General features: G+C 47.0%; 8 protein-coding genes, 1 long non-coding RNA gene, 1 other non-coding gene and 3 pseudogenes across 17 annotated transcripts; 10 read left to right on the top strand and 3 right to left on the bottom strand.

Moving 5' to 3' along the window:
• The first annotated feature begins 11,617 nt into the window (after positions 1-11,617).
• On the top strand, positions 11,618-12,236 carry LOC123812579 (annotated as a pseudogene).
• A 1,803-nt stretch (positions 12,237-14,039) lies between these two features.
• On the bottom strand, positions 14,040-14,387 carry LOC123812578 (annotated as a pseudogene).
• A 935-nt stretch (positions 14,388-15,322) lies between these two features.
• Positions 15,323-15,628, top strand: LOC123812936 (60S ribosomal protein L39-like). The gene has a single exon (XM_045829870.1). The coding sequence runs from the start codon at positions 15,357-15,359 to the stop codon at positions 15,510-15,512; it is 156 nt and encodes a 51-aa protein (XP_045685826.1). The 5' UTR covers positions 15,323-15,356; the 3' UTR covers positions 15,513-15,628.
• Positions 15,629-26,544: 10,916 nt separating this feature from the next.
• On the bottom strand, positions 26,545-37,527 carry LOC123812916 (annotated as a pseudogene).
• Positions 37,528-37,631: 104 nt separating this feature from the next.
• Positions 37,632-54,908, top strand: ERBB3 (erb-b2 receptor tyrosine kinase 3). Its single transcript, XM_045829830.1, has 28 exons — positions 37,632-37,869; positions 41,263-41,414; positions 41,955-42,141; positions 42,830-42,955; positions 43,595-43,660; positions 43,826-43,944; positions 44,055-44,196; positions 44,764-44,877; positions 44,985-45,105; positions 46,909-46,982; positions 47,157-47,247; positions 47,489-47,694; positions 47,910-48,042; positions 48,389-48,479; positions 48,694-48,848; positions 49,240-49,293; positions 49,759-49,900; positions 50,502-50,621; positions 50,714-50,812; positions 51,001-51,186; positions 51,340-51,495; positions 51,743-51,818; positions 51,993-52,139; positions 52,229-52,326; positions 52,419-52,607; positions 52,728-52,799; positions 52,953-53,244; positions 53,330-54,908. The coding sequence occupies exons 1-28, from the start codon at positions 37,788-37,790 to the stop codon at positions 53,851-53,853; spliced, it is 4,014 nt and encodes a 1,337-aa protein (XP_045685786.1). The 5' UTR covers positions 37,632-37,787; the 3' UTR covers positions 53,854-54,908.
• Positions 54,909-55,878: 970 nt separating this feature from the next.
• Positions 55,879-64,781, top strand: PA2G4 (proliferation-associated 2G4). Its single transcript, XM_045829831.1, has 13 exons — positions 55,879-56,108; positions 58,247-58,375; positions 58,626-58,731; positions 58,825-58,894; positions 59,145-59,237; positions 61,765-61,828; positions 62,073-62,151; positions 62,301-62,379; positions 62,472-62,605; positions 62,900-62,994; positions 63,117-63,244; positions 63,394-63,447; positions 63,653-64,781. The coding sequence occupies exons 1-13, from the start codon at positions 56,021-56,023 to the stop codon at positions 63,716-63,718; spliced, it is 1,185 nt and encodes a 394-aa protein (XP_045685787.1). The 5' UTR covers positions 55,879-56,020; the 3' UTR covers positions 63,719-64,781.
• Positions 64,782-66,784: 2,003 nt separating this feature from the next.
• Positions 66,785-68,014, top strand: LOC123812833. Its single transcript, XR_006784627.1, has 4 exons — positions 66,785-66,899; positions 67,015-67,039; positions 67,427-67,449; positions 67,689-68,014. It is a non-coding gene; the product is annotated as an uncharacterized LOC123812833 (long non-coding RNA).
• Positions 68,015-68,421: 407 nt separating this feature from the next.
• Positions 68,422-72,696, top strand: ZC3H10 (zinc finger CCCH-type containing 10). Its single transcript, XM_045829012.1, has 3 exons — positions 68,422-68,491; positions 69,279-69,342; positions 70,709-72,696. Exon 3 carries the CDS (start codon positions 70,764-70,766, stop codon positions 72,069-72,071), a length of 1,308 nt encoding a protein of 435 aa, XP_045684968.1. The 5' UTR covers positions 68,422-68,491; positions 69,279-69,342; positions 70,709-70,763; the 3' UTR covers positions 72,072-72,696.
• On the top strand, positions 68,423-93,684 carry ESYT1 (extended synaptotagmin 1). The gene is made up of 34 exons (XM_045829011.1): positions 68,423-68,491; positions 69,279-69,342; positions 73,878-74,014; positions 77,157-78,147; positions 79,762-79,803; positions 80,215-80,349; positions 80,474-80,547; positions 80,674-80,746; positions 80,882-80,971; positions 81,131-81,186; positions 81,583-81,706; positions 81,792-81,968; positions 82,095-82,177; positions 82,480-82,528; positions 82,658-82,744; positions 82,845-82,937; positions 83,166-83,237; positions 83,463-83,549; positions 85,152-85,301; positions 85,635-85,790; positions 85,921-86,097; positions 86,254-86,336; positions 86,460-86,508; positions 86,611-86,700; positions 86,983-87,078; positions 87,480-87,551; positions 87,645-87,731; positions 91,164-91,304; positions 91,422-91,576; positions 91,901-91,999; positions 92,082-92,213; positions 92,290-92,395; positions 92,596-92,645; positions 92,843-93,684. Exons 4-34 carry the CDS (start codon positions 77,752-77,754, stop codon positions 92,880-92,882), a joined length of 3,321 nt encoding a protein of 1,106 aa, XP_045684967.1. The 5' UTR covers positions 68,423-68,491; positions 69,279-69,342; positions 73,878-74,014; positions 77,157-77,751; the 3' UTR covers positions 92,883-93,684.
• Positions 93,685-106,916: 13,232 nt separating this feature from the next.
• MYL6B (myosin light chain 6B) lies at positions 106,917-111,414 on the top strand. Its single transcript, XM_045829692.1, has 8 exons — positions 106,917-107,339; positions 108,619-108,841; positions 109,544-109,571; positions 109,809-109,952; positions 110,178-110,351; positions 110,905-110,982; positions 111,137-111,174; positions 111,313-111,414. The coding sequence occupies exons 2-7, from the start codon at positions 108,665-108,667 to the stop codon at positions 111,163-111,165; spliced, it is 630 nt and encodes a 209-aa protein (XP_045685648.1). The 5' UTR covers positions 106,917-107,339; positions 108,619-108,664; the 3' UTR covers positions 111,166-111,174; positions 111,313-111,414.
• A 285-nt stretch (positions 111,415-111,699) lies between these two features.
• On the top strand, positions 111,700-114,878 carry MYL6 (myosin light chain 6). Of its 2 annotated transcripts, XM_045829694.1 has the most exons (7): positions 111,715-111,783; positions 112,041-112,068; positions 112,912-113,055; positions 113,273-113,446; positions 113,539-113,616; positions 113,923-113,967; positions 114,681-114,878. In XM_045829694.1, exons 1-6 carry the CDS (start codon positions 111,781-111,783, stop codon positions 113,949-113,951), a joined length of 456 nt encoding a protein of 151 aa, XP_045685650.1. In that variant the 5' UTR covers positions 111,715-111,780; the 3' UTR covers positions 113,952-113,967; positions 114,681-114,878. The 2 variants fall into 2 exon arrangements, with proteins under 2 accessions (XP_045685649.1, XP_045685650.1); XM_045829693.1 differs by lacking the exon at positions 113,923-113,967 and having other exon boundaries at positions 111,700-111,783.
• A 637-nt stretch (positions 114,879-115,515) lies between these two features.
• Positions 115,516-135,817, bottom strand: SMARCC2 (SWI/SNF related, matrix associated, actin dependent regulator of chromatin subfamily c member 2). 7 transcript variants are annotated; one of them, XM_045829279.1, is made up of 30 exons: positions 135,568-135,817; positions 133,397-133,516; positions 132,693-132,778; positions 132,163-132,244; positions 131,954-132,046; positions 131,042-131,111; positions 130,745-130,814; positions 129,918-129,993; positions 129,614-129,745; positions 129,393-129,508; positions 128,917-129,041; positions 127,873-127,932; positions 127,683-127,720; positions 127,297-127,427; positions 126,944-127,015; positions 124,407-124,520; positions 123,843-123,996; positions 123,075-123,167; positions 122,656-122,775; positions 122,504-122,566; positions 121,930-122,188; positions 121,545-121,706; positions 121,206-121,270; positions 120,855-120,990; positions 120,609-120,775; positions 120,100-120,234; positions 118,747-119,107; positions 117,772-117,855; positions 117,430-117,495; positions 115,516-116,893 (listed from the first exon to the last, which is right to left on the bottom strand). In XM_045829279.1, the coding sequence occupies exons 1-30, from the start codon at positions 135,676-135,678 to the stop codon at positions 116,817-116,819; spliced, it is 3,438 nt and encodes a 1,145-aa protein (XP_045685235.1). In that variant the 5' UTR covers positions 135,679-135,817; the 3' UTR covers positions 115,516-116,816. The 7 variants fall into 7 exon arrangements, with proteins under 7 accessions (XP_045685235.1, XP_045685236.1, XP_045685231.1 ...); XM_045829280.1 differs by having other exon boundaries at positions 122,656-122,772; XM_045829275.1 differs by having other exon boundaries at positions 117,430-117,855.
• A 721-nt stretch (positions 135,818-136,538) lies between these two features.
• On the top strand, positions 136,539-136,620 carry TRNAS-CGA. The gene has a single exon. It is a non-coding gene; the product is annotated as a tRNA-Ser (tRNA).
• Positions 136,621-138,205: the final 1,585 nt, after the last annotated feature.

Genomic DNA, 138,205 nt, shown 5'->3' with positions numbered 1-138,205 from the left:
ATCTGTTCACCTGTTGATGGGCACTTGAGTGTTTTCTAGTTCTCGGCTATTACAAATAAAGCTTATAAATAAAATTGCTATAGGTCCTGGCCAGGTACATCAGTTGGTTAGAGCTTGGCTGGATACACCAAGGTTGTGGGTTCTATCCTCCACCAGGGCACATACAAAAATTAAGCCCATAAATACATCAATAAATGGAACAACAAATCAATATATCTCTTACCCTTCTTCTCTCTCTCTCTAAAATTAATGAAAATATTAAAAAATAAATAAAGTTGCTATAAACATTTAATACAAAGTCTGTGAACATGTGCTTTTGTTTTTCTTGGGTAAATATCTAGGAATAGAATAGCTGACTGGAAACTTCACACTGTAGGTACATATTTAACTTTTAAAGAAACTGCTAAATGGTTTTCCACAGTGATAGTACCATTTTACATTCCTACCAGGAGCGCGTGAAAGTTTCAATTTGTTTACATCCTCTCCAACATTTTTGGGTAGCCATTCTAACAGGTATGTTGTGCTCTCATTATGGTTGTAATTTGTTTTTCTATACTAATTAGTGATGTTGATTATCTTATCATGTGCTTATTTGCCAAATGTATCTTTTGTGAAATGTCTGTTCAAATCTTTTACCCATGTTTTTAAAATTAGCCCTCTTGTTTTTGAGAGTCCTTTATTCTGAATGCAAGTAATTTATCAAATATGTGGTTTGCATATTTTTTCTAGTTTGTGATTTATCCTTTCATTCTCTTAACTGTGTCTTCTGAAAGTATAAGTTATTAATTTTATTGAAGTCAAATTTATTTTCTGCACTGGCTGGTGTGGCTCAGTGGATTGAGCATCAGCTTGTGAACTGAAAGGTCGCCAGTTCGATTTCCAGTCATGGCACATGCCTGGGTTGCCGGCCAGGTCTCGTTTGGGGGCATGTGAGAGGCAACCTACTGATGTATATTTTGCACATTGATGTACATCTATGTTTCTCTCCCTCTCTTTCTCCCTCCTTTCCCTTCTCTCTAAAAGTAAATAAATAAAATCTTTTAAAAAAATAATTATTATAATTTCAGTCAACATGGCTTTTTTTTAGATTTTATTTATTTTTTTAGAGAAGGAAGGGAGGGAGATAGAGATAGAGAGAGAGAGAGAGAGAGAGAGAGAGAGAGAGAGAGAGAGAGAAATACCAATGTGTGGTTGCTGGGGGTCATGGCCTGCAACCCAGGCATGTACCCTGACTGGGAATCGAATCTGCGACACTTTGGTTCACAGCCCGCGCTCAATCCACTGAGCTATGCCAGCCAGGGCTAAATAAAATCTTTTAAAAATTATTTTCTTTTACAGATTGTGATTTTTGAATCTAAGGTCTTTTTCTTACTCAGTGTCACAAAGTTTTTCTCCTGCAAGTTTTATCACTTTAGATTTTATATTTATTTAGGCCTGTAATGCATTTCAATAAAATTTTGTATCTGATATGAATCAAAAAATTTTTTTCTTTTTTTTTTTTTGCATATAGAGATCCAATTGTACCAGCACCATTTTTTTAAAAAAAGACTGTTCTTTCTTTATTGAATTGCTTTTGCACTTTTGTCAAAAATCAATTGATTAGGGGGCATTTGAGATCTTGCTCCCTGACATATGTCGTCAGTTTGGCTTAAATAAACTCTTACAAAAATTGAAGAATAAAGTTGATTGACTATATATTTAAGGGACTATTTCTGAGCTCCATTCTGTTTCATTGATCTATTTGTCTATTATCATGCCAATGTCACATTATATGTTTTTTAGGTCTTTTTCCTTTAAGAAAGATTTTATTTATTTATTTTTAGAGGGAGGGAGAGGGAGAGAGAAAGAGAAACATCAACGTGTGGTTGCCTCTCATACTTCCCCCACTGGAGACTTGGCCTGCAACCCAGGCATGTGCCCCGACTGGGAATCGAACTGGTGACCTTTGGTTTGCAGGCTGGCATTCAATCCACTGAGCCACACCAGCCAGGGTCTGACCAATGTTTCAAAGTGCCAGGGGGAAGACCTCCTGTTTCAATGGTGTTGAAGGACACCACTGAACACCCCACCCTCCTAACTCCACTGGTTATACAGCTACTCCCATCGTTGAACCGTATTTCTTCTTAGTTGGCTAACAGCTTACTTTTCATGTCATTTCTACTAGAATACACTTGTTCAATTATTTCAACACAGTTATGATCTGATGCCTCTAAGGAGGTTGGCAATAAAGTGGCAGGATTGAAAAAATTTTAAATAAAAGTAGCAGGATTGAGGTTAGAATTATACAATAACATGGCCTGGTACTGAATCACTGAATCATTCTCCCTTCTGTTAGCCAGCTATTTCCCTGGGTTTCAAGGACTGTGACTACCTGTTGTGAGGTCCCTGTAGTTAGAGGTTGTCTGATTGTTAACTTTTCTTTTTTTTTTTAATTTTAAAAAAGATTTTATTTATTCCTAGAAAGGGGAAGGGAGAGAAACATCAATGTGTGGCTGCCTCTCAGGTAGCCCCCACTGGGGATCCAGCCCACAACCCAGTCATGTGCTCTGACTGGGAATTGAACACTGCAACCCTCTGGTTCACAGCCTGTGCTCAATCCACTGAGCTACACCAGCCAGGGTTGTTGTTAACTATTCTGCATCTAACACCAACATGCAAGTTGCAGCCTCTACCCTTAGGCAGAGCATCCACCCTTGTGCCACTAGATGTCAGGCTCTTTAAAAAAATAGGCAATTACCCATTTGAGGTCCCAGCATTTGAATTAAAACACCAAGACTGTTCTGGCCACTGGTGTTGCTCAGTTGGTTGGGTGTCATCCCCCAAACCAAAAGGTCTCAAGTTTGATTCCCAGTCAAAGCATATGCCTGGGTTTTGGGTTCAGTCCCCATTCCGGGCACATGACAGAGGCCACTGATCAATGTTTCTCTCACATTGATGTTTCCCTCCCTCTTTTTCTCCCTTCCTGTCTCTCTCGAATCAATAAAAGAAAAAAGAAAGAAAGAGAGAGAGAGAGAGAGAGAGAAAGAGAAAGAAAAGAAAAAGAAAAGAAAAGAAAAGAAAAGAAAAGAAAAGAAAAGAAAAGAAAAAAGAAAAGAAAAGAAAAAAGAAAAGAAAAGAAAAGAAAAATCTAGGGCAATTCCTTGAATATCCTGCACATGAAATTCAAAAGGCTTTTCCAAATCTGGTGAGACCAGGGTGGGAACTTCCTGTAGTTTTATCCTTAGTTTTTAAAAAAATGTTCTGGAGTATTCTCTTCTTTTTCCAATGTACCATATAGGAGCTTGGCTATAAGCCCAAAGTTAGGGATCCAGATCATATAGAATCCTGTCATTCCAAGAAAACCTCTCAATTGCCTCAGATTCTGTGAAGAAGCTAGACTGACATTACTACCTTTTGATCTGTCTGTAGGGCTCTTTGATGTTGGGAAATAAGAAAGCCAGGTACTTAACTTCTGGTTTGGATATCTGGGCCTTTTTCTGGGATACAAAGTACCCCTTTTCTGCTAGAGAGTTTAAGGTCAGAATAATATTCCTATTTGAAGTTTCTTCATCAGGGCTGGAGATTAGAATGTCATCTGCATATTGTAGAACAGCCCCATTCTAAGCTGGAGGTCTTTTGCAAGGGCCTCCCCAAAGAAGGTTGGGGAATTTTTGAAACCTTGTGGTAACACAGTCCAGCAATACTGGAACTTCTGATGGGATTCGGCATCTTCCCATTCAAAGGCAAAATTTTTCTGGGAGTCATGATCCAAGGGAACACAAAAGAAAGCATCCTTTAAGTCTAGAACTGTGTAATATTTGCTACATCCTGGGAGAAGGGCCAACATGTTATAGAGGTTAGGAACCATGGGGTATCAATCCTATACTATTGACGCACAGACCTTAGGTTTTGTGCAAATCTATTCTCCAATCCGGAAGGATGGGAGTGTGACAGGGTGACTGGAAAGGCCGAACGAGTCCCGTTGGAGAAGTGCTTTTAGGACGGGACAATCCCCATTTCTGCCTCCGGTTTCAAGGGTGTTGTTTAACCCTGGGCCAATGGTCTGCTTATTTGAGTTCTACTTTAACGGGTAGGGCATATTTTGCCCTTCTGACTTTTTCTTGTGCCCAAATAGCTGGATTAACCTGGTCAGGAATCTCTGGTCCTTTGGGCCCAGAAGGAGTAGGGCTGTAAAATCTATTCCTTCATTTAATGAGTGGCAGCACTCAGTACATGCCACACAGTTCAGGGTGAGAATTCTCTAATAAACCTTTCTGATACTACAAGTTTTTTAAAAAATCTATTCTTTTATGATAGCCCCCAACTTACTTAGTAGGTCCCTTCCTAAGAGGGAACTGGACACTCAGGTACACAGAGCAAAGAGTGTGACAGCTGCTTTGATTCTATTACACTTCGGAGGCTCAAAGAATTTGTGTCTGGCTTTCCTGCTGTCCCTTCTTCAATGATATGCTCCCTCTGGAGAGGGGGTCCTTCCAGGTAGAAAGAGCAAAATTACTGACTCCAGTATCTAATAAAAATGCAATTTTCTCCCCTTCTATATTCAGAGTAACCTGGGGCTCCTCATTGGAGATCAAAAGGGGAGCCCTCCCAGCTCCCATCAGTCCTCATTTTCTATTTGGGGTAACTGCAAACAATAGGAGCCTCCCTCTCCTTCCTTCCCTGGAGACAGTTGGGACACTCTCTCTTCCAGTGTCACTCTCGTTTGCATCATGCACATTGGTTAGGCTCCAGCTTTGCTGGGTAGCTTTGGCTGGTTCCACAGTGGGAGCTGGGGTTACTCATCCAAGAGAGTTTTTCTCCTCTCATCTCCAGATGATCCGAAGCCTGGAGGGCAGCAGCCAGAAAAGGCCTTGCTTTTCCATCTTTCCTTCTTCCTTTGTTTCTTCTGCCACATCCCTGTTGTTGAAGTCCCTAAAGGCCACCTAACATGAAGTAGGTACCTGGGATAGTTTTATACTCTGGGTCTTCAGGGTCCACATGGTGTATAGTGTTAAGCATTCTTTTAATCTTTCTGAGCATGTGTAAATGCTCCAAAGCAGCTTGGAAAACATCCTTGATCACCTGAGTTTATCTTTTTTCTTTTCTTTTTAAATTTTTAAAATATATTTTATTGATTGTGCTATTACAGTTGTCCCATTTCCCCCCTTCACTCCCGTCCACCCTACCTACCCCCTCCCACCCACATTCCCCACTTTAGTTCATGTCCATGTGTCATAAGTTCTTAGCTTCTACATTTCCCATACTATTCTTGCTCTCTCCCTGTCTGTTTTCTACCTAACATCTATGCTACTTATTCTCCATACCTTTTCCCTCGCTTTCCTCCTCCCACTCCCCTGTTGCTAACTCTCCATGTGATCTCCATTTCTGTGGTTCTGTTCCTGTTCTAGTTGTTTGCTTAGTTTATTTTTGTTTTTGTTTTAGGTGTGGTTGTTAATAATTGTGAGTTTGCTGTCATTTTACTATACACATTTTTTATCTTCTTTTTCTTAGATAAGTCCCTTTAACATTTCATAAAATAAGGGCTTGGTGATGATGAACTCCTTGAACTTGACCTTATCTGAGAAGCACTTGATCTGCCCTTCCATTCTAAATGAAAGCTTTGCTGGATAGAGCAATCTTGGATATAGGTCCTTGCCTTTTATGACTTGGAATACTTCTTTCCAGCCCCTTCTTGCCTGGAAGGTCTCTTTTGAGGAAGCAGCTGACAGTCTGATGGGAACTCCTTTGTAGATTACTGTCTCCTTATCTCTAGCTGCTTCTAGGATTCTCTCCTTCATTTTTACCTTGGCTAATGTAATTATGATGTGTCTTGGTGTGTTCCTTCTTGGGCCCAAATTCTTTGGGACTCTCTGAGCTTCCTGGGCTTCCTGAAAATCTATTTCCTTTGCCAGAATGGGGAAGTTCTCTTTTATTATTTGTTCAAATAAGTTTTCCACTTGTTGCTCTTCCTCTTCTCCTTCTGGTACCCCTATAATTCGGATGTTGGATCGTTTAAAGATGTCCTGGAGGTTCCTAAGCCTCTCCTCATTTTTTTTTTAATTTTTATTTCTTCATTCTTTTCTGATTGTATGTTGTTTTCTTCCTTCTGGTCCACTCCATTGGTGTGAGACCCAGCTTTCATTCCATCACTATTGGTTCCCTGTGCATTTTTCATTTCACTTATTGTAGCCTTCATTTTTTCATCTAATTTGCAACCAAAATCAACCAACTCTGTGAGCATTCTGATCACCAGTGCCTTGAACTGTGCATCTGATAGGTTGGCTTTCTCTCAGTTGCTTAAAAGTATTGACTGTGGGGCTTTCAATTCTGTTTGAGCCATCTTTTTTTCTCCCCCTTTGGTCTGGTGGCACCTGTTACGTATGAGGGGCAGAGCCTTAGGTGTTCACCAGGGCGGGGCACCCCAGTCGCTGGGTTGTGACGTTGTATGTGGGGGCAGGGTCTGAGAGGGAACAATGGTGCTTGTTTCGCTCTCTGTCAGACCTCAGCCCCTTCCACCGCTTCCCCCAAGCAAACTGGGCCCCTCTGGTGCCAATTCCTGTGTGGGTAGGCTTGTGCACCCCGTGGGACTTTCCAATGACCTCTCCTGTGAGGCTGGGAGTCTCTCCCTGTGACTCAACCCCCACAGGTGTTTTCAATCAGTGCCCCAGGGCTCTGTTTCCCAGCGCTGGGATCCTGGGTTGCACTCAGTGCCTTGCTTCACAGTCACCACCCCGCTGGGTCTGCCGGTTGCCACCCCTTGGCAGGGGTCTGCCAGCTGCTGCTTGCACACCCCAGATGCCTTACGTGCTTGGTCCCAATGCTCTCTGCTTTCCTCGCTGCAACCCGCGCCCAGCTGTCCTACTCTGCCCCTCTTACCGGTCTGGATGAACGTGTCTATTTTAACTTCTTGGGTGTCCGACTTCCATTCAGATCAATTTTCCATCAGTTCTGGTTGTTATTCTATTTCTAAATTGTTGTTGTCTCTATCTTGGTTGTGCAAGGAGGCACAGTGTGTCTACCTATGCCTCCATCTTGGCCGGAAGTCTTCATCTTTTTTTCTTAAAACAAGAGTTCTTCAACCTGTTGCCCATCAAAATTTCCTGGATAGCATTGAAAAAAACAAAACAAAACACAGATTCCTAGATGTCCTAGTGTGGGGTCCAGGAATCTGTGTTTCTAAGAAGCCCCCAACTTATTCCCATGTGTGACTGAGTGGAAACACCGCTTTCAGGCTCACCCGTACTTCTCCAGCAGCGGTACTTGCTGGCTCAAGCTTGAGGCAAAATGTATCTCTGGAGTTATCACTACCTACCCAAAGACCATGGATTGTTGTCCATTTTTCTTTGACTCATTACCATGCCTTTAGTAAAATTTTTGAAATCACACCTGCTAGAAACTGATAATATTTTCCTTTTATCCTTCAGAGGAAGGGAAGCAGTGGGAGTCTTCTATATGAAAACTATTTTTCTAAGAACTCTGGGTGTTTTGGGAAGGTCATGTATTCAAACAGTGTACAAAATGTGCTTCATTTTTGGCTCATAGAGAAAACTGGTAACTCTTTCCATATACCTCAAGCATATATCTTTACACCATTAACCGTAGACTGGCCCCTGAGTCCCACAGCCGAACTTTTCCTGCTCAGTCTCACTTGTCTTCTAGGTAAGAAATCCTCTCCTATCCCAGAGCTCCTTCACCAGAAACCAGGAGCTCACTTGCTTGCTCTCCTCAGTGAAGGTGGTGTGGGCTGTCTGACGGGAACCTTGCTGCTGTTCTGGGAACCGCAAGGCGTGGGTGCCATTCTTATGTCCTGTGGAGTTCCACCCTTGCTCTGGGTGCTCCAGAAGGTACCCTCATTAGATGGAAGCAGGGTGGAGGCTGCGGGGGAGAAGCTCCTGTGTAAAGTAACAAATGTGATTTTAAATGATCTCATGGGAAGGAAATGCTGAAACCTGAGGAAGCATAGAAGCTGCACTTAGAAAACAATGCCTCTCAAATCCACAACAGACTCCCAGCCTGGAGCAAGGCTGCCCTGGACAGGCAGTTTCCTTCCAAGGACCCATTTGTCGTATTTCTTTAAAAAAAATTTTTTTTAGATTTTTATTTATTTTTAGAAAGAGAGGAAGGGAAGGAGAAAGAGAGGGAGAGAAACATCAATGTGTGGTTACCTCTTACGTGCCCTCTACTGGGCACCAGGCCTGCAAGCCAGGCATGAGGACTGACTCGCAACCCTTTGGTTCCCAGGCCCGCACTCAGTTCACTGAGCTAGATCAGCCAGGGTGCATTTGTTGTGTTTCTTAATTTATGTTTTCCTATAGCCAATACGTTTACATAGAAGAGTGGGCAAATGAAGGTTTGCAGTTATGAGTATGCAAAAACAGTTTATTCTACTATTATTATTTACTAATTATTGTATCATTTATTAGTATTACAACTGTAAACCTACAGACTAGGTAGGTAAGACTAGGTATAAGACAAATGGGGCAAACATAAACACAAAGAACAAACTCCAACTTCTGTAGGACAGAAACTAAATGGTGGTGGGTACCATGATTTCATAATAGCCCACGGAAAACCCAGTCAGTGACCCAGCGTTCTCCGACAACCAGGTAACCACACCAGAGATCAGCACTGGAGGATGGCTTGGATTACTCCGTGGGCGTTCCTCAACCCTTCAGAGTTAGATCCAGGTCAGGCCCTGAACCCGGAGTCCCCGAACCAGTTCCTGCCTGACCAACCTGAAACCAAGCTCGCACCAGAAATGAACCTGTCCTTCCAATAACCCCATACCCAGAATGAGAATAGAAACACTAATTAAAGCAACTACAGGGGCAAGCCTACCGCATCCTTCCAAAGCACTGAACAAAATAGATTCAGGTGGCTACCCCACTGTCGACGTAGGCCAGACAGCTGTTCAGGGGGCCAGCACCAAGCTGGAGTCACCCATGGAACAGCTCCTCCGGCCAAGAAAGCTCAGGATGAACTGCTGCTGCCAACTGCTTTGTCAAGTGTCCATACCACAATTAGAAGGAGTCATTTTATTTTTTTTTTAAAGATTTTATTTATTTATTTATTTTTTAGAGAGGGAAGGGAGGGAGAAAGAGAGAGAGAGAGACATCAATGTGCGGTTGCTGGGGGTTATGGCCTGCAACCCAGGCATGTACCCTGGCTGGGAATCGAACCTGCGACACTTTGGTTCGCAGCTTGTGCTCAATCCACTGAGCTACGCCAGCCAGGGCTTATTTTATTTTTTTAATTTGTTGATTTTTAGATAGAGGAAGGGAGGGAGAGAGAGAGAGACCTCAATTTGTTGTTCCATGTATTAATGCCTTCATTGGTTGATTCTTGTATGTGCCCTCTCTGGGGATCAAACCCACAACCTTGGTGTATTGGGGTGCTTCTCTAACCGACTGAGCTACCCTGCCAGGGGGAGAGAGGTAGTCTTTTTAGAAGAGTCCCATCTGAGTTACCAGATTTGTTACCAAACTCAAGGGGTTCGCCACTTAGGGTGTTCCGTTAGATGTGGTTATGGTTAGATGGTTTTATTTACCTACAACAAGTAAAAGAGCCTTGGCTGGGTAGCTCAATTGTTTGGAGCATCCTCCCTGTATCTGGATCAGGGCACACAGAAGAATCAACCAGTGAATGCATAAATCAGTGGAGCAACATATTGATGTCTATCTCTTTCTTCCTCTCTTCTTTTCTTTCTCTAAAATTAATACATAAAAAACAACAACAACAACAAGTAAAGGAGATGGGATTCCCATCCAAAGGGAGGCTTAGCCATTGCTTATACACATTTGGTTCATTATTGGGTTGGCCAAAAAGTTCATTTAGTTTTTCCCAAGTAATGCTTAGTTGTCTTTAACTTCATTTGAAACAATTTTGTTAGACTGTATTGTGACAGCTGTCATATCAATGTGTATTTAGAAACAAATGTCAAAATTGGTGAAGTTTTGTGCAGCCATTTTAATATTGAAGATGGAAGAAAATATGCAACATTTCTGCATATTATGCTTTATATTTCAAGAAAGGTAAAAATGGGACTAAAACACAAAAAAAGATTTGTGTGGTGTAAAGATAAGGTGCTATAACTGATCAAACATGTCAAAAGTGGTTTGCAAAGTTTCTTGGCACTATTGAGATTTTGCCAAATAACCCTTTGCCATGGGGCTGACTTACACATTGGAAGATGTTTAGCAGCAGCCTTGTCCTCTACCCACTAGAAGCCAATAGCAAGAGATAGCCAACATACTCAAAATATCCAAATCAATAAAGTTATTGGTGAAAATGAAAATGTGTCTTTTATTTTACAAAAAAAACTAAGTGGATTTTTTGGCCAACCAATACATGTTGATTTCTTCTTTGCAGTTTACTGCACTTATCAGGTTCGGGTCCTGTCAAACTCATCCTGTTTACAGCTGCATACTAGACTACATATTAACATTTAGCAAGAACAGCATTTAGTGCCCTGGCCTGTGTGGTTCTGTTGGCTGGGTGTCATCTACAAAATGAAAGTTCACAGGTTTGATCCCTGATTGGGACACATGCCTGGGTTGTGGGTTTGGTCATGTATGAGAAGCAACCAATTGATGTTTCCCTTTCACATAGATGTTTCTGTTCCTCTCTCCCTCCCTTCCCCTCGCTCTAAAATAAATATTTTTTAAAATAATAGCATTTAGGAAGAACTATCCAGCTTTTGAGACCCTTGTCCTGTCTAACAATATGTACAAAGCACTTAGTATAGCAGCTGGCACACACTAAGTGCACAATAAGTTACCCGTTAGTACTCTCTGCTAGGCACTTAGAGTCATTATTTCATCTCCTGCTATCTCAATTCTTCATACATCTCTTTTGTAGATCCAATCTTTGATGACACATTCCTGGCATTTCAGACATTCCCTTTGATGCTGAGCCTGCCTTTTACACTGCAAGAACTGACTGGCATAATTTCCACTGAAGCTGAGGACTCACTGCTCTTTCGCTATACCTGTTTGTTTTCTATCGCCAGATCAGAACTTTCATTTTCTGTTATCCACTAATTCTTATAAAATTGCCAAGTGCAGGGGAAACTGTGGTTTTCCATTTTTCTTTTCTTTTGAGAATCATTATCTTTGGTTTCCATTTCTTCGGTGGCAGAATCTTATATTCAAGTGAGCATTTCTCTGAAGCTCAGTATGTAACTGGTTAAAGTTTTGTTTTTGCTGAAGCAGTATGTATACGCATCTGTGGGGTGCTCTGAAACAGAGTTCCCAGGAACACAGTTTGAAAAATACGGGAAACCCCACCCAACTCCACACATACACGACTTAAATTTTATAATTGCAGAGCAGCTCCAAAAGCAAAGATGACGCTGCAGAAACCAAACTGCTGACTGTTAAGAAGCATCATCATCATGTAGCCACATGTAGCCAAAAACCACGTGTTGAAAAGACATGTTTTTCCCCCTATCGAATTACCTTTGCACTTCTGTCAAAAATCAATGGACTTTTCAAAAAGAGGTTGAGGGTGCAAATATATAGTGTGCACAAAGTGCTGGTATCAAAAGCTGAGCATAGAAAAGTTGAGGGCCCCTGGGGCCAGGAGCGCGCTCTGTTGCACTTGCAGCCACCGAGGCGCTGGAAGCTTGGAGCTTGCTACCATGCGGCGCTCTAGCCGTCGCCTTCCCCCGCCGTGCTCTCCTGTCAGCTTTTCGCGTGACCCTGCAGCGCTCCGATTCGGCTGGCCCGGGGGCACGCTCAGTTTCTTTGGGCAGAGTGTCCGCGCTGCAGCCCTGAACGATAGCCACCAAGATGGACAAAGACGCTTGCCGGGAGGCGTACAGTCTGGTGCGCGACAACTTGGCCATCTTCTGGGTGACTTAGATATGACGGCTCCACCATCATCCCCGGCGAGCAGGGAGCGGAAAATCAGGACTTCATTCAACAGTACACAGATGACATCCGTTGTTCGCTTTGTGCGCTTCACCACTGGGGTCACCATGAGCAAGAGGTCCAAGTTCACCCTCATCTCATGGATCCACGAAAAAGTCAGCGGGCTGCAGTGAGCCAAAACCGGCTCAGACAAGACCCTGGTGAAGAAGGTCATGCAGATTTTCGCTAAAGAGTTTGTGGTCAGTGATCAGAAGGAACTGGAGGAAGATTTCATCAAGAGCGAGCTCAAGAAGGCCGGGGCGGGGTGGGGGGGGGGCCAATTATGGTGCCCAGACCGAGTCACTCCGGCCCTCCCTGCATCTTGCCAAAGTCATTTGCCTGCTCTAGCCCACCAGGAAGAGGAGACGCAAGGAGAAGCAACACCCTGCCACAACCCAGCTCACCTTCCCGGCATCCCTCATGAGCCCTGTTATGTCCCATCTCGCAAAGTTCAAGTAACATCTTTCATCTTCTTGTTCTTTTGTCTCCCTCTTTCTTGTTCTGAAGAAAATTCATCATGATGCCGAGGTCAGATCTTGGCTCCCCCAGTGGTGATCCCTTTTCCTGGCATTTCTCCTAGCCTGCCTGGCCTCCTCTGCCACGACCTCATGTTGCTCTGAAGCCCAAGCCAGTACTGCGGTCTTAGTTTTCCTCGGCAGGCCCGCCCACCTAGAGCTGAGGGGACAGCTGTGCCTGGAGCAACGCCCCCAACATTGGCCTCCTTAAGCACACGTGTTCACCGCAGGTGTCAGGCCCAGACCTCCTAGAATGTGCTCCAGGGTCCCTCACCCACCTCATTCAAAGTTGCCTAAGCTACAGAGATGGTGCTCGGTGGTAGGAAGTGTAGGCCTGACTCAAACGTAAGTACAGATAAAATTTGCCTGGCACTCGCTTCCCCACTTTTTTGATTGAAGTCCCACTATGGCATGGAGTGGAGGCAAAGGTCTGAGTGCAGATTTGACAGGAGTCTTTCAGGGTTAACTTTAGAGCACATTATTAGGGAAAGGGGCCCAGGTGTGGAACAGGAATGTAGGTAGAACTGGGAACGAATTCCTTACTTTCGAGAAGGTCGTCTGCCAACAGCAGGGACAGCGAGGGCCAGAGGGCCTCTCTGCCATCTTAGCTGTGTGTGCAGCGCCGCCTGGCCTTGGGGAGACCAAAACACCTGTGGTTTTAATCCTACATCTGCACCACACATTCGAAGGATTTTTTTTTTTCAAAGAAAGATAAGATTGGCTTGGTTCTTCATGAGCATATTTTATATTGTTCTCTTTTTCATTTTCCTTGCTCATTTCATTTGGGGGAAGAAATTGGTACCATATTGGGATTGTGAAGAACATCTGAACTCAAACAGTTTACAGAGAGCCCCGGTTGGTATAAACTCAGTGGATCGAGCATGGGCCTGCAGACCAAAGGGTCGACAGTTCGATTCCCAGTCAGGGCACATCCCTGGGCTGCAGGCCAAGTCCCCAATAGGGGGCACATGAGAGACAATCACACATTGATGTTTCTCTCCCTCTTTCTCCTTCCCTTCTCTCTAAAAATAAAGAAATAAAATCTAAAAAAAAAACCAGTTTACAGAAATAAATGTTTTTCAAAAAAAAAGTGAGAGAAAAAAAGTTGAGGACCCCTATGTCATTTATCCAGAATGTCCACTGAACACTAGAGCTTAGATTTTTGCTGCCAAGGTCCTCCAAGGACTTTCCTTCCCAGCCCTGCTGTTCCATTGGCATGACATGCAGGCTTGGTGCCACCTGCCCCCGTGCCCTTAATTTCTTCTTTTTTTTCTTTTACTGATTCTAGAGAGAGAGAGAGGAAGAAAGAAAGGGAAAGAAACATTAATGTGAGAAAAACATCAACCAGTTGCCTCTTGCATGTTCCCTGACTGGGGACCAAACCTGCAAACCAGGCATGAGCCCTGACTGGAAATCTAACCCAGGACCATTTGCAGGATGATGTCCAACTAACTGAGCCACACCAGCCAGGGCAGCCTCAGTGCCTTTACTTCCCAACTCTAGCACAGTCCCAGTGTTTTCTGCCTTCTGTACAAAGGTCATGGTTTTATGGTCACTCCTGCTTCCCTATTTCTATGTCTTTAAAAAAAATTTTTTTTCAGAGTTCAGCTTTTTATTGTGTGTGCTACAAAGATGTTTAGTGAAAAAGACCAAAGCGCATGTCATCATCAGACTCCTCAGATTCTATATTCTTTGCTTCCACTTTTCTTCTCCTCAGCTGGGGCAGCAGTGGTGGAGGGAGCAGGGCCTTCTGTTCTTGCAGCACTAGCTGCTTGGGGCAGGTTCTCCAGCCCCTCTATTGCAGATGAGGGTCCCAATGCTGACATTAGCCAGAGCCTTTGCAAAGAAGCCTGGCCAGAAAGGTTCAACATTTACACCAGCTGCTTTAAATGAGGACATTGATGCCCTCCATCACCGGCACTTCGTTGTCATGCAGGGTAAGGGCTGAGTAGGTGTAGGCCAGCTCCTGAGACAGGGAGCACATGGTGTGGGTGAGAGCTGGGCCAGAGCTGCCTGGAGAGGGGCTAATCCCTGGATGAAGTGAGGGCCTCATCCCAACGCAGCTACTGAGCACCTTAGTAGCAGCTGGGGAAAGGGCCCCATTTTTGTATCTTTAAAGATTTTATTTATTTTTTTGGAGGGAGGGGAGGGAGGGAGAAAGAGAGGGAGAGAAACATCGATCAGTTGCCTCTCTAATACCCCTAACTGGGGACCTGGCCCACAACCCGGACATGTGCGCTGTAGAAATCAAACTGTTGATCTTTTGGTTCTCAGGCTGGCGCTCAATCCACGGAACCACACCAGACAGGGCCCATTTCTGTCTCTTTAAATACACCCAAGTTGCAAAACCCAGATTGGACCTAATTCTAAAATTTGTCTTCTTTATCCTTTGCCCAGCTGCCTTCTAAGCCAAGGTGCCAATCTCCTTATTTCTAAGGGCACCCATCCCCAGTAAAAGAAGTAACATCAGTCACTTCCTTGAGACAGTCCCAAAGTATAAAAGTAATATACTTTGGGGCTGTTTAATCAGCATAGGATCAGGGCTGAAGTAGTAAATTGCCCCTATCTACCCCAGGGATAATTTTATCTAGGAAAGATGATCAATCATATCTGTATAAACACAACACACCCTCTCTGACTCTATAAGCAGGATACATACCTGCTAACCTTTCTAAATTCTATTTTAAAATAATTATAAATCATTTGCTGCCCTGGGTGGGTAGCTTAGTTCATTAGAGCATCGTCCCAACTCATCAAGGTTGCAGGTCCGATCTCTGGTCAGGGCACAATACAAGAAGCAACCAATGAATGCATAAGTAAATGGAACAACAAATCAATGTTTCTCTCTCTCTCAAAATCAATAAATAAAAAATATTTTTAAAAATGCATTTGTTGGCTTCCTCCCTCTCTCTCTCTCCGCCATTGTGGTCCGTGAGGTTTGTTCTTCTTTGCCATGTCTTCTCACAAGACTTTCAGGATCAAGAGGTTCCTGGCCAAGAAACAAAAGCAGAATCAGCCCATTCCCCAGTGGATTCAGATGAAAACTGGTAATAAAATCAGGTATAACTCCAAGAGGAGACATTGGAGAAGAACCAAACTGGGTCTATAAGGAAGGGCACATCAGAGATGTCTCATATTTACGCTCTATCGTGTTGTCTGCCTCTTGAAGTCACAGAAAAGACCACCGCTGTGGGGACAGTTTGGCATTTTATTGGAAATTGGATTTTTTTTCTTGACATTTTTCCTTCAGTAGTAGGTTGGTTCATTAATAAATGTGAGGCCACTTAAAAAAAATGCATTTGTTGACTGGTGGTCCAGTTGGTTAGATGTCGTCCCACAAAACAAAAGGTCATTGGTTTGATCCCGGTCAGGGCGCATGCCTAGGTCACGGTTTCGGCCCCAGTTGGGCTGCGTCCAGAGGCAACCGATTGATGTTTTTCTCTCGCATGGATGTTTCTCTCCCTCTCTTTCTCCCTTTCTTTCCCTCTAAAAATCAATACATAAAATATTTTAAAAATAAAAATAAAAAGTGAATAAACGTATAAAAATGCATTTGTTATGTTTGTACATGGAACACTCCTAGAAGGAACTCCAAGAAACTGGCAACAGTGGAGGACAGGTGTAAGGAAGTTTTATTCGTCAGTGTTGTGACACTGGCCCAAGCCACTGTTGCCTCTCACGTGGATCACAGTAATGATCTTGTAACTGGTCCTCTAGCCTTCCCTCAACAGTTCCCTCACCATATAGCAACAAACTGGATTATTATTCTTATTATTTCTACATATTTTATTTATTTATTTTTAGAGAGAAGGGAAAGGAGGGAGAAAGAGAGGGAGAGAAACATCAATGCGTGGTTGCCTCCCTCTTGCCCCCTACTGGGGACCCGGCCTGAAACCCAGGCATGTGCCCTGACTGGGAATCCAACTGGTGACCCTTTGCTTCACAGGCCCACGCTTAATCCACTGAGTTACACTAGCCGGGGCCTGGATTATTAAAAAAAATAAATCCAATGCTATTACTCTCCCACTGGAATCCTTCCAATGGCCTCCTGCAACTAAAATTAAACCCCAACTTCTTACTGTGGACACAAGCCTCTGAGCAACCTGGCTTCTCCTTTTCCCCTGACCTCCCACCCATTATCCTCTGCTCCAGCCACATGGACCTTCTGTTTGTTCCTCAGACATTCTGGGCCCATTCCTTCCTCAAGGCCTGGCCCTTGCTGGTTGCTCAGTCACGAATGCTCTTCCCTCAGATCAACACACAACTGGCTTCTTGTTATCATTCAAGGCTTAGGGCAATGTCACCTCAGAGAACCGCCCCCAGCCATTCAGTCTACCATAACTCTTCCCACCACCTCAGCAATCATTTCCCTAGTACCTTGTTTTGTCTTCATCGTGGCACTTCCTGTTAAAGTTATTTCTTGAGTTGTCTGTTGGCTGTCTACCCTCCTTAAAATGTAAGTTCCTTGAGGGTAGGGCCCCCGTCTCTCTTTTTATGAGAGACAATGTTTAGGACAGTGCCTGGCACTGAATGAATGAATGCATGTATGTGTCAGGATGGGTGGGGTAGGACAAAAGGGAACCTAATTACAAACAATTATAGTGTTTTGGACTATTCATACTTCGGGTGAGTTTAAGGAAACCTTACAGTATGAGGGCCTGTAGGAAAGTCTCAAGTCATGGGCTGCTGTATTAGTTTCCTACGGTTGCTGTAAATATCACAAACTCAGTGGCCTAAAACAACACAGTTATTATCTTCTACTTCCAGAGGTCAGAAATCTGAAATGGATTTTAAAGGGCTAAAACCAAGATGTTGGCAGAGCTGGGTTCCTTCTGGAGGCTCTAGGGCAGAATCTGTTTCCTTCCCTGTCTGCATTCCTGGGCCTCTTCCCCCGTCTTCAAAGGCAGCAGCGTAGCATCTTCAAATTTCCCTGCCTGACGTCATGCTTTCCTCTTCTGAAGACTCTTGTGATCTCACTGGGCCAATTCATATAAAGCAGGAAAATTTTCCCATCTCAATATTCTTAACTTAATCACATCTGCGGAGTCCCTTTTGCCAGGCAAAGTAGCATATTCATAGGTTTCATGGATTAGGATTTGGACATCTTCAGGGGCCATTAATCTGCCTGTAATAGCCATAAACCTCTGTCCTGCAATCTATCCTCAACAGCCAAACTCAAACACTACACCCTCCCTGAAACCTTCTCAGACCCCATCCCCTGCAGAAACAGCCAGTTTCTCTTTAGCACCTGTATAGTACTGTAACAGCACTTACTGCAATTCGTAGAAATAGATGAATCTGTTTATCAGCCTCCGTTAGGCTGCGAGTCTTTAAGAGCAGGATCCAATGTTTCTTCACCTTTGTATCTCAATACTTAAAATGCTGATTGATTGATTGAATCACTTATTTGAAAAATTTTATTAAAGGCATATTATACTACAGGTAGTGGGGAATATAGTGCTAAACAAACATAGATATGGTCTGTGCCCTCTAGAAGCTTACAGTCTATCTGGAAAAAGAGAATTAAATCATCAGTAACCATAAAAATAGATTGTAAATTCTCTTAGGTCAGCAGCCCCAGGAATGTTTGTTTAGCATGGTATCCCCAGTACCTTGAACACTGGTTGTCAAAAAAAAAATATTTTTTTCTCAAATATTTTAAAATAAATTCTAAATTCATTATTATTAGTAGTAGTTTTTTTTTGCAAATCCTGCCCTCATTCTGATATAGAGAGATCAGATCAGATCACTGGAGAGGAGTAGGGCGAGGCCCTAGGAGGAAGTTGTCACAGGCAATGGTAAACAGCCCAGGAAAGATTGGCTGAGAAGTTGAACACCTCCAGAGCGTGTGGAATTATGGGCTAGAAGATTTGAAATAAAAGAAGGGTTCTTGGGCTGTCCCTCTGGCTGGCTGGCTCTCTCTCTTCTTCCTCAAGGATGCCTGGATGATGGTGCTGCAGCTGCCTAGTGGATGGTATTTTGGACGGGAAGGAACTCTGGGTGCAGTCTAGGATTGGTGTGGCCTGGCAGAGGGGGCAGGGTTATTATTCTTTGAGTGTCCTAGAGGGGATGAGCTCTGAAGCAGAAGCCTGCCATTCTCCCAAAACTGTGTAGCTTTTGTATCTTATGTTGTTTTAGTTTGTAAACAAACCCTATAGAAATAAGATAATTAAAGACTAACGGGAATGATAGGAGAACTCAGGTATTAAAGAGGTTAGCCTTAATTGATAGGTTTAAGAGATTAAAGCTATAACTAGTTACAGAGTTTAGCCATAATTGATAGGCTTAAGTGACTAATGCCTGTGGAAAGCTGTTATTCCAAAATTGTGCAGCTTTTGAATAAAGAATCCTTTCCTTTATCACCAAACTTCTGCCTCTGAAATTTTGCCTAGAGGGTGGCGGCAGGCAGCAGGACCCCAACTGCTATTCAGTAATAATTCCACTCCCAGTTCTATGACTGTAATATCTACACTGTCAGATCACATGGCCCTTACATAGTACACTCTCTTATAACCCTCTTTGGTCTCAGTTCTACAAGTAACTAATATATAGTGCTCTCTAGCAGGCCCTATATTGATGTCTATCTAAGCAGTTTGGTTGCATTTCTTAGGAAGGGCTCATGGGAACAATATTCCCTGAGTTCCTGCCTATTGATAACAATTTGTCTGTGTCCATGAGAGTCAACAGTCAGTTTGCTTTGGCTCATGTGTTCTTTTCTTGATTACTTAAAATATATCAGTTTCATTTTCTTCTTGCATAAAGCATTGGTGTCAAAAAGTCTGTGACAATTGGTGACAATTGGTGGGAAAATGGAGAGAACTGTATTTGAACATCAATAAAAAAAGGAAAATCTGACAATTATCTAATTTGCCCTGTATGAGTCACATATTCTTTTTGTCTCAAAGGATTTTTTCTTTAAAGTCTAATAATTTTATTATAATATGCCATAGTGTTAACCATTATAGGTCAATATTTTAAAGTATATTTTATTGATTATGCTATTACAGTTGTCTCATTATTTTCTCCCCGTTATTCCCCTCTGTCCTGCAACCCCCTCTCCCACCAGCATTTCCTCCCTGCCCCCCTACTCCCCTTAGCTCATGTCCATTTATTGTTCATATAAGTTCTTTGGCTTCTACATTTCCCATACTATTCTTAACTTCCCCCCATCTATTTTCTACCTGCCATTTATGCTTCTTATTCCCTGTACCTTTTCCCCCGTTATCCCCCTCCCCACTGATAACCCTCCATGTGATCTCCATTTCTGTAATTCTGTTCCTGTTCTAGTTGTTTGCTTGGTTTGTTTTTTCTTTTTGTTTTTCAGGTTCAGTTGTTGATAGTTGTGAGCTTGTTGTCATTTTACTGTTCATAGTTTCGATCTTATTCTTATTCTTAGATAAGTCCCTTTAACATTTCATATAATAAGGGCTTTGGTGATGATGAACTCCTTTAACTTGAACTTATCTGGGAAGCACTTTATCTGCCCTTCCATTTTAAATGATAGCTTTGCTGGATAGAGTAATAGTGGATGTAGGTTCTTGCCTTTCATGACTTGGAATACTTCTTTCCAGCCCCTTCTTGCCTGCAGGGTTTCTTTTGAGAAATCATCTGGTATTCATATGGGAACTCCTTTGTAGGTCTCCTTTTCTCCTTTTCTCTTGCTGCTTTTAAGATTCTCTCCTTTATCTTTCATGTTGGATAATGTAATTATGATGTGTCTTGGTGTGTGCTTCCTTGGGTCCAACTTCTTTGAGATTCTCTGAGCTTCTTGGATTTCCTGAAGTCTATTTCCTTTGCCAGATTGGGGAAGTTCTCATTATTTTTTCAAGTAAGTTTTCAATTTCTTGCTCTTCCTGTTCTCCTTCTGGCACCTCTATGATTCGGATGTTGGAACATTTAAAGTTATCCCGGAGGTTCCTAAGCATCTCATTTTTTGAATTCTTTTTTTCCTTCTGTTCTGGCTGAATGTTTATTTCTTCCTTCTGCTCCAGATCATTGATTTGAGTCCCAGTTTCCTTCCCTTCACTGTTGGTTCCCTGTATGTGTTTCTTTATTTAATTTTGCATAGCCTTCACTTTTTCCTCTATTTTACAACCATACTCAACCATTTCTGTGAGCTTCCTGATTACCAGTGTTTCGAACTGTGCATCAGATAGGTTGGCTATCTCTTCACTGCTTAGTTCTATTCTTGGAGTGTTGATCTGTTCTTTCATTTGGGCCACATTTCTTCATCTTGGTGCACCTGTTATATTGGAAGGGGCAGTGCCTTAGGTATTGCCAGGGAGGGGCAGCCCAAGTCACTGAGTTGTGGCGCTGTATGTGGGGGAGGGGTCAGAGAGGGAACAATGCTGCTCACTGGGCTCTCATCCTGCTTTCAGTCATTTCCCCTGCTACCCACAAGCAAATTGGGGTCTTCTGGTGCTGATTTCCGGGTGGGTGGGTTTGTGTATGTTCTAGGACCCTCCAACTAACTCTCCTGTGAGGCTAGGAGTTCCTCCCACCACTGCAAGCCCCACAGGTTTTTACAGCCAGAGGTTTTGAGGCTTTCTTTCCTCATGCCAGAACCCTGGGTTGTGTGGTCTGTCTCGCACACAAATGTGGGATCACCCAGTCTGCTGCCTTGCCCACCCACCCGGTCCTCTTGCCGCCACCTTGCCGCGCGTCCTCTTGGCCCCTGCTGCCCGTCTCTGCCCCTCCTACCAGTCTGAATGAATATTTCTTCTTTAACCCCTTAGTTGGACTTCCATACAGTTCGATTTTCTGGCAGTTCTGGTTGTTTTTTGTCTTTAAATTTGTTGTCCTTTTCTCAGTTGTGCGAGGAGGCAGTGTATCTACCTATGCCTCCATATTCTATAGGTCAATATTTTTAAGTACCTCCTTTATTCTTCTAATATATAGTTTGAATTTTTTATTTCAGAAATGTTTTCTTTTTCTTGTGAATCCTCACCCAAGGATATATTTATTGATCCTAGAGAGGGAGGAAGGGGAGGAGAGAGAGAGAAACATCAACTTGACAGAAACATCAATCAGTTGCCTCCCATTTGCACCCTGATATTCTCAGATTACGGATGGAACCTGAAACCTAGATATGTGCCCTGACTGGGAATCGAACCCATGACCTTTCAGTTTATGGGACCATGCTCCAACCAGTTGATACATGCTAGCCAAGGCATGAAGGTTTTCTTGAGTAGTTGTTTTTTTTCTGTTTCTGTGCTTTGGTTTTCTTTTTCAGAGATTTCTATTAAGGTATTAGTAGAGTCCCTGAAGACACTAAAAAAAAAAGTTACCTAAGAAAAGAAAATGTGAACCAAGGATTTTATATCTTCCTTGTCTGTCTTTAATATTTGTCACTTTCTCTTGACTCCTCTTACTTTATTTCTATTTTAATTTTTTTTCTTTTTCATCTTTAATTTTTTAAGGCATCATTTGTTGTACTTATCTGCTCTTGTGTTCCTTTCCTTGAGGTCCATCACTTCAAGCATTTTTGAGTTTTTCAAAATTATGATTTGTTTTATTCTTTTATTTTTCAAATAACTTTCTTGATGCCTTTAACTAATTTTGAAATAATTATGTTATGATTTTCATCTGTTTTGTAAGTATACTTTTCTGGCATGTTTTCTTTGTCTGCAGGTATTTTTTGTTGTCTTTGTTTCTTACTCTCTTTTTTTTTCTTTTAGTGATTTTGTATAGAATTTAACTTGATACTTTCTGTTGCTCATTTTTACCTTAACTTAATTTTCTGAAGAATTTGTTAAGATAGCTTTCCTATCTTGACAGAGCTCCCTGTTCTGTTGCTTTTTGGTCTCATTCTATAAAACATACCATCAAAAATATGGTAGCCAGACCTGCTGGGTAGCTCAGTTGGTTAGCGCATTGTCCCAATACCCCCAGACTAGATTCAATCTGTGGTCAGGGTGTGTACAGGAATCAACCAATGAATGCATAAATAAATGGAACAACAAATCAATGTTTCTCTCTGCCTTCCTCTCTCTCTCTAAAAAAATTAAAATGGTGGCTTGCTCTCTGAGATTTCCTGGTTCTGTATCCCTGCCCTGCTTTTACCTGGACCTCCTCTCCCTTCGTCTCTCTTGTTCCTGTCCTGCTCATTATGATTCTCTCAGCAATTTGTCTTCAGTAGGGGCCTGTCCTGAAATGGAGCCCTGGATGGTCAGTTCGAAGAATTCAAAGGGGTGCTCCGGCTGATGTAGCTCAGTGGATTGAGCGCGGGCCTGTGAACCAAAAAAAGGTTGCTGGTTCGATTCCTGGTCAGGGCACATGCCCGGGTTGTGGGCCAGATCCCCAGTAGGGGATGTGTGAGACACAACCACACATTGATGTTTCTTTCCCTCTCTCCTTCCCTTCCCCTCTCTATAAAACTAAAAATAAATACAATTTTTAAAAAAGAATTCAAAGGGGTGAGGTTGCTCCAACCTCTTTAGGCCTTACTGGCATGCATGTGTCTTTAATTTACCTGCCACTGAAGAGGCCAAAACCTCTCTTAGTTTCCGATACCACTGTCAGGCTGGCCTACCATGCTACATGCTACCTGTTGGTTGTTTTAATCTTCTCCTTTACTTACTGAAAAGCAAGTGAGGTCCTGCTGCCTGCTGTCACCCTCTAGGCAAAATTCCAGAGGCAGAGGTTTGGTGAAAAAGAAAAGCAGTCTTTATTCAAAAGCTATATAGTTTTGGAATAACAGCTTTCCACATGCATGAGTCACTCAGCCTATCAGCTAAGGCTGAAATCTTTTCAACTCGAGTTCCCCTATCATTCCCTCTCTTAGTTTTTAATTATCTTATTTCTATAAGGTTAGTTTACAAATTAAAACAACATAGGTTACAAAAGCTACACAATTTAAGAATGGCAGGCTTCTGCCCCAGAACCCATCCCCTCTACAACAGCAGTCCCCAACCTTTTGGCACCAGGGACCAGTTTCATGGAAGACAATTTTCCACGGATAGGGTGGGGGCAGAGGGAGGTAGGAGGTGAGCTCAGGCACTAATAAGAGCGAAGTTTTGCTAGCCTGCTGCTCGCCTCCTGCTGTGCGGCCCAGTTCCTAACAGGCCATGGACAGGTACTGGTCCACAGCTCGGCAGTTAGGGACCTCTGCTGTAGAACACCCAAAGAAAAATAACCCTGACATCTTCTGCTAGGCCAGGCCAATCCCAGGCTGCACCCAGAGTTCCTTCTCCCATTTAAAATACCGTCCTTTGGGAAACGCAGACAGCTACAGCACAATTGTCCAGTCATCCTGGAGGAAGGGACAGCCAGTCTCTGCCCTCCTTCTATTTAAATCTTCCAGCTCATAATTCCATGTGCACCAAAGGCAGTCAGCTTCTCAGCCAATTCTGTCCTAGACTGTTTACCATTGCCTTGGGCAACCTCCTATAACCCCTTCCTACTCCTCCCCAGTGATCTGATCAGATCACTGTTCTCATATCTCTGACTCTCTGCTTGCTTCCTCTATGCTTCTCTGCATAGATGCCCAAAGCAAGCAGGTCCTCTGGCTCGTGGAGGGTTCTTTCTACTGCTTGTAATTTGGGGGTTGTGGTGATACCTGGTCACTTAGTTTTGTTGTGAATGTTCCCATGAATTTTCGGTGTTGCCAACTGGTTGCTCTGTTTTGTTTTGGACCCTGCTGTGCTTTGGTCCTTTTTCATGTTGTGATGATATGGGTACTTGTCCATTATCCCCATCTCTCTAGATGGTGAGTGCTGTGAAAGCTCAGGAATAGTGCCTGGCAATATAGCAGGGGTGTAATAAATATTTGTTGATAGAAATGTTCCAGAAAATCATGTTTGGAGGCTGAAAGAAAAAAGTGTCCACTTGTGGCAGATACACAGAGTAAGACAGAGAAGTGGTTAAGAGGTGAAGCTGGAAGACTGGGCCAGGTCAAGGTAGGGACTTGTAAACCAGTTAAGGAACTTGAACTTTAAGCTGAGGGCAAAGAAAATCCTTTAAAATATTTTTTTATGTGATCTGTTTTCTTTTAAAAGATTAGGCAAGGAAGTGGTTTGGTAAGATATTTGTTTAACAATAAAACACCAAAATACCACAAACTCCAATATAGAAAAAATGGGCTGTAGGTGGCAAAACTGTGCACGGTAAGCAACTGATTGATGTTTCTCTCACATTGATGCCTGTCTCTCTCCATTCCTCTCTGTCTAAAATAAACATATCCTCGACTGAGGATTTAAAAAAATTGAATTACAGTAATCTGATTTTCAGAAAGCTTGCAGAGTAGAAAACATAATTAGAAAGGCAACAGTTGGCCAGAAAAAGGATGGATCTCAAACTTAAAACTTAGCTGAGATAAAGGAAAACTCAATAATTTAGGGCCCCAATTCATAACTGATGAACAAGTACAGGCTGGTTTAATAATAGTTTGTGGAAAGACAAATCAACAGTAACACTATGTGAAGTGACGCTATGATGAAATTGACCAAAGACATTAATTTAGTCTTTAAAAAAACATTGTTTTAAAATTGAGATCTAATTCATGTATTATATAATTAACCCATTTAAAGTGTATAGTTCAATGGCTTTTAGTATATTCAGATACATGCAATCATCACCACAGTCAATTTTAGAACATTTTCATCACCTTAAAAAGAAATCCCATCCTTATCAGCTATCAACGTCCTATATCCCCATCACCCCTCCCCCCAGCCCTAAGCAATCACTAACCTACTATCTCTATAGATTACCCATTTCTGGACTTTCATAATAATGGAATCACATAATACACAGGCTTTTCTGCTTTATTTTTTTTAGTCCTCACCTGAGGACATGTTTATTGATTCTAGAGAGAGGGGAAAGGAGAGAGAGGAGAGAAATATCAATGTGAGAAATATCAATCTGTTGCTTCTCTCATGCTCCCAAAATGGGGATCGAACCTGCATCTCAAGTATGTGCCCTGACCAGGAATCAAACCCTTGACCTTTTGGTTTACAGGACAACCCTCCAACCAACTGAGCCACACCAGCCAGGGCACACACAGACTTTTCTGACTGGCTTCTTTCATTTAACAATGTTTTTAAGGTTCATCCAAATTATAGCATTTATCAATGCCCCACTCATTTTATGGGTAAATAATATTCAATTACATGAATATACCACATTTTTTAATGTTTTTCCACTTAATGGATGTTTGGGTTGTTTCCATTGTAGGGGAAGCAAAACTTTACCCAACTTAGGTTCTCAGCTGGGGCTCTTTAACAAAAAGATAGAGTAACGAGAGAAAAACAAACAAGTTTCTTAACACATGCAGCACACATCACACAGGAGAATGTTGAGTTACTCAACAAAGAATAACTCAAAGTGGCTGCTTAGAACTCTGGCTAATATAGCATCTTCGACAAAGAGCAATAATGACAGGACAAAGGAAAAGAGAAGATAAATATATGGGATGAAATAAAGGGAGTAAATTGTTTGCAGATTTCTCTGGTGCTATGTCTGGACTGATAAGAGTCCAGAGTGTCTCCAGTAGAGGAGAATTTATATCCAATGCTTAGGCAAAAAGTTAAAATAAAAAAGGAGGGTAGAGAGTGCTTCCTTTGGGGTAGAATCTCCATTTTCCAGTAATTTGCCAAAATGACCAACATAATGGGAAACACAAGAGGCACCTGGTGTCTATTCTCTAGGCCTTTTAGAAAACATGGAGTTATTCCTTTGGCCACAAACTCATAAAACTACAAGAAACGTGATATTGTAGACATCAAGGGCATGAGCACTATACAAGAAGAAATGCCCCACAAATGCTACCATGCCAAACTGGATGAGTCTATAATGTTACCCAGCATGCTGTTGGCATTGCTGTAACAAACAAAGGCAAAATTCCCACCAAGAGAATTAATGTAGATGTTGAGTATATTGTCACTCTAAGAGCTGACTAAGATACCTTCCTGAAACATGTGAGGGCAAATGATTAGAGAAAGAAGGAAGTCAAAGGGAAAGGTACTTGTGTTCAACAGAAGTGCCAGAGGAGCCTGAGAACCAGTGGAAAGGAGCCTGAGCTCCTGAAACCCATCCCTATAAATTCATAGCATTATAGATATAAAAAATAATTAAAAGACTTCTGTGTAGACTGTAAAAAAAATAAAAATATAATTTAAAAAGAACACAAAGGTAGTAGTCCTCATCATATCTTTATTTAATTCACCAATCTGGTTCCTGCAAACACCTGACAGATCCTGGAGGATGAGGGCAAAGTCAACAAAGCCCCCTCCTTGCAGCTGCCTTGCCGTGTGTGGTATAGCAGCAGATTAGCAGGTACATAGTATGCAACCTTAGATCTGGCAAATGCATTCTTTTCCAGCCTTATCAGAAAGGAAAACAAACAGAAATCATTCAAACTCTCTTGGAAAAGACAACCATATACACGCACAGCCTTGCCCCAGGGCAATGTTAACTCTCCTGACCTCTGTCATAAAATGATTTGGAGATACCCAAGTAGCTGGACATCTCTCAAAACTCTATATTGACCTTCTGTATTGATAACATCATGCAAATTGTACTGGTTGAGCAGGAAGTGGCAAGTATGTCAGATGCCTTGGTAAAACACTTGCTCTCTAGAGAGTAAGATATTAAAAACTTTTATTCAGAGTTCCCTTCAGAATTAGCCGAAGCATTGTGACTGTTCAGCAGTCCAACTTCTCCTTCTCTCCAACCCTGCGATCCTACAAGTGTGGATCGCAAGAGCTCTCACTAATAAATTGTCTGCACTTTAATCTCCACTTAAGAATTACCTGGAAACTCCATCTGTGATTAGGGGAAAAGCTTTACCAAGCAAAAATAAACCAAAAGTAAACTGGGATATTTTTTCTACTACACAATATGGAACCTTTATTTTTAAGGTGATTTCTGTACATTTGGAGTATGAGAGTAATGCTTTTACAAACGGAACCCATTAGTAGCAGAAACAATGACAAAACCAAACTGGTATTTCATGTGAATCTATAGGTGTTTAAGTTTTAAATCCAGCCAAGAAGTTTGTTGCAATCTCTTTCAGCTTTGCATCTGACTGTTCTGAGATCTTTTTGTCATCTTTGGGAGTGCCCAACAGGGCTTGGTGTTGGCTGACAACATGAGACAAAAAAGCATTCTCCAGCTTTGTGATCTTACAGGACTCCAGTTTATCAAGATAACCCCATACAGCAGTATAAATAACAGCCACTTGTTCTTCAGTAGCCATGGGGGAATACTGTACTTGCTTCAGCAACTCCATCAGATGCACACCACAACTCAAGAGCTGCTGAGTGGCAGCATGGAGATCAGAACCAAACTGAGCAAAAGCAACAACCTCAAGATACTTGAGCCAATTCTAGCTTCATGGTACCTGCCACCTGTTTCACAGCCCTAGTTTGGGCAGCACGTCCAACATGGGACACAGACAAACCAATATTAATGGCAGGGCCAATGTCTTGGTAGAACAATTTTGTTTCCAAGAAGATCTAGCCATCAGTGATGGAAGTGGCATTTGTTGGAATGTAAGCAGACACATTACCAGCTTGTGTTTCTCTGACTGGTAAAGCAGTCAAGGAGCCACCACCAAAAGCATTGTTCATTTGGCTGCTCTCTCTTGCAAACAGGAGTGTAGGTAGAATGCATCACCAGGATGCGCCTCATAGCCAGGAGGCTGGCGCAGCAGCAAAGACATCTGATGATAAGCAACAGTCTGTTTGAATAAGTCATTATAGGTGCTCAAAGCATGTTTGCCATTATCCCTAAAATATTCCCCCATAGAACTGCCAGAATAAGGAGCCACGTGTGAAGTGGGGCAGCATCAGGGGCAGTAGCTGAAACCACAATGGTATACTTCATGGCATCAGCATCTGTAAGACTCTTCACCAAGTGGGCAACAGTGGCTATCTTCTGACCACTAGCAATGTAGATACAGTATAGCTTCTTTTCATCAGTTCCATCATTGAAACATTCTGGTTAATGATTATGTCAATAGCAATTGATGTTTTGCCAGCCTGTTGGTCTGCATTGGTTCCCACAGAGATTTTAGGCATGATCCCAGGGGCTTTCAGGCCGACTTGCTTACTGGCCTTGGAACCAGTTGGACCCTTTCCATCAATGGCATTACCAAGGGCATCTACTACATGATCCAACAGCTCCTCACCAATGGGAAAAACCACAATGGCTCCTGTTTGCTTCACAGTATCTCCTTCCTTAATTAGTTTATCGTTTCTAAACACCACAACACCAACATTGTCAAGTTCCAGGTTCAGAGACGTACCCTTTAAGCCTGAAGAAAATTCTACCATTTCTTCTGCTTAAACATTCCTCAGCCCATGGGAAATACCATCACCAATACAGAAGGCATGCCCAGTCTCTTCAAGGTCAACAGAGGTATCAGTTCCAAGAATAAGCTCTTTGAGGATAGAGGACATTTCGGCAGTGCCAGCCTTTGAAGACGAGTGTTAGAGGCACAGAGATTCCTTGCAGCAATGAAGGATGATCCCAAAGCATTTTTGGAGACCAGCCTGGCCTGCTGAGGGAAGGCACGGGCCAGGGCCCCTGAGACACACACAGTGTTTTTGCAGCTTCTTGGTGGTTCCTCTGCAGCTGCAGTCTACAAACTGACTGAGACCTGGGATTTTAATATGTGATAAAATTCAAGGCAAAAAAATTATGGGACAAAAATACAGTGTTACATACAGTAATAATAAAATAAGTAAATAATAAGATAATAAAATAATAAGAGCAAGAAAACATAACCATCATAAATGTCCTTGGCAATATAGGCAAAAGAGCTAACTCAATACTATTAACTCAACTATTACTATTTATATAGTAATTTATAGTAATACATACATATACTCATATAGTAATATATGAATAGTAATAGTTAACTTTATTGAGTACTTTCCTTGTGCCAGGCATGCTCCCCAGGATTCACATGTTTTAACTCACACTCTTTGTTATGATCCTATGAGAAAGTACAATTATTCTCCCCATTTTATGGTTATAAAAATCAATCAATAAATTTAGGAAAGAAAAAAATCAACTTGGAACTGGAAATATTTACATAGCTCTCTTAGAAACAAATTAACCAAGCATTCAAATAATAGAAGATCCAAAAGATCTGAAATAATATAATAAGCCTGATATATTCTATATGGAAAATTCTCCATCTAACAAATGGATAATATACTTTTCCTAGTACAGCTGAAACATTTATAAAAAATTTCTTTATAAAGTTACAAAGGAAACCTTAATTCCACACTTGAAGAATTAATATTACAGCTTATGTTCTATGACTGTAATGCAATAACATGAAAAATTACTCATTAAAAGCTAAAAGATAGCCCTGGCTGGTGTGGCTCAGTGTATTGAGTGCTGGCCTGTGAATCAAAGGGTCACCGCTTCGATTCCCAGTCAGGGCACATGCCTGGGTTGCAGGTCAGGTCCCCATTGGGGGGCATGCAAGAGGCAACCACACACTGATGTTTCTCTCCCTCTCTTCCTTTGTCTCTAAAAATAAATAAGTAAAATTTAAAATAAAATAGAAGATAAAAGGTAGCCTCTCTCTCTCTCTCTCTTTCCCTCCCTCCCTCTATGAGAAGACAGCCATCTGAAATCCAGGAAAAGAGCCTCACCAGAACCCAACCATGCCAGCACTCTGGTCTTGGATTTCTAGCCTTCAGAACTGAAGTAAATGCCCATTGAAGTAACCCTCCCACTCCCCCAAAAGATAGCTTCTTAAATCTCCAAATGTTGGGAAACTAAACTACTAGTAGCATACTATTAGTAAACCTTGAATTAAAAAACTAAATAAAAGTTTGTCAAATTTTCTAGGATATAACTAAAAGCTTTAATTAGAGATGTAGAATATGAAATACATTAGAAAGAAACAAAAAAGTTCAAGAATGAATCAAAGATTGTAACTGGAGATTTTGACATACCCTCTCAGAAACTGATGTACCATGCAGATAAACACTAAACTATAACAGAGCTCTTGAAGGATATAGTTAACAGGCCAAAACTATTAGAAATGTGAAGAAAAAAGAAGAATAAAGGAAAAGAAAGAATAGCAAAGAAAAGAAACAAAGGAACTCTAGCTAGAGTGCTAAAGACCAAAAAAAAAAAAAAAGCTTCCAACCCCAAACAACAATGTACAAATAGACAAAATACAGAATGAAAACGGGACACAGACACAACACAGGAACACAACAGATTTTAAAAAAATAACAGCATTGTCCTGCCTGGTGTGGATTGAGCGCCAGCCTGTGAACCGCAAGTTTGCCGGTTTGATCCCTGGTCAGGGCCCAAACCTGGATTTCAGGCCGGGCCCCAGGAGGAGACATGTGAGAAGCAACCAGTTAATGTTTCTCTTGCACATGGATGTTTGTTTCTTTCTCCCTCTCTTCCCCTTTCTCTGTAAAAATAAATAAAATCTTTAAAAAATAAATTTAAAACATAACTATTATTAATAACTATATATTAATGAATTTATAAACCTAGATTTCTGAGAAAATATAAACAGCAAAATGGGTCAAGAAAAAATTCAAAACTTGAAAACACTAATAAGCATTAAAGAAATTAAAATGTTAATCAAAGACTTCTACCTTAAAGTCTTTTTTAAAAAAGATTTTATTTATTTTCATAGAGGGGAAGAGAGGGAGAAAGAGAGGGAGAGAAACATCACCATGTATTGCTTCTTGCACGCTCCCTACTGGGGACCTGGCCTGCAACCCAGGCATGTGTCCTGACTGGGAATTGAACCAGTGACCCTTTGGTTCTCAGGCTGGCACTCAATCCATTGAGCCACACCAGCCAGGGCCCTACCTTAAAGTCTTGATCCAGGTGATATCACAGATATGTTCTATTGACTTTAGTCAAGTCAGAGAAATCAGCATCCATTCTAGAATGGTTTCTCACTATTTCATGCAAGTTTTAAAAAAATTTTATTGATTGATTGATTTTAGAGAGAGAGACACATCCATTTGTTGTTCCACTTATTTATGCATTCATTGGTTGACTCTTATATGTGCCCAGACCAGGGATTGAACCCATAACCTTAGCATGTCAGGATGATGCTATAACCCAGTGAGCTACCAGGACAGGGCTCATGCAAGTTTTTCAGAAGCTAGAAAAAAAGTATGCAGATAATTATTTTTAATATACTGTTTGATTAAGTTAACTAGTATTTTACTTAGGATATATATATATATATATATATAAATGAAATGAAACAATAATGTTCATTTTATGCATTTTTATTATCTAGTTTTAGAGTCATAACTACTATCGATTGGATAATATTGTTAGCTATAGTCAGAAATCTTGTAGTGTTCTTATTTGTTCTAATTGTGTATGTGTGTGTGTTTTTGTTTTTTGCATTAAATACTCTTGCAGAGGCTATAAGTTTTATGAAACTTACTTGGCATATAATTTTTATTTTGTCTAAGTATTTATGTCAAGGTCCAGTTCAAAGGACTCTGTATGTCAAACACCTCCCCTGATATTTTCTCCCCTAAAAATAAACACAAATATCCATTTTTACTATGTAGTAGTAGAATTTTTTAGTGTTATCGATCTACTTACTTTCAGCGAGCGGCGCTAGAACTACTGGACGTACACATCCTGGGGTGGGGCAGGGGAGATTATGGGCAGGAGGAGGGAGGGATGACCAAAGGGCAGGAGGAAATTTTCCTGGGTCATAGATATGTTCATTATCTCGACTGGGTTATATACCTTTGTCAAAACTCATCAAATTGTAGACTTTAATGATGTGCAGTTTATTGTATATCTCAGTTATACCTCAGTACATGTGCTACAAGACTGGGGAAGGAAGTCTTTAAAAATATCAAGATCAGCCCTGGCCACTGTGGTTCCACTGGGTGTTGTCTTGCAGATACAAAGGTTGTGGGTTTGATTCCCAGTCGGGGCACGTGCACAAGACAACTGATCTGTGTTTCTCCCTTACATCGATGTTTTTCTACCTCTCTTCTCTCTCCAGAATCAATAAAAGAAAAATTCAGGGTTGGTGAACGGCTGGACATTTGGAGAAAAGTGGTGTGCTCAGAGAAGGCATGAGAACCTGTGTCCTCCCTCCATAACTTGCCCTATGAATCTCTTACAGCTGGCTACCCCTGAGTTATATTTTTATAATTAACTGGCAATGTAGTTAAGTTAAATGTTCCACTGCATTCTGGGAGCTGTGCTAGCACATTAATAGAACCTGAGGAGGAAGTCATTGGAAGCCAACCTCTGGCTGGTAAATCAGAAGCACAGGTGGTAGGTACCTGGACTGGCATGTGAAGGGAGGTAGGGGACACAGTCCTGCAAGGATCTGACACTCTGTCTGGCTAGATCATGTCAGCATTGAGTTGAATTGTAGGACCCTCAGCAGGTGTTGGAGAATCGTTTGGTCTGTGGAAAACCCCACACATGTAACTGGTGGCCAGGAATCTTAGTCCCATGTGAAATTTTAATGCCACAGATATACTCTGTGTTTGTTACTGTATATTATACATATGGTAAATAGGGGGTGTGTGTTTGTATACTGTATGTAAGATTTTTGTCCCCTCAGGGTCACAATGATTTCCATGGAGAATGCCTTGCTCTTTCACAGTTTGTGGACACTTGCTATGTGCAGGCTGTTCCCCCTTGCCTGGTGTGTGGAGCTCTAGGCAGCCTCTTTTGAGTACAGGACCAGGGGTCTTGGCCAGATGCGGCAACATTCCCCACCTGGCAGGCAGTGGTTAAGAACCTAGGGTTACCCTCAGTACAGCAGCGGCTGCAGGAGGAGCCCAGACTTCAGGAGACCGAGAGGCAGTCACTCTCTCTCAGCACCTGTTTCCCATCTTAAAGTAAATTGGCACTTTCAAAGAAAAAACATGCTGAGTCTAAGGTGTGGATGAAAAAAGGGGTTCTATGGACAGTAGCCTCACAGGGTGACCTAATCATAAACTCCCATTTTGGCAGGTCACGGTGAGTAGTCACACCCTAGGCACAAAACTTTTTAGTAAAAGGTTTATCTTTGCCTTAAGCAAGCCCTGTGCATTGTTTCTAGCATCTAGGTTAACTCACCTTTGAAATAAACTGTAACCACCCTAGAGAGCTCATAATCTCATTAACGACCCCACAACCCAATCCTCGTCTTGCTTCATCCCACCTCCCTGTAATCCTCCTTACATTCCCTCCTTGTTTTAAATGCAGAAAAGAAGCTGCAAAACTGTTTTTCTCTGGAGCATCTGAGACCTTACTCCCCTGCACAGGTTGTTAGTTTGGTTCAGATAAACTCTTACAAAAATTAAAAAAAAGATTTACAAACCATAAGTAAAATTGACTAATTAGATTATACCAAAATTAAGGATTTCTGTTCAATAAACAAGACTATATTGACAAAGTTAATGATGCAAGTTGGCAAGAGATATTTACAATGTCTAAAACCAATAAAGAGGGGAACATCTGAGGCCTTGCTCCCCAGAATATGTTGTCACTTTAGCTCAGATAAACTCTGGCAAAAATCCTAAATAAAAATAAAACCAACAAAGGACTAATATCTGACATAACAAACTGCTGCAAATTGATATAAAACTATGGGAATCCCTATAGGAAAGTTGGCAAAGGAAAATGAATAGGGAATGCATGCAAGAGATAAAATAGAAGAAAAATTTTGAGAAGCTCAAACATATGAATAGTTAAAGAAATACGTTCATTATGTTTTGAAATCGCAGTGTGAGGTGGGTGTAAAGTTAAAAGGAACAGTTTTCTTTTAAACCAATGGTAGCCCTTTGGCTTGTGTGGCTCAGTGGACTGAGCACTGGCCTGCAAACTAAAATGTCTCAGGTTTGATTGCCAGTCACGGCATATGCCTGGGTTGCAGGCCAGGCCCCCACCTGGGGACATGAGAGAGGCAACAGATCAATGTTTCTCTCAATCACATTGATGTTCCTCTTCCTCTCTTTCTCCCTCTCTTCCCCTCTCTCTAAAAAATAAATATATGAAATCTTTCAAAACAAATAAAAGAATGGTGTAAGACTATCTTTGGAGCTGCCTTTATTTTTAAATGAATGGTACACTAATAAATGGGAGTTTGAAATTAGACATATTTTATGTTTTATATATAGATTTCAAGACATTTGCTAATTTTGTAGTTTCATGTGATTAGTTTCCAAAGGCTACAGAAAATAATTTTAAAAACCAGAAATGGAAACAATGTATTGCAATATTTTAAATTCATGGCAAAATTGAAAAAAAAAAAAAAGGAAACTTGCACAATGTCAAGTATCGGTGAGGAAGTTGGATACAGAAATCCCACCACTGAGTGGAGCTCACATACACAAATTATCGCAGAACCAAACAAGATGTGTACAAAGGTATTTATTGCTCTTGCAGCACGGTGGCAATAGCCAGAAGCTAGCGGCAATTATCAGGCTAGGAGTCCACATGCTGGAACACCTTGCAGCAATTAGGAGCAAAGGGCTGGAAGGCCATGAGGGTCAGAGAAAATTTGTTTTGTTTTGTCTTTTCCTTTTATTTCAAAATCAGTTCACCTTTATTAAGGGTTTACAAGGATACCCTAACCGGGAATCAAACCTTCAACCTTTTGGGTTACAGGAGGACGATACAACCAACAGAACCACACCAGCCGGGGCTTGGTGTATTTTTTTAATGGCAGGTATTACAGCACATTTGTATGTTAGTGAGAATGATCCAGTACAGAGAAAATTTGATAATATAGGAAAAAGGACAATACAGGAGAAAGGCAAGAAGAAATGGACTGTGGTGCAGAACTGCACAGTGGGGTAGGGGAGGGGCAGGAATGAGGGAATGAGAGTTGGTTTAACTAGCAGCAAGGATAATTCATTGTAACAAGATGGAAGTCAGAGCATATAAGTGAGGATGGAGGAAAATTGGCCAGATTGGTGGTAGCAAGATAGGATGTTTTCTTCTGGTTACTTTTATTTTCACAGTACAATAAGAGCCAAAGTCATCAGTTAAGTGTAAACAAAGATAAAGAAATGCTGGATAGCTGCAGAAAGCTTTTGTAAATAAAGCCTCCCTTCCTTTATGTATTCAATCAGGGTCGCACTAAACAGAGATGGCCCCTGGTCAGCTCTATCCAGTGTTATATCCCTGATGCTCTTAGCTTGATGTTTTTCTACACATTGGAGACCAGCAAACACACCTTGGAATGTAGCTGAGGAGTGGAGAGGGGGGCAGTTGTTAATAGGAATTAATACAGTTAGCATTCATTGAATACTTCCAAAATTCCAGCACAACACATTAACTAAGAGCTCCACCAGTCTTTTCTCAATAACTCCAAACAACCACCTTTATAGATACAACTCTTTTAGAATAAAGAATCTAAGGAGGATTTCCTCTGCCGGAATCCGGGCCTTGAACACAGGTTGAGGTGGGTGAATGATAAAATGAAAGACTCCTTTCATGGTATTAGTTCAGTTATCTGATAAGAGTTTGATTCCGAGCAGATGAAGCTCCAGCCTCAATGTGACATAAGAAATCCTAGGCAAAAACCTGAGCCCCTCCTCCTGATCCACTGTCACCAAGTGGATGACCTTGGAGAAGTCACACACTTCCATTCCAGTTCCATAAAATGTAGACTGGTATCTGCCTAGCACACATCATTTTTATGTTAAGTGAAACATTCTCTAAGTTGTAAGAAACGCTTGCAGATGAAGTGGTTTATGTATGTACATGTTAATGTTTCACTGTCGTTCCTACTACTATTAGGATTGTTAGGCAAGTAGTCAGGAGGCCAGTTACCTAGGGCAAAGGTAAGCCTCCAGCAGAAAGTGGGCCCCTCTAGGCTGTATATCAATACAGAGGAAGTTTTAAAGAATTTTAGCGGAGCCCTGTGGATTTAGCTCAGTAGATTGAGCTTGGGCTGTGAACCAAAGCATCGCAGGTTTGATTCCCAGTCAGGGCACATACCTGGGTTGCGGGCCACGGCCCCCAGCAACCGCACATTGATGTTTCTCTCTCTCTCTCTCTCTTTCTCCCTCCCTTCCCTCTCTAAAAACAAATAAATAAAATCTTAAAAAAAAAAAAAAAGAATTTTAGCCGGTAGTCTTGGCTCGGAGTGAGAGGTGAAATTTTTCTTCATTAAGACTCAATTGTCTTAACGTCTTCAGGCTTGAAAACTCGGCAGAAAAAAATGAGGTTCTCTTGGCCAGATCCGGAATACCAGTTGGGGGGCTTCACAGCCGCAGGTTGGGCACCAGGGGGCGCCAGGAGGATCCGTCTAGAGGCTGGCGGCATTGGGGGCATCCAGTCAGGGTGCAACAGACCGCCTCCGGCCAGGATGCGCCAGGCATCCAGGCCATCGGTGGATTCAGTGTCTGGTGCCCCCTCCTCCGCCTTTCTAGCGCCAGCCCGGGCTTGGAATGCTCCTGGGAAGGTGTGAGCACTTGTGGTTGGGACCGTGTTCCCATCTAAGTCCCTAGAAGAGCAGCAGAACTCCAGCCACCCCGACGGCGCGGTCAGACTCGTGTGCAAGGGGAGGCAGCTGTTCTCCCAGGCGGCCGTGGGGGGCAGCAGAGGGGACGGCGACAGGTGCGGGAGCCCCTCCCGGGGTGGAAATGTAAAGGCGGGCTTCGGGTTTGTTCCCAGGCTGGAAACCACCCCCGCCCCCCAACCAAATCCCCGGGAGAGGCCGGGCCGGCGCCGGGTCTGGAGGAGGAAGCGGCCGGAGACAGTGCAATTTCACGCGGCCTTGGGGCTCGGGTTCCGCGGCAGGGTAGATGAGTTATGGGGTTTCGAGGGGTTTCCGGGGAAACTAAGGTGACCTGAGCGGGAGGGAACCCCCCCCCCAAAAAAAAAGAAAAAAAGCCACAGAGGAACAATCACATTCAGAGAGAAAAATCCCCCAAGTGACCCAACCGGCTAGGGGAGTTGAGTGATTTGGTTAATGGGCGAGGCCAACTTTCAGGGGGCCGGGCTTTGGCGCGCTCTCCCCACCCCCATTACCTTACCTCCCTGCAAGCATTTGGGGGCGTTTGGAATCTCGACCTCCCCTTAGTTCATCTTCCGAGTTAAAATTCGAGTGACCCTTCTCAACTCGCTTGGCCCAGCTGCAGGGCACTGGGCGTGGGGCGCGCTGGCGGCAGGCGTAGGCTCCCGCAGTCCTCTCTCCAGCCTTGAGCCCGCGGGGGCGCGGCCGTGACTCACCCCCTCCCCCTGCGCTCCCCCTGCGCTCCCTCCTTCCCTCCCTCAGACACACACCCCTCCCCTGCCAACCCGCCCCGGACTCTGGCTCCGACTCCGGTTGCACTTTGCAACTCCTCTGCCGCCGCTACCAGTTCTCCTACAACCCAGGTGGCTCGGTTTCGATGTCTTAGTCGAGGGCCCGCCCCCTACTCCCGGGCCCCTTCGGCTGGGCTCCACTCAACCTCCGCTTGGAGTCATGAGGGTGAAGGGTGCTCTGCAGGTGCTGGGCTTCATTCTCAGCCTGGCCCGGGGCTCCGAGGTGGGCACCTCGCAGTCAGGTAAGTGGCGCGGGAGCACCGACTGGCTCGGAACCTGGGGCCCGGACCCCAGTGCGCGGAGTCCTGGGGCAGCTACTGGAGATCCGGCGGCGCGAGGCTGGGGTGCGGACCCTGGGTCCGCTGGGACCACCTGGGTGGGGACCGTCAGGCTCGGATTCTCCACATGGTCTCTGCGGGGACGGCATTCCTGGACCACCCTCTCCACCACCTCCTACCCAGTGAGTGCGTCGCCCTTCCGATAGGGCTGATGCCAAAACAGTTCACACTTGTGGGAGGCCCTGCAGGGAGAGGAGCTGGGACCTCCATTCTGTAAATGTGAGAGGATTTGGAGGTGGAAATCTTGGGAAAAGGTCGGGGGGTGGTGGTCTCAGTTTGCTCCCCCCCCCCGCTGTAGGGTTTCATCAACCTCCAATTTTGTTGTTTTGCCGACAGGGCGGAGCTATGGAAGGGTTGGAGAGGGTTGTTGTTTTCCTAGTGTTGGGAAAACAAGAGCAGCACCTCCTCTTCCTTGGGTGAGCCTGCCTTGGGGAAGGATGAGATTAACTAGAGAGCCAAGTCCAGGTGACATCAGGGGAGAGGCCATGCACAGGCTGAGCATCCTCTTTCTCTCAAAATTATAAACCTGGCTGGTCCCGGTCTTCACTAGCCTTCGTTCGTCAAGACCCAGATCAAATCAATGAAAATTCATTGAGCATCTACTATGTACAAGGCCATGAGCCAGGAGCTGTAGGGTCAAGGACTTCCTGCCTGTATTTATCACTGTTTGTCTTTTCTCTGCCCAACCTGAGGGCTTGCAGGGCATCTCTCCCACCCTCTGAACCTCGTGTCTGGGGAAGTCTTTCCTAGACTCAGCTTCTCACCCCTACACTGTTTATTGTCTCTGTCTCTAGGACTCTAGAGGAGTCAGATTGCTTTTCTGTTCTTCCTCCCACTCCCATGCCATCTGAGCTCACCCCTTTGGGGTATTCCTGGGACCATGGACACCTGAGGGGTGCTGGTGTTGCTGACATTGTTGTTCTCCCCTCCCCCTAGATCTCAGCTTGGGGTTTAGTACATCCAGGGCCCCTTCCCCAGAGTGGGAGTGGGAGAAACACCTGTGCTTCTCCCACAGTTGCTGGGCCTAAATTTAGACCCTGGGATCTTGAGATGTGAACACTCCCAGCTGGTGGAGGGCGGGGGGCCTGGGGACTAGAGTAGGAGTGACAGAGTGACTGTCACTGTCCCCTTCAGACCCTCAGAATCTGCAGCTAGGAACCCAGGAGTCTCAGATCCTGGCCACCTTCCCTGAGGGAGCCAGGAGGCAGGCATGGTTGGGTCTTTTTACCCTTTATCTGGATCCTGCAGCCTCTGGGCATCCGGCCCTGTCTCAGTCCTTCTATAGCCCCTTTGTCCTTGCTGTGATGGTGGGGTGGGTGTTGGAGAGGAGGTCTCTGATTGAGGAGGGGCTGGAGATTCTTGCAGTGGTGACCGCCCCCCTCTCTCTACCGCAGTAGGCCTATGACATTGCCCCTCCCTATGCCCCTGGTCCCTGAGTGCTGAAGGGATTTTTATAGTTCCCCTCCCCCAAGCTCCCCGATTCCTCCTCAGAGGTGTTTATACTCTCTTCCCGCCCAGGCCCTTTGCTCCCTGTTTATGTAGCATGGACTTTATCCTCCGGGTGGCAGAGAACTGGGACCTCTAACACTGTAGGCTTCCAAGCACAGACTCAAAGTCTATATAATGGGCAGGTGGGATGGATGGGGCAACCTGAAATACTTCCTAGGAAAGAAACCCAAGGAAAGAATGAGTATAGATTTCTGGGCCAGCAGGAGAGCTATGTTCCTCTGTGTGTGTTACGTGAGTGTGTACACATACACAGCGCGAGCGCGCGTGCGCGCGCACACACACACACACACACACACACACACACTTCCCTGTGGAGAAATCTTGGCTCCTCCCTTATCTGGAGAGAAGGGTTGGGGCAATGACTTGGAAGAGGGGGTGTCCTGCCAGGAAGGGGGTTGGGGTGGGGCTGTTCCAGAAATGACTAACCTTCCTAGTCTGTTTCTTTTCAGCCCAAGGACCCTGGAGTTCCCAGAGTCCTCTGGGAGCTGCTGGTCTGTTTGTCCCTCTTTGTCTACCCCCTTCCCTTTGTGGGGAGTGACAGGGAATGGGTGCCCTCAAAGGCCAAGTGGGCAGAGTAAGGGTGTCTCTAGGAGGAGGGGCTGGGGCCTCACCAGTCTCCCTCCCTCCATTCCTACTGCCTCCCACTAAAGCTGCCACCGCCTCAGGGAAGGGTGGTTGGAACAGGTGGTATCTCCTCCCCTCACCCTCCCCACAGTCTTTCACTGAGCTGGAGCAAAGGCATAGGCATAGGGCTTCAGGGTCAAGATTTCCTATAGCTCCTGTGTCCTCCGTACTTACAAGGGAAAGTGAACTCCTGAGACCACCAGGCCTCGTGGAGCTCCAGTCTAGGCTGTACCTAATGTCAGGGAGGATCTCTGTGTTAGAAGGCTTTTTAATGAATCTCCTGACCATGAAAGTAGACAGGAGACTTAGAATGGGGGGAATCTGCTGCCATTTCCCTCTGGGCCTCTGCATTTGCTGAAAAATACTCTAGCCTGGAAATTGTGATGCTGAGGAGGCTGGAGTGTGTAGGGATAGGGGAAGGGAGTGAGAAGGGAAGCCAAAGTTTAGGAAGGGGGTGTGCGGTAGGCAACCAGCTTCTTATCTTGCAGTTTTAAAGACAAAGCTCACATTGACCCCCAACACCACCACCAGAGCTCCCTGCTCTAGTGAGATCACTTGTCTGAGCCCAAAGCTTGAGGGTGGAGGGGGTTGCTGCTGAGGACAGGGTGTCTGGGGACAGGGTGGGGCAGCCCCCTCCTCCTATATAGAATCGCCTCATTGTGGGCTGGACTGTGGCCCCAGGCACTGCCCCCATCCCACCCTCAGTAGACACAATAGGGGCTGTGTGCTAGCCCCAAAGAGATATTTATTCCTGGACCTAGAGGGAGGCAGGCCAGGGTAGAGAAGTGCCCTGGTTGGAGGGGGAGGGGGAGAGGAGGGTAACCAAGTTGTGTCCTTTTCTAACTTCTTTCCAGGGAGGGGAAAAAACCCTACATCCTCCCTAATTAACCCCCTAGAATCCGAAAGAGGCACAGAGGAGGTCTGGTGGAAAAAGGAAACCTCTTCACCTTCCTGTTCAAGGGGGTGGTGAGGGGATTCTGAGAAGAGAAAGTTCAGGCTCTCAGATCCACATAGGCCTTCTTGTCTGTCTCTAGGGCTGAGGGCTGGAGGCTGCCGCTTCCTGGGCCTGTTGAGTATCCCTGGAAAAGGGCAACCCAGGAGGTTGGGGACGGGGCTGAAAACTTGTGTCCAGCCCTCTGCCACTCATACCTCCACTTTGAATAGTGTGTCCTGGGACCCTAAATGGTCTGAGTGTGACCGGCGATGCTGAGAACCAATACAAGACGCTGTGCAAGCTCTACCAGGAGTGTGAGGTGGTGATGGGGAACCTTGAGATTGTGCTCACAGGACACAACGCTGACCTCTCCTTCCTGAAGGTTAGCGTGCGCGACCTCCTTCAACCTGTTCCCCCTTAACTTCCCCACAGACGCCTCCTCCTTCCCTTCCTCAGGTTTACCCTCTGCTGAAGTTCAGCCTTCCAAAGACTCAAAAGTCTCTAAGATCCAATTTTGTGTGTTGATGGGGGCAGTGACTGGAATCTGGGACGTATGGTCTGATTTCTGTCACCTGGGATACACAGGGGCTGGCCACGAGAGGGGCCCAGGGGCAGGGTGGTGTTTGCACCTGAAACTAATGTAGACACACGTGAGGGCTGGAGGCACCTGGGGAAATGGGTAAGGGACGAAGCAAGGACCTTCCTGGCATGAGGAACTCTAAGAAGGGGAGGGTAGGAGACTACAATTCCTCGATCATTTCTGCTGCCTGTCTTCACTGGCAGAAGGGACATGATAGTGTGACATGAGCTCCGAAGCATGAATTAGAGGAGTTAGGAATTCCTTCATGCCTTATGGGAGAAGAGGGGATTGACACTTTTTGCCCTGTCTCATCTCTCACTGACACCATCTGCTCCATCACAGTCGATTCGAGAAGTGACCGGCTATGTCCTCGTGGCCATGAATGAGTTCTCGACACTGCCACTGCCCAACCTCCGAGTGGTGCGGGGGACCCAGGTCTACGATGGGAAGTTTGCCATCTTCGTCATGTTGAACTACAACACCAACTCCAGCCACGCTCTGCGCCAGCTCGGCTTTACTCAGCTCACCGGTCAGTTCCTGATGTTTCCTTCCGGTCTTGCCCCTCAGCCAGTCTGCTGGCAGGTGCCTTTTTGAAGATGAGCCAAGACTGCTCACTCTTAAGTGCCCCTTTCGAGGTGACCACCACTTGGACCACTGAAGGTCCACTAGTCCTTAAACAATAGAGGCCCCAGGGGGGTGGGTCCCTATGTCCTAGATTGGAGCTGGATCTGTTAAACACATTTCCCTAACTTCAAAGTACAGGGTACCTTGATATGCCTCCTTCCTCAGGGATTAGAATCCTTCTTCTCCTCCCTCATGGTTTCCTGTGAGCTGGAGGAATATAGGGGTTAAATACCACTTGGCCACTTCCTATGTCTCCCAGTCACAGTTAGTTGAAAAAAACACAGGTAGGGCAGGGAGGTGGGGGGGTGTTGAGTCAGGAATCTTCTCTCCTCTTCCTTCCCCTCCCCCACTGGTCAAACCGGATCTGGACAGGTGTCTGAGGAGGCAGGAGTTACTTTCAGCCTGGCTCCTCCTCTGTCTTACAGGACGAGCCTTCTCTGCATTGTGAATTGATTTATTTTGCATATTGAATTTAATTGGATATATCCCTGAGTCTCTTGTGGACAGATGGATGGGGGGCTTTTGGACTGGTGGGGAGGTTAAGGGGAAGGAGGCCTGCCGTAGTCCTTAACTCTGTCACTTCTCTACCTCAGAAATTCTGTCAGGGGGCGTTTATATTGAGAAGAATGATAAACTTTGTCACATGGATACAATTGACTGGAGGGACATCGTGAGGGACCGAGATGCCGAGATAGTGGTGAAGGACAATGGCAGGACCTGTGAGTGGCCATGATCAAGACTGCTCCCCTGCCCCCACCGAGCCAGAGTGACTGCTTTCCAGTCATCATTGTCCCTAACCTGAACCCTCCTCTCCACTGAACAAACACCTTAAGCCCTAGACCCAAGGAGCCTGCCAGGAGGGAGCAGGTCAGTCCCCTGCAATCCAAACCACAGAAGCAGTGTGTCCAGAAACGGGGCCAATGACTCTGCGTACTAAGTGGGGAAGCCAGATATTTGGGCTCCACATCCATTTTGCTTTCCACTACAAGCACTTCCCTTTTCTTTAGAACTTACCTACCCCTGGCAGCAATCTGCTGCTGCCTGTCCACTCACACGTATAATCTTACTTGGTTCAGCTTGCCAAGGAGGAACCAAGCACTAGGGGTTGGGCCTGGGGCTGAGTTTGGCATTTTCTCCAGACCCTCCCCTTTAGCTGCCCTGTGAGTGATGTGGAGGCGTGGCTCCACCCCTTGTTGACAGGTTCACTGGAGCCCTGCCCTGCTCTGCAAGGGCGAGGAGGGACACTGCCTTGGCTCTTGGCTTCCTGGGACTCTGGTGCCTGTGTGCTGACATCATACCCTGTTGATTCAAGCAAACCTTTCCTGATGGTCTCTTGTGTCGCTTTCCTTCCCCACTAGGTCCACCCTGTCATGAGGCCTGCAAGGGGCGCTGCTGGGGTCCCGGACCAGGAGACTGCCAGACACGTGGGTTTACTTCTCTCTAAAAACTTCAAGTCCATACACGTTCCTATCTCTGCCCACCCCAGGCTGTGTCACCACTGGGGCTAGGGGTGAGCCCAGAAAGCAAGAGGGTGAGCAGTGGCTTGAGTGTAGTCCTAAGAACCCTGACAGCTGTGCTTTCTTCCACAGTGACCAAGACCATCTGTGCCCCTCAGTGTAATGGTCATTGCTTTGGGCCCAATCCCAACCAGTGCTGCCATGATGAGTGTGCAGGGGGCTGCTCAGGCCCTCAGGACACCGACTGCTTTGTACGTGTGGTAGAGCCGTTTGCCTGGGTTCTGAGGTGGGGGCGTGGACTTTGGGGAGGAGGTGGGGGTGCGTAATGCAACACGAGTTGATGTGTCTCTGGTATGCCTAGGCCTGCCGACTCTTCAATGATAGTGGGGCCTGTGTACGCCAGTGCCCACAGCCTCTTGTCTACAACAAGCTAACTTTCCAGCTGGAGCCCAATCCTCACACCAAGTATCAGTACGGAGGAGTTTGTGTAGCCAGCTGTCCCCGTGAGTATCTGAAAGGAAGAAACAGTGATAATGGAACCAGGATTTTTTTTTATGTTTTTAACGTCTCTATATTGTGTCTTTCTTTTTTAAGATTTTATTTATTTATTTTTAGAGAGGGAAGGGAGGGAGAAAGAGAGAGTGAGAGAGAAACATCAATGTGCAGTTGCTGGGGGCCGTGGCCTACAACCCAGGCATGTGCCCTGACTGGGAATTGAATCTGCAATGCTTTGGTTCGCAGCCCAAGCTCAATCCACTGAGCTATGCCAGCCAGGGTTGGAACCAGGAGTTTGACAAAATTTTAGAAGGCAAAAGGGATCAAGTTGGGTGGTAAGAAGTGGCCATAGAGGGCAAATGGTTGTGATCATCTACCACCCCCAATCAATGACCCCTACGTTCTGTCCCGTCACAAATTTCCCCGTGACTTCCAGCAGTCGCTGCTAGTTCTGCTCCTTGGAACAACTAAGAGCCAAGGGGCAGGTCCAGTGCAGAGCAGGAGGGAGGGAGCAAGGTTCAGGTGGGAGTTGGCAGCGTCCTCCCGCATCTCTAAGGATACCCTCCTTTTTCCAGACAACTTCGTGGTGGATCAGACGTCTTGTGTCAGGGCCTGTCCTCCTGACAAGATGGAAGTTGATAAAAATGGACTCAAGATATGTGAACCTTGTGGGGGGCTGTGCCCCAAAGGTAAGTAGGAGATAGAAAGGAGTAGGTGGAGAGACATCCTTTACCCCAAGACTACTCAACCCCCTGACCCCAACCCCAACCCCGACCAAGCCTCTTTGTGTTTGCAGCCTGTGAGGGGACGGGCTCTGGGAGCCGCTTCCAGACTGTGGACTCCAGCAACATCGACGGGTTTGTGAACTGCACCAAGATCCTGGGCAACCTGGACTTTCTCATCACTGGCCTCAATGGGTTAGAGATTCTGCTTTCCCTCCCTGGTCCCCCAGCCTATCTATCCCCTCACAGTTCTTTGCATTGGCTCAACCCTTCATTTGTGAAGCTGATTAGGAATCTAAATCATAAAATGCTAGAAATCACAAAGGACCTGATGGTGCTTAACTCAACATCCCACCTAAAGCTTGAGCCCCTCAGACATATCCTTAAGCAGTCTGATACCCTCTAGCTGAGTAGCCAGGGACAGAAACATTGTGCTATATTTAAAGTTTTCTGAAAAGTTCTTCCTTAAATTTAGATTAAAATCTATTTCCCCTAGTTCTGTTCCTTAGAGCAGAACCACGAAGAACAAAGGGACATTCTAACCCATAGGATAGCACTTAAAGTGTGTGTGTGTGTGTGTGTGTGTATGTGTGTGTGTGACATTAGAGCCACCTATTTTCTTATTTATTTTTATTGATTTTAGAGAGAGAGGAAGGGGGAGAGAGAAACATGGATTTGTTATTCCACTTATTTATGCATTCACCGGTTGATTCTTATATGTGCCCTGACCAGGGATTGAACCTGCAGCTTTGACATATCAGGATGATGCTCCAACCAGCTGAGCTACCTGGCCAAGGCCCTTACATTCTTTTGACAGAATATTAGATCTATGCTGAAGTTGCAAAAATGGCATAAAGATTTCCTACACACTGTTCAGATCCCCCACCCCAAATGTTAACAGTGTACCACATGCTTTATTATTTCTCTTCCTACACACACACATATGCAATACATGCTCATTTCTCTGAACCACTTAAGGGTGAACTTCCAGATATGATGCTCCCTTAACCCCTGTTGTATTTCAGTGTTTTTCTTAAAAACAAGAATGGGTTCTTGTACATCGCTACAGAGTAATTACTGGCATCAGGAAATTATCATTGATACACAATGTTATCTAATCTACAGGCCTCTTTCTTACCAATGTCTTGGGTCATGCATTATATTCAGTTGTTATACCTCTTCAATCTCCTTTGATTTATAACAGTTCATGACACTGACATTGTTGATGAGTACAGGTCAGGTAACTGGTAGAATGTTCCTCAGTTTGGGTTTGTGTGATGTTTCCTCATACTTAAAATCACGTTATGCATTTTTTAACTTTTATTTTAAAATTACAGTTTATTTTCAGTATTTGTGTTGGTTTCGGGTGTATAGCATAGTGATTAAATGATTATAAACTTTACAAAGTATTCCCCCTGCTATTTCCAGTATCCACATGGCATCATACCTAGTTTTTACAATATTATTAACTATATTCCCTATGCTGTACTTTACAATCCTATTCAATTTATGCATTTTTTGAAAGATTTTATTTGTTGATTTTTAAAGAGGGAGAGAAACATCAGTGTATGGTTGCCTCTTGCGCACCCCCTACTGGGGACCTAGCCCACCACCCAGGCATGCCCTGACTGGGAATCGAACTGGCGACCCTTTGGTTCACAGGCCAGCACTCAGTCCACTGAGCCGTACCAGCCAGGACCTACTCAATGGTTTTTAATCTTTTACAATCATTATTTTGATGTTCAGTTATCCCTGATCTGGTCTAGGGGCCCCCTCAAGCTGGCTTCTGTGTTCTTTGGGCTTAGAACCTTCATTCTTTGAGTACTTGCTTGCATTTTCCCACAAGATGCTGTAGGTTCATGTTGTATTTCTCTTTCCCCAATCATTTCTTTAAGGAGCTCTGTTTCCTTTTAATGGCGAATGGTATTTGGGGCCAGGCACTCACTGTTACTGGGTTATACCTCTACCTTGTTGACTGGTTTTTACTATTCTCTTCAGAGACCCCTGGCACAAGATCCCAGCCCTGGATTCCGAGAAGCTCAATGTATTCCGGACAGTACGGGAGATCACAGGTGAGTGTGAGAAGAAGCTGTCCTTTCTGAGAAAAATGGCTCAACCACTGGCACACATTGCAGTCCAATCACTTGAGAAAATCAAGTCTCAAGCAACAGGGAAGGAACAAGGAGAGCCTGCGAAAGAGGAAGGGAAGAAGGCTCCCATTCATGTGCCTCTCTCCAACCCCCCAGGTTACCTGAACATTCAGTCCTGGCCGCCCCACATGCACAACTTCAGTGTCTTTTCCAACCTGACAACAATCGGGGGCAGAAGCCTCTACAAGTGAGTAAGGGGTGTGGAGGTGATATCATCTCCAGATAATGAACGCTGTTGCGTAGGCGTCCTTGAGGGAAATAAAAGCAAGGCATTTTCTCACACAGCAGACCCAAAGGGTCTGAGAGTTTGATGGGGAAAAGGCAAGAGAAGGAGTCTCTTTGAGTGTGTCTGACTAGCCCATGAGTCCACCGCACTGTAAATTTTTCTTTTGTGGTTTCCCCTTCTCATCCTGTCTCCTTGTTCTCAGCCGGGGCTTCTCATTGTTGATCATGAAGAACTTGAATATAACATCCCTAGGCTTCCGATCTTTGAAAGAAATTAGTGCTGGCCGTATCTACATCAGTGCCAATCAGCAGCTGTGCTACCACCATTCTCTGAACTGGACCAGGCTGCTCCGAGGGCCTTCAGAAGAGAGACTAGATGTCAAGCAGAATCGGCCCCGCAAAGACTGTGGTGAGGGCAAGGGCCCACCAGGTGGTGGGCAGAGGGAGTAAGGGAGAGGAAGATGAGGACTGCTTTGCCTTGGGAGTGGGAGTAGGGATGGGGGATGGTGCCAGGGAGGGAGGGATGTTAGGCTGGAAGTACCAGTGAGCAAGTGTTCAGGAGAGAGGGCTTGTGGGAAGATCTCAGACTCCTCCTGACCCACCCCTTCCTTTCTACCTTTCTAGTGGCGGACGGCAAAGTGTGTGACCCACTGTGCTCCTCTGGGGGATGCTGGGGCCCAGGCCCTGGTCAGTGCCTGTCCTGTCGAAACTACAGCCGAGGAGGTGTCTGTGTGACCCACTGCAACTTTCTGAATGGGTATAGTGAGGAGGGACAGAGTCAAGAAGGGGTGGATGGATGGGGCCCTCGGCAGAGCTGTCCAGGTGGTACCTGAAAGCCTTTTTATTTATTGAGAAGGGAGGCAGGGAGGGAGAAAGAGATGGAAAGAAACATCAAGTGCGAGAGATACAGTGATCTGTCACCTCTCACATGCTCCCAACTGGGGACCTGGCCTGACTGAAAATTGCACCAGTGACCCTTCGATTCTCAGGCTTGCTGCTTTGGTGGGAATGCGGGAGGAGACCTGTGATTGGGGATCAGGGCATAAATGTCAGGACTTGGAAGTGACCACCCCCCATTTTTTACTCCCCTTGACTCACTGCAGGGAGCCTCGTGAGTTTGCCCATGAAGCTGAATGCTTTTCCTGTCACCCGGAATGCCAGCCCATGGAGGGCACTACCACGTGCAACGGCTCGGTATAGTAGCAGCACCCGGATTTCGGGGTTGGGGGCGCAGGGTGATGGCAACACTGGAGGATGTAGGGAACCACATGGCCAAACCACAGGAAAGCCAGGCCAGATAATGCTAAGGTTTATGGATGGAGGATCCTGAATGGCTGGGTTTATTTTGCTAGAGGTATGGAACTGACCTTGGGATCCCATTTTTCCTGACCTTTTCTCTTCCACCCAGGGCTCTGATGCTTGTGCCCAGTGTGCCCATTTTCGAGACGGGCCCCACTGTGTGAGCAGCTGCCCCTATGGAGTCCTGGGTGCCAAGGGCCCCATCTATAAGTTCGCAGATGCTCAGAATGAATGCCGGCCCTGCCATGAGAACTGCACCCAAGGGTCAGTGATATGGGATGGAAGAAGAGGGAGGACAGGGTGTGGGGGAGGGGAAGGAACACAGAACTAGGAGGAGAGAAGAGGGTGAAGGGAGCAGAGAGGAAGGAACTGTAACTTAAGAATCACTCCCAGCTGTATAATGAAGGATTAGAGAAAGGGATGCTCGGTAACAACAGAATTACACCACAGTTTTGGGAACCTGGAATAACCAACTCAGGCTTTTGTTCAATAGAGGAACCCCGAGGGTGGGCAAGCTAGAGATGGAGGCCATATCTTGGAATATGCTCGGGCTCCAGGATGGGACGCTATGATAGGGTCTAAAATGATGTTGTAGCTGTTGGAATGGAGCCTCCCGTGGGATTCTCCAGCACCCACTTGAGTGACTTTCCTCTAGGTGTACGGGACCAGACCTGCAAGACTGTTTAGGCCAAACACGGGCGCTGATCAGGTATGATGGCTTGGAGACTTAGGAAGCTGGACTTGGGGACAACAAGAATCTAGACTTCTGGCCTTTCCTTTCTAAAATTAACTTGCAGTAGCCTCAGTAGGTCCAGATTTAGGTTAATCCATTTAGGGCTCAAGAATATAATATAGTCCCAGCTGGTGTGGCTCAGTGGATTGAGTGCCGACCTGCAAACCAAAGTGTCCTCCAGGGTTCGATTCCCAGTCAGAGCATATGCCTGGGTTGTGGGCCAGGTCCCCAGTAGGGGCCGCATGAGAGGCAACACATTGATGGTTCTCTCTGTCCTTCCCTTCCCCTCTCTAAAAATAAATAAAACCTTAAAAATATGTATATAGTATACATGAATGTTAACTGCTTGCCTTGGATCTCCCATATCTTTTAGTACAGGTATGGTGACGTTTGTGAGGGAGGTGTGGACCCAGGGTAATGCCAGGTTTCTCTATCCTACAGCAAAACCCATCTGGCAATGGCTTCAGCAGTGGTAGTAGGATTGGTAGTGATTTTCGTGATCATAGGCAGCACTATTCTCTATTGGCGCGGGCGTCGGATTCAGAATAAGAGGGCTATGAGGCGCTACTTGGAACGGGGTGAGGTGAGTGCGTAGCTTACTCTAGAAAGGTACCCTCTACCATCACTCTTTAAGAACCTCCTCCTTCCCCCAGAGATTTGATCCCTTTTTTCAAGGAGAGTTAGTATGGTCCACTGGAAAGAACTCTGGCCAGAGAAATGGGAGCCATGCATTCTCCTGATTTTGCCATTAGTTTGCCACGTGACTTTCCTTCTGTGCCTGAGTTTAAGAACGTATGCAGAGGAAACAATAAAATTCATCCTTCTAGGATGGCTGTAAGGGTGAAAGGGGATGATGTATGTGTGTGAAAGTGTTTTGAAAAGTATAGAGGATTGTATGAAAGTACTCAGGGTGGTAGGTAGTATTACCAACTTTCCCCTTCCCCCAGCAAAGGGAAAACCTGGCCCTCCTGCATCCTAATTTCACAATCACAAACAACTTCCTCAGTCCTTAGGGTCTGTTATTCCCCAATGTGCCCACAGTGCTTGCTAAGACAAAGACAATTTCTCTTCCTGCCCTGGCCCCTCTGAGCTCTGCTGGTCTTGGCAACCACATAGGAGGAAGGGGTTAGAGTGGGTCATAGGAGTGAGCTTTCCTGAGTCCCTCCTTCCCATCTGTTCCTCAGAGCATAGAGCCTCTGGACCCCAGTGAGAAGGCTAACAAAGTCTTGGCCAGAATCTTCAAGGAGACGGAGCTGAGGAAGCTTAAAGTACTCGGCTCAGGTGTCTTTGGAACTGTGCACAAAGTGAGTGACGTACAGAAAGTGTAGGTTTTGGGGGGGGTGGGACGAGCCTGGCGAGAATGACCTTAGGCTGACTCCTGCTTAAAACTTCCCAGGGAGTGTGGATTCCTGAGGGTGAATCAATAAAGATCCCAGTCTGCATCAAAGTCATTGAGGACAAGAGTGGACGGCAAAGTTTTCAAGCTGTGACAGACGTAAGTGAAGGAAGAGTTTTCTGTATCCCACCAGGAAAGAAGTGTTACATGTAGTTGTGCAGAAGCCTGGTCCTGTGTTAGCAGATACTAGGTGCCACACTGATGTACCAGAATGTTGGGGGGGTGGCGCTGGTCTGGGTATATATGGACCTGTTTGTTCTTTGGATAACCCCTCTTGTATCTCTTAGCATATGCTGGCCATTGGCAGCCTAGACCATGCTCACATTGTACGGCTGCTAGGACTGTGCCCAGGGTCATCTCTGCAGCTTGTCACTCAATACTTGCCTCTGGGTTCCCTGCTGGATCATGTGAGACAACACCGGGGGGCACTGGGGCCACAGCTGCTGCTCAATTGGGGAGTACAGATTGCCAAGGTGAGAGGAGCCTGGAGGAGTTCCGTGATGGAACTGCCTGGCTGCAAGGGGCAGGGAGGTTCAAGTTTTAAGTGGTGACTTTTAGGGTTTGGGGTGATTCTGGATCTCAAAGGTCAATTCCCCTAATTTTAAGAATACTTCCTTCTCCTGTAGGGTATGTACTATCTTGAGGAGCATGGTATGGTGCATAGGAACCTGGCTGCCCGAAATGTGCTACTGAAGTCACCCAGTCAGGTTCAGGTGGCAGATTTTGGAGTGGCGGACCTGCTGCCCCCTGATGATAAACAGCTACTACACAGTGAGGCCAAGGTAGGTGACACAAAGGGCTGGTGAGGGGATGGGGCTGGAGTGAAGCATGGCATTAGGGAGCGGTCAGTGGTCTCTTTCAGAGGTGAGCAGATGCAGCATGGTAAGTTCAAGGAGAGGAAACTGAGGATGCCAGAAATAAAAGTTCAGACAGCAAAAAAAAGGAGAAAAATGTAGGAAACTTAGGGGTTAGAAGCACTAAGAAAATTTGTGGAAATAACTGGTAACATCTTTGCTTTTCATCCCTCAGACTCCAATTAAGTGGATGGCCCTCGAGAGCATCCACTTTGGGAAATACACGCACCAGAGCGACGTCTGGAGCTATGGTCAGTCCACCTGAGTGCCCTCCATACCATTGCTGGCCCACACTCCATGGCTGCCTTTTGAGACCCTTTCTTAGAACCTTCGGACCCTTTAAATCCTTGTGTCAGATTAAGTTCTGCTTTCTCTTCATTTTCATGCCCATTTCGCCACCAACTAGTCATGTTTTCCTGCACCAGGTGTGACAGTTTGGGAGCTGATGACCTTTGGGGCAGAGCCCTATGCAGGGCTGCGATTGGCTGAAGTACCAGACCTGCTGGAGAAGGGGGAGCGGTTGGCACAGCCCCAGATCTGTACCATTGATGTCTACATGGTCATGGTCAAGTGTGAGTTACCTGTGATGCCTACCACTTGCTGACTTCCCTCCCTAGCCCCCCCTCCTCTTATGGCTCTACTTCCTACATCTTACCCCCAGGTTGGATGATTGATGAGAACATTCGCCCAACCTTTAAAGAACTAGCCAATGAGTTCACCAGGATGGCCCGAGACCCCCCACGGTATCTGGTCATAAAGGTGAGTAGGGACTAGGAGGTGTCAAGGAGATTTACAGCAAAGGACACTTGGCTGAAAGCAAGAACTGCCTTGACAAACACCTTCCCCTATAGAGAGAGAGTGGACCTGGCATTCCCCCTGGCGCGGAACCCCCTGCTCTGACAAACAAGGAACTGGAAGAAGTAGAGCTAGAGCCGGAACTAGACCTGGACCTGGACTTGGAGGCAGAGGAGGATAACCTGGAGACGACACTAGGTTCTGCCCTCAGCCTGCCAGTTGGAACACTTAATCGGCCCCGTGGGGTAAGACATTTTCCACTTAGCCAAGACTTTCTGCATACCTTATGAACCCCACAGATAAACTACTCAAAGACCCATGATGAGGTCTCCCTCTATCTAAATCTCTTCCTTTTTTCATCCTAGAGCCAGAGCCTTGTAAATCCATCATCTGGATATATGCCTATGAACCAGAATAATCTTAGTGAAGCTTGCCAGGTAAGGTCTGTCTCTTTAAGGAGCTTCTGAGATTCTGGGTAGCAGAATGTTTTAGGATTGTTAAAACCTTTGATGTTTAATTGGAAAGAAAAGGCATTGAACCACCCAGGCTTCATTTCTCTGTCCATCTCCATGTATTATTTATTTTCTTAGGAGCCTGCAGTTTGTGGGGGTAGTGAACGTTGCCCCCGTCCAGCCTCTCTGCACCCAGTGCCACGCGGACGCCTAATATCAGAGTCATCAGAGGGCCACGTGACGGGCTCTGAGGCGGAGCTTCAGGAAGCGTCAGTGTACAGGAGCCGGAGCAGGAGCCCGAGGCCACGTGGAGACAGTGCCTACCATTCCCAACGCCACAGCCTGCTTACTCCTGTCACCCCACTCTCCTCACCAGGGTTAGAGGAAGAGGATGTCAATGGCTATGTCATGCCAGATGCACACTTCAAAGGTGCCTGACTCCTCTCACTCCCTACTGCCTATGTGGAGACCTCTGTCTCCACTCCACATAGCTAGCCTCTCTTCTCATCCCCCAGGTACCCCATCCTCGAGGGAAGGCACCCTTTCTTCTGTGGGTATCAATTCTGTCCTGGGTACTGAAGAAGATGAAGATGAGGAGTATGAATACATGAACCGGAGGAGAAGGCACAGCCCACCTCATCCCCCTAGGCCAAGTTCTCTCGAGGAACTGGGTTATGAGTACATGGATGTGGGATCAGACCTCAGTGCTTCCCTGGGCAGCACACAGAGTTGCCCACTGCACCCTGGGCCCGTCATACCCACTGCTGGCACAACTCCAGATGAGGACTATGAATATATGAATAGGCGACGTGTTGGAGGAGGTGCTGGGGGGGATTATGCAGCCATGGGAGCCTGCCCAGCGGCTGAGCAGGGGTATGAAGAGATGAAAGCTTTCCAGGGGCCTGGACAACATGCTCCCCATGTTCACTATGCCCGTCTCAAAACACTACGTAGTTTAGAAGCCACTAACTCTGCCTTTGATAACCCAGATTACTGGCATAGCAGGCTTTTCCCCAAGGCTAATGCCCAGAGAACATAACCTCTGCTCCCTGAGGTACTCAGGGAGTGTTTGATGGCAGCTAGTGCCTCTAGAGGGTACCCCTCTTCCCCCTAGTCTCTCTCCCTCACAGGTCTCAGTCCCATCCCCCCCCCCACCCCAGTCCTAGACAATTCCATTCAACCTTTGGAGGCTTTTAAACACTCTGACACAAAGTTCTTTTGGTATGTAGCCAGCTGTGCACTTTCTTCTCTTTCCCAATCCCTGGAAAGAAGAAGGTTTTTCCTGTGTTGTGTGCTTTCCCAGTCCCATTCCTCTGCCTTCTCAGGGGAACTCCCTGGAGATATGAAGGATTACTCCCGTATCACATCCCGTATCATGTACCTTTCTCTCAGACTGCTTTAAAGTGCATCTTTGTTTCCCATCAGACGCCTCAGGTGGGAAAAGAGGGCAAAACCTGGCAGGGGAAAGTAAAATTTTGGCTTTCATTCTAACACTCTGGAAAGAATGAGAAGCTTAAAATCTTGTGGAATGAAGAAACGTTAGGAATAGATATTAATGATTACTATTAATTGAGCATTTACTTTTGTGCCAGGTGTGCTAAACTTTACCTACATCATCATCTCACTTAATCTTTACACCAGTTCTGTGAGCTAGGTCTTAGCCCATTTTACAATGAGGAACTAAACTTTAAAGAGATTGACAGGTCTGGGATTCATATAAGCCAGAGCCCTCACAAGGGGCACTATTTTTGCACTGAATTAAATCTAATCCCAACAACCCCATCTCCTACACCCAGACTTCTCATCTCAGGAAGGGGTGGTCAGGAGGAAAAATCACGGGACAGCTTTGTGTAAACCATACACTACATATGCTGTAAATCATCTCCACTTCTTACCCAAGGGACAGATTCACAAGGGTCCCAAGAGCTACTTTTAGGAGCTGTTCTCACCAAGTAGTGGGAAGCTTCTGGTTGGAATAAAAACGGGACCTTCTTCAGGCCTCTGTCCCATTGGATGGGAAACTGGGGTTATCTTCTCACTAAAGTTTTTTGTTGTTTTTTATACATGTCTGAATAAAAATGACAAAGTTTTCCAGCTCTCTGTCAAATGAAAAACCTTTAGTAAGGTAGACCATCCCTTTATTCCTGGGCAGAACACAGCTATCTTCTGGTTTCCGACAGCCCTATTCTGATCCAAACAGCTTTCTCCAGTCCTACCTTTCTGGATCCCCTTAAGAGAAGCATTAACGCACAGTCCTTTTCATTTAAAGGTTTTATTAAGAATCTCCCCAAGGCAAGCAACTGGGAATAAAAAGTTTGGGGAAGTTGGGAAAAGTGTTATAGATGTGCTCCCTCAAGAGGTGGAATACTCCTGTATGTTTCAGAACTTACTCTTAAAGTCTCCGTGAATACTTCGCTTGGGTGCCATCAAAACCTATTGTCGGAACAATAGTGCCATCTTCAGTGGGAGTCCAGCCTGTAGACTGAAAAGCTGTAAATGGATAATCAGAGTCCGCAGGCCCAGTTAATCCCTACCCCTGGGTCTTCTTACGCACCCTCCCAGCCCTCCCAGCATTGGAGAACGAAGGTGCGGGCAGGGCCCGTCCAGCCAGCAGCTCCAGGTATCCGGGGAAGGGCGTACACAGCCTCCCCACCTTTAGTGTAGTCACCCCACAACCGCCTCGGCTCCACCCTGCCCCTCCGCCTCCAAACCCATTTCCCCGCAGTAGCTCTGCCCCTTCTCCCTCAGCCCGCCCCCCTCCACTAAAGGTTACATCTCAAGGATCCTGGAAGACACGGATTCTCCGGCAGAGACCACGCTTCTTAAACTCCCTAACGACTCCGCCTTCCCGCTGAAGCCCGACCCTTCCCAGCGTGCCCGGCGATTCCACCGTGCGAGGCCCTCGGAGGGCCAGGCCCCAGGGCCTGGCTTAGGGGCGCGAAAGGCAGGCTGGGAGTTAGAGTTCACGAGTCCGCGAGAACCGCTAGAGGTTGTCCACAGAAAGGACTCGTTGTCCCAGCGTGCCCTGCGCCTCAGCCCGCGCGCTCTCAGCTTCTCGCTCGCCCGCCTGCTCCCTTGCTTGCTCGCGCTTTTGCTCGCGCTCTTCTCGCAAATCGAAGGAGCTCTGACCACAGCCTGTGGCTAGGAAGGGAGACCGAGGCGGCGGGTGAGAGGAACGAGGCTGCAGTGGTGGTGGCGGCGGGAAGATGTCGGGTGAGGACGAGCAGCAGGAGCAAACTATCGCCGAGGACCTGGTCGTGACCAAGTATAAGATGGGGGGCGACATCGCCAACCGTGAGTGCGGCCTCAGGGGTCCGGGTTCTGGGCTGAGGGAGAGAGGCTAGGGGGACGGCACTAGGCTGGCCCGGGAGCGGCTGAGCGGTGGGGTCATGCCGAGTGAGCTACTGAGGGCTCCGCGCCGGTCCGCTGAGGGTGGCGCGGTCCGCTGGTGGTGGGAAGACCGTGTCGCGTCTGGGACCTGAGCGTCCAGGCCTGGGTTGTTGTCTGGAGGTGCGGGCGGACGACGGTGAAGAGCTCAGAATAGGGTACCTGGCCGGCGCGAACCTTAGGCCGTTGCTAAGGAGGCCAGGCGCATCTTCTGCTCACCCTTTCGTTTGGATACCTGCCTCCTCTAATTTTGGCAGCGGCGAGGCTACCTCGAAAAGGAAACACCTAGCTGTTGGCAACGGAAGAGCCCCTCTATTTTGTCGCGGCTCCCGGGCGTCAGGAGCCAAGCCGGCACAGGCACATGTTGCCGGGTCCCTTTACAGATCTCCAGCTGCCTTCCTCCTACCGTCGCTGACACAAGCTTCCCTAACACGTGCTTTGCTTAAGTCTTTCGTTCTTTACTTCAGCTCTTTCCCTTTTGGGGGCCCCCTTCCTCTCCTGGGCCAGCTGAGGGACCGTTGTGGGGCACTCACGGAGCTCCTGACACCCTCTTGGACGTATATCTGGCATTTTTTTGAAGTTGTTCATTATTGTCTTCAGTCTGTGCAGGTAGCCTTAGTTAGCCTTCAACTTTGATTGATCTCAGGCGCTTGACAACTCGAGGAGTGTTTCTGAGGTCTTCACCCCAGCTGGGCAAACTTGTGAATACTGGAAGGGGAACGCTGATCTTAGGATCTCAGAAGTCATCCTTATTAGGACTACTCGGACTTTCTCAGCAGCTGCCTGCTACTGTAGGCAGATGTCTCACTTTCTATTTTCTCTATTTCCAAATCACCTTCCCAATTTCAAACCCAGTCCAGGGGACAGAAAGTGCTTATCCTTAGGCTTTTAAGTGTTTTTGACAGTAGAGATAGGTTTTAGGGTGCCTCTGGTCCTACATGTAAAAACCTGAGTTTCTGGCTCCAAAGAATTACCAAAACTTAGATCAAACAAATCAAACCTGAAGTTCAGGATGGGACATGGAGATGCTTTATCACATAATGGACATTTAGTATAGTACCCCTATTTTTGGCATATTTTTATATATAATATTAGTGATTTGAATCAGAAAAAAAATTTTCCCTCTCGAAGTTTATAACTTCTAGGGTTCTTGTGATTACAATTACAAGTTTGAAACTCTTTTGGGTCACATACCTTAGATTAAGTCCCCTTGGCTTATATACTTGTTTGTGCGGAAATAAGTCTACATAAATTGAATTATTAGCAACTAATTGGTTGTCTGAGAAGGGAGTAGGTAGTTTCACAGTGCAGCAGCTTTGAGTCAGCAGTTCTGTGCCTACTTTCCTGTTGTTCCTGATACCTCTGAATGTCTTCTGGTTGCTTTGTGTGTATATGAGATACCTTGGTGAGGTTCCCTTTGAAGTTCATAATTCTGTCCTACCACATTACAGGTATCTTTGGCAAGTCTTCCTTGCCTAGGGAGACATTGTATATACCCAGCTGTCATGCATAAGGAAGGGATGGGAATGTTGATTTCTTTATTTTAGGAGAGGAAGGTAGAAATTTAGAGGTTACAGCTCAGTACATTCCAAAAGGTAAAATATGTTCCTTCCTTCAGCCTTAGGGTAATGTCATAGGGAGTATTAGAAACTCTGGGACCAACTTCTAGGTGTTGCTTAGATTGTTCTTTCTTTCTCTTTCTTTCTTTTTCTTTCTTTCTTTCTTTCTTTCTTTCTTTCTTTCTTTCTTTCTTTCTTTCTAGAAAAGAAGGACTTTTTAAAAAAAATTTTATTTTATTTATTTTTAGAAGGAGAGGAAGGGAGGCAGAAAGAGAGGGAGAGAAACATCAATGTGTGGTTGCCTCTCACATGGCCCCCACTGGGGACCTAGCCTGCAACCCAGGCATGTGCCCTGACTGGGAATCAAACTGGCAACCCTTTGGTTGGCAGCCTGTGCTCAATCCACTGAGCTACACCACCCAGGGCTGCTTAGATTGTAATTTAGACAACACATGTGGGACTGACATGGTGGGATTCTGCCCCCAGGGGTTCTTCGGTCTTTGGTGGAAGCATCCTGCTCAGGTGTGTCGGTACTGAGCCTGTGTGAGAAAGGTGATGCCATGATTATGGAAGAGACAGGAAAAATTTTCAAGAAAGAAAAAGAAATGAAGAAAGGTAAGAAAATCAACCCCCCACTAATTTCCCAAGTTCGACCCTTATTCAATCCTGTTTGTCATAATGATGTAACTCTCACCCCACCTCTGGTTGAGATATTTGGAGTAACAAGTGGGTTACGAGACAGTTTCCCACCTAATGCAAACTGATTAAACTTAGGCAAGACCTTAAAGATGATCCTTCCACTTTTCTGAGGGCAGCAGGGCTCAAAGAGAGCAAGGCAGTGAGGCCGATGATCCTCTCTTTGCAGGTATTGCCTTTCCCACCAGCATTTCAGTAAATAACTGTGTATGTCACTTCTCCCCTTTGAAGAGCGACCAAGACTATATTCTTAAGGAAGGTGACTTGGTAAAAATGTAAGTTTAAATCATTTTAGAGCGCTTGTCTTTTTCCTAAGCATTTACATAGTCCCAGTTGTTAATGCTATATATTCTTCTCTTACTTTTCAGTGACCTTGGGGTCCACGTGGATGGTTTCATCGCTAATGTGGCTCACACTTTTGTGGTTGGTGTAGCTCAGGTAGATGGTCTTGCTTGAATTTTATGCAGCCTGTGGGGAAGAGGGAGGGTCAGCAATACTACCGATTGTTTCTTATCCCCACCCTCTAACACCACATAAGTTTCAAGAGTATATAGAAAAATAAAAGATAAAAGGGGTATTTTTCTCTCCTGCTCATTGGCTGGCCTTACTTAGTGGGCACACAGATAGTAACTGAATAACCAGCTGAGACCTTTCCAGGAAGGCACTGATTATATTTCCTTATCTACAGGGCACCCAAGTAACAGGGAGGAAAGCAGATGTCATCAAGGCAGCTCACCTTTGTGCTGAAGCTGCCCTACGCCTGGTCAAACCTGGAAACCAGGTGAGCTGTTCAGTCCAACTCCAAAACTCGATGGAGCCCAAAATACACTAAACACCTACACTGTACATCTATAGCTATTCTATATTAACTTTCAACTTTTCTCATAGCCTTTTATAAAACAAATAGCCTTTTATTTTTTAAAGATTTTATTTATTTATTTTTAGAGAGAGGGGAAGGGAGGGAGAATGAGAGGGAGAGAAACATTGATGTGCAAGAGAAATATAGATTGGTTGCCTCTTGCACACCCCCAACTGGGGACCTGGCCCACAACCCTTCAGTTCACAGGCCAGCACTCAATCCACTGAGCCACATCAGCCAGGACTAAAACAAATAGCATTTTAAAATTAACTACCTCATAGGATGAGAATTCTGTAAGAGAAGACACAGGAACTAAAGAGCTTAATAATAAATAGCAGCCCCTGAGTGCCTACCATACACAGTTCCGTGTTTGCTATGTGGGATATATGGAGCCTACAGAGATCCTTCCTTTTTCTTGTTTTTGATGTGTGTCCCTGAAAATAATTTGAGATAGATAGCTTATAATAAAGTACAGATATGGGTTTTTTTTATTATTTTATTTATTTTTAGAGAGAGAAAAAGGAAGGGAGAGAGGGAGAGAAACATCAGTGTGTTTGCCTCTCACGTGCCCCCTACTGGGGACCTAGCCCGCAACCCAGGCATGGTTCGCAGGCCTGTGCTCAACCCACTGAGCCACACCAGCCAGAGCAAGTACAGGTGTATTTTAAAACTCGATTTTAAAAGATTATAAGACAGTAATAATGCTGGTAAACTGGTGACAAAGGAAAGCTATTGTTCTGTATCTTGCAAGACAGTATTGGGAAGCCCAGGGATCATGAACTTCTCACAAATTAATACAATGTAGTATGTTAAACTATGAGTGGAGATATTTTTTCTTTTTAATTTTATTGATTTTAGAGAAAAACATTTTGTTTTGTTTGTTTGTTTTTTGCTGTTCCACTATTTATGCATTCACTGGTTGATTCTATATGTGTCCTGACTGGGGATAGAAGCCATAACCCTGGTGTACCAAGACAATGCTCTAACCAACCAAGCTGCCCTGCCAAGGGAGACATTTTTCTAACACTTGAGTTTCCAGAGATCTGTTTGATATCTAAAGTATTATCTTTTGTCTTGCTCCCTTTTTGTACTTTCTTGTTCTTCATGCTTTTAATTAATTTGTAATTCATCCCCATTATTACTTAATTGCATAATTTTCATTTAAACCTCTTAGTTTTCTTATAATGATGTCTACTTCATAGAGCTGTTAAGCACTTTGAACAGTACCTGGCACATAGTAAACACTTATGTTAACTAGTATTATTTTACACATTTATTATTTATATTTGTGTATTTAAATATTGTGTATCTTCACTGGAAGGTAGTTTTGTCTAGCTATGACATCAGACTTTCTGGGTTCTTGCCCTGTTGCCACCTCTTACTAGTTAAAAATCAGTTCAAATTTCCTCATCTGTAAAATAGGAAAAGTAAAATTGTGCCTTATTTTTACAGGGTTTTTCTAATGATTGAGATGATCCATGTAGTGATTATGACAGTACCTAGCACATATTTTAATAATATTAGCTGGGATTAGTTATTCACTCTTCTTTTTGTCTAAGAACTGTAGCTTAGGTAAGGATCAGATCACGTTTGAAAGAGGTAAGAGGAAAATAAGAGTTTGCTGTCCCTTCTCAACAGATTAGAATGTCATGTATAATGGAATAAACACAGAACTTCTCATCATAAAACCTGGGTTTATACCAGATTCTTTGTTGTATTGTTTTATTTTTAATTTATTGATTCATTTGATAGAGAGACATCAATTTGTAGTTCCACTTATTTATGTATTCATTGGTTGGTTCTTTTTTTCTATTTTTTTAAATTATATGTTTATTTCTAGAGAGAGGGGAAGGGAGGGAGAGAAACATCAGTGTGTGGTTGCCTCTCGCACACCCCCTACTGGGGATTTGGCCTGCAGCCCAGGCATGTGCCCCGGATAGGGAGTCCAACCTGTGACCCTTTGGCCCATAAACTGGCTCCCAACCCACTGAGCCACACCAGCCGGGGTCTTTGTTTGGTTCTTGTATGTGCTCTGACCAGGGATTGAACCTGCAACTTTGACATATCGGGGTAACGCTCTAATCAACTGAGCTATCCAACCAGGACTATACCAAGTTCATTCTGTTCTCTAGTTTAATCCTGGACAAATCATTTAAACTTTCTGAGCCTCAGTGTCCTCATCATCTAGATTGGGATATAGAAGTACCCTACTTATTTTCCAGAATTGCTGTCTAATTAGACCATCTTTGTGAAAGCCCTTTGTAAAAGGATATGCAAGTGTAAGGTATGTTTAGGTTGTAGGGACTGATAGGACTATGACATGAAAAAACAGAGTCCTTGTACTTTATGGGAATATTAGAACTCTCAGTTCTTTTATGCTTCTTATTCACATGGTAGAGAATTTATTAGCCCCTAATATCTCACCTTTTATTTGATCTTGTACTTCTAGAACACACAAGTGACGGAAGCCTGGAACAAAGTCGCCCACTCATTTAACTGCACACCAATAGAAGGTGAGACCTCAGATAACAGGGTTGAGGGTCTAAGTACCTAGTGATTTAGCAGAATTAAGGCCTTCTCCCTTAAGGGTCCATCCCGGCTCTAGTACAGTCTAAGCCAAAGACGTCAGTGCCGTCCATTTCCATAGCCAGTTACCTTCCTCTCACTGCCCGCCCCATCAAACTACTTAGGTGGGTGGATTTGGAAACCTGTTGGGATTCTAGATAGCTGGTACCATAGGCTTTGTCCTCTCTACAGGTATGCTGTCACACCAGTTGAAGCAGCATGTCATTGATGGAGAGAAAACCATTATCCAGAATCCCACAGACCAGCAGAAGTAGGTGCCAATCCTACCTTTCACCTTCCACCATACCAGACTAGTGATGAATTTTTTTCTTCTGTACTTCCAGCCTAATTTTGTTCACTTTCTACTCCAAATCAGGAACTACTTACTGCTCCTTATGGTTTCCTTTTTCTTCCTTTTAGGAAGGACCACGAAAAAGCTGAATTTGAGGTACATGAAGTATATGCTGTAGATGTTCTCGTCAGCTCAGGAGAGGGCAAGGTGAGGAGTGTTTACCAGAGCTAGCAAAGAGGGCTGACTGAGGGTGTGTTCCAAGAACACCAGAACAAATGTGACCTAACTTACTCTTTTAGGCCAAGGATGCAGGGCAGAGAACCACCATTTATAAACGAGATCCTTCTAAACAATATGGCCTGAAAATGAAAACTTCACGTGCCTTCTTCAGTGAAGTTGAAAGACGTTTTGATGCCATGCCATTTACTTTAAGGTATACTGCACTTAACAAGGACAGGACTTGGAACTAGTGTGAGTCATAGACCACACACCCAGGAACACTGTTCCTTCCTCCACCCCTCCCTCTCTCTCTCCCCTCCTGCCTAGACTTGTAATTCCAGCCTGCATGCAAGGGTTCTCTTATGCTCCCCATATCCCTCATTGAGGGGAATGTGAAAGAGCAGTTCTAACCGTGATTTTTGCCTGAGGGTAGGAGCTATTTAAAAACATGAGCAAAATGGTAAGACTTGATATGGAGTTAAGGATACCTGAATTTGTCTTCTACCAGAGCATTTGAAGATGAGAAGAAGGCCCGGATGGGTGTGGTGGAGTGCGCCAAACATGAATTGCTGCAGCCATTTAATGTTCTCTATGAGAAGGAGGGTAAGTTCTAAAACAAGAGTTTCACTTTGGAACTGGGTATATGATTCCTTCCTTTCTCCCTATATGTTATAGAAAAAGTATAACAAGGGAACATTTTATCAAAACACTTCTCTCTTCCATAGGTGAATTTGTTGCCCAGTTTAAATTTACAGTTCTGCTCATGCCCAATGGCCCCATGCGGATAACCAGTGGTCCCTTTGATCCTGACCTTTACAAGTCTGAGATGGAGGTCCAGGATGCAGAACTAAAGGTTTGTGTGGGCTGGGAAGTGGTGAGCACGTGGAACCTGTCCTGGAAGTGAGGATTAAATGTCAGCAAGGTCCTGAAAAGAGCTACAGTTTTGAAGTGAGATTGTTTCTTCCAAGTTCTTCAAAATTTGTTTTCCTTCTTATTGTCCAGGCCCTCCTCCAGAGTTCTGCAAGTCGGAAAACCCAGAAAAAGAAAAAAAAGAAGGTGTGTTATTACCCTTCTTTGGTGGGATCAGCCTGATCCCTCTTCTACTTTCCTGGGTCGTGGTGTGGTATAGATTTTTGTATGTCTTCGTTTCCCCTCTTCTCAGCCCTGACCTAGAGAATTAAGAGTATTTTTGTCCTTGGTTCCCCAAACAGTACCACAAGGAAATTTGACAGTCTTCTCCCTCTTTTTTCCTTGAATATAGGCCTCCAAGACTGCAGAGAATGCCACCAGTGGAGAAACATTAGAAGAGAATGAAGCTGGAGACTGAGGTGGGGCCCATCTCCCCAGCTTGCCGCTCCTGCCTCATCCCCTTTCCACCACAGCCCAGGCTCTGAAGTGCAGTTCGTCTTCACCCAGGACCGCCAGCAGAGCAGGGTGTCTCCCTGCCCCCCCATCCCAGTCTCCCAACCCAACCCCTTCCAACAACAACCAGCTCCAACTGACTCTGGTCTTGGGAGGCCAAGCTTCCCAGCCACTGAAGACTACTTTAACTAGAAAAGAGAAATTCAGTAATAAAATCAGGAGTCAAAATCCATCGTCTTCAAGCCCCTCTTTCTAGCCTTTTTCTACCACTCTCTGCTTGGTCGAGGTTTATGGCCCTACAACAGAACAGGGAGGAGGCTAAAGGAGCCACCACCACTAAAAATTCAGCTGAAATTTTTTTATACACTCTGGTATCAGCATTTTCCCATCTGTTGGGGCTTGTTCCTCTTCCCACTCTTCCCAAGTATTTTATCTGGCCTCAAAGTAGAGAGGAACTGTTCTTCAGATTTGTTTTTATTCACGTGGTAGAGTCCTTTTTTGATCCAGGCTGTCTGGTCAGGCCGCTCCCTTTTTTAGGAGCTGGAGCCTGCACTTAACAAGGGATTCTCATCTACGAAATGATCCTCATTTGTAAGTCTTTTTAGTCATTTTTGTTCTGCAGGACTTTTTACAGCTCTCCCCCTCCTCCCCAAAGCTGTAAAGGAGGAACTTACTTCAACCAGTCCATTTCTTTGGAGTCACTGGGGTCTTCCCTTGCTCCATCTTAAAAACCTGAGCTGGAAGCTCAACTGTGGTTTTGTTCTTTTTTGAAGTATTTTGATCTCCCTCCCTTGAGAGAAAGACCAGAAACCAGAGGAGCAGACTGAAGAGACAACTCCTGGCTTTCTAAAGCTATGGACTTGAATTGGGTGAATTGCTAGGGGTTTGGAGAGAAAGGTGACGAATTTCATTCAGTACCTCTGGCATGCTGTCATGCTGTCCCAGGGAACCAGGGCTCCTGCTAACTTATGAGGTTTTTAAACATTGAAAATGACATGGTGTTAAAATAAATTTGGATTTGCTCATAATCATGTGCCTTTGCTGCTCTTATTTGGTGCAGGTGGGTTAGTTGAAGTGATCATTTGGAGTTGTTTTTCCATGAGCTATATTCTCTCTAAAACAAGGAATATTTATTTCCCCAACCCAAAGAGAAATCCTAGACAGTAAATTTTCTATGGGGGCTTGATTTAATTTTCTAAAGTAAAAACATCAACCTTGCTGCTGACATTTTGTTCAGGACTAACACATTTAATGTGTACTGTGAAATACACAGGTCTGTTCAGAAGATACCCAGCCATGTAATACAGAAAACACATTTATTGAAGAAGACACAAGAAACCTACAAAGGACAATGAGACCTCTGTCCCCTTCAAAGTTGGCACCTTGGGACCTCATACACTTCCAGTTGCCATCAGTTGCCCTGTCATATTTTCCTGAATCTCAATGATGGTCTGAAATCTCTTCCCTTTCAAAGGTGATTTTACTTTTAGGAAAAGCCAGCAGTTGCAGGGTGCCAAATCTGGGCTGTAGGGGGGCGTTGAGTCACCTGCGTGACTTGATGTTTCTCCAAAATACCCTGCACCATAGGTGATGCATGAGCAGGCATGTTGTCCTTAAGAAGCTACTAATCACCAGTTGCCCATAGCTGTAGCCTTCTGAATCCTCTGAATGGTTTTGGCAGAGGAATGTTCAAGCTTAACACAAAATTTAATACATATTCATAGCTCCACCTGCTCTACCAGTCAGTTTGAATGCTAGGGCCACGCGATACACATGCTCACTCAAAGGTGTCTACCACCCCTACTGACTAGTACAATGAAGTTGTCACTGTTCACACATGCACATTCCAGTCCATGTTCCTTGGCTGCCAGGTTATATTGATGTCTTGCAAACCACTCTTGTTATATTAACAATGGGTGGACTTTTCCTACACAGACCTCGTAAAACTCTGCAAGTGTTTATCTTGACTTAGGAAGCCAGGAAGGATGCCTTTAGTGTTATGATATTTTTCTGGGTCAGCCTAAAATAATTTACTAGATTTGAGCATCTTACATATGAGGCATGCTAGAAATACCACAGTGAAGAAACAGCTCTTCATAAGAGCTTATAGACTGGGCAATCAACAGGTAAAAATACTAGTTGACTTGATAATTAAATAATTCTGCTATGGCTTTCACTTTTATCTTCAAAAACTTTATTATGATGATGAAAACACTAGAACTACTTAAACATTTAATACAAGGGTCCCAAGTTTTAAAAACCTTGTTTTAATAGAGTTAAAAGAGTGATGTGTTACTGCATAAGTTACAAAGGGAAACCACCAAAAAAGGAGGGATTACAAATCAGTGAGTGAGGTGAAGTCTGGTTAAGGATTCCTTTCCATTCTTCACAACTAACTGTAGCCAAATCTTTACTTACCTGTTTACCAGGTGCTTCTGACCTGTCATACCCTGATACTAGTAAGTTCTTTATCATACCAAATACCATTCTTGGTTCTAGATAAGATAGCCATCTTCCCCTCTTCATTGGTAGGGAAAATCACTGAATCACTTTCTGAACAAGATGCACTGTGGCAAACAATCTAATTACATTCTGCCTCAGGCAAAGGGGAAGATCACTGCTGGCTAGGAAAGTTTATCTTGACAATCCAATTTCACATACCCTCCCATGTCCTGGAACCTTAAGACCTCTGGATGTTCTGAAACAGTCTCCCTGCGGCAATTTAGTGTAAAAAATAAGGCAAAGCAGTAAACAAATTAGGAATTTTTCCACAGTACGCACCTATTCATAATAAAATGGAGGGTGTCGCCAGGAAACTGCAACTCCCATAAAGCAATGAGAGGGAAGGCGGAAGTCGCTATCCTTTCCTCGCCTACTCCTCCAGGTGTCATATTGGAAATAGGTGCTCATGTTTAAGTAACACAGTGCCCTCATAACAAAACTGGGGATGGGGAATTTTGTAACTGAAATTCACAACACACTTTTCCAAGAAAAGTAAATCACTCACGTGTTATGTGTGGGACCGGAAGCCATTGTTACTCCCCTGGAGGTAGGGCCAAGCTGCGGAAGTGACGACAATGAACGCTCCCTTAAATACCCGTAGGCGGGCAATTGGCCTTCTCTCGGCCTTAACGCCATCTTCTTAGGTGCGTGATGTTTGTGGCCCGTGTGTGGATTCCGCGTACAATCCATTAACATCTAGTGTCTGCACTTACCATCATCACAGCAAACTAACTGTAGCCTTTTTCTTTTTACCCCTAGAAACCTCTGCGCCATGAGAGCCAAGGTAAGCAGTCTCCGACTGTAAGCTGAGCTGTAGGAGTTGAGGATTGGGGGTGGAGACCCAGGCAAGGGAAGTCCGCCATGGTTTCTGAACTGCTGGGTTCTCAAAATCGTACAAAAGCTAGTGATAGAGGAAGGATAACGTGGGGAGACGCAGAAAAGGTAGTTGGGTAAGTGTTGTGCGGAGAGAAGAGCGCACGCGGATTTCGGGGATTACTTGCGGGGGGGAGGCGGTTAGGAGGCTTTATTGATGTGATTACTGTGACTAAGCCCTCATATTTGGTCGACAACCTGCCTGGTTCTAACTACTATTCTCCACATCCCTATTTAAAGTTATCACTAAAACCAATGGTCTTTTTATTCTTTGTTTCTGGTTATGATCTGTTGGCAGTGGAGGAAGAAGCGAATGCGCAGGTATGTTAACCATTGCGGGCACCGGGGGCGGGAAATGAATGGAGTATGCCTTGGACGAAACTTCGGAGGAACATTTGGTTTAGAAATCGAAAGGAATAGGAGATTTAAAATGTTTTGAGCATTGAATTGTCAGGCCAAAATGTAGTGCTTGAACATTTCACAACTTTGTATTGTGCACACATTAAGGTGGACTACGCTGGCTTGAAGGAAGGGGGTGTATTCCTTTGTCTGCTTTTCAGGCTGAAGCGCAAAAGAAGAAAGATGAGGCAGAGGTCCAAGTAAACTGCTAGCTTGTGTACCCATGGAAGCCACAGGAGCAGAAATAAGGGAAGCCAGAGGCCAGGGACACTGGTACAAATTGTTCGACTGCATGCCTGCTATCGAGAACTTGTCGATGGATGTAGAACATAAAGTCTGATCTCCGCGACCACCTTTTGAGAGACCCACGCTGCTTTTACAACAATAGTCCCTTTTGGTCCTTTGCCCTGGACCTGTGACATTCTGGACTGGTTCTGTTATCATTTGTGGCTGAGTGTGTACAATAAATCATTTCTTCTTAGCTGAAGAAAACTGTCTGTTTTGTGGTTTTTATGGTTCCATTGGCTGGGTATTCTATCAGTACAGTGGGCCCTGTTACTACCCAATGCTGTAGATTGTGAAGTTACAAAGCCTACTCCAGGGGTGTGGACCCTGCCCCTACCCCACATTTGCTCCCCGGCCCTCAGACTAGTGGAAGTCTGGGGAACCAGGTGGTTCGCCAACTAGGCAAACAGTTATGCCCGCTCCCTTGTCTTCCCGGGCTACATTTGTGAGTCGCTTTCTCAGGTTTACGTTGTGTTGGGTTGTCATGGTGACTCGCAAAGCTTGCTGGGAACTTCCTGCGTCTAGTACAGCAAGTATTAACACCATAGAGTATAGTTCCGGGTCTGGTGGCTAGAGCGGCACTTCTTCCGCAGGAAGCGGAAGGGCTATTGGGCAGGCGGCTCTTTGTCGAAGCTAGAGGACCGGCAGGCGGCAGCAGCAACTACGGCGGCGGCGGCAGGTGAGGGAGGCGGGAGACTTAGGTGGAGGCCGCGCCCGGAGGGGAGGAGTCGGGCCGGCCCAGTGGCCGAACTCGGCTGGGCTACACAAGGCCCCCCAGGACTGAGCTGGCTCTTCTTCGTGACCCATGGCCCAGCCGCATTTCTAACTGACCTCGCTTCGCGAGCAAACGCCAGCTCCGTGACGTCACAGCCCTGCTCATCCACCACCCCCCCTCAGCTTGATGTCACCTGGAGTCCCTCTCCCCGCTTCACTTCGTGCTCCCTTAGTGTCCTGTTCACCTAGCCCAGGGCTGAGCTCTGGTAGCACTGTACAGAACCTGCCAAGCTAGAAGATTTGCTGCGAGAAACTCCTAGGACTTTTTTTTTTTCTTCGCAAACTCGGGTGTCACGAAGCGTCATAATCACCGCCCCCAAGTCTAGTCTGCCATTCCACTGCACTGCCAGTCGCTGCCTTTGCACGGCTCCCCATTTGGAGTCCTAACCCCAACCCTAGACCAGTCTGTGATACCCACATCCTCTTTCATCTTGAGGCAGGGCTTCCCCTCACCCTTTGTTCACTCCTCTGGTTATCCAACCCATCCTGGTAGGCTCTCCAAATTAGTTATGTTTTTTACTCTTCTTACAACTTCTCCCTTTGCCAGGTGAAGTTTAGTTGAAACCCTGAGGAAATCTTGATGTGCCCAGAGCTCTTGCCGTTTTGTCATACCTTTTTCGTGTAACAGTCACCCCATAGTCCTCCATTCTTACCCTTTCTCACACCCAAGTATCTGTTTTTTTCCTGTTCAGAACCCAGCAGTGATGTGGAGGTGGAGACCCACAGGAGCCCCGGACTTCACCTGAGCTACCTCAGGTATCGAACAATCCTGGGAGAGTTGGGTGGGGCGGAATACGGTATCAGATTTTCTGCACCTGGTGGGACTTGCAGTGTGGGGCAGGCTTGGACAGAGGGCATTTATTTTTCACCAGGTCACTTCCCTTTTAGTAAAAGTTTATATCTTCTCTTTTATCACTTTTTCTTGAGTGTTTCTATTTTTCTGGGATTACCTCCCTTTGGAGGAAGAGGACTCTCCGTTTTAAAAGATTCTCTTGTAACTCTGGCCTCTGGTCAGTTCATTTTAGCTAGATCTGAAGGCAAAGACAACGGGTGGGTGTTTAGAGATCAAGGCCCGAGAAATTGGAGTTTCCCTTACACTCAAGGAGAAACGATATGAAGTTTTCCTATTTGAACAGCAGGGGGAGCTTGAACACTGCCTAGGAAAGGTTTACCAGGTCAGACACGTGGTAGCTGGGACTCCAATCTTGTAGGGGGTGGGGTGAGGGCGGGCTAGAACCAGGGCAGTTGACTGACATTCCAGAGCTCTCTTGGGAAAGATGAGACTTAAAAAGCTTTTATAGAGTCTATAAATAAAGAAGATCTTTATGGGTGAGGAATGGTGTGGTTTGATGTCAGTGGTATCTTTTCATGGAGTGTTAGGAGGGGATAGAATGGGCAAAGTAAGGTCATTTGTTCCTCTGAAATTAACTCCTTCCTCCCGCCTTCATCATGAAACACATGGTTTTGTCCTTTGGAAGTCTCTAAGTGGAAGTTCCAGCTGTAGTACTTTTCCCCTGAAATGGAGGGGAAGGGGCTGACAACTGGGGTTGATTGTGGTGTTGAGTTGGCAGGGAATACTAAAATATGACAGGTTTAGGGACTGCCCTCAAGCTAGTGACACAAGTCTCTTCACTCAGGGTTTCCTGGGGTCTAGCAATATGATACTTTATAGTATCCCATTATCTACAGCTCTAGTAGCTTACCGGCCCGTCTTGGCCAAGATTCCCAGTCTCCTAGCCTATTCATATACTGCTAGTTTTAATTTCACTTCCACAACTTTAATAAGGTCCGTTCAGAAAGGAAAGTAAAATCCAGTGCTACAGTATCCCTGCCCCCTCCTTGGCCTGCAGTCACTAGTGCGATGAGATGGCTTTGCCCCAGCTCCTTCCCTTCTCCATTAGCCAGGCAAGTGTGAATCATTCTGACCCAGACCAGGTGCACAAGGGCCTGGGCGGGACTTCTGACAAGCCAGCCAGTCTGGGCAGAATTCTCATTTCTTAGGTTCTCCATCTCCAAAGCTGTTACCCCACTGGCCTGCCTCTTGCTGGACTGCCTATCCTAAAGTCGGGAAGAGTGTGGCCTCTGGAGGACTCTTGTTTGACACAGTTCTCCTCTTTCCTAGTGGTCACCAAGGGTGGCAAGAAAAGGAAGAAAGCCCTGAGTTGGGTGGGACCAGGATGCCTGACCGGGACAGCTATGCCAACGGCACTGGGAGCAGCGGTGGAGGCCCTGGAAACGGTGGCAGCGAGGAGGCCAGTGGGACAGGGGCAGGCAGTGGCGGGGCCAGCTCAGATGCCATCTGTAGAGACTTCCTGAGGAATGTGTGCAAGCGAGGCAAGCGTTGCCGATATCGCCATCCAGACATGAGTGAGGTATCCAACTTGGGGGTGAGCAAAAATGAGTTCATCTTCTGCCATGACTTCCAGAACAAGGAGTGTAGTCGCCCAAACTGCCGATTCATCCATGGCTCCAAGGAGGATGAGGATGGCTATAAGAAGACAGGAGAGCTTCCCCCTAGGCTGAGGCAGAAAGTTGCAGCAGGCCTGGGCCTTTCTCCGGCTGACCTACCAAATGGCAAGGAGGAGGTTCCTATCTGCCGGGACTTTCTCAAAGGTGACTGCCAGAGAGGAGCAAAGTGCAAGTTCCGTCACCTACAACGGGATTTTGAATTTGATACTCGGGGTGGAGGAGGCACTGGTGGTGGGGGCTCAACAGGCCCAGTCCCCCCAGGACGACGTCATGATCTCTATGATATCTATGACCTCCCTGACAGGGGCTTTGAGGACCATGAGCCCGTCCCCAAGCGCCGGCGAGGTGGATGCTGCCCCCCAGATGGCCCCCATTTTGAATCATATGACTATAGCCTGGCTCCACCCCGAGGGGTAGAGTGCAGACTGCTAGAGGAGGAGAATGCCATGCTCAGGAAGCGGGTAGAGGAGCTAAAGAAGCAGGTCAGCAACCTTCTGGCTACCAATGAGGTACTCCTGGAACAAAATGCCCAGTTCCGCAATCAGGCCAAGGTCATGACCCTGAGCTCCACTGCACCAGCAACTGAGCAGACTCTGGCCCCCACTGTGGGTACTGTTGCCACTTTTAACCATGGCATTGCCCAGACTCATACTACGCTCAGTAGCCAGGCTCTACAGCCTCGGCCTGTGTCTCAGCAAGAACTGGTGGCCCCTGCTGGAGCTCCAGCTGCTCCCCCAACTAATGCTGCACCTCCTGCTGCTCCACCACCCCCACCCCCACACTTGAACCCAGAGATTACACCACTATCAGCTGCTCTGGCTCAAACAATTGCCCAGGGGATGGCACCCCCACCTGTCTCCATGGCTCCTGTGGCTGTATCTGTGGCCCCTGTGGCCCCTGTGGCTGTATCGATGGCCCAACCCTTGGCAGGAATCACAATGAGCCACACCACTACTCCCATGGTGACTTACCCCATCGCTTCCCAGAGCATGCGTATTACAGCCATGCCACACTGATGGGGCTACTGGACACTCCCCTGGTATAGCCTCCCAGGGCTGGGATCCAGGGTCCTTACCCACCCACTTGCCTAGCCATCCCAGGCCCTGTCTCAAGGGCTCATTCAAAAACTAGAACAAGAGACTGCAAAGGAGTTTGCTTCTGAGAAGGGGTTGTGCTGGTGGGTTTTCTCTCACCTCCTTTCGATGAGGGTTCTCTTGTCCATCTTCAAGTTTCACAGAGGGGGCTTGCATAGGAGTACAGACTGAAGCCAGCAGAGAGGAAGGACTGACTGAGGGACTGTATGTCCCCTAATTGGAAGGTGGCAACATGCCTGGTCTTGTCCTCTCTTTTGCACAGCACAGGTTCCAGCACTGGCTTTGGAAAAAAAAAATGCCCTGCCCAGAAGGAAAGCCAGGAAAGGTTGGGAAGTGGGTGGCCAGATGAGAAGGCCTGGTAGGAGCCTTCAGACAATTTGGGATGTAGTTGAGTTGGACAGTAACTACGCCTGGGCCTGTGGGAAGGCGGGGACCATAGTACTCCAGCCCAAAGACGAGGAGAGCTTTCATTACCTTGGCTTGGGCTGGAAATTCATAGGGCAGGGCCCACCACTTTCCAAAGAAATAAACAATTATTTTTAACAAATGGAGGCAGTGAAAACTTGCTTAGATATCCTGTGTGGAAGATGGGAGTAGTAAATAGATGTCATGCCAAAATGGGATGAAGACCCCACCCTCACAGAACTGGGATAAAGTTGGATGGAGACCACTGAAGAAGGGTAGAGACCCAGAACAAGACCAAATGAGACTTTGGGGAAGGCACTTTGTGGGATAAAAGCATTGGAACCACCTAGTCCAGTTTAAAAATAGCCCCATCTGTTCTAGTTTCTATCTGCATATACTATTCCCAGGTTGCTTTAGTAACCAGGGCTCCTAGGGTCATTTAGGGGGGCAGGTACTAAGGAGGGTGGATATGCTGGGAAATGGGAGTGGAGTATGTATTGGCAGATCCTTATTCAAACAGCAGGGCGGGTGGTGGTTGCTCTCTTGAGTTATCAATGGCAGTTAATGTCCCTCCTACCCACCCCCCAGTTACCAATGCCTTAAACTTTCGAGACTTGGGAGGTGCTGGCAAAAAGTTCTGTTGGATGTCAATCTCAGGGTTTGTCCCTTTCTTCCCTCTGCTTCCACATAGGACTACAGAGGTTTTAAATGTAATTAAGAGTTCGTCCTGGCAGGATGGCTCAGTTGATAAGTGTTGTCCTCATACACCAAGGTTGTGGGTTCAATCCCCAGTCAGGGCACATACAAGAATCAACCGGTGAATGCACAAATAAGTGGAATAACAAGTGGATCTCTCTCTCTCTCTCTCTCTCTCTCTCTCTCTCCCTCTCTCTCTCTCTCTCTCTCTAAATCAATAAACATTTAAAAAAAAGTCAAGGCTGAGGGCCCCAATAGCCAAACCTCAGTTCCTCTTCAGCTCATAGCTGATACGGGGGAAAAACTCAGATGTCTGATCTAATGGGGCAGTGGATTTGGAGGTAGAGACAGAAAATAGTCTAAAGACTAAAGGTGGGAAAATACTGAAATATTGTGTGAGGATTTTAGAAGCCACACAGTGATAAAGTAAATGTTGGTTTTCTGGAACAATTTTGGATTATTAAAAGAGATGGTTTATGAGCATTTAGAGAGATGAGTGTGATCATAGATGACTGCTTTCCAGCCAAATGCTGGCACACTTAAATTTATTTTCATTTTGCCAAATATTCCTAAAGAGGGAGATTTGGGGAACTGACACATTGCATGTCCTTTATTAATGTACTCCAGCTAAACCACCAGGAATACACCTGCAGTCGAACAAACTGGGTTTAATGCTCATCGCAGTGATGGAGAGCGCGGGCCATGGGGAACTGGTGTGCCTCAGTGAAAGGGTGTTAGAAAAGAGTTACAGAACTTGTACTCTGGTAAGTGATTTGGGGGAAGGTTTAAGGAAGTTGGGCTTCATTCTGGATTGGGTGCTGTCAGGAAAGCAGGGATAGATAATTCTATGGGTATCTTTATCCTATCCAGAAAAAGGGCAGACCAGAGTGAAGCGAAACTCTAATTGGTAATGAAACAGCAGTCGCTCAGCTGGGAGAGGGACATGTTTGCTATTCTGTGGTTTGCACACTGACCTTTTATGCTTAAACAAAATTGTGATTTTTTTTTTTTTTTTGCCTCACTTCATCACAGTCACTTAGTGCCCTTGTCCTATGTTGGTGATTTGTGAGATTCATTGTGTCCAACAGAAGAGCACTGTTTCCTACCTGTGAGCCGGAGTCAGCACCCACCAGCTCTTGAAGCCTAGCTGTGTCAGGCCAGTTCATAGGTGTCAGGAGCTGCTTACCTCTTTCTCTCCTCCTAAGTCACTGCAAACAAAAGAATAATTAAGAATCACTTAATAGTACAGTTTGGTGGAATCCAAACTGAACATTTGTATGTAGTAAATACTGATTAGTGCATTCATGTTAAGGAAGATCTGTAGTCTCTAGTGATATACCCAAAGGATATGGTTCTTTTTTTTCTTTAATACATATAAAAATATAAAAGCCTCTGTTATCAACAGTAACACAAGGACATACGAAGTAATATTGGAAGTGTTTGTAACTTGGATTGACTAAATCCAAGGGGTCAACTTGGATCAATTTGGATTGACCCTCCCCCTAAAAAAATTGCTTGAGCCTGCTTGAGAAGTAAATGCAGAAATCTACATTAGCAATGAGAACAATACAGGACTTCCAATTGGCTACAAAAAAGGTCTTAGCTTTTTTTTGGAGCTCCATAGGGTAACAGACTTGTAATCATGCATTGTAAATATAGCAGTTCTTCCGTGTCTGTCTAAATGGAACCACTCCTAAAGTATTGTGTTCTTCTAAATATAATTTTTAGAAGGCCGCTGACAAACCAGTAGGGTAGCTGAATAGATGACTTTGGGGATACCCAATGGATATCTGAATATCTGAAGGGCTGTCCAGTGGAGAAAAGGTCCTGTCTTGCTGCATAGGAAATAAACAGGGAGTTCTAGAATAATAGCTAACATTTATTGAGTACTTAATATAAGTCAAGGCATTTTACGTGCAGTATCTAATTGACAACATGATGTGGATATTAATCTCATACCCATTTGGCAGAAGAGAAAGGAGTCTTAAAGAGGATTAATCAGCACTGAATGTAGTGGCTCAGTGGGTGGGCATCATCCTGCAAACCGGAAGATCTCAGGTTTGATTCCTGGTCGGAGCCCATGCCTTGGTTGCAGGCCAGGTCCCCAGTTGAGGGGAGAGGCAATGGATCAATGTTTCTCTCCCTCTCTTCCTCCCTTCTCTCTCTAAAAGTAAATAAGTGAAATATAAAGTAAATAAATATTTAAAAAAGGATTAATCAGCTCAGGGTTCCCCAACTAGAAAGGAGTAGAGCCAAGAATCTATTCAGACAGGATGACTCCTGATTTGGCATAACAAAGTTCTAATGTAGAGCCATCCAACAATGGGACTACTTACTACTTTGTTGTGATTTGCTAGAATAATACAGAGGAAATTTCTTCTAATCCTGTTGCCCTTCCATTTTGGGGAGGGGGCTAAAACCAGATTACCACATTCAATCCTCTGCCCCCCTAAGGAAGCAACTGTAGTTTACATATAAATGCAGATTGCAAATCCAGGAAGTCTCTAAGGAAGACACTTCCTCTAGCTAACGGCCCTTCTTTTTCCAGTTACCATTTACTGCTTATCACCACCAGGTGGCACCTGGGCAACAAAATCGTCAATGGGCGGGGACCCACCCTGTTTACTAGCTCTGGTGTCTGCATTGCAGCTGCTGATTGTGTGGCTCTTGGCCCCAGCTGGGAAGAGACCTTCCTGAGGATGAGTTTTTTGTGTCCCATATACCGTCTTCATTAGGAGGGTCTGACAGTCTAGATGGGTTGAGGAAGGGAGAATTTTGGAACCTCCATAGGTTACCCTGTCTCCCATCCTAAGACCCCCTCTCCCTACTCCAATGCTTGGCAAATTTCAGTTTATAGGGAGGTTTCCCTATAAGGAGCTTCATTCATTTTTCTCCTATAGTTCTGCTTCATCAGCTGGGGAGCTGATCATTCTTACCTCCTTCAAACTTCTTGAGGTCCTTTTCTACCTGCTCACCTCTGAGAATATGGAGGACATAGGAGGCAGATAGAAAATTGTTCCTTACACAGCTCTGCAAAATGAAGAGGCAGTCTAGATAATGTAAGCCTCAGAGAAGTAGAGAAAGGGAAGTGAGAAGTTTCAAGATTGGGCAGCAATAGATTTTAAGCAGCTTTGATGAAACAGCCTGATGAATTCTATGCCCTGCAGAGCCAGAAAAAATTTATCAGCTGCAGATCTAGTCTCGTCTCAGTGATCAACTCTAGTTCCCCTGCTGTATCAAACAGAGTAAAGCCCCATAAATACTGCATTAAACAGTAATCATTTTATGACCAATCCCTTCCCTCCAGGGTTTCCAGTTAGTCTAGTTTTTAAGTCCCTAGACAACACTCCACCTCTAAGTCCAGTTAACTAGTAACAGTTGTCTTCATCAATGTGCCCTGCATTTCCTCCTTCCTGAACTGAACTATACATTACAGTGTAGAACTGTATTATCCCAACTTTATGACCGTATCCCAGACCTTCTTTCTAACAATGGCAAATGAGAAACGGAACCGTCTCATCACTCTTGGTTTCTTATATTCGTGTTCTAGCAGTTGTCAAGGTCAGGAAGTGCTTGGAAAATATAATCATTTCTGCTCTAACTGAGCCTTTCTCCCCCTTTTTGTAGCCAAATTAGTTTTAATCTCCTGTCTATTATAGAATAGACTAATTCTTGGAGATTTCTAACAAGAAAAAAAGCCTCACTTCCTGTTCATTCCGCCCCCCCACCCCCCTCTTCCCGGAGGGCTAGATGATCTCAACTGTAATTTTCGGATTCTCCAGTTTTCTCTAGCTTCTGTCGTTGCACTGCATGGACAGGGTAGAGGACTAGGGACAGGATAGGCAGAGTAGGTAGGCCGTAGAACACTTTCATTCCAAATAAGGTCGTTTCCTTTCCTTGTTAAAGACAGCCAGGAGCATATCGAAGGAATGTGCCTAGGATATGAAAACTATCCCTAGCTGACAAATGAACATGCAGGAATTCCAGGCCAAATCCTGACAAACCGAATGGAGTAGAAGGGAATCCTGACTCTCCACAAAACCCTCAACTTCGCAAGTCTGGTTCTCTCTAAAAACCAAGTAATTGGCGATGCGGCTCTGCGTGATGTCAAACCACAAGCAGTCCAATCCCACGTCGGGGAGCTCCTGGTCCCGCCTCTTTAAATGGTAGACCACACTGCCTTCTCTTTCTAGCCAATCCAGTGCTGCTCTTTAGCCTCTTTCTTCCTTTTCCCGCCTTTGGCACTCTCGTCCAATCACGGAGGCCCTGCCTCCCCCCAGCCCTCTCCCCTTCCTGGAAGAAGAGGGGAGGGGCTTCGAGCTTTTGACTCCACCTCGGTCTCTGCGGCGCGGACCAACCCGAAGCATTAGAAAGAAAGGGTGTGGCTTGATGTCCCCTCCCCCATTTTAGGGTTTACCGTATGCTGGGGGGCAGCTGGTTTTAAGACTAGGCAACCTCCAGCGGGTCTCTAGGTCCCGCGGTTCCTCCCAGAGGTGGCACCATGGAGCGCTCCCCTGGAGACAGCTCCAGCCCCAGCCCCAGCCCCGAGGACCAGCCCTCAGGTCCCTCCGACCCCCCAGACCTGACTCCCACTGCGCACACAAAGCCAGACCTGAGTTCTGAGGACCAACCTGCCCGCCCAGGCGCGGCGGGTGAGGCTCTGGCGATGCTAACTTCGTTCGGGCGGCGGATGCTGGTGCTGGTGCCGGTGTACCTGGCCGGGGCAATGGGACTCAGCGTGGGTTTCGTGCTTTTCGGCCTCGCCCTCTACCTGGGCTGGCGCCGGGTCCGCGACGAGAAAGAACGGAGCCTTCGAGTAGCGCGGGAGCTGCTGGACGATGAGGAGCGGCTCACGACGAAAACACTTTACATGAGCCATCGAGAACTGCCTGCGTGGGTGAGCGACCACCCTCAATCCTCTGTGCAGCGTAGCTCCCTTCTAGCCCCTCAGTTCTGAGGGCTCTCCATCCCTATATCTGAAGTCCCCTATCGCTGAAGTCAGCTCCTCACCCAGAGACAATGGGCCCCACCCAGACTTTCCCTTCCTGCCTCTTATCCGCGTGTCTCTTGGGACCGACTGCCCACCACCCCTGCCTTTCTGCACGCCCAGAGCCTCATCCTTCCACATAATCAGGAGATCTTCCCCTATGCTGGGGCAAGTAAGCCGTGGCTCTCCCTCCCAGCCAAGCTCCTACTCGCTTCTGGTGTCACTCACGCCTTTGTAGCGCTTGGGCATCCCTGTTCCCGCAGCTGCTCAGAGGATTCCCACCTCTCTCCCATCCTCAAGACTATCCCCCTTCAACCCATTCAAGGCTATAAGGTTCTTTTCTTTTCCCCACGCTTATCCCCGGTGACCCGCTGGGCTACAGCCCTGGGAGCACTGCCCAACTTAGATTCCTGCACCAGGCCAGATCCTCTGGCCGTCACCACCTCCCAGCCTCGGGCAGTCGGGCCGCAGAGCGGCGCAGGGCTGGCGGCTGCTGGACGAAGGGCGGGGGTGCTGGGGGTGGGGTGGGGAGGCCGAATACTGTAGTGCCCGCAGCCCACACTTCAAGGTCTGGGCCGGCCCCACCCTTTTCCGGACTGTGGGCTGTGCTTGGTCCGCGCTCAGATCGGATCCTTATCGCTGTGCCCCTCTCCTTTGGTGGCGAGCCCAATGCCTTCCCTTAGGCCTTGCAAGGACAGAGCCCGTTACCCAGTCTCTCCCTACTCCTCCCTACCTGCTCCTCCCAGCAGATGTGCCAGTCTAGAAGGACAGAGACAAGAGAGATGAACAAAGTTGACTCTAGACAGACGCCACCAAGCTTCCCAGGCCCTGGGGCTGAAGAAGGGGGAGGGGGGAGTGGTCCCAAGGGACTTGTAGCCCAGGCAGCAACCGTCCTTTTTTCCTCCTACTCTTCAACATGGAAACTAATCCTCCAGAAGCAACTACCCCATCTCCTCCCCCAATACAAAGCACAGGTGTCCTTCTTTCCCATAAAAGGAGCCACATCTGATAAAAACAAATAAAGGGGAAAAAAAAGGCCAGGGCCTAAATAGCTCTTTTGGTCCCTCCCTGATTCAAGGAGCTGCTTCCCTTTTCATCTTTGTGACATAGAAGCCCCAGTCAGAGAAGAGGGAAGGCTGCACAAAGGAACCAGGCCTTTTCCAATCCCAGAATTTCCTCCCCAAACTGTTTTGGCAGGACCTCCCCCTCCAGAAAGAATGTGTCCTTCTCACTCCTCTGCTCCAGCAGCTGTCATTGCACATCCCAGAGTTATCCACAAAGCAACTCTGTGTGGCCGACATCCCATTGGCTCCTCTTCTCAAACCTCAGTGCCCCCAAACCCTCCGGGGTAAATGACACCTTGGGTCATCCCAGCCCCTCCCCACAACCCCTGACTGTGAGGAGGCCCTGGCACACTTAGGTTTCCTTTTCTCTGTGGGCATCCCAACCCCCACCCCAGCACCTTAGTAGGAAACCACAGGTGGAGGGTGTGCTCATCACTATCTCTCCCTTCCCCACTTCCAGGTCAGCTTCCCGGATGTGGAAAAGGCTGAGTGGCTAAATAAGGTGAGGGTTGATTGCCTTGATTTTTAGTTTTCATGAGGGAAGCATGGGATTCCTTTCTCTATTTTTTAAAAGATTTTATTTATTTTATTTTTGGAGGGGAAGGGAGGGAGAAAGGGAGAGAAACATCAATGTGTGGCCGACTCTCATGCGCCCCCTACTGGGGACCTGGCCTGCAACCCAGGCATGTGCCCAGACCTGTAATCAAACTGGTGACCCTTTTGTTCACAGGCCAGCACTCAATCCACTAAGCCACACCAGCCAGGGCAGATTCCTTTCTCTTGCCAGACCCTGCCACACTTCAGTTCTAGCCCCAGCCTAGTCCCCAGTGCTCTCTGTGGGGAGGATTCTGAAGGAACTTGACTTTAGAGGGAGGACTGGGTTTTTTCTATGACTGGCCCCCTTTCCTTCCAGATTGTGGCTCAGGTCTGGCCCTTTCTGGGCCAATATATGGAGAAGCTTTTGGCTGAAACTGTGGCCCCTGCTGTTCGAGGCTCCAACCCCCATTTGCAAACATTTACATTTACACGAGTGGAACTGGGAGAAAAGGTATGTGTGCAAGAGGGAAAGTAATGGGTGGAAAGAGATGGGACAGGGAAGGTGGGTTGCCCCGAGGTCTTGAGATACTCCTCCCTTCCCCTTCCCTCTCTCTCAAGAATTCATCTCTCTCTAGCCATTGCGCATCCTAGGAATCAAGGTTCATCCTGGTCAAAGTAAAGAACAGATCCTGCTAGACTTGAACATCAGGTAACACCACTCACAACTCTTCCCATTTCCCCTTCAACAGGATCCTGGTCACTTACACTTGACCCCCCTTCCCTCGACTTCAGCCTAGTACTAACTTTCTTTTTTCTCTTCCTTACCAATCCCCAGCTATGTAGGTGATATACAGATTGATGTGGAAGTGAAGAAATATTTCTGCAAAGCAGGAGTCAAGGGCATGCAGGTGGGGCAGATATCAGGGCGCCCCCATAGTAGGGAGCCTTTGCCCTAAGTTTCCTTGGATGTAGAGAAGTCTGGGGAGGGAAAAGAGGCATTTTTCTGAGGAAAGACTTTGATCTTCTTTCTCTTCTTATCCCAGCTTCACGGTGTCCTGCGGGTGATTCTTGAGCCACTCATTGGAGACCTTCCTATCGTAGGGGCTGTGTCGATGTTCTTTATTCGGCGCCCGGTAAGGAGGGAAGGGGAAACAGGATTGGGAAGGTGAGGGTAGCCAGCTGTGGGGAATGGAGAAGGGAATTGACAGGAAGGGTGAATTCTGGCAACTGCTGGGTAGATATGACAATGCCACCCTAGGCTCTGTTCTAATCGCTCTGCTCTTTCTTTCCAGACCCTTGATATCAACTGGACAGGGATGACAAACCTGCTGGATATCCCAGGACTCAGGTACCAAGGGCTTACTGAGCACCTGTGAAGTGTCCAGCCTGGCCTGGGTGCCCCAGGGTCACAGAGCAGTGAAAGACGCAGTGGTGTCTTCCTGGAGCCTTGAGCTCAGGCAGAAAGATAAGACAAATACCCCAAAAAGTGCTGTGCCGTGACTTTTCCCTTGTCGGGGAACAAGCACTTTGGCAAAGAATGAAGAGGGCTGCAGACTGTTCAACAGGGGCAAAAAGAGGAAGAAGGGACAAGGCAGTAGGTGGGAAATTAGGGTAGAAGAGTAACAAAGGGGTTTCAGGAAAGGACTGACTTCTAGCTTTAGGCCCCTTGGTTGTGGGAAACATAGTTGGGGTTGGGGATATTGTAAGTTGGGGCCACCCTCACCTTTTCCGTGCCCTCATTCAGCTCACTCTCCGACACCATGATCATGGACTCCATCGCTGCCTTCCTTGTGTTGCCCAACCGATTACTGGTGCCCCTTGTGCCTGACCTTCATGACGTGGCCCAGTTACGTTCCCCTCTTCCCAGGGTATGGCTTCTCCCCCATTAAGCAGAGCTTCTCAGAACCCCTGTGCTGGGCCCATAGTTTCTCACTATTGGATTCCTACACTCAGGGCATCATTCGGATTCACCTGCTGGCTGCCCGAGGACTAAGCTCCAAGGACAAATATGTGAAGGGCCTGATTGAGGGCAAGTCAGACCCCTATGCACTTGTGCGAGTGGGCACGCAGACATTCTGTAGTCGTGTCATCGACGAGGAGCTCAACCCCCAGTGGGGGGAGACTTATGAGGTAGGAGAGCTGAGGTGCGGGGCTGTGTGAAATGGGGAGGCCTCGGAAGGTTGCGAGGGAGAATACTGATTGGATTGATCCTCAGCGTCGCAGCCCATGAGACCCTCATCCCTCTGTGCCCTTCAGGTGATAGTGCATGAGGTTCCAGGTCAGGAGATTGAGGTGGAAGTGTTTGACAAGGACCCAGACAAAGATGATTTTCTGGGCAGGTGAGACTCCACCTGTGTTAGGATTTTAAAGCCTCATTGCTAGCAAGGTCACAAAGCTAATTGTCATCCTCTCCCAGGCCTGGGAATTGTGGTCATTTTCCTTGCCGACCTCCCTACCCCTTGCCCCCACACCCCCACAGGCCTGTGGGTGGGTGTGTGCACACACACAATCCTCTCCTGAGTGTAAGAAGAAGGGAGTCTTGAGATCTTCCAGTTATTTCTGGGTGAGTGAGTAGAGGGTCAATGACATGCTACAAATTACAGCATTCCCCCTTTTTCCCTCTCTTTGCCCACCTCCGCAGAATGAAGCTGGATGTAGGGAAGGTATTACAGGCTGGAGTACTGGATGACGTGAGTTAAGGGGAAGATAGGGGGTGGTCTCACCCATTCAGCAGAGAATGGCTGCTGCATTGGTGGGGAAGAGGCTGGATGTCTGTCTGATCTGTACTATGCCTGACTTCCTTCCACTTCTTCCTTCAGTGGTTCCCTCTACAAGGCGGGCAAGGCCAAGTTCACTTAAGGCTAGAATGGCTGTCACTTTTGCCAGATGCAGAAAAACTGGAGCAGGTAACCAATGTGGGAAACAGGAAGCTGGCAGGGGAGAAATGGGTATCGGGAAGTACAGGGGACTGTGGGGACTAAGATCTGACTACTGCCACCCCTGCAGGTTCTACAGTGGAACCGAGGAGTCTCCTCCCGACCAGAACCCCCATCAGCTGCCATCTTAGTTGTCTATCTGGATCGGGCCCAGGATCTCCCTGTGAGTGTGGCTTCCAGGGGCAGGTGAACAGAGAACCTTGGATACAGCATTCCCACACCCTCTTTTTCCCTTGCCTGCTTCGTTCCAGAAGCAGCAACATGTAACACAAGGGTTCCAAGGAAGAAAGGGTCCCAAGCCACCTCAGGGAAAAGATTCTGCTAAGAGCCCACCTTCCTTCGCTGAAACAAAAACACCATGATACTGACTTCTGAATTCTACCCCCCACAGCTAAAGAAGGGGAACAAGGAACCCAACCCCATGGTACAACTGTCAATTCAGGATGTGACCCAGGAGAGCAAGGTGAGGGCCAGGACATCATTGTGGGAGGTGTCATTTGTGAGTGGGGCTGGGGGTGGGGAGGGCTGTTTGGGGGATGAAGTTTCTTCTGGAAAACCTCTAATGGCAAGGGCTTTCTGGAGAAACAGGAGTGATACTGTGGTGCAGACGCTTTTTAAAACAAATTTATTTGGGTGACATTGGTTAATAAAATTTGTGGCATGTACCCTGAATCCTGCACATCTTCAGGCTGTCTATAGCAACAACTGCCCAGTGTGGGAGGAGGCCTTCCGATTCTTCCTGCAAGACCCTCAAAGCCAGGAGCTTGATGTACAAGTAAGATAATCAACTGCTCAGCCCCTCCTGAACACCCTATTCCATCTTCTCAGATCTGTGCCATTTTCTCCATGTTCTCCTTTGATTTCTTTCTTTCTTTTTTTTTTTTTTTTAAGATTTTATTTATTGCCCTGGCTGGTGTAGCTCAGTGGATTGAGTGTGGACTGTGAACTAAAGGATCACCAGTTCAGTTCCCAATCAGGGCACATGCATGGGCTGCAGGCTGGGTTCCCAGTACTTGAGCATTAACCACACATTGATGTTTCTCTCCCTTCCCCTTTCTCTAAAAATAAATAAACGAAATTAAAACAAAAAAAGATTTTATTTCTTTGTAGAGGGAAAGGGAGGAAGAGAAGCATCAATGTGTGGTTGCCTTTCACACCCCCCCGCAACTGGGGACCTGGCCTGCAACCCAGGTATATGCCCTGACTGGGAATTGAACTGGTGACCCTTTGGTTTGCAGGCTGGTACTCAATCCACTGAGCCACACCAACCAGGGCTGATTTCTATTTTTAATCCATCTACCTAGACTCTGCCTCCTCTACTCTCTCTCCTGTTCTCCACATGTGTAGAATAATTTTTTATAATTAAGAATTGTCCGCTTAAAATAAGTATTTTTATGGTATATAAGTTACGCCTCAATAAAGCTATTGTTTTTTATAAATATTTTATTCATTTTTAGAGGGGAAGGGAGGGAGGAAGAGAGGGAGAGAAACATCAATCGGTTGCCTTTCACATGCCCCCAACTGGGGACCTGCCCCGAAACCAGGAATCTAACCAGCAACCTTTAGGTTAGTGGGATAACACCCAGCCCACTGAGCCACACCAGTCAGGGCTCAATAAAATCATTATTATTTTTTGTTTGTTTTTAAAGAGATTTTATTTATTTATTTTTAGAGAGAGGGGAAGGGAGGGAGAAAGAGAGGGAGAGAAACATCAATGTGTGGTTGCCTCCCACACGCCCACTGGAACCTGGTCTGCAACCCAGGCATATGCCTCAACCAGGAATCAAACCAGCAACCCTTTGGTTCGCAAGCCAGTGCTCAATCCACTGAGCTACACCAGCCAGGGCAAGTTATTGCTTTTTAAAAAGAGCAAAGAACATATTGAATACATTGAATAATAGATACGTTGTATTGTAAATGTCATGGAAAAAGCATGAAACAGTACCTGCCTTCATGAAGCTTACTAGCTAGTTTCATAGACGACACACACATATAAAACCATCCAAAAAGAATTAAATATTAATTAGTGGGAGTAGAATACCTATAATATAGTGCTGAGGATGGCCAGAGATAGGTCCAGAGGCTGGAGTAACTAAAGATTTTGTGAGGGAAGCAGGCTTTTACATGGACCTTGAAGGGATAATTAGGATTTAAATAGGCAGAGAGGATAATGAGAACTTTCCAGGTAATGGGAACAGAATGCACACAGGCGGAAGTGACCATGGAGTGGGTGAAAGACTGAAAGGTTGGCCCAGAATGGAGCAAAAGGTCTGGGACGCGCACAGAGAGAATGAATCTGGAGCCATATTATAATTTCCCCAGGATGCCTCCCTTTTCCCTGATCTCTGCACTCCAGCTCCTCCTCCTCTGCCTGTAGGTGAAGGATGACTCCAGGGCCCTGACTTTAGGGGCACTGACCCTGCCCCTGGCTCGCCTGCTGACTGCCTCTGAACTCACCCTGGACCAGTGGTTCCAGCTCAGCAGCTCTGGCCCAAACTCCAGGCTCTACATGAAGCTGGTTATGAGGGTATGGAGAGGGAGGGGAGTGCTGAGGGTGGGGAAGGGCCTTGTAGATTCCTTAGTGTTAAGACTAAGGAAGGGGGAATCCTTTAAGATGAAATGAGCTAGTATTATATATGGAACACCTAGCAGACACACAAAAAATGTTTGTAGATCTAACTAGGGAAAGATATGGTGTATAAATAGGATGAGCATGGAGGGAACCCCATAGACATGAGCCCAAATAAGATGGGTACCAGGTTTCCTCGTCAGTGCCCCTGCTCTGACCCAAATCCCCACATACCTGCCTGCCAGTGGCCAGCTGCAGTTCTTTGATTTGACAATCACACTACCCTCCCAGATCTTGTACTTGGATTCATCAGAAGTGCACTTCCCCACTGTTCCTGGTGCCGCTGGTGCTTGGGACCCAGACAATGAGAGTCCCCAGACAGGCAGCAGTGTGGATGCCCCACCTCGACCCTCTCACACTACTCCTGACAGTCACTTTGGGACCGAGGTGAGTCTATCTGGAAAGGACTAGGGTCTGCTTGCCCGCTGTAAGTGTGCAAAGCCTGTTTCAGGGTTGGGTCTGACAGGTTTCTTTCTCTTTGACTGCCTTCTGGTGCCCCTGTCTGTGCTTTTTGCAGAATGTTCTTCGGATCCATGTGCTAGAGGCCCAGGACCTGATTGCCAAAGACCGTTTCTTGGGGGGATTGGTGAAGGGCAAGTCAGACCCCTATGTGAAACTAAAGCTGGCAGGCCGGAGCTTTCGGAGCCGTGTTATTCGGGAAGATCTCAATCCCCGCTGGAATGAGGTTTTTGAGGTCAGAGTTAAGTGGCTAGGTCTCCTCCCAGCCCTGCCTCTTTCTTCCCCCATCTGTGAGAGTGGTCCAAAAAAGCTCGGGGTGGGGGGGTTGTCTAGTCATTTGGAGAAGAAAAGGAGAGATTCCACTTTTGTCTGTACTGTTCTCTCCCACTAGGTGATCGTCACATCGATTCCAGGCCAAGAGCTAGAGGTTGAGGTTTTTGACAAGGACCTGGACAAGGATGACTTTCTGGGCAGGTGAGAGGATGGGAGTCCAGCAGGGAGACAGGCTGAGCCTCTGTAGGCCTTAGAAGTCTGGCCTCGGGGAGACAGGGACTTGGCTCTGACCACTGGCCTCTTGTCTTAATCTTTCTCCTCTAGGTGTAAAGTGAGTCTCACCACAGTCCTGAACAGTGGCTTCCTTGATGAGGTGAGCATGGAATTAGAATCGTTCCCAATCTTGACCCAAGGCTTATTCTCATAGGCCCTCTGCCCCCACACCCCCAAGTTTTAACCCTGCCTGCTACCACAGTGGCTGACCCTGGAGGACGTCCCATCTGGCCGCCTGCACTTGCGCCTGGAGCGTCTGACCCCCCATCCCACTGCTGCTGAGTTAGAGGAGGTAGGGAAGGCTACAGGAGGAAGGAGGGGGCCCCAAATGAACACATCTATCTGATTTTATTTTATTTATTTTATTTTTTACTTATTGATTTAAGAGAAACATTGATTTTTTTTGTTCCACATATACATTTCATTGGTTGGTTCTGGCAACCTTGGTGCATCAGGTCGACACTCCAACCAGCTGAGCTTTCTGGCCAGGGCCACTTCTGTCTGATTTTAAGGTGTACGCCAGGTCCCAGGCTGTCAGTCACTGCTCTCCAACCCCCTGTGTGCCTTTCCCCAGGTGCTGCAGGTAAACAGTTTGATCCAGACTCAGAAGAGTGCGGAGCTGGCGGCAGCTGTGCTGTCCGTCTATGTGGAGCGGGCTGAGGACCTGCCGGTGAGATCTGCTCCCCACGCCCCATGATTCCCTGACCCCACTTCCACTTCCCTCAGATGAGGATGCTCCTGGTGTGTCTGGAATAACAATAAATCCCTAATTCCTCTGTTCGATAGGGTGGAGCTGGGGTCAGAGGAATTGCCTGTCCAAGGAGGGTGGTGGCTGTTACCTGGAGGGTGGAGCATGACTGCCGGCTCTGGGTGTGATTTGTGAGAGGAGGGGGAAAATCTACCTAACTCGATCCCAACTTAAGACAATTTTTAATATTTATATTATATTAAAAATATATATAAATTTATATATATATAATATATAAAATTTATATATATAATATATTTATATATAAAATATTTACATTAAATACTAAATATTTAGTATTTAACGGTGTATTCTCTTTCTAGCTCCGAAAAGGTGCCAAGCCTCCCAGCCCTTATGCTACTGTCACTGTGGGAGACACTTCTCATAAAACTAAGGTATGGGGGAATGCTGCGAGGAAAGAAAGGGAGGGGCAAGAGAAGTAGAGGAGAGACTGTCAATCACTGCTCTTCACCCCCCATGTCCACCAGACTGTTCCCCAAAGTTCAGCCCCTGTCTGGGACGAGAGTGCCTCCTTTCTCATCAGGAAACCAAACACCGAGAGCCTGGAATTACAGGTACTATAAGTTACTATAAGTTCATTCTACAAACATTTTGCAGATTCCCATCATGGGCCAGACATTGAACCAGGCACAGGGTGTTTAGCAATAAATGATCTAGTTTTCATCTTTATGGAGCCCACACTGTCTTTTGGAAGAAAAATAACCAGAGGACACTTTGCAGACTTATAACTGTTGAGGTAAAAGGCACTGTGGAAAAAAAAAGGCAGGTTCCAGCTCAGACTAGGGAAAAGGTAGTAGTAAGACAGCCATCTTTAGATGATGCCTCAGCTTAAGGGAAAATAGGTCCTGACCAGGAAAAGAAGGGTAGGAAGCTTTTCAGGCTGAGAAAAGAATGGAGGAGAAAGAAGGCAAATTACAGATTAGAGAGGCAGCCAGGAGCAAGATCATAGGGGCTGCTGAATGTTACACTAAGCACTTGGATGTTATCCTAAAGGCACAGGGAGACATTGGAAGGAATGAAAGGTGACACACCCAGATGAGCTTTATGCTGAGAGCAGGGTAAAGAATGGACAACACTGGGGGCAAGTAGATGAGTTAAGAGATCATTAGAGTAACTAGAGCAAGAAATAACAAAGACCAGATGGTATTTGGTGGTTACTTTGACATGGAGGTGGGGGAGGAACAAGGAACAGCCTCGATGCTAACTCCTGAATTTTTGGCATGGGTGGCTGGACAGGTAAAGGCGCCATTGACAGCATAGAAAATGCACAAAGTAGAAGTTTGTGAATTTGAGCTCTCTGAGGGACATCCAGGGGGAGACAGCCTTTCAGAAGGTAGATCTGTGGTCTGTTATGGTGATCCCCCCTTTCCTTCTTTGAACATCATGAGCAAGCAACAGGTAGCAGCTGTCAGTGGTGTAAGTGAGATCTCACAGAGCATGTATAGAGGTGAACAGCAGACAACGGATGGGCATGCTGGGCACTGTAACAACAAAAGGGCAGATGGAGGAAGAAGAGCCCTTCAAAGGGCCTGAGGTATAGCCAGGGCAGTGGGACACTCACCTGGAAAGAGTGAGTTACAGATACCAAAAGAAGAGTGTTTCAAAAAACGGAAAGTGGCCAGATGTTGCTGAGAGGGGAAAGCTGGATGACTGAAAATTACTCATTGACTTTGAACTAGGAGGTTATGGATTATTTCAGCAACTTCAGTGGCATAAATGGAGCAGAAACTAGATATCAGTTAGTTGAAGGGTGAACCAAAAGTGAAGAGGTATGAGAGGTAGAGACAGAAGTGGAAGGTAATATAGGGGTGCTGACTTCCTCTTATGGAGGAGTCAAGAAATAGCTTCTAAGGTACATAGAGCCCTGCCTGGTGTGGCTCAGTGGATTGAGTACCAGCCTGCACCGGTTCAATTTCCCAGTTGGGGCACATGCCTGGGTTGCGGGCCAGGTCCCCCATTGGGAGTGTGCAAGAGGCAACCACAAATTGATTTCTCTCCCTCCCTTCTCCTCTCTCTGAAAATAAATAAATAAAATCTTTAAAAATAAATAAAGTAGATATAAAAGTAAGTGTACACTTACATGAAGAAAAACCAATAGAATTTAAAGTAAGGTAACTATTATCCTGGCCAGATGGCTCAACTGGTTGGAGTGTCATCCCTTACACCAAAAGGTTGTGGGTTCAATCTCTGGTCAGGGCACATACCTAGGTTATGGGTTCCATCCCTGGTTGGGACACATACAGTAGGCAACCAATTGATCTCTCTTTCTTTCCATTCCTTTCTCTAAAATCAATAAAAAACATATTCTCTTGTCCTGGCTGGTGTGGCTCAGTGGACTGACTGACTGCTGGCATGAGAACCAAAGGGTTGCCAGTTCAGTTCTCAGTCAGGGCTTGTGCCAGGGTTGCAGGCTGGGTTCCTGGTTCGGGGCCTGCAAGAGGAAACTGATCAGTGTATCTCTCAAACCATTAACAACACTAGCAGAGGTAGAAATGTAAATGAGTATACTTCCTCATCTTCCTATTCCCATAACAAGGAATCAATCAATGGATATCAAAGTTGACAAATAGAGATATAGGCATATTAATTAGAATTATGTTAGAACAAAGGAACTGGGAAGTGTTGGGGTTTGCCCTGCCTGGTCTCAGGAAGCTGTAGACCAGGCTGTGGCCTGGAAGCTGTGGCTAAGGCTGAGTAAGAGACCTCCGAACCAGGAGACACTAAGGAGACAAAACTTATTTCCCTGGCATGAATGCTGCCTGTTCTGTGCCGGCCCCCAATGTTTGATCAGTTAGCCAATGACAGGTAAGATTTCCCAAGGGGAGAATCGCCTAAGACAGGCATGATCATGTGGAGGCATCAGGGAAGGACTTGGGGGGCTGTGGAAATGAAGGGGTGATCGACATCAACCCCTGACCCCTCGGCTTTGTCAAAGCCTGAGTCCTTGTTCTTAGTTGTGAGAAATCCAAGTCTCCCGGCTGCCTTTGTCTCCTCTGCCCAACTCAGGCCTGCAGAAATAACAGGGGCAGTACAGTCCAGACCAGAATCGGCGGACTCCCCAGGGTAATCAGGCCTGGGACATAGAATATGCAAGATCCTGTGAGATCTGCTTGCTGGAATATGCTCTTGAAATAGAATATGAAGGCATGGGCAGGAAACGAAACTAGCCTTTTAGGTCCTGTGGTCTTTTTAAGTGATAAAACTCCAAAATCTCAGCCCAGAATCCCAGCAGGAGATCTGCCAGCCCCTTTGAAAACTACCTACTTGTTTTATCTTCCCTGCCAGACAGTAATCCACAAACTGTATCTGTATTCTTAATAAAAGCCTGCTCGGGCGAGAAAACAGGGCATCTCCACTAGAGAGAGTGGCCGTTTCATCCCTATTTCTCCACAGGACTTGGTTGTCTGTGTGTATGTTTTTCTCGTGTTTTGACGAGCATCTGCAGTGATGGATACTGCTGGCCAGTATCTGCCACATGGAAGGTTTTATATGTTGTTAACATTTGGAGTATGGAAATGGAGTGGGATGAACAGAAAACATTTGAACCTAATTCCATTTTTTAAAATACTTTTATGTATTGATTTTGGAGAAACATTGATTTATTGTTCCACTTATCTGCACATTCATTCATTGATTCTTATATGTGCCCTGACCAGGGATCAAACCTGCAACCTTGGCTTATTGGGATGATGTTGTAACCCACTGAGCTACCCAGCTAGGGCCTAATTCCATTTTTTACTGTTCTTTTCTTACCCCTGTGCAGATATTACTGGTATGCTTTGTGAAAGCTTAGGGAATAAAGATAGTATAATCTACTGTGGTTAAGGAAGGAAGGGAAGCAGTGGCACCTACCACTGATGTCAGGGTTTCCCTGCCCTTCACAAAGGGGAGCTTCTCACTAAAACCACTCAAGAGTCCAAGCATTTGAACCAGGAACACTAGGATTAAATCTTTTCTCTTTTAATCACAGTGCTGTTGTTCTACAGGTCCGGGGTGAGGGGTCTGGTGCATTGGGCTCACTATCCCTGCCCCTCTCAGAGCTCCTTGAGGCTGACCAGCTCTGTGTGGACCGCTGGTTTACACTCAACAATGGTCAAGGGCAGGTGCTACTGAGAGCACAGCTGGGGGTGAGTGCCAGGAGATGGTGAGCAGGACCGGGAGGGTGGGCAGGAACAGGGCTGCATCCTCTTAGCGAGGTAGTGGAGCAGAACTCTGCCCAGCTCACAGCTTCCTTGTCCTCCTAGATCCTGGTGTCCCAGCACTCAGGAGTGGAAGCTCACAGCCACAGCCATAGCTACAGCTCCTCATCTCTGAGTGAAGAACCAGAGCTCTGGGGGGGGCAGCCTCACATCACCTCCTCAGCCCCAGAGCTCCGGCAGCGCCTAACCCATGGTGACAGGTAAAGGACTGGGATGGAAAGATAGAATGCAGTCAGGAATGTAAAGGATGAACTACAGCCCTGACTCATGTGACTCAGTGGGTTGGGTCTCATCCTGCAAACTGAAAGGTCACCAGTTCAATTCCTCGTCAGGGCACATGCTCAGGTTGCAGGCCACGTCCCTGGTTGGGGGAATTCAAGAGGCAACTGATCAATGTTTATCTCATTCTTCCTCTCTCCCCCTCGAAAAATAAATAAAATCATTAAATAAATCAATCAATAAAGGATGAGTTACAGGTTCCATAGGCACCGCCCCCTCCCAGACCTATCTCCGTCTCTCCACAGTCCCGCTGAGGCTCCAGCTGGGCCTCTGGGCCAGGTGAAACTGACTGTTTGGTACTACAGTGAGGAGCGAAAGCTCGTCAGCATCGTTCACAGTTGCCGGTGAGACCCCATCCGTTCGATTCTCCAAGTTCTCTCCATCGCTTGCTTGTGTCGCCTTTTCACCCTCATCCTCCTGTTGCAGTGCCCTTCGACAGAATGGGCGGGATCCCCCCGACCCCTATGTGTCACTGTTGCTGCTGCCAGACAAGAACCGGGGCACCAAGAAGAAGACCTCACAGAAGAAGAGGACCCTAAATCCTGAATTCAATGAACGGTCAGTCAGTGGACGTTCAGATGGAGAGATGGCAGGCCTGACAAGGACACCTGCCTCTAATACCCAGTCTCCCCAGGTTCGAGTGGGAACTGCCCCTGGATGAGGCCCTCCGACGAAAGCTGGATGTCTCTGTGAAGTCTAATTCCTCCTTCATGTCAAGAGAGCGTGAGCTGCTGGGGAAGGTAAGGGTGAACATGGACAGGGCAAAGGTGGGAATTAGAAGCTGCTGGTATCAAGGCTGTTGGCGAGGAAGCACCCCAGGTGATGTTATTTTGTAGGTGACCCCATCACCTCTACACTGGTTTGGGACCAGGAAGTATGATGGGACATGGTCTGTGGAGATAGCAAAATAATAACTTGTCTTTACCATCTTCCAACACAGGTGCAGTTGGATCTCGCTGAGATAGACCTTTCCCAAGGCGCGGCCCAGTGGTGAGTGTCTCAGTGGGCTGGGGATGGGCCCAGATATTAAGTGGGAGAAATCCCAATCATAGGAAGGGGAAAAAGGATGCACACTGAGGTGAGAACCGCTGATTCTCTGAAGTACAAAAGCCCTTAGTTTCTGTCTCATTCATAAGAAGACACAAGAGTCAACTTTATACCTGAGTATTCTCTGCTGCTTCCTACAGGTATGACCTCATGGATGACAAGGACAAAGGCAGCTCCTAGGAGCCGGGATTAACAGCCTGCTGTCTCTTTGCCTTGCCTCTTGCTGCATTACCGCCTCAATGCAATGAGCCAAAAGCTAGGGCTTGAGAGCTGAGCCTGCAGCCCTCAGCCCTCTCACCTCTCAGGCTCACACTCGGGCCTTTGCCTGACCAAAGAGGAAGACCATATGTTACCGTTTCTTTACTGCACGGCCTTTATTCTGGGCTCCTGGAGCAGGGACCTGAGCTGGCTATTTCCTACTCCGCCTGCAAAGTCTCCTTTCTTCCCAGCTCTTCAGGGCCTTCTGTACCTGTGCCTGGCCACTGGCAGCACTAGCAGTGGCATTAGCTTATGCCAAATACACTTTTGGAAAGATCTTTTCTCTTTATCACCTTCTTCCCTGTTGTAAACAAGGAGGGAAAACACGTGGGTGGGAAGGTGGATAGGCTTACTACTCAAGCTCTGACCCTCGGACCACTGCATGTAACAAATGTATAGCAACCCAGGCCCCCGTGGCCAATTCTGTCCCCACTTTCCTCAAGCCTGTCCTGAATTTTATACCTGCTATGATGACTGGTGCCAGCCAGTCTCCTGATTCACTCTGGGAATTGAGAGCACTTGGGTTCTAATCAAGCCTCAACTAGTAGGTATCACTCTTGGAACCTCTGGATGGTGCTATGCAGAGGACCTTCTAGGGCTCAGGACAGCAGGGCCAATTTCTTCGTCTAGATGCCTAGGCTATTAACTCACTAATCAGAACTGAATCTCATTCTGCACCAACTCTGCCAATTCACTGTGTCTTACATTAAACATTATAATCAAACCAGCTGTGGCTCTTTTCCTTAAGGACAGGGAATCCAGCCTACCCATCAGATGCTTATTCCAAGTGTCACAAACCTTTATTCAATTCTCAAATCATGTCAGTTTACTTAGTAGTCAGAACCTACTGTGGTTGCAGCCACCAAGAAGGTTGGTTCTGTTCAGGACAGTCAAAGGACCTGTGTGAAGCAGCTGCTACTGAGTTTCTGGTGAGATTCATTCCCAGTCACTGATGAAGTATGTTACCCAACTTGTCTGCTGACCATTATCTCATGGACTTTCCAGGGAAAGGATTCCCAAACCCAGTGAACCTGGAAGCTCTATGCCTCAGCACAGGCTCAGAGTGTCTCAGTATAATGTTTACCTACAACCAAAAAGATGTTAGGCCCATCTGATGGGCAGCTAAATGAGAAGTACCGTATTATGCTGTGTATAATGCACACTTTTCTGCCCAAGTTTTTGAGGGGAAAATAAGGTTGCGCATTATACATGGTAGTGCTAATTCTGTATCTCTATAAATGTTTTCAACTTTTATTTATGCTTATGCGTTAAAAGTGTAACTCTAGAAAGCAATAATGATATCTATATGCAGAATGATACCCTGGAATATGATAATCAGTTTTGTTTCTACGTATAAGTAAATAAATCATTGAACTTAAAAATTGAAACAAAAGATTTTTTTTTCCTGAAAGTTTCAGCCAAAAACGTGGGTGCACACTGTACACAGGAGTGCGTTATACAGTGCATTATGGCAAAATACAGCACTTTATACACATTTATACCCATCAGATCTGCTTGCCTTGAACTCTGCTCCTTTCGAGCCCTGTCTGGAGTGGAAGCTGTGGAAGCTGTGCTCCATCTGTTCTACAATCACATGAAGGGAGAGCGAGATGGAGGAAGAGGGAACTACTGAAAATGGTCACTGAAATAGGAACTTGGGAGATTCCAATCTGCTTCAGGGGAGATCTGTCATCTCCTGAAGAGCGTAAACTTTAGGGTGCTGCCCACTGGGAGTAGAGGAAAGGCTCAGGGGAAAGAACTAAACTCAGTTCCACAAGGAGTTGCCAAAAAGTCACCTTATTAGCAAAAGCTGAAGTTAAACTCCATGCCTTCTATGAACTCAGCTCCTGTTTTATTTTTCAATAATTCCTTTGTAGTCATTTCTGGTTCTTCCACTATTCTACTTCCTTCCCAGCAACTTAAGGGAATCCTAAGCCTTGGCTATGAGCAAGAGATCTCAGTTGCTCTCCACCTGACCCAGGAACTAAGGGGGAAACCCCAAAAATACAAGACAGAAGAACATACTTCTAAGGACTGTCTTATATTTGGTACTGGGCATGTGGCCCAAGACCTGTTCTAGCTGGCTTCAGCTAATACAACAGGGATCTTGCAATGTGTGACTTTAAGAAGCACTCTTGACCTAGTTGATCACTTCAAGTAATAAACATTTCCAGAAAACTAGAGGACATGGCACAAATTCTCCCATTCCAGAAGGGTCCCTACTCTTCCAACCTTCTCAAGATACACAAGGCAGGAAGAATTGATCCACATGTTAAATACAAGATGAGATGATTCAATACATTGTTACAATTCTATGCACAAAGATTGAACAAATTAAGGGTCATTAATCACAGGAATTAAGCAAATGTACTGTTATTCTTCAAACAGCCAGGCTTCCACACTGACATATGTGACACCTATGTCTTCCATAGAAAGGCAAGTACAGTTGCATGAGTACCCTGTAACTTGTGTTTACAAAGACTTCCCTCTTGGAATGTGACTTTATTGGCCCAAACTGTGTGTTGTAGTTGAGTGTGGCAACACAGTTGTCTAGCCAACAGCCATTTCCCTCTCTTCCCTATATATAGAAAACCCCAGAGCATTCCTTGTGACAGGTGAACCAACTCCAAGGGATTAATCACACAATTCTCTCCGATACACAGTCACTTTCCCAGCTTCCCTGCAACTGGCTTGTGACCCAGCTCTGGTTAACAAGATGTAAAAGGAAGTCAGCTGTGGACCGAAGTGTCAACAGAAGAGAGTCTGCATTGCCTCCTTTCTGCTGCAACAGAAGTGGCAGGAGAGGCAGCAGCCTTCTACATGACTACAGGAGTACCTATTTTATAAATTAGCATTGTCTTAAAGCCTGCTTTTTTCATTCAACACAAGCATCTTTACACTTCATTAAATATTCTTTTTTTTTAATCCTCACCTGGGGATATGTTTATTGATTTTTTTTAGAGAGAGAGAAGGAAGGGGAGGCAGTGGGGGAGAGAGAGAGACAGAGAAACATCAATGTGAGAGGGAAACATCAACTGGTTGCTCCCATCTGCACCTTGACTGAGGATCGAACCCGCAACCTAGGTACATGCCCTGATGGGGGATAGAACCTAAACTGTTCTGGTACACGCGACAGCACTCCAACCAACGGAGCCACTAGGCCAGGGCCGTTAAATATTCCTTGAAAATATAATTTCTATTAGTTGTGTATTAATTCTATAGAATGCACCAGAATTTAACTGAACCCCAGTGTTTTCCTATTCACTGTTGGAACATAAACAAAAACATTTGTACACATTTCACATGATTGCATTAGGGTAAGTAGAATTAGTGGGTCAACTTCTATACTTCAGTGACTTTCAACACATTCTTCCAAGCTGCATTCTAAGGAGATTGTATGAGTTTTCTACATTCCCACCGACATTACAAAAAAAAAAATGTGTTTTCCTACTTCTCTCCTGGCTATTTTAATTAAAAAAAAAAATCCATGTCAACTGATGGGCAAAATCTTGCCTACCTTTATAGAATTTTCTGTCTCTTCCTTCACTATCAGATAACCATGTGTCATTTCTTGGTGCAGTAAGCCCTCTCACCAGCAGCAATTCCTCTCCCTACCACCTGTCAACTTTCTTTCCTTTTTAGAAAATTTTAAAGATTTTATTCATTTACTTGTAGAGAGAGGGTAAGGGAGGGAGAAGTGGGGAGAGAAATAGCTATGTGCGAGATATACATGGACACACCCCCAACCGAGGACCTGACCCACAACCCAGGCATTTGTCCTGACTGGGAATTGAACTGGTGACCTTTCCGTTTAAAGGTCGGCACTGAGTCACACCACCTAGGGCTAGTTTTCTTCTCTGATCTTGGGCTGGAATCCAGATAACATTTGTGGAGTATTATATTAGTTAAGTACTACTGAAATATTAAAGTAAACTGTCCTAAAGAAACAAAAGAGGTCCTGGCTGGCGTGGCTCACTGGACTGAGCACCAGCCTGTGAACTGAAGGGTCATGGGTTCGAATGACTGTCAGGGAACATGCCTGGATTGCAGCCCGGTTCCCTAGTTGGAGGCGTGGGAGAGGCAACTAACTAATGTTTCTGTCCCTCTCTTTCTCTGTCCCTCCCCTTCTCTCTAAAAATAAATAAACAAATAAATAATTTTTTCTAAAGAAACAGAAGTGAATTTGACACCAAAAGCAAAGGCAACACAAGCAAAAATAAGTAAGTGGGATTATATCAAACTAAAAAAAAAAAAGACAACTTCTACCCTGGCTGGTGTGGCTCAGTGGATTGAGCACCGGCCTGTGAACCAGAGTGTCACCATTTTTATCCCAGTTGAAGGCACATGCCTGGGTTGTGGGCCAGTTACCCAGTCAAAGGCATGTAAGAGGCAACCACATATCAATATTTCCCTTCCTCTTTCTCCCTCCCTTCCCCTCTCTCTAAAAATGAGTAAATAAAATCTGTAAAAACAAGTCAAGAAGTGTTGGTGAGGATGTAGAGAAAAGTGCACCTCTGTGTTTTATTGGTGAGGATGCAAATTGGTACAGCAACTATGGAAAACAGTGTGGCATTTCCTCAAGAAATTAAAAATACTACTACTATATGATCCAGCAATTCCACTTCTGGGAATTTATCCAAAGAAACTAACTTGAAAATAATCTGCACTCCCACATTTACTACATCATTATTTACAATAGCCAAGAAAAAAACAACCTATGGTCATCAATGAATGAATGGATACAGATTTGTATATATACACACATACACACATACAAACTGTAATATCATTCATGCATAGAAAAAGAAGGAGACTTCCAGTAAAGATGGAGGCACAGGTAGATACACTGTGCCTCCTCGCACAACCAAAAGAAGGACAACAACAGATTTAAAAACAAAAAACAACCAGAAAGGCCAGAAAATAAAACTGTATGGAAGTCTGACAACCAAGGAGTTAAAGAAGAAATGTTCGCCCTGGCTGGCATAGCTCAGTGGATTGAGCATGGGCTGCGAACCAAAGTGTCGCAGGTTCAATTCCCAGTCAGGGTACATGTCTGGGTTGCAGGCCATGACCCCCAGCAACCGCACATTGATGTTTCTCTCTCTCCCACCCTTCCCTCTCTAAAAATAAATAAATAAAATCTTTAAAAAAAAAAAAAAGAAGAAGAAGAAATGTTCACCCAGACCGGTAACAGGGGCAGAGAGGGCTTGCAGCAAAGCAGCGGCTGGAGGACCAGGGCTGGCGAGGCAGCAGCTGGCAGACTGATCAGTCCCACATTCCCATGCAGATAAACTGGGAGGAACAACTGGGGAGTGAGACAGACTGTGCAACTTAGGGTTCCAGTGCGGGGGAATAAAGCTTCATAACCTCTGACTAAAAAAACCTGTAGGGGTTGCGGCAGCAGGAGAAACTCTCAGCCTCAAAGGAGAGGTTGTTGGAGAGACCCACAGGGTCCTACAATGTACACAAACCCACCCACCATGAACCAGCACCAGAAGGGCCCAATTTGCTTGTGGGTAGTGGGAGAAGTGACTGGAAGTGTGGTGAGAGCCCAGCAAGCAGCATTGTTCTCTCTCTGACCCCTCCCCCATATACAGTGCCACAAAGAACTGATGTGGGTTGCTCTGCCCTGGCAAATATCTAAGGTTCTGTCCCTTACTATGTAACAGGTGCACCAAGACAAAAAAAAAAAGTGCCCCAAATGAAAGAAGAGATCAAAGCTCCATAAAAAATACAACTAAGGAATGAAGAGCTAGCCAACCTATGAGATGCACAGTTCAGAACACTGGTAATCAAGATGCTCACAGAAATGGTTGAGTATGGTCACAAAATTTAGGGAATAAAGGCTATGAAAAGGCTATGAAAAGGCTATGAAAATAAAGGCTATGAAAAGTGAAATAAAGGAAAATATACCAGGAACCAATACAGAAGGGAAAGAAACCAGAACTCAAATCAACAGTTTGGAGCAGCAGGAAGATATAAACATTTAACCAGAACAGAATGAGGAAACAAGAATTAAAAAAAAAATAATAATAATAAGGAGAGGCTTAGGAACCTTTGGGATGACTCTAGGTGTTCCAACATCCGAATCATAGGGATACCAGAAGGAGAAGAGGAAAAGCAAGAAATCAAAAACATTTGAAAAAATAATGGAGAACTTCCCCAATCTTGCAAAGGAAATACACTTCTAGGAAGTCCAGGAAGCTCAGAGAGTACCAAAGAAGTTGGAGCCAAGGAAGCACACACCAAGACACACCATAATTACATTACCCGATATTAAAGACAAGGAGAGCCCTGGCTGGTGTGGCTCAGTGGATTGAGTGCCGGACTGTGAACCAAAGGGTCACAGGTTCGATTCCCAGTCAGGGCACATGCCTGGGTTGCCTCCAGGTCCCCAGCATGGGGCATGTGACAGGCAACCACACATTGTTGTTTCTCTTCCTGTCTTTCTCCTGCCCTTCCCCTCTCTGTAAAAATAAAGAAATGACATATTTAATAAAATAAAGTTATTTTAAAAAATAATAAAGATAAGGAGAGAATCTTAAAAGCAGCAAGAGAAAAGGAGACAGTTACCTACAAAGGAGTTCCCAAAAGACCATCTGCTGATTTCTCAAAAGAAACTTTGCAGGCAAGAAGGGGCTGGAAAGAAGTATTCCAAGTCATGAAAGGCAAGGACCTACCTCCAAGATTACTCTATCCAGCAAAGGTATCATTTAGAATGGAAGGGCAGAAAAAAATGTTTCCCAGATAACATCAAGTTACAGTTCATCATCACCAAGCCCTTATTATATGAAATGTCAAAAGGACTCATCTAAGAAAAAGAAGATCAACAGACAGTAAAATGATAACTTACAACTATCAACAACTGAACCTGAAAAAAAACAAAAAACAAAAGCAAACTAAGCAAACAACTAGAACAGGAACAGAAAGACAGAAATGGAGATCACATGGAGGGTTATTAGTGGGGGGGGGGAAGGTATAGGGAATAAGAAGCATAAATAATAGGTACAAAATAGACAGGGAGAGGTTAAGAATAGTATGGGAAATGTAGAAGCCAAAGAACTTATATGTATAACCCATGGACATGAACTAAGAGGGGGAATGCTGGTGGAAGGGGGGTACTGGGCAGAGGGGAATAAAGGGAGGGAAAATGGGACAACTTTAATAGCATTATCAATAAAATATATATATTTTAAAAGAAATCTTGCCATTTGTGAAGACATGGTTGGAACTTGAGAGCATTATGGTAAGTAAAGTAAGTTAGACAGAGAAAGACAAATAGCTTATGATCTTACTTATATGTGGAATCTTAAGAAAAAAAAAAAAGGAGCTCAGTCAGAGAACAGATCAGTGGTTGTAAGGGTCAGGGAATGGAGTAGGGATGGGTGAAATGAGTAAAGTGGTCAAAAGTACCAACTTCCACTTATAAATAGGTCCTAGGGATGTAATGTACAGCACTGTGACAACAGTTAATAATATTGTATTGCACACTTGCTGGGTAGCTCAATTGGTTGGAGTATTGTGTCATACACCAAAAGGTTGTGAGATTGATCCCTAGTCAGGGCCTGTAAAGGAGGCAACTGATTGATGTTTCTCTCTCCCATTGGTGTTTCTAATGTTTCTCTCTCCTTTCCCCTCTCTCTGAAATCAGTTAAAAAAAATATTCTCAGCCCTGGTTGGTGGATTGAGCGCTGGCCTGTGAACCAAAGGGCTGCCAGTTCTATTCCCAGTCAGGGCACATGCCTAGGTTGCGGGCCAGGTCCTCAGTAGAGGGCATGAGAGGCAACCACACATTGATGTTTCTTTCCTTCTCTTTCTTCCTCCCTTCCCCTCTCTAAAAATTAATAAATGAAATATTTTAAAAAATACTCTCAGGGCCCTTGCTGGTGTGGCTCAGTGGATTGAGTGCTGGCCTGTGAACCAAAGGGTTGCTGGTTCGACTCCCAGTCAGGGCACATGCTTGGGCTGTGGGCCAGATCCCCAGTGGGGGTGTGTGTGAGAGGCAACCACATTAAAAACAAATAAATAAATAAAATAAAAAATACTCTCAGATGAGGATCAAGAGTTGTATTTAATAATAATAATAATAATAATAATAATAATAATGTATTGTATATTTGAAAATTGCTAAATGGTAATGGAAAATATAATAAAATAAATTTTAAAAGAGAAAGAATATTACTAAAGTACATTTTAAAAGTTCTCACAGGAAAAAGAATTTTTTTTTAAACACTTAGAAACCCTGAAGTTGAGGGTTGCCATTCTTTTTTTTTTTTTTAAGATTTTATTTATTAATTTTTAGAGAGGGGAGGGAGGGAGAAAGAGAGAGAGAGAGAGAGAAACATCAATGTGTGGTTGCTGGGGACCGTGGCCTGCAACCCAGGCATGTACCCTGACTGGGAATCGAACCTGTGACACTTTGGTTCACAGCCCGCGCTCAATCCACTGAGCTACGCCAGCCAGGGCTAGGAAAAAGAATTTTTTGTAACTACATATGGTGATGGATGTTAACTAGACTCAATGTGGTGATCACTTTGCAATAAATATCAAATTGTTATGTTGCACATCTAAAACTAATCTGTGAATTATACCTCAGTTGGGAAGAAAAAGAACTAGCAAGGGGATGGAAAAAAAATGTGTGTTTGTGGGTATATGTGTGTGTGTATATCTGTATATACACACAAATTTATTTTACTTTTTAAAGATTTTATTTATTTATTTTTAGAGAAGGAAGGGAGGGAGAAAAAGAGGGAGAGAAATATTAATGTGTGGTTGCCTCTATTGTGTCTCCCACAGGGGACCCAGCCCGCAACCCAGGCATGTGCCCTGACTGGGAATCGAACTGGCGACTCTGGTTTGCAGTCTGGCACTCAATCCACTGAGTCACACCAGCCAGAGCTGTTCCACTTACTTCTTATTTATGCATTCATTAACTGCTTCTTGTACATGCCCTGATTGGAGACTGAACTCGAAACCTTGGCATATGGGGGACAATGTTCTAACCAAGTGAGTCACCTGGACAGGGCTCACACACACAAATGTATATCAGACATATCTGCATGCCTGTGCCTAGGATATCTCTGGGAGGATACACGGGAACTTGGCAGCTTTGGTTGTCAGGGGAACCTGAGAAGAGGGGTGGGAATTACTTTTCACTGTATACTTTTGTACCTTTTGAATTTTGTACCATGTATATATATTATCTATTCAAAAAAGTTTTAAATTAAAAAAAAAAAACTAGGAAGGAGTAGGGTGATCAGCAGAGTATAACAACATATCACTGAACATAAGGAAGGTGTAAAGAATAAAAGGGAACAAAGAGCCCTGGCAGGTTGGCTCAGTTGGTTGGAGTGTTGTTCCCATACACCAAAAGGTTGCAAGTTCAATCTGTGGTCATGGCACACACCTAGGTGGTGGTACAATCCCCTGTCGGGGCACATACAGGAGAAAACTGACTGCTGTTTCTCTCTCACATTGATGTTTTTCTGTTGGGTGAGGGTGATAGATATCTAGATGGATAGATGGATAGATGGATGGATAGATAGATAGATAGATAGATAGATAGACAAACAGATAGATGATAGATAGATAAAAGGGACCAAAGAAAGAAGCTGAAGGCCTTGATAACAACCTTCTCTGCTCCTCTCATCTCAAATCTTTCCACTGTGCTTTCTGTAAACCTAGTTCCACATAATACTTCCCACTCACTCTACTTTTTATAATTCTTTACTTTTGTTTACACAAAGCTCACTCTGGCCACCCCTAAAATCTCACACACCTCCCAAGAGACTTCACTCACCTGGAACACCCTCCAGGGGAAGATTCCTCCTACTGAACGCCATATACTTACACCAGGAGGTGGGGTTCACATTCTCCTTGCACCCCAATGCTGCTTCCCCATTGTTATTCTCAGAGCAGTAAAAATTTCAACTCCTTAAGAGATAATGCCAACCTGATAGACTCCCTTTATTTTCTTTCAACTCTGTTATTCACTAAATATTACTCAATATTACTGAAGGGTAGCCCTAGCTGGGAAGCCCAGTTGGTTGGAGCATCATCCTGATGTGCTGAGTGAGGCTGCAGGTTTGGTCCCTGGCCAGAGCACATACAAGAATCAACCAATGAGCACATAACTAAGTGGAACAGCGAACTGATGTTTCTTTCTCTGTCCCTTTCTCTCTCTTTCTAAAATGAAGAAATAAAATTAAAAAAATATATTACCAAATGGTGTGGCATCTGAAATACTGCTACCATCCTAGCATCTTCAGTGTACATTAGGTCACTCAATAACTAGCATTACAGTTCTTCACTGTGGTAGAACATTGTTGGTTTCCTTCCCAGTTGGATGGACTTCAGTCCACCTCCAGGGGCACAGACATACTCTGAGTGGCCACAAGGGTGGGTAATAATCCATGTCTAAGCCACTCAGGGCATGATATATCCCTGGCCAGAGTGATTATAAAGTTCAAGGGTGGACAGGCATTTTTCTAAGTTGGCCTAGTCAAAGTGAAGTCTCAGGATTGATTCCAGTGGTCAAGAGAAACTCACTCACTCACTCACTTCCTCTGGTTGTATAAGGATGCCATAGCTATGCAGCTAAGCCATACCTGGCTCCAGGAGGAGACCCAAGGAAGAAGCTAACACATGGGGGACAGTGGCAAGACAATTAGAGAACAGATCATTTTGTTATGTCCTGAACTTCTGGACCAAAATGAACCTAAAACCCACGCGACCTCTTGAATTTTCAGTTACATAAGCCAATAAATCTTACTGTTTAGCCAGTTTTAGTCAGAGATTTGCTATTTGCAACTGAAAGAACCCTAAGGGACATTCTCCTCGAATTCAGTGATCTTTGCCTCACTACCCTTTCAACCATTCACTCCATGGCCACTCATCCTAGTGCCTGCGTTCTTTTATATCCTTGGAAACACTAATCTCAAATGCACTGTTATCTGCAACTTCAACTTTTATCTCCAACCATCACAATTCTTCCTCAACCTCATTGAAACTCCAGCTTTTAGTGACTTTCCATATTCTCTCAATTTAATGGGTCACTGCTACACTCGCTCCTTCTCTATTTGTTGCAGCCCACAAACACTCTTACTCACACTCTCAGTTCCCTCACTCCCATGTTCATCCACCACCTCTATTCCACAGAACTCCAGCTCATTTCCATTTCAGCTGCTGTGTTTCTCTAGCTAGTCGTTCGAGCAGCTGAGTACTGCTGGAAGAAGGAAATCACTGCCTTGTAAATTGGCACCATTACAAATTAATGATCTCCCACTGCATCCATCCTTCACACTGCTCAGCAAGTCCATGTGTGAAGCACAGAGTAGGCACTTGGTAAATATTAAATGAGTATTTGTGAATGGGTCGCTAGTAAACTGTCCCCTATCTTTCACAGATTCTACTTCAAATCTTTACTACTTTCTCAAGTCACCTCCTCCTACTTCCTCTCTCAGCAAATCAATCACCTTACCTTCAGGGTAAAAGCAGGTGTTTGATACATGGGAACACTCTCAACCTCTTAAATCTCCAACCTACCTCCCTATTGACTTATTAGTATGAGTGTTCATTCTTGACTCTCCCCTTTTACTCAAATAGCCGTTCATTCTACAGATATCCGAGTGCCCAGTACGTGCCACGCATTGTGCTCTGACTGGCCCTAGAAACAGTGTGTGTTGGTGGGCAGAGGAAGCAGAGACATGAAAGACAGAGGCAACAATGTGAATGAAGAGGAACCGGACACCTCTGAAGATCTGAAAGCTGATAGGTATGGTTGGTACAGACAAGAGTATTTGAAACTGTGCTGGCTTTTGTAGACCAATGTAAGTATTTAGCCTTTTCGTTAATTTTTGTTTTTAATCCTTACCCAAGGACATTTTTTTTTTCTTTTAGAGAGAGGGGAAGGGAGAGAGAGTGAAAGAAATATTGATGTGAGGGAGAAACATCAATTGGTTGCCTCCTGCATGTGCTCCGACTGCGGATTGGACCTGCAACTTGGGTAAATGCCCTGACTGGGAATAGAAGCTTTAGGTCTATGGGACGACGTTCCAACCAACTGAGCCATACTGGCCAGGGCAGGATCTAGTCTTTATCAAAAAATATGGAAGCATCAAATGTACATTATTAAAATATCACTCCTTTTATTAAAGCTTTAGTTACCTATGTTTGCTAGTTTATTCTGTGTGTTTCCCATTGGGCTACAAATATTTCAGATAGATTCCCAGGCCCTAGTACCACTCTAGAGTTAGAATCTGTTGGGGGTAGAGTCTGGAAGTTTGTCTATTACAAAGCTCCCAAAAGATTCTGAAAAGCAGCTAAGTCTGAGAACCACTGATTTAGAACATTACAAAATGAAACCAGCATTACATACCATAACATTTATTTCCTATTTATATCATGCATCTAGTACAGGCCTACAGAAACAAGACTTTGAAAAGACTTTATACATTACCTGTGTATCATAAATCATCCTTATTGTCCTCCCTCTTCTTTCTATTATGTGTTACATCAGTACCACTTTCTGGTCAAAATGCCAGAGGACTGTAGACATCTTTCCTAATAAGCTCCTATTTACTTAGGAAATAATGTTTTCTCTACCTAAACTATTATCCATATTAACACATTAGCTAGTGTTTAAAGGACTAGTGAAATTCTATAGGGTGAATCCACAATTATTCAGTGCTATGTAATTCCAGAAATTGTTTTATTGGTTTTTTTATGCGTATTCCTTTTTTCTTTTAGATTTATGCCTGTCCTAATCATTTTATGTTGAGACTAATAGTAGAATAAATATACAATGCTTAAGAACATACAAGTTACATGCTAGGTAGAGAGGAAGAAGAGGAGAGATAGGCATTTGTCACAGAAAATCCACACACAAAAAACAAAAAGAAAATCCACATACAAGATGTATCAACCACCTATGCCAGTTAAAACCACGTTCAGTTCAGTTTGCATTATTTATGATTAACTGACAGGGACGGTACAGAAGTAAGACAGGGATAGTACAGAAAATGAAGGCCACTCCCCCAACCTGTATTTGCCAAGGGTCTTCATGTCTTCTTCTTGTACTACTTCTCTATAAAAAAGACAAAAAAGCTAGAAAGTCAGATGATGCCATAACCGCTTCTCCTTGGCAAAGTGCCAAAAGAGGGCTCTAGATTGAGGAAAGGAAGAGAAAATCAGATAAACCACATGACTGCATGACCATGTAGCCCCAGCCTCCAGCAGGACATGCTTATGGGAGAACTGACTGAGTCAGTGATGGTGGGCGAAACGGGGCTGGTTCCCTTCCAGCTCAGAGAAGACTTTTGGTAAAGGTCTGGGGGCATGAGCTAAGGGTAGGCAGAGGTGCCTCAGAGCAAAGGCCTGCAGAGTCTAGTCTTCAGTTCCAAGGAGATCAGTAACATCTGGGCAGGTGGGCTGTGGCATATGTGGCTGCTGTATAAATGTCAACTGGGTGCGACTGGTTAGGTAACAGGCTTAATTCCAAATCTTAACATTTATTTCAACTACTACTTCATTAAAAAAGAAAATGAAACAAGCCCTGGCTGGTGTGCTCAGTGGATTGAGCTGGCCTGAGAACCAAAGGGTCGCTGGTTTGATTCCCAGTCGGGACTCATGCCTGGGTTGCCGGCCAGGTCCCCAGAAGGGAGCGCACTCGAGACACCCCAAAAAATAAAAATTAAAATTAAAAAAATGAATTGGTGTATGCGGGCTCATCCCCGGTCAGGGTGCAAGTGGGAGAAAAGTTGATGTTTCTGTCTCCCTCGCTCAAATCAATAAAGATACATCCTTGGGTGAGGAAAAAAACAACAACCAAAACGTTGGTTACACAGCGACTCAGTGGCCTTTGTTCTGTCTGTACCAAACTGTAAGCGGAAACTACACCGACAGCGCCACTCTCCTCTGAACTGTAAGTGCCTCCTACAAGCCGACCTCTAATCGGCTTGCTGCTGCTGCTGCTGCTGCTGCTGCTGCAGCCAAGGCTTCCGTCTTTCCCTTGATTCTGAGTTCTCTCATCCCCGCGCCTGCTAACCGGCGAGCTCGGGCTAGCTCAGGGCTAGCGAGGGAGATATCGGATGGGCCCCGCACGGTTTTAGGGTCAGAGGTGGGGACTGTAAACTGGTCACTGCCTTTCGGTTCCGGTTCGGATAAGAATCGCGCCGGAGAGAATTCCAGCCACCAACCGCCACCAACGGCCGGAGGTAACCGTCCCAACGTCCTCTTCCAGCTAGAAAGCGGCTTTTCCCGCGAGCCCGGGGGCGCGCGGGGACTACGACTCCCGGCATGCTCCGAGGCCGCAGCACTTAACCCTCCAGGGCCTGCGGCCGCCCGGCGCCCCGCCTCCGTCTCTTACCTGGATCCTGCAGGGTGAGTTTTGTGGAGCTGGGAAGGGATTATCCCCTCTAATTAAGTCGTGTGTGTGCGTGTGTGATGTACTCCTAAGAAATTATTCTGGTTTTCCTAAAAATGGGACAATTTGCAGTAATGAGATTCAGGCTTTATTTTCCAAGTGAGAGACCGAGCATCTACTACCTGAACCGCAGGGCCTAAATGGAATCGCTACTGTTTTCCTCAGAATGCCACCTAGATCCTCTCCTTTCTCCCCAGAACAAAAGTAGCCAGCAATCCCTCTCCTCTCCCTAATACATCCGACTTCTACCCTTCCCCTGCAAGGTTCGTAACCTGGAGCCTGAGTCAGGGTTTCTATTATTCCTCTAGTTGGGGGAATACACGTGGAGACCATAGGACCTCCCACATCCTTTTGGTAGAGATATTACAATTTAGGCCCTTTGTCTCAAAACCTACCCTTCCCCTCAGGTGCCACTACGGGCTCCCTGCAAATTCAGCAGGCACACTACGTTTGTCTGACTTGAGTGACCAAGGGCTTGTGGGAAACGGTTTCTTCCTTGGGAGTACGGGTAGTGGGTGTCCAACTGGTCTTTGCCCCCCCCCCACCCTTGAAACACCGTGGCACAGGAGACAATTCCAGGTGAAGGTGGGGGAGGGGTCACACTCCTTTTAATATTTCTGTCCTTTTCTGTATATTGTGCACAGTTCCATTTCTAGGCCGGGAAGGAGGAGGACAGTGACTGCAAGCGTGGGGGATTATCAGGCTGTAGTGTCAGCCACCCCCCCACCCCCCCCCCCCGCTGGTCACCCAAGGTCAGAGGGAGTGGAGAGGATGCTTGATATTTTCACCTTTCACTGCTCTCAGACCCCACTTTAACTATTCCAGTTCACAGGGCCCCCCTCCCTGTCTCAGCCTTCAAGAGTCTAAAGCTGCTAGAAAAAGGGGCTGCTCTGAGACAAGGCTTTGAGGGCTTGGAATGCCTGGATCCCTATCTTTGCCTCACCCTTCTCTCAGTGTCAGTAGCAATCATCCTGTCCTCACCCCTGAGGTTAATTCCCCTCTGGGCAGGCTCTGGCTTCCTTCCATTGCCCCCCAAGGGACCTTTGTTCTAGCCAGCCTGTGGGTTGGGGTAGGCAGAAGGGAGAAGACCTTGGGGCAAGAGTCCTGAACCATAGGAGGCCAGGGAAGTGAGGGCAGGCTGCATATCTCTCCTCTACTCTCCCTCCCCACTGCCAACTGGCTCCCTGCCTCTGCCCCCGCCCCTTGACATCCCAGACTCCCTGGCTATTTAAACAGAGATGGGTGCCCCCATCGGCACACTGTCCTTTGGCCACCGGACATCATGCCTCCCAAGAAGGATGTTCCTGTGAAGAAACCAGTGGGGCCCGCTATCCCCAAGCCAGCTACGAAGCCAGCAGCAGGGGCTCCTCCAGCCAAGACCAAAGCTGAGCCAGCGGCAGCTGTCCCTCCAGCCCCTGAGAAAACTCAGGAGCCCCCCATTGATCTCTCCAAAGTGGTGGTGAGTTCCCGGAAAGTGAAGAAAGAATTTGGAGGGGGTGGTAGAAGGGAAGGATACAGTCTAGGGGTTAGGAGGAGGTAGGAATCAGCGAGCAATGGAATGATACTAGGTCCCTCATTTGGAAGCATCCGGGCTTATGACTCTGCTAGTATCTTTGTTGTTCTGTCCTCTAACCTGTAGACCACGTGTGTATATATGTGTACACACACACTCACTGATCCTCCGGCTGGAGGAAGGGACTGTGAGATGGGGAACATCTGGGTTCCCAGGACAGTTTCAAGGTGAAGGGAGGGAGTTGCTGCCTGTGTCTGACTGACTGTTCAACTCTAAAGGCCACATCTCTGAACCCCAGGAGGGAAGGCTGAAGAGGACAGACTTGTTAGACAATCACAGCTGGGGGCCAGGGGTAAATTTAGCCTTTGTTCAGCCCCCAGTTATGTGAGGGATGCAGGGCTCAGGGCAGTGGAGGGAGGGGAACAGGTGGCATGGGATTAACCCGGTTCCCAGAAAGCCCTCCCCCCTGATAATTCCTCCTCTTGGGATTCTCCCAAGGACCAGATCTGGGAATGGGACTGAGGCGGCTGGGCTCCCAGCCTGGTCCCTTTGGGCCCCTCCCCAGAAGTGGCTGTTGGTGGGGAGGAGAACTGCAGAGGGATTGAATGAGCTCTGACATTACTCCTCACCTGCTCTTTTCTTCCACAGATCGAGTTTAACAAGGACCAGCTGGAGGGTGAGAAGAAGTTGGTTCCCCTGAGCCCACTGTCCAGACCCAAGTCCCTGGTCATATACTTTCTATTCCCCCAACTCCAGTCCCGGCCTTGAAGCCTCCCACACTAGTTCTCTCTGTCTCTTGTTCTGCCCAGCTCTAGCACACAGTTGCTGAACTTCCTTTCTCTCTGGGGCTGGGGCTGGGGTGGGGGGGGTGATGGGAAACCCTGGTCAACACTAACACCTCTTTATACTTCAGAGTTCAAGGAGGCCTTTGAGCTGTTCGACCGAGTAGGGGATGGCAAGATCCAATATAGCCAGTGTGGGGACCTGATGAGGGCCCTGGGCCAGAACCCCACCAACGCCGAGGTGCTCAAAGTTCTCGGGAACCCCAAGAGTGATGGTGAGGAGGCCCCTGGAACAATGTGGGTTTTCACTGTGGTGGTGGAACCGAGGAATATTGGGTAGGTGACAAAGGATGCTGGGGTGGGTGTTAGGGCTTTAAAAACTGTGGAACCCAAGGGCAGAAAAACATCCTGGATGTTGAACAGGATGAAAGCCTTCATGGTTGGGATGGGAGCTGGGTCCTAGGTGACACCACAGTGACCATCACCTCTCTAACCCTCAGAGCTGAAGTCCCGGCGTGTGGACTTCGAGACTTTCCTGCCCATGCTCCAGGCAGTGTCCAAGAACCGGGACCAAGGCACATATGAGGACTACCTGGAGGGGCTTCGGGTGTTTGACAAAGAAGGGAATGGCAAAGTCATGGGAGCAGAGCTGAGACATGTCCTCACCACCCTGGGTGAGGAACAGGCCAGAACGACTGTGGGGTGGAGAGAAGAGGGTGGACCAACGAGAAGGTTGCCAAGTAGGAAGAGCCAGTGAGGGATTACTGTCCTGTAGGCCTCAGGCAGGAGACTGAGAAGGTCAGAGCCATTGGGGCAGAGTTGGAAGGGCTTCCTCCTGCAGAGGCTAAAGTGGCTGGGTGGGGTGTGTGGGGTGGGGGTGGGGCACTATTGCTTACCGAAGGGCAGAAGGAAGGGAATGAAGTGGAAAACCCGAGTTTCTGCTTTGGAAGAGATGCTGGTGCTTTGATCAGATACTTTCTCTTAACTCTCTGGAATTTAGTTTCATTGTCAAAGCTTTCACCTGGTGCCAATGCAGGTGAAATAGAAAGCAAGGTGCTGAAACACAGTCAAGGCATTACCATTACAAGGACAGCATTGCTTCAGGATTCTGTGCCTTTGGGCAAATCTCCAGGGTGGGAGAAGAGGAGGTACCTCCCAGAATAGTGTGGCCTGGTTGGTGAGTGAGGGAAGGAAGGCAGGGTCTAAAACGTTGTGTCTGGGGCTTAGGAGAGAAGATGACTGAAGAAGAGGTGGAGACAGTTCTGGCAGGACATGAGGACAGCAATGGCTGCATCAACTATGAAGGTGAGGGGGCACAGGAGCAGAAAGGACCAGGGTGGAGGGGTGGCAGGAAGACCCTGGAATGTAGGTGTGGGCACCTTGCAACCTGGATTATCTGAAGTCAGAGGTTTATCTAAGGGCCTGCTTCTGAAGCCCCTCTTGCGTCCTCTCTCTGCAGCCTTCTTGAAGCACATCCTAAGCGTCTGAGCTCTACAGGTATGGCCCTCCTACTCCGCCTCGAGAGACAAGTCTCCTTCCAGTCTCTACGCCAGGGTGGAAAGGCAGGGAAGAGTGTTTCCATGTTCTGCAGCGTGTGAGCGCCGGGGTTTGGCAACTTTTCATCTTTTTCCACAGATGCGGTGGGGGTCAAACATTGGGCCCCCTGCAGGCGGAAGCGTGTTCCTGCTACTAGGATGCCACCTATTGTTTCAAAATAAAGAGATGCTTCCTCCCTTGGCCTACGTCTGTTACTTTCTTCATAGGTGGGGGTGGGATGGAGGGAAGAGAGGGTTCTCCTCTCCCGGATCCGTTTTCCTCTGATCTTCCCGCTACTTCGAGGAGCAAATTCCTTGCGCCCTTCCCCACTCCACCCACTTTGTGAGGTTTCTGTGCCGCAGGTAAGGATAGTCCGGAGAAATGAGCAGCGGCTGGCCCCGCCCATCTGATTACTAATATAGCAATTTATCTGCATAAGCCCAGGCTAAGAGTCCTATTGGCTGGATCGGCCGAGGGTGACGTCATTCGGGCGTACTAAGACTAGGGTTGGGCTGCGAGACGGAGCCATTACTGCAGGAAAAGGTCCCGCAGAGCTTGCCAGTCAAGATGGTGGGGCCCGGGGCTTTGGGAGAGTGAGCGGGATTTGGGGCGAAAAGCGGGAGCCGGGGGTAGGGGGCGAGGAGAAGGCGGAGGAAGGGAGCAAAGGGAACCCGAGGGCCTGGAAGGTTGAAGGTGGGGTTGGAAAAGCTGGGGTCCTGTCTTCCTGGGAAGCGAGTATCCTGTATGGAGGAGGAGTTTGTGGGACCGGGATAGAAGCTGGGGGGAATGGAGTTCAGATGTTGACCGTTCCCCTCTTTTCTGAGCAGTGTGACTTCACCGAGGACCAGACCGCAGGTTGGTAACTGACCCCTACTGAAGTCACGCTTAGGGAGACGAGACACCCCCTTTAGCACCTACCCCCTAACCCCAACCTGTCATCTCTTCATCTCTTCAGCACCACCAGGGGAGTACCTCCTGGATTCCCTCCCTCCTTCTGGAGCCTCCATTTTCTTTTCTCAATCTTTCTTCCTCCCTCCCCTTCCACTCTAGATCTGAGCAAGCACTGGGTGAGTTTTAGGTGGTGTGGGTATGTGAAACAACTCGGTCACCTAATGCCTGCTGTGTGTAGGGTTTGGGAGGGTGTCTGAAGCCGCCTGTATGTCTCTGTCTCTTAATCAGCTTCTTTTGCCTCTTATCTCCTCCGTGACAATCCCTCCCCACCCCGCCCCAGCTTGGATTTGTGAATACTGTAAAAAGTAATAACTTGATATTTTGTAAAAACCAGGACAGGGGAATTTGCTGAGGATACTTTTACTGAATGGGAGAGGTGGGAAGTGGCAGGCTGGGATGACCCCAGTCCCAGGCTGCTGCTCCCACTTCCTTATAAGGGCAGGACCCAGACAGGGCGGTGGCAAATTCCTGCCCTGAGCAGTGTAGTGAGGAGGCTGGGCAGGCTTGCTGCCTGCGGAAGGGGTGTGTAAATGGTTACTACTGTGCCTAGAGGGGAGGAAGGCCGTGACTTTTTGTGGGATACCTGAGGTGGGAGGGACTGGCAGTGGGTCCCTCTCAGTAGACTTGTGTGTAGAGTGGAATAAATATCTGGTTTCCTCAGCATGATTAAAGTTGAATGGGCAACAGACACCATGAGGGTTTGGTTAACCCCCATGTGCCCATACTGATGTCTATCTCAATCCTCAGAGTTCAAGGAGGCCTTCCAGCTGTTTGACCGAACAGGGGATGGCAAGATCCTGTACAGCCAGTGTGGGGACGTGATGAGGGCCCTGGGCCAGAACCCCACCAATGCCGAGGTGCTCAAAGTCCTGGGGAACCCCAAGAGTGATGGTGAGGATCCTTGGGAACAACTCCTGTGGGTACTGGGCCCACAGGTCTTCAGCTAAGAGCTTCCTTATCTTCATAGGTCCCAAACTCAGGCAGGTCTTAACTCAACTAGCAAATCCCACACTTTTGCTCTGAGCGGGAGCAGTCTGTCTGGTTGTGATCCCTGTAATCCCCAGGCCTGAGAATTTGTGTGACTTGACTTCTGCTCCCTTCATGGCAGAGATGAATGTGAAGGTGCTGGACTTTGAGCACTTCCTGCCCATGCTGCAGACGGTGGCCAAGAACAAGGACCAGGGCACCTATGAGGACTATGTTGAAGGCCTTAGGGTGTTTGACAAGGAAGGGAACGGCACTGTTATGGGTGCTGAGATCCGGCATGTTCTCGTCACACTGGGTGAGGCTCTATCTACCCTTGCTCCTTGAGCTGAGGTTCTGCCTGATACTTCACCTGTCACACAGTGCCCAAAATGCCCTTCCCCTCCGCAGGTGAGAAGATGACAGAGGAAGAAGTAGAGATGCTGGTGGCAGGGCACGAGGATAGCAATGGTTGTATCAACTATGAAGGTGAGGGACAAATTGGGGCTCTTGCTGAGGAAGCAGCCATGTGAGGCAGGTCAAGTACAGTCTGAGGCTTTCCCTGTCACGGGACTTGGGCTCCAAAAAGTGCCAGGAGGCAAGGGGCAGGGCCCGACCCTGCCCAGCCCAGGAGTGGGAGGCCAGGGTTGTGTAACAGGAAAGGCGCAGTGTGGTGTAAAGGGTGGGGAAGGAATGGGAAGTAAAATAAATGGAATGTCTATGTCCTGATCACCTGACCCCTTTACCCCATGTCTGTGTCTTGTCTTCACCATTAATGTCTCTTCCTTCCTGCAGCATTTGTGAGGCATATCCTGTCGGGGTGACGGGCCCATGGGGCGGGTACGGCTCATCCCAGCCTCCCCTTCTCTAGTTGACCTTCCCAGTGTTTTTCGTCCCAAACTTTGCTCTCTGGTTCCTGCCCTGCCCTGCCCTACTACCATCTGACTTCCTGGCATGTTTCTGCATGGAGCTGACTGGGGAGGGAAGGGAAGGGGTTCCTCAAAAAGGAAGACAACCTGGGGGTATGGTACCTCCTCACCTAGAATGGGCTCTAGAGTTTTCCTTTATAGGGCCCTGGGTGCTGGTGTCTGGGAATTCTCACCAGCCTGTCCCCATCTCGCTTTAGGGTGACCCTTTGGCCCTGGAGCGTCGGCGGTTGGCATAGGGGGGTGGGTTGCCTGCCCCATTGTGCTGCTGTAGCTGAACAGTCTCTTCTTCCTTCTGCTGGGCAGCTTGGAGGTACCCTAACCCGTAACTCTGTCTTCCCCTGCCAGTGGCTGACAGTAGCTGTAGGTGTAGTTAAGAACTTTTCTGCCTTTGCTGTGTTCTTGCTGCTCGGGGTGGGGTGGGAACTAACAGCTGGTGGGAGGGGAGCTGGGGGTCCAGAGAACTGGTCAGACTCAAGGTGACTCCTCTGCAAACTGACCCCAAGGTTGGGTGCTGCAGGCACGTCCCTTCTTATGCCACCTTTGTGGTCGTATGGTCTCCTGGCCCCTGGTGCACCCCTCCCCTTGGCCCTGGTTCCCTGGTTCACACCTTTCTCTGTTCCACAGAGCTCGTCCGTATGGTGCTGAATGGCTGAAGAAGTTCCCAGTGTGCCCAGAGCCTTGTGCCTTCCCCTGTGTGACACTGTGTTTGTAGCCCCAAAGTCTCCTTAGGTTCTCTTGTCACAGCACTTTCCCCAGCTTGTATCTCTTGGACGATGTCTGCCATCAGCATTCACCAAATAAACTCACTCTCTGTGCCCTAAATGGGGTTCTGCTTTCTTTCCTGAGCCGTGTGAAGGGGAGACAGTTTGGGGTCAGTGGACCAGGGAGTTAGGGAAAGCTGACCCCATTCATTGATGCTACAAAGGCCACCCCCTGGGGGATAAGGAAAGTCATGAACCTCTGCAGGACCAAGGCTGGCCATCCTGACCTCAGCACATCAGGCCGAGTCCTCGCCTAGCCCTCCAGGTCCTTATTCCCGGTCCTCACCCTCCGCAGCACTGCAGGCCTTTCCTGTGGCCTGAGCTAAGGCCAGCCCACATTAGCACTGCCTAAGCCTGTCACCCACGGCTCAGGGCTGGGGACCAACAATAACAGAAGTAGGCGAGGTGCTTGCCTTTTCCCCACCTAATAAGGGAAGACATGAAGCCACTACTTCTGAACGGATAAATATACAAAATCTCCAGGTTGTGAGGATGTCCTTCCAAGCCTTCAGCAGCTATTTTCAGGGCAGGTAAGGGCCTCTGCCCGGCCCCTGCACCATGCAGAGTCTCGAAGGCTGTGCTGCCGGCCTCTGGACGGAGCTCTGGTCCCAGGGGAGAACTCCAGGCATGATGTCCCCCCAGCCCGACCCCCCTACCTGACAGCCACAGGTCAGAGAACACAGAAGGCATCCACAAGATAAAACTGAAAGCAAATTAATTTATAAAAAAGAAAAAGAAAGAAAGAAGAGAAAATTTACAGAAAACTTTTGAACAGAAGGAAGGTGCCAAGACGCAGAAGAAAAGAAACACGGGCACATGAGGAGCAGAGGCCTGGCAGGGGCCAGGGACTGACGGAGCCTGGAATCACATCTGCCTTCACATCAAGGATGAGCGGGGAGGGCTGGCCTGGGAGGCACCGGAATCTGGGGAGCTGAGCTGAGCTGCAAGTGGGGGTCAGTACTACCCTAGGTCGGGCACTCCCACCCCCATGGTCTCCAAATCCCAGGAACCCCTAGCTACCAGTCAAGGTTCTGGTGGGCTTGGTGGAGAAGGGAAGAGGTTATGGGGATGATCCACTGAGTCATAAGAAGGAGGTGCTTAAGTGCTTTTTTAAAAGTTCAGGCTTTTACACCGTTCCATTCTCTTCTAGCTGCCCTCTCTGTTTCTCCCGGGAGCCCAATAGAGCCCAGGGAGGAAGAAGAGCCCCAAGTGCCCTGTCATCCTCTATTACTGACCAAAGGAATCCCCCAAAATATGTTTCCCCACCAAATACACATACACTGACATCAACTACATCGGCGACTTAAAAACACAAAACAGACACTGAGAGGGAGAGGGGTTGTTGGCTGAGCTGGGGCGGCCTAAAAACACCAACACTGAGGAAGCAGCAGATTAGCAGGAGGAATAAACCGGGCGTGGGGTGGCCGAAGGGGTTCTGAGCTGACTCGGTCACTAATGAGGGCTGCAGGGGCCAGGCTCTGCACCCTACCCTAACCCCAGAGCCCTCTCCAGAATGTCACCTCCCTCCTCCGAAAAGATGTAAAAGCTGGGGTGTTTTTTTTTTGTTTTTTTTTTTGGTGGGTGGAGGGAGTTCCAATGTACTTTAAAAAAAAAAAACCTATTTCCTTGAAAAGGGCTGAATTTTTTTTTTCTATCCATAAAAAATGCAGTAGTTTTGAGGGGGTATACCCTTAGAAGTGGTTAATTAGAACCTTGTATAAACACCTTCCTCCAGCCCTTGCTTTGAGGGCAGCACCCTCAATCCTATCCTCTCTCCCAGACATTAGAAAGATCTTTTGAACAGAAGTCCTTGAATAATCCGATATAAAAATGCACGCCCCTGACAGGCATGGTTGGGGCTTTGGAGGGGCAGGAATAGCTTTCCTTACGTAGTGATGAACTCTCCAGGCGGGGGAAGGGTCCCAGTGGTGGGGGGAGGGCTGTTCCTGGAACCTTGATCTCCATGGGGGATGAGGGAGAGAGATGTCTGGCTGGCTCCTCACTGTGGAGGTGGCACAGGGGTGACAGTGCCTGGGCTCGGGGCCGTGGGGTCTGGAGGCAGGGGGGTGCCTGGGTCTGCGGAGAAAGGGAAAGTGAATCAGCTCGAGTGAGGAGAGAGGGCTCCAGACCCAGGCCGCCACAGACAAACGGAACCGGACTGGCATGCAATGGCTGGGCAGATGAATGAGGTTCCCACAACGTACAACCTCCTTTTCCCAACACCCTCTCCCACCTCACACTGGGAAAACTGACAGACCCCACATTATCCTCCTGCCCGCAAGGAAACTCTCTAAATGGGGCACTTGAGCGTGACGGGGACAAGCAAAGGGAATGCCAGTCATCATGCAATTGGGTAGCTGTTTTTCAAGTTTACAACTGAGATGCTCTGTGCCACAGGACTCCTCCGTGACCCACAGTGAAAGGCCCCAACGTCATCCCAGAGGTGGCAGCTGCCAGGCTGGGGAATGGTGGAGGACAGCCAGAGGCCCACCCTCCTGTATTCTAATCTTATCCCAGCGCTCAAAAAGTGCCTGAGCCCTTCCCCACCTGCCCTCCATCCCTCCACATGGCCCCCTCTCCCTCACCCATCTCCCCTCCAGGACCCTTCTCACCTGGCAGTGGGCTGGCACTGGGCAGGAGGTTGCCCTGAACAGCTGCCACAATGGCAGGGCTCTGGGCTGCGGCGGATCCGAGCCCCGGCCCGAGAGGCAAGGAAGATGGCATGGTGGTGGTCGCCGGCAGGTTAGGATGTAGAGGGTTCGCCATGGACACAGGCAAGTTAGGTGGGGGGAGAGTGCCCGGGGCAAATGGGAGATGGTGGTGATGCCCATGCAGGTTAGGAGGAGGGGGAAGGTTAATACTGATGGAGTCGGCTAGACTACCAAATGGGATGATGGATGGAGCAGGAGGAGGAGGAGGCGGCATGCCAAAAGGCAAACCCAAAGGAGCATTACCCGCCACGCCTGGGTGCCCGCTGCCTGGCACTGCCCCTGGCATCAATGAGGGAGGAGTTTGTTGGTTGGGGAACGGTGAGGGGCCTGGGAAAAAAGAGGAGAGGTCAAGAAGGTTAGAGGTAGAAAATCTCACTTATCAGCTCAAGAAGGTTAGAGGTAGAAAATCTCACTTATCGGCTCACTTTTTATTTATTTTCTGTGCAAATTCTTTGGTATTTATTTCCTACCTATACCCAAACCAGGCTCCTCTGCACCGGAATCTCAGTAATCAACTCTAAGGCCACTTCCTTTCACTGATCCTCTCAGAAGTTAATGATGCTACTACTGCTTCGCATTTAACAGGAACACCCTTCCAACCTGCTCTAAAATTGTTGCCTAAATTACATTATTCACTCACCCATCTGAGGAATCAGTCAATCCTAATATCTAAAATAAAGCTATAAAGCTATTAAGCCCCTAGATCTAAAAGTCACTTCCCAGGAAACACTGGGAAAGAGGAATTCTGGCGGGGAACCTATGTGCAGAACTAACTGGTTCCTTCCACGACACTGCAAGAGCCACGGGAGAACCTGTGCTTTGTGACGTTTAGGAAGCATCCACCAACTACAGTGGACCTCGTCTGGCTCCAGACGCAGGTCGTGACAGTGGCACTTGGACCGTGCGAGCACAGACTGGACACGTTGTTAAGGAACTGGCCATGTCAACTCACTCTTACAGGGAGGGTGATCTAGCCACTCCTGGGCACCGCCTTCCCTTCTCCCTGACCCTAGAACTAGTGGTAAATCCTTGGAGAAAAATTGCAAAGATCAGTTTGGGGCGAGATCCATGCTGGCTTAGGGATATAAAAGAGCTGGGTCCATCAGTAGAAACAGGCCAATTCTATCTCCAGCCCTATCATGGATCCCCTTTGAGGGGGACCTGGAACATTCACCTGGATCTCTCTAGTCAGCAAGAGTTCAAGAATCCACCCCTTACCATGGGGTCCAGGGGGTGGTACCCCTGGTGGGACTGCCCCTGGCTGCGGGGCTCCGGCTGGTTGCTGCTGCTGTGGCCCAATCTGTTCAGGGGGGCCCAAGCTTCCAGGAGGGGCCCCACTGCCAGGAGGGGCAGGGGCCACAGAGGCCGGAGCCATAGCCAAGCCATGGACTGTGGGTGGCCCAGCAGCGCCTGTAGGTGGGATAGGCTGGGACCCTGGGGGCAGGGCTGGTGGTGGCTGCTGCTGCTGTTGGTGCATTTGTTGGAAGTGCTGCTGCCGAGCCCTCATCTCCGCATACTTCAGCTGCTCCATGTGGAAGGCTTGCCTGTCGGCCAGGAGCTGCTGCCTCTGATACTCCAGCTGCCAGTGCCAAGTGGGACAGTTACCAGTGTTCACCAGCTCCAAAGGCAAACACCTTGCCCCCTGCTTTGTTTTCAGACAAACCCAACCTCTCATTCTGATGGTTCCCCACATCAAGCCTAAATTACGTGCTTGGGCGTCCTCCTCCCCCCTTCCCATCTTCTGGCGACCCATATGGCCTCTCATTTCAATGGAATTAATCTGGGGTGGCCCGTGCTCCTTTCAGCTCCAAAGCTTTGTACTTGTCGTTAATTTGGACAACTCTTCCAGTCCTTTTGTTAGTTCATGTTCTTTTCTTCCTTAAAAACTGGCTAATAACTCATCACCATTCTTAGGGAGCCATCCCAGAATAACTCACTAACCTCTGAGTTTTGGGCCTTTATTCTATTATCCTCAGGATTTATATACTTGATTTGAAATCTCTTATTTCAATTTGTCAGATGCTTTAAGCATTAACTGTTTTTTGACGTCTCCATACTCTAATGGGAACCGTAAGTTCTCTCAGGGCAGAGGCCCTGTCTTCTGTTTCTTTTCACAGCTTTTCCAAGTGGTCCGTGCCTTGTCCATCCCAACCCCTTTCCAAGCTCATCTCCTGGATCTGAAGCCTCCACCCTCTCATCATGCCTTCAGCCTGTCCAGTCTCTCAGCAAACACTTAGTGAGAGTCTCCCGTGGGCCAAGCACTGTTCTAGGACCTGAGATACAGCCATCGAAAACGAACTAGGGTCCCTGCCCCATGGAGGAGCTGACATTCCGTGGGGCCTCGGTCTCCAGGCTTTGCCCATGGGCCACTTGTCCTTAACTGCCCGGGGCTGGCTCCTCCTGCCCTGGCGTGGGCTACTCCACTCCGTCCGGAAAACCTGTCGGTCTCAGGCTTTCTGCCCTGCTGCTTGCTGCCCCTGCCCTCCGCTGCCCCATCCTCAACTAAGGCACAGCTCAGCACCAAGGTGGGGCTCCCCGAGCTCTGCTGACCCCCTTGGAGACATTACTCACTGCTTCTCGCTCTCGGTCCATGATCGTCTCCAGCTCCTCAAAGTGCCGAAGTTTGATCTCCAGCTTCTTCATCTGAGTCTCCACCAGCAGGGCCACCAGAGACTTGATCTTCCTCTCCTCAACGGCAGCCAAGTGCTAGGGAAGGGCGCGTGGAAGGAGCATCAGTAGAAAGACCCAGTGGAAGACATTCCAGGGCAGAGAAAGGCAGGGTGGAGGCTGGCAGGTTTTAAGAAAGAACTTGCTGTGGTCCCAACCCAGAGAGTAACACAGGCTTGATATTTTAAAAGAACATGAAGAAAAATAAAGCGTGCCAAAGAACTAGAGAAGGTCAAATAATCAGAGGGTGGTAAAAGCTTAAGAGTAGCAATGACCAACTCTCCCTCTTAGAATCAGAAGAAAAAGGAAATGGCAATATTTAAGGGATGAGCAAGGAAGGATTTCCTCCAGATGAAGTGAGATCAGGGAATGGGGGATCTCCTTCTTGAGGTCTCTGGGTCTCTGGCCCTCACCTTGGCCTTCACGGCGGCAGCAGCTAGCGCAGCGGCAGCAGCAGTGGAGAGGTTGCCCTCACCGATGTCCCTCTCCACCTTGGTCTTCCTTTCCCCCTCTGACTCCACCACTTCCTTCAGCACTTCCTCCTGTCCCTCCTTCGGTTCCTTCTCCTTCTCAGGGTCAACTGGGCCAGGAACAGGGTTGTTAGTCCTACAGCCTCCCCACTGTCTCCTGGACTTCAACCACCAGGCCGGGGGGCTCACCTATGGGGTCCCCATCATTCTTTTCTGACTCCTTCTCACTGTCACCTTCTTTCCCTTTCTCTTCATCCTTTTTGGGAGCCTCGCTGGTCTTCTCCTTCGCTTCTTCCTCTACAGCCCCGACTCCTTCTCGGGGTTCCTGGAGGCCCAGGGAAAGAAGAGGAGAGGATGTCAGGGTGACAGGTTCTCACGCAAAGGGTCTGGACTGGGAAATACATCTATACCTCTTACTTGGGAGGTGCTCTGGCTCCAGGAGAAGCCCAGCCCTCGCCCGCCTGAGACTGGCCAACTCCCCATCACCACGGTGCCATGCCTGCCCCCCGACCCTCCGGGCCCAGGTCAACCCTGCTGTACCTTGGGCTCCTTCTTCTCCTCTGTGGCCTGGCCCTCCGCCCGCGCCTCGTCAGTCCCGCTCTCCTCTGGGCCCAGGGGAAGAGGAAATGGGAAATGGCTGATACAGTCTGTCTCTGTGATACTTTTCCCATAGCCCCTTTTCCTAGCCAAAATCTCAGGGAGAGGACCAATAGGGAGCCGTAGTGCCTAAGGTAAAGTCCTGGCAAAAATACCTGCCCCCCCCGCACCAATTTTCCATTCGTCATACGCTGAGGCCAGCTGAGGCAGGGACAGCAGAGGAGACCAGGTGGCTCAGACTCTGGGTGGAAGGGGAGGAATCTGGGAACCTGCCAGCCTTACCGATCCGTTCAGGCTCATCAGAGGTGGTTCCGGCAATACCGCTACTTTCCAAACCGAAGGCAGGGTCTGCCTTGCCTGTCACTTTGGCTGCTTCTTCCACCTTCCGAACGTGGGCTTCCACCAAGGCGGTGGGTACCTCTTCCTTCATTTTGGAGAACTCCTCTGTAAGATCCAGAGGGGATGAGGCTGGGAGTGGGGGCAGGCGGGCAGTTCCGCTACCCCAGGGAAAGCCGTCTCTTCATCCAGGCAGCATGGAGCCAGCCCAGTGCCTGAGCTCATGCCAGCAGAAGAAAGGCCAGTAGGGCAGCCGAGCTGACGGGGTCTCAAGGCCCGAGGAATCAGTTCTTCACACGCAAACCAAGAGGCCAGGACCCCTCCACATTACCTAGAGCCGACTTCGCGGCAGCAGAGGCGACTCGAGGATCGACGACGGAGGCCAGGAAGGCAACAGTGCTCATCACAGGGTTGCCAGACTGACTGAAGGGGATGGGCTGGTAGGCCAGGGGGCCCAGAGAGGCCTCCGAGTCTTCCAGGTACGGGTCTTCGATGGGGAGACGGAGAAAATGCAAGATGCACTCGTCCTGCGTGCGGCTCCCCACGTGCTCTGATACCTTGTTCCAGTCGTCTTTGTACATTTCCAGTGCCTGGTGGTGGCGGTGGGGACACAACTTGGCTTATTTAGCCCTTTTCCTTGAAGGTCAACTCCCAACTTAACTAAGGGTAGCTGGCTTCACAGCTCTGTGGTATTCAAGGGGGCCTTCCACACAGCACAGAAAAAGGATGTGGAGTTAAGAAAACGGCCCAGATCCCTGGCCTGGAGCTGTTCCCTGGGCCAGGTGCAGCAGGCATCGGGGAGGAGAGGGGCTGAGGGCGAGATCACGCTCGCCCCGCCCACGAATGCGCCTGGCACCCCGGCCGCTTCTCTGTGTGTAGACCACTCTTTTCTTTGCCCCAGTTACCTCCAGGAGTAGCAGGGTCTCCTGTTCCGTCCACTCTCGAGTGGCACTGGCCGCAGCTTTGCTCTGCAGGGGAAGCACAGGCGGGTCAGGGGGGCCTGTAGCCTCTGAGCAGTGAAGGCACTCGGGCCGTGAGTCGCCCCACAACTCCGTACCTTGGAGGGGACGTTCTTCTTTGTGTACATGTCTGTGCGTAGCCCGAAGTTCTGCATGTCTGTTGGTTTCTCTTTGCCTTTGTCAGGGAAGCTGAGCATTTGTTGGGAAGCAGAGGTCTGCTATTTGTTGAGGGAAAGAAAGAGGTGAGTACAAATGACCACCAGGAGCCGGGGGCGGGGCGGGGGGGGAGAGAGAGAGAGAGAGAGAGAGAGAGAGAGAGAGAGAGGCAGAGACAGAGAGAGAGAGAGGCAGAGACAGAGAGGAGACAAAAGGAGCTTCCTTCCCAAAGCCTCGACACCCCTGGGCGGGGCTTCCTCCCTCACTGCTGTAGCTCCTCTGCTCTCATGTCTCTTCTTCCCGGGCAGGGGCCCCCCAATAAAGGGGCAAATAAGCCCAGCAGGGTCTACACCCCACCTACCAGCTCTGGCTTGCCCTTAGCGGTCTCTGGCACCAGGTCGTCCAGCTCTTTGCCCTTGCGCCCAGCCTTGGTGTCAGCATCAACCTGGCGGCCCTGGGGGACAGAGCTTGACGTCATGGAGGCTGGGCAGGGAACACCTGGCCGAGGCCCTAGAGGCCTCAAGACCAACCGCTGGGTGGCCCGCATATGCTGGGGGCTCTCGTGCCACTGTTCCATGTTCCTTTAACGACTAGTTAGATCTGTAATTGGCGTGATAGCCATTTGTATTCACATGTCTTTACAGATTCTCTTGGGAGCTGGACAGTTAGGTTCTAATCCTAGATTTAGTACTCAGTGACCTTGGGCAAGCCACATAATCTTTCTTCTCTCAATTCTTGTAATTTATGAAATGGAAGTGGAAAAATGGAAGTGATAATAACTATGAGAAGAAAATGAAAAAATGTTGGAAACATGACAAAGTTAAAAAATTTCATGCAACTGAAATTTAAGCCATTTTTCTCTGTCTGTTCCACCCCCTACATTAGTCTGCCTGCTTCTAGAGGACAAAGAACATCTCTTCTGCCTCAGCAAGGCCTCGCCGTCTGAGGTACAGAGACTGAGCGAGGTTGCTAAACACCTGGGGCTGATTCCTGTCACCCTTTGCATGCTACGGAAAAGGAAGAAGCCTCAAAACACTTCTGAACCATACCCTAAAAAACCAGAAAAAGAAAAGTCCAAAGAAGCCCAATTTGACCCACCCCACCCTGTCCCCACAGCCCCTCACCCTACCTGTGGGGTCTTGGGCTGCAGAGGCACTAGCCCCGAGGGCGTGTCCGCCAAGACGTGGAAGTGAGAAGTGGGTGGAGGCCCCATTGGGGTTGGTCGACTCTCAGCGTCCACCTGGTAGTTAATGAGACCCCACTGTTCTAGGAAGGCATGGACCCTGAGAAGAGAGAGGGAGACAGGGTCCCAGGACAACCAGAAAGGTGTGTGAGGAGGAGAGCTGGGGGCAGGAGTGGGAGCCAGAAGCTCCCTCTCCCCAGCCCTCTTTCTCGACTCATTCTACTCCCTGGGAGATCTCATCTCCTCCCGGACAGCTAGGAAAATCGAACGAGAATCCTTCGACCACAGATGTGCTATTTCTCCTTTCTTTCTCCTTCCTTCCTTCCACACTTCAGAGAGTGCCACTGCCATCCCCTCAGATCCCGCATACCCAAACCTGCACTTCAGCTTCTCTAGAGCTGTTTCTTCCTGCTCGTTCCCCCACATTCCTTGCTGGCAACCCCATTTCTGCCCAGAGAGACCTGTGAGCGGACATCCTGACATATCCCTTGTCTCAGCTGCAAAACCCACCTCATGATGGCGCAGACGTCGCCTGCCAGGTTCCTGCGGCAGGCGGTGGAGGTGAGATACTCTTGGGGGTTCAGGCGGTAGGTGTCAATCATGAAGTTGCGATAGGCCAGGTAGCTTAGAAGGAGAGAGAAAAAATGAGGTAGAAAAATAAATGTCTACTGAGGGCTGACGGGCAGGAAAAATAATAAAGGAGCTAGTGGCTCCTCCTGGGTGACGAAGAAAAGAGGGCCATTTGACTCAATAAACGATGTGGGCTTACTGCGTGCCAGATGCCAGGGGTTCAAACACTGCTGACATTCTCCTTGATAAGGTTTTTAGTTAAGTGCATTTTGTCCTTGGCTGTATTTAGGGATGATTCACCGAACTTTTAAATAAAGAATCAAAAGGTGAAAGAAAGGGGGGGCTTTATTTCCAAATGCAGATATTAAAGAGATGTCTGTACCTATGTATCCAACCAGTCAGCATGACATGGTACAAAGAATATATTTGTTTTAGTTTTTTTTTCTATCCTCACCCGAGGACATTTTTAGTTTGCTTTTAGAAAGACAAGGAAGGGAGGAAGGGAGAGGGAGAAATGATGCGAGAAAGAGGCATTGATTGGTTGCCTCCAGTATGGGCCTGGACCAGGGATCACACACGCCCAGACCAAGGATGGAACCCACAACCTAGATAGATATGTGCCTTGACCGGGAATCGAACCTGCAGCCCTTTGGTTACAGGATGATGCTCTACCTGAGCCACACCAACCAGGGCAAAGAATGTATTTTGAACATGGAAAGATCTAAGTTCAAATCCCAGTTCTACCAACAGGGCCTAAGGCAAGTTACTTAAATCTTTGCCTCTCAATTTCTTCATCCATAAAATGGAGTGTCTGTGAGGATTAGAAAGGCCTGTGAAGACCTAGCACAGAGCCAGGCACATTGCAGAAGCTCAAAAAATGGTAGCCGTTGTGTGGTAGAGTATGAAGTTTGAGACCATGTCCTAGACTAAAGGATTCAGATCCTGGTTTTACTACTTACTAGCTGTGTGACCTTAAGCAAGTAACTTAACCCCTCTCTGTACATCAGTTTTCGGATCAGTAAACTGATGGTAACAACAAGACTTTCCTGTAAAGATGATGTGGAGAACGAGTCAGTGTATGGAGGACACTTAGGATAGTGCCCGGGAGACAGTAAGCTCTCAATGAATGCAGGCAATTCTCATCACTGACTATTTTATACCAAGAGTGCAAAGTGTGAGGAAACACGGTTTCGAATCCACCAAATGCCACCGGAAACAGCTCTGTGCCCTTTCTGTGTCAGTCACAGCATTCCAACAGGCCTCCAGTTTTTTAGTTTTTAACATGGTCAGTGATATACAGCTTGTAAGCTGTCTTCCAGATCTAAAAACACATGATTCTGCCCTGGCCAGCAGGGATCCGTGAGGCGGGGTATCGTTTAAACTAAACCCAACGGTCGAGGGTTCGGTCCCTGGTCGGGGCACGTAGGAGAGACAACTGGTCAGTGTTCTCTCTCACGTCAGTATGCATGTCCTCAGATGAGGATCTAAAAAAATCTACAATTCTCTCTTCCTGGTGAATCTGATGTATCTCCAGATCAGAAAGTAAAACGTAACTATTTAAAAAACAGGGTGCCAAGTGTGGAACAGTTCAGGTTGCAACCCTGCCTGCAGATCACACTGAGCCCTGTCACCTGCTCACTTCCTCCTCCCCAGCAAGAGCAGGGCTTCTCCACACACTGCTTCCCCGGGAGGAGGAGGAGGAGGAGGAGGGGGAGGAGAGAAGCAACCAAACTACAGGCAAAGAAACACCGTAGGAAGGGAAGGTGGCCGCAGAGAGGGGAAGCTGAGGAACAGCTGGAAGCAGGCCTGCTGGGCTCCCAGGGAACCTCGGCTCGGCAGGCTCCCCATAGGCTCCCCATCCCATCGTGACGCTGGTCCCGCAGCAACCCTGCCTAGAGCGGACCGTCAGGTCCCAGACAGAGCCAGGCAGGTCCGGCCCAGGGCAACGCCCTGAAGGAGATGAAGACCGGGGAGCCCCAAGCCTTCACTTACCTGGCACTTCTCTCCAGAGAGCCCTCTCCACCCCTTAATTCACAGACTTGGGTCTTAATAGATTTTCCTCGTTTTTTCTATTAAAACCTACTTTCAATAACCAGCCTGATAAGTCACTTACATTTTAGTCAAAGCTATAACTTTTGCTAGGAATATCTGCATCTTGGGTAACATCAGTAATTATGGATTGAAAGGCTCTGTACCCTGTTAAAACAAACGGAGGAGCTGGAGCAGGTACTTTTTTTTCACAGAGGCGCATGCTTACACGGCCCCCAGGAAAATCCTGGAGAGCATGCTACCGCAGCCCCAGAGCTGGGCTGGGGCTGCCTGGGGGCAGAGATCACATCCTGGTATGCCTTGCCTTGCACAAGGGTCCGGATCATGGAAGGAGCTCAAGAGATGTTTGCTAAACTGGATGTTGCTGGATCAGGAAGAATGAATGGGGACAGGGGGAGAAAGAGACTCATGAGCTGAGATTTCCTTACATTTCTGGAGTCTTGGACTTGTTCTTGCCGTTGAAGAACTCTGGGAGAGCCCTCCGCTCAATGGCATGAACACTGCAACAGAAGCCAGAGGGAATTCAGAAGGCCTAGTGGAGACATGGGAGCCCCAAAGGGAGGAAAGGCCGAGAAGGTGGGGCGGGAAAACAGTTGGGGATAGCAGGAGGGAGTCAGACGCTTGGGGAGAACTTCCCGCTAGGGCTCCCCTAACACTGAAGTGTGCCCCGGCCTATCTGGCTGAGGAAGAAAAGACCTATTCAGAGGAAGGAAGGGGAACAACACGCTGACCCCAGAAAGCAGGGAGGGAAGTGTCTGGAGAGAAGCGGGGGCCATGGTACCTATTGTAGTCAAACCAGGCTGCGTAGCTGGGAATGATGATGTGGTGGGTCTGCTCCGTCACGTTGTCCTCGTGCAGGTCCGGGTTCTTGGTCTGCTCCCCCTTGTTCCCCGTACTGTTCTCATCCTCATCCTACAAGTATGGAGGCTGCTGGACACTCAGCATTCTCACTGCCCCTGGCAACCCCCTGCTTCTCCTACGCCCCAGGAATATGGGCACTAAAGACAGGTGTGGGAACGAACAGTTATGGGCCCCAGAACTTGAAAAGTGTTGGTTTTGATCAATAGGTAGAATTAGCTTAGGGTGGGAAAAGTCTGGGCAGAGGGAACTTTATAGTCACAAATCAGAATCACATAGAGAGGTAGGGCCTCTCTAAACTGGCTCCACCTTGCCCGTGGTCTCCATGCTTTCATCCTCCTGTTCATCTGAAAGAGAGAGACACCAAGACAGAAGGCTGAAGCCCCCCAAGGAGCCGAGAAGAGTCCCACTTTCTGAGGCCTGGCAAGTTGGGGGAGGGTGGCGGCTGACCTCTCCTCCCTGGGGCTCTGGCTGCCTTGCCCCACGCCCCACGCCTTACCCAAGTCGGTCATGGTGCCTCCTTTGACTGGGGCTGACTCCGAGTCCTTCTTAGTGTTGACTGCCAGGAAAGAGTCATTTTATCAGACAGGGTCTGCAGGAATCAGGCCCTTACCTCTCATCTCTTAAGTTCTAGAGAGTTCACTTTCTTCAAAAACTTTCTCCATTTGATCACAAAAGGTAGTAACTTCCTCCAGTCGCAATCACTCTAGGGTTTGAAATTCACTTGCCACTTTCCCCCCTTCTCCACCCCAAAATTCATTTAACTTTTTTTTCCTATAGAGAAGCATCTTCTAGTCTATGGACATCCATAGATCATTCTCATCTTCCACAGGCCCTTATCCATATCTATGTGTCTGTAGTTCTGAACGAACTGAGACAGAGTCTGACCCAATCCCGCTGTAGAGGAGCAGTTGGATCTCAAACATTTTTGAAAGCAGAGGACACTTTTCTCAACTGAATTCACACACGAAAGCTCAGGAGAAAACACAGAGAGGAGAGCTGCTCTGATTGATTAGGGGCTGGGAGCCAGAGCTCCTCTCTCTGCCCAGGGCCCTCTTTGCCCTGCCCCTGAAACGTGCTGGAAGGTGTCTGGGCTAGACTGCCGACGACCAGCACCGAGGAGCGGTGGTCTCCACGGGAGGTTCTCACGTGAGACGCACAAGGTGGTCTGCTAGAACACAGGCAGAGAATATCAGAACTTCTCTTTATATTTGTTTTCCAATTTTATCCTTTACATTTTCCCATTTTTAGATGTTTGATGTGTTTTATAACGTTCATAAGATAGTGATGTAACAGTTCATGCATAATTCTGCTCAAATATATTTTCCCGCTGGGGCTGCAAAATCAAAAGGAGTATGGAGACAACTACCATCATGCCCAGGCACGCCGCAACTCAGTTACAGGTGTGAGGTCGGAGGACCCTCCATAGTGATGGGAAGACCATCTAGGCCTGGAGCTGACTATTCAGGGAGTCAGTCCATTCAGGGGGTTTGACAGAGTAGGGGCAGGTCCGGTAGGCCCAGGAGCTAGGCCTGGCCCGTACCTGTTTTAGGCAATGTCACCTCTTCTACGTTGGGGACCGGTGAGGGCTCATCCATGTCCTTTGTTAGGTCTTCTTGCTCCTCTTCTCTGTGGCCACGCTTGGACTTCGTGTAAGGTGTTGAGGGCCTGGGAAGGAAGAAGAGTGAAAGAGAATCCAGTCATCCTTGGACAAGGAGTCCCTGGAAGTCGAAGTTCAAGGGGAGGGAAGCAAGAGAGAATCTCAAGGGCAGAACTGAGGAAAAACATTAAGCAATTTCCTCAGAATAAGGCCCAAGGCTTTAGTTTGGAGATAAAGCTCTCTTTGAGTTTACTAGCGGCTGGGACTAGAACAGGTGGACAGCTGAAGAAGTCCTTCCCATCTTCCCTCCCGGAAGACCAGCAGCGCAGGGTCAGGCGGTCATGGGAAGGGATTTGTCCTTTGCTTCAGCACAGTGTGGAGAGAACGGTGAAGCTGGGGCAGGTTAGGGGCTGGCATACCCTTTTTTAGCATTTTTCTTCTTAGCTTCTGGGGTTGGTGAAGGAGAGGGGGAGCGCTTCCTCTTCTTATAGTTCCCCCCCTTTTTGTCCCGTCGATCTGAATCGGGGCTGTTCACCTGCAGGTTGGAGAATAGGGAGGAATGTCAGCTGATCGTATCCAGTGAAGACTTGTTCTGAAACTTATGCAAAGGCCTCAAGAAAGAAAGAAGAGGAATTTTCACCTCATCTGTCAATGTCTTGGCTGAAATCTTCTTTCGGCGAGAGACAGGGGCTTTGTCGTCATTTACTTCATAGTCTTCCTCATTCATCCATTCATTGAAGGTGTCTGTGTCCAGGATCCACTTTGTGTGAACCTGAAGCATAAAGGCAGACTTGCTGCAGAGAGGCCTAGGAGCCACCGCTCTGTCTGCGGGTCCTTAACAGAAAAGCCCAGGGCACAGAAGCCGCAGCTTCACTCCCAAGAATGGTCTGGTGCTGGCATTCTTTTTGGGGTGGGCGGGGAGGGGAGGGACTAGAAAAGCTCACCTTCCTGGGTTTCTCAGGAGTTGGAGCATCTTCCACAGAAGCTTCGATTTCACTGGCTGGGATCCACGTGTCATAACTGCCAGGGGAAACCCAGCACAAAGCAAAACCAATGAGACAGAGTTGTGGAAAAGGGAAGCTCGAACCTTTTACCTTTTCCATGTACAAAAAGTATTGCGTTCTGGGTTCTTTTCTTGGTATACCTATTTTTCTAGTTACCACTGGGATTCTTTGCATTACAAAGTAATAAAAACAATTACAAAATATTTTTAAAATAAAAAGGATCATGCTAACCCAACTACACATGACATTCAGTATATGTTTTTTCCAGTTACTTTTTCCTGTATGATTTTGTTTTTAAATAACTGCAATGACACTGGAGTTATTTTACATCCTATCTTTGCAGTTAATATTCATCTATAAATTATCAATATTATTTCTATGAGTTTAAAGGCTGCATAATAGCCCACTGCATAGACACACAAATTGGCTGAAACATTTTCCCACCAATAGACATTTAGATTGTTTCTAATAGTTATTAATCAAAAATTATACTGGGATAACCATTTTACACGTAAAGCCTCAATCCTTTTAGCCTAACCCTTGTCCAGTAAGTATAAACCTCCCCCAAGACAGAGGATTCGCATAATAGGAGGGAGGAGAACAAATTAACAGAACTAAAAATAACCTCAAAAGATAATAAAGTAAAAAATAAAATAAATCCCCCCCCCCAATACCTCCCCAAATCACTCCTAGTTGCTTTGCCAGATGGTCTAGCGCTTCTCCATCTGGCTTTCGTACTTACACCTGCCCCAGGATCCCATCCTCACCTGTCCGGGTAATAGCCCCAGTGCAGAAGAACCTGCTTATCCCTCTTCATGACGGGTCGTACCCATTCCTCTGGGGATAGAAACAGAGCAGGGAGAGGTATAAGTAATGGGGTACAAAAAAGTAACTCTGTATACAACTCCTGTTGCAGCAGAGGACCTGGAAATGAGAACGTATGATGATAGGAGGATTTAGGGTTGAAAGGAGAGAGAAGCCCAGGCACCACATGGGATCTCAGCAGTCCTCCACCTCCTAGTCCAGGCCATTCACTGCAGTGGCCAGGAAAAGCCGGGTCTCACCTTCTTCCAGGTTCCCTGGGACAGGATACACAACATGGGAAGCATTGTTCTTATCTTCAGTGACCGTTCCCTGGATGGTGCAAAAAGAAGTGGGTAAATATAGTCCCCTCTAAATTATTCATGGGTATAAATAAATAAAAATAAGATTTAACCACACATCTGCCTTCCTGATCATATTTTGCTCAAAATTGTATTTTTAAAAAAGATTTTATTTATTTACTTTTAGACAGAGGGGAAGGGAAGGAGAGAGGGGGAGAAACATCAATGTGTATCTCTTGCACGCCCCCTACTGGGGACCTGGCCTACAACCCAGGCATGTGCCCTGACTGGGAATCCAGCGGGTGACTCTTTGGTTCACAGGCTGGCACTCAATCCACTAAGCCACACCAGTCAGGGCTCAAAGTGGTATTAAAGAGTTAGTTTGCACTCTCTACTAAGCATACACCAGCTGAATAGCAGACGGAAATAGGATTGCAGTAATAATGGAGAAAAGTCAAAGAATTAAAAACTGCTACAGACGTTCCCTCTGAATAAATAATCTACACATGGGAAACGTAAAGTTGACTGTGTATCTCTAGCAATGACATCTACTTGTTATTCTAGAGTTCCACAGAGCAAAGATTTCATTTCTCTGAAGTCAGGCAATGTCTAGCTCAGTGGAAGTAGATGCTTTGTTTCTGCCCACAGGCCCACACAGTCTCTAGGAACAGCGACCCGAACCTGTCAAGACTGGGAAACGAGAGGAGGAGACAGAGAAACAGCAGCTCAAGGCTGCAAGTCTAGTGATTCTCTAAGTGGATATAGGCACCTCTGCCATAGAAAACATGGCCCCCAAGGGCTTTATATCAAATGGAAAACATCAGGAAAAGAGTCATGGAGTTTACAAAAACCTCTCCTGACCCACCCACTCACCTGGTGTCTCTTGATAATGTCCTTTAGTTTGCCTAGCAGTTTGGGTTCAATTTCTGGGCACAGAAAAATGTTTGGTCGAGACAGGCAATTATTCTGTGAGGGGAAGAAATAGGTGGAGTGAGATCACGAGGCGGGGGTGGGGGGTGGGGGGTGGGGTTCTGGATTCCTATTGTGAGAAGGGAGATGGATGGGAGATTCTTGACTAGTACCTGAACCAAGGACTTCTCAATGGTCATGAACATTTCCACATTGCGGTCCATGCGTGATGGATTCTGGAAGTCGTAACGCCGCCTTGTGAAGAGGCAATAATCTAGTGAGTACTATAGCTCAGCTCTGGGAATGACGTTAGGGTATGTGAGCTTTTAACATGGGAAATTAGGAGGCAATCCTGCCCACAGCTGTTGCCAAAATTGCCTAGGATCTGGGGTTCACTGATCTCAACTCACTTTGTATTTAGTCTGAAGGACAAAGCAAAGCTTGAGATGCCAGCCTAAGGATCCTTTTTCCTCTACAATACACACACCGATGCACACACACACGCTCACTCATCCTTGAAGACTATTTTGGCTCTGACTCTCAGCCATTTTTCTGACCTAGCAAGTCAGGCCTACTGACCTAGCAAAGTAAGACACTCATAAGAATATCTACCTAAGCTCTGCCACCCTAGAAAGACCCCCCAAGGAATCAGAGAAGGGAAATTCCCTCTAAAAGTTAGAAGCATAAAGAGAGGGTGTCTCACCATCCCTGGTCACTCTTGAATTTGTAGGCAGCTGCAAGTATGTGGCACAGAGAGCCTCCTGCTTTGAAATCTAGGAAACATTTGATCTACAAAATTGAGACAGGGAAGAAGTATGTAAGAGTTACATCCTAAATTCTCTTATTACTCAATCCTTTCACAAAAGCCCATGCTGAAGTGATCTCCCTCTCAAGGCTGGAATTCTTAACCCCTGTGCCATTGTATCATGTGGCCTAGAAGAGGGGAGAAAAAGAAACCACATTCACAAAGCCCCACTGTGCCAAGCACTTACTGGGTTACCTCATTGACCATTACAGAAACCCTACGACATAGGTATATTAATCCCATTTAGAGATGAAGGAACCAAGGCACAAAAGGTTTCAGTTGCTTGTCAAAGTCACAGAGACACCAAGTGACAGGACCAGGATTTGAACACAAACATGTACAAATCCAAATCTCATACCCTCTTAACGATGCCACAAGACTTTCATGCACCAAGTTCACACATTCTGAAATAACCCATTGCACAAAGTATTACTAAGACACAGGGAATGGTAAATTGGGGACTAGGTCAAGGCAGCAATGCCCTGACCAGAGGTAGAGATGGTAAAAAATTACCCCAAATCTCAAAAATTATGAAATTTACAAAAAACAAAAATAGCTTCCTCTCAAGTTTGGAGGGTTTACCTCCTTGCTTTTGCACTCACCGGCAGTTTAGTGAGCGGTGCATTGCTGACATGTTTGCCAAAAACTTCTTCCTGAAATTGTAGCAACTGTACAACCAGGCTAGACAGGGACTTGTTGGTGGGTGGTTCAGCTTGTATATACTGGGGAAATAGAGAGAAAGAACAAAAATAGACCCCAGATAAATTGTCCACCTCTTCCCTATTTCTTCCCCAGGAGCTCTGGAAACATCTGGGGCAGAGAAAATTGTGTCTTCTTCCCCTGTGTGTCTAGTCTCTATAAAGAAAATGGCAGAAGGGAGGCCCTCTATACCCCTCACCTGAAAGTTGCAATTCTGCTGCCCCCAACCCAAGATGTCAGTGCTGGGTGCTGAGGACAAGGGGAATTCCTACTCTTCCTTAGGTACACCCTGGCATCGGAGTTGCAGACCCTGATCTCTACCCAGAGGGCTGTAAACTTCTGAAGGTTCACTGAGTTCAGGCCATGGAAAGAATACCTTTAAGGCTTTAAGTGAGACAACAGTATATTCCTTGGGGTAACTTTGTGGAAGGCCATGATTCCCCCTATAATATGGCTTACTAAGAAGGTGCAAAGCAGTGAGGCAGAGCAAACAGAGTGAGCTTGTGCGTTCTGCTTCTGCTAGGAACAGGGCACAAATATCTTCACAGGCCCTCCTGGATGGGAAGGACCAGGCTCTTTGACAGCCTGGTGGAAAAGAACAAGACCACATCTGTCTTTTCTGAGGAAACTCCAGCTGTGACAAGTAACTCTGGGCATTCTTGAACATTTCCATATTATGCTACCTAGCACATTTGCCTCCTGTTCTAATTTTAAGTTGAGCCAGGAGGCTAACTTTCTCTTTACCTTTTGACCCCTGTTTTCTGAACCCTAATCACAGAGAAGAGTGCTCCTCTCAGTGGGAGGTGTAAAGAGATCCTTGAAGGAAAAGGTAAATGACAAAGAGCTAAGAGCTCCAAAGCTGAACCAGGTCACAGGCTGTCAATCACCCCAGAGCCAGAGACTAAGCCCCTAGATTGATCTCCCTTCTAAAAGGTCAAAGGTAGAAGCCTGGGAACCAGAACCTCAGGCAGGGGTAGAGACAAGCCCCAGACCCCACAGCTGTTTGTCAGGATCCTGACACCCAGAGACCTGAGCAGGAACAGGATTATTACAGGATCAGAGGGGCGTTCTCCTAAACCACTCATTACACTTCTGACCGGCTGCAAAGATGGGCAGGAGGAACTGGAGAAGTAAAGGAAAGTCAGAAAGAGAACCCCTCTCAGAGGGTAGTGAGTAGAGAAGCTGACTGTCTCCAGAGAAAAACCGTATGTTTAGATGTTCCTTTCAACAAGGCCAAAAGACAAAGACAATACCAGGAAGTTTCGGTAGTTAAGACAGGTAAGGCTTCTTAAACCCTTTGTTCACTACCTTGTTATCTACAGTTACGGGGTTGGGGGCCAGAGATATAAAGAGTGGCCTAGACTCTGAACCCCAAACCCAGGGCAATTCAAGACCAGGTGGTGGTGTGACTACATTGTGAACCTGAGGAATGGTTTGAGAAGAGGTCGCTACCAAAAACTCCTCCTAGATCCTGGCTCCCAAAGAGCTTTCGCTGCCCCTAGGCTGGAGGTGGGGGACGAGCGGTAGAGACAGGTGATCTCAGGGTAGGGGCCTTTTTCAGGCTGATGAAGCAGTCAATGGCCTGCTCTGTGGCTGTTTACCCTCCTGTCTTCTTCATCATCTCTCTCTGAACGTACACAAAGCACCAGGGAGGCCTCAGCCCTGCTGGTACCTGGCTCCGTGGGGAGCTGTGGCGGGCACTGTGGCGGGCACGCTGGGGGGTGGGGGTGGCAATCGACACCTAGTCCAACCCCGGCCGTCTCTCCCGAAAAAGCCCGGAAGGCGATGGCTTAGCAGTGGGTGGGCAGCTGGTACCGGGACCCGCAGGGGCAGTGGAGAAAAACACGGGGCTGAGGGCGCAGCAGTGGGGGCGGAGGCTGGAATCCGAGGCCCGAGGTAGGGCGGGGTGGGGGGGGGGGCGGTAAGAGGCTGGGGGAGGGGCGCAGGCCGGAGGGCGCGCTGGGGGCTGCACCAGGGGCCGCGGGCCGCCGGAGGGCGGGCAGGATCCCGGGGCGCTACGGTGCCGCGGTCCCTTTGTCCCGCCCCCGGTCTCCGTGCGGCCCTGCTCGCGTACCTTCTTGTAGTTCTTGCCGAGCCAGAGCCGCACGTTGTCGAACTGGGTCACTGTGTCCGCGGCCTCGTAGTACTTCACGTTGGGGCCGCCGTCCTTCTTCCGCACCGCCATCTTCTCGGGCTCGGGCCCGCCGCCGCCGCCCGCCCCGCTCAGCTCAGCTCCCGCCTCCTCCGCCTCCTCCGCCCGCCTCCCGCGGCCGCGGCCGCCGCCTCCCGCCGCCTAGGCCGGCCCCGGCCGGTGCAGCGCCCCCTGCCGGCCGGCCGGCCGCGGCGGCGGTGGAGCACCGGGTGCGGGACCGAACCTGGCGGCCTCCCCGGAGGCGGCAGCGGGAGCCTTGAAGTGGCTACTTCTTGGCGGGGGCGCCCCTCTCCCCTGAGATCTCTCTTGACCTGATGAAGCCTCTTTATTTTTCCCCCTCCCTATCAGCGGAGGAATTGGCACCTCCCTGTCCTACTCCAACGCCGACGGGCGTCCCCTGAGGCGCCCCCAGCTTCCAGTGGCCCTCACCTTGCCCATTCCTAATTCCTGGAGCCCCCTAATCCTAAAGAGCCCCAGATCCCTTTCCCCAAGACGTTTCTTCCTGTCATCCGTCTCCAGGAGTTCCCCTTTTAAACTCTTCCTGAGTCTCCCTGACCCCTAACCCTTTGTCCCAGCCCTCTTCTCACTCCTTAATGCGGAGTCCCCTAGCCGCCGCTCTCGGGACCCAGCCCCTTCCCTCCGACTGCTTCCTTTGCAGGCCCCGCCATCGCCTCCTAAATAGCTTTGCGCTCCTTGAGATCCCGAATCTTCACCGAGCCAGTGACTCTCCCTCCCTGGGTCTCCCGGTCCACCCGACTCTGTTGCTTTGAATGGCATAGGAGAGAGGTAAGGAGCCCGGGGGTAAAATATCGGAGTACGGGTAGGGGTTGGGGCCCGGCTTCCCCGAAACGCGGACCCCTTCTGTAAGCGCAAAGCGAAGCGTGGTTTTGGAAGTCACGGTGGCCGAGTGGTTAAGGCGTTGGACTCGAAATCCAATGGGGTTTCCCCGCACAGGTTCGAATCCTGTTCGTGACGTCCGTTTTTTCTCCCTCCTCCTTTAGGACTCCTACAGGGAACCCCTTATTTTCTCACGTGCCTTTCATACATTTACTTTTCTGTCTCGGAATTAGAAGCCGGAAGTTCTCACCCCTGGATTTGGGGGATTGGGGGTGCTTACAGAAGCTTAATTATGCACAACCTTATCGGCTGCTGGAATACAAGGGACTTTCAGACTTCTCCGACTATAGGTTCGCTAATAAAGCTTTGACATTGTTTCACGATTTGGGGAGGGAATAGCCTAGGATTTGAAGAAGGGTTGTTTTGTTTGGGAATGTGAACGCCTGTTGTAAGAGTCGAAACTGTAGTTTCCAGGAAAAGAGAGTACCTCTGGATTTCGTGACCACAAGTCACATCTTGTAGGTCGAATTACAAACGAAGCTCATGAAACAGGGCATTCTCTCACTTGGATTTTCTCGACGAAGTGCACCTCAAGTACCACAGGTCTAGGGGGAGTGCCCTATTGAAACAAACGCTGCAGATCTAGCGGGAGCTAGTGTGGGAAGATGACTATCACTTTTTATTGAGTGTTCATTATGTGTTAGGTAGTCTAAATTCTCCGTGTATTAACCAAGCTAGGGAATTAATCCCTTCTCTAACCGGTACTACCCGTCTCACCCAGTTCTTCCTATTCCCCAGTTTCTGATTGTGGGTATTAGCTAGTACACTTGTGGAGGATGTCCTTTTCATATTTCATTTCTTGCACAACGCTATCTTCTCCAGGAAGGATCCCCAGAAGACAGGGAGTCCAAAAGTAATTCATAGTGCTTTCCACACATTTATATTTTGGAGTGTCCCACCTTCGTACATACCATTGCTCATGTTGTTCTTTCCAAGGTCACCCTCACCAGTGATCACTTCCCACTGCCACCAGATCACTTTCCATGCTGCACATCCTTTTACTCCTCTTTGATGTTCTTGATACACATCTGGGAAAGTTAATTTCTTAAAAAGTTAAATTTATCCCACCTCCCAACTGTGTCTCAAATCTGTCCACTTGTCTCACAGTTGAGTGCAGACTGGACCCACCACTTTGCTGGAGCCTTCATTTGGACAGTAGGGGTAATTGTGAGGACTACATGAGTTAATATATGTAAAACTGCACTAAAGCATGCACACGTAACCAGAGACCTTAAACCCTTCCATAGCTGCCTTTGGTCTCTTTTCTCTCTGCTCTTCCATATTCCCTACCCCCATTCACTGGCGCTCTTTTAATTCCTGGTATAGTATTTGTCCATGTTTATGCTGTTCTCTGCCTGAAATAATCTTTCTTGTCCTCACTTTATACTCAGTCCGCACTTAAATGTTGGTTCTCCTGGAAAGTCTTCTCTAATCACCTATGGCCCACTACGTCCTACACCCTAATTTTATTTTGTGAAGTCTTTCTTCCCCTGTAGAATATAAACTCTTAGCACATATGAGGTGCTCAATTAAAAAAATAGTTTTGTTGACTAAATGGATGCTTTTTATAGCGGTTATGTGTACATGTTTTAATCTTTACTGAGACTGTACTATAAAGGACTTTGCATAACTTGGGAACTAGGACTGTGTATTTTATTTGTAT

The sequence above is a fragment of the Phyllostomus hastatus genome, unplaced genomic scaffold (assembly GCF_019186645.2).
Source record: "Phyllostomus hastatus isolate PE091 unplaced genomic scaffold, TTU_PhHast_1.1 phas_scaffold_93, whole genome shotgun sequence".
In the NCBI taxonomy this organism is placed as follows: domain Eukaryota; kingdom Metazoa; phylum Chordata; class Mammalia; order Chiroptera; family Phyllostomidae; genus Phyllostomus; species Phyllostomus hastatus.
Note: the sequence above shows the minus strand (reverse complement) of the source record. Positions and strands in the feature narration are given on the sequence as shown.

Excerpts from the sequence above, each read along its gene's own strand:
- LOC123812936 (XM_045829870.1), top strand. The coding sequence starts at position 15,357 with ATGTCTTCTCACAAGACTTTCAGGATCAAGAGGTTCCTGGCCAAGAAA.
- ERBB3 (XM_045829830.1), top strand. The coding sequence starts at position 37,788 with ATGAGGGTGAAGGGTGCTCTGCAGGTGCTGGGCTTCATTCTCAGCCTG. Across the intron at positions 47,695-47,909 it reads TCGGCCCCGCAAAGACTGTG|TGGCGGACGGCAAAGTGTGT; the intron begins GTGAGGGCAAGG and ends CTACCTTTCTAG. Across the intron at positions 51,496-51,742 it reads TACTACACAGTGAGGCCAAG|ACTCCAATTAAGTGGATGGC; the intron begins GTAGGTGACACA and ends TTCATCCCTCAG.
- PA2G4 (XM_045829831.1), top strand. The coding sequence starts at position 56,021 with ATGTCGGGTGAGGACGAGCAGCAGGAGCAAACTATCGCCGAGGACCTG. Across the intron at positions 62,995-63,116 it reads TGTTCTCTATGAGAAGGAGG|GTGAATTTGTTGCCCAGTTT; the intron begins GTAAGTTCTAAA and ends TCTCTTCCATAG. Across the intron at positions 63,448-63,652 it reads AGAAAAAGAAAAAAAAGAAG|GCCTCCAAGACTGCAGAGAA; the intron begins GTGTGTTATTAC and ends CCTTGAATATAG.
- ZC3H10 (XM_045829012.1), top strand. The coding sequence starts at position 70,764 with ATGCCTGACCGGGACAGCTATGCCAACGGCACTGGGAGCAGCGGTGGA.
- ESYT1 (XM_045829011.1), top strand. The coding sequence starts at position 77,752 with ATGGAGCGCTCCCCTGGAGACAGCTCCAGCCCCAGCCCCAGCCCCGAG. Across the intron at positions 92,396-92,595 it reads AGCGTGAGCTGCTGGGGAAG|GTGCAGTTGGATCTCGCTGA; the intron begins GTAAGGGTGAAC and ends CTTCCAACACAG. Across the intron at positions 92,646-92,842 it reads TCCCAAGGCGCGGCCCAGTG|GTATGACCTCATGGATGACA; the intron begins GTGAGTGTCTCA and ends TGCTTCCTACAG.
- MYL6B (XM_045829692.1), top strand. The coding sequence starts at position 108,665 with ATGCCTCCCAAGAAGGATGTTCCTGTGAAGAAACCAGTGGGGCCCGCT. Across the intron at positions 110,352-110,904 it reads ACATGTCCTCACCACCCTGG|GAGAGAAGATGACTGAAGAA; the intron begins GTGAGGAACAGG and ends TCTGGGGCTTAG. Across the intron at positions 110,983-111,136 it reads TGGCTGCATCAACTATGAAG|CCTTCTTGAAGCACATCCTA; the intron begins GTGAGGGGGCAC and ends CTCTCTCTGCAG.
- MYL6 (XM_045829693.1), top strand. Across the intron at positions 113,056-113,272 it reads GGGGAACCCCAAGAGTGATG|AGATGAATGTGAAGGTGCTG; the intron begins GTGAGGATCCTT and ends CCTTCATGGCAG. Across the intron at positions 113,617-114,680 it reads TGGTTGTATCAACTATGAAG|AGCTCGTCCGTATGGTGCTG; the intron begins GTGAGGGACAAA and ends TCTGTTCCACAG.
- SMARCC2 (XM_045829275.1), bottom strand. The coding sequence starts at position 135,678 with ATGGCGGTGCGGAAGAAGGACGGCGGCCCCAACGTGAAGTACTACGAG. Across the intron at positions 123,168-123,842 it reads TGCAGCCCAAGACCCCACAG|GGCCGCCAGGTTGATGCTGA; the intron begins GTAGGGTGAGGG and ends TCTGTCCCCCAG. Across the intron at positions 120,235-120,608 it reads CTGCCGCCGTGAAGGCCAAG|CACTTGGCTGCCGTTGAGGA; the intron begins GTGAGGGCCAGA and ends GCCCTTCCCTAG.